The sequence below is a fragment of the Buteo buteo genome, chromosome 14 (genome assembly GCF_964188355.1).
Source record: "Buteo buteo chromosome 14, bButBut1.hap1.1, whole genome shotgun sequence".
Lineage (NCBI taxonomy): Eukaryota > Metazoa > Chordata > Aves > Accipitriformes > Accipitridae > Buteo > Buteo buteo.
The window spans coordinates 2,766,497-2,903,040 of NC_134184.1; the positions used below are offsets into that span (position 1 = coordinate 2,766,497).

At 42.3% G+C, this 136,544-nt stretch overlaps 5 protein-coding genes and 1 long non-coding RNA gene across 25 annotated transcripts; 1 reads left to right on the forward strand and 5 right to left on the reverse strand.

Annotated features, from left to right (window-relative positions):
* Nucleotides 1–11,105: 11,105 nt before the first annotated feature.
* Nucleotides 11,106–18,284, reverse strand: LOC142039449 (uncharacterized). Its single transcript, XR_012652901.1, has 3 exons — nt 17,299–18,284; nt 16,381–16,585; nt 11,106–11,319 (listed from the first exon to the last, which is right to left on the reverse strand). It is a non-coding gene; the product is annotated as an uncharacterized LOC142039449 (long non-coding RNA).
* Nucleotides 18,285–32,777: 14,493 nt separating this feature from the next.
* Nucleotides 32,778–53,162, reverse strand: LOC142039448 (protein-lysine methyltransferase METTL21E-like). 8 transcript variants are annotated; one of them, XM_075045884.1, is made up of 6 exons: nt 51,774–52,005; nt 50,984–51,092; nt 49,990–50,074; nt 39,386–39,546; nt 36,728–36,845; nt 32,778–35,833 (listed from the first exon to the last, which is right to left on the reverse strand). In XM_075045884.1, exons 3-6 carry the CDS (start codon nt 50,057–50,059, stop codon nt 35,409–35,411), a joined length of 774 nt encoding a protein of 257 aa, XP_074901985.1. In that variant the 5' UTR covers nt 50,060–50,074; nt 50,984–51,092; nt 51,774–52,005; the 3' UTR covers nt 32,778–35,408. The 8 variants fall into 8 exon arrangements, with proteins under 8 accessions (XP_074901985.1, XP_074901982.1, XP_074901987.1 ...); XM_075045881.1 differs by having other exon boundaries at nt 50,958–51,092; XM_075045886.1 differs by lacking the exons at nt 50,984–51,092; nt 51,774–52,005 and adding an exon at nt 53,090–53,162.
* A 510-nt stretch (nt 53,163–53,672) lies between these two features.
* Nucleotides 53,673–70,779, reverse strand: ERCC5 (ERCC excision repair 5, endonuclease). 3 transcript variants are annotated; one of them, XM_075045867.1, is made up of 16 exons: nt 70,462–70,779; nt 70,178–70,298; nt 69,379–69,554; nt 68,752–68,867; nt 68,564–68,656; nt 67,682–67,742; nt 66,600–66,743; nt 64,870–65,077; nt 63,643–64,593; nt 63,004–63,236; nt 61,452–61,571; nt 59,521–59,734; nt 57,699–57,843; nt 56,676–56,878; nt 55,679–55,761; nt 53,673–54,342 (listed from the first exon to the last, which is right to left on the reverse strand). In XM_075045867.1, exons 2-16 carry the CDS (start codon nt 70,263–70,265, stop codon nt 53,785–53,787), a joined length of 3,393 nt encoding a protein of 1,130 aa, XP_074901968.1. In that variant the 5' UTR covers nt 70,266–70,298; nt 70,462–70,779; the 3' UTR covers nt 53,673–53,784. The 3 variants fall into 3 exon arrangements, with proteins under 3 accessions (XP_074901968.1, XP_074901969.1, XP_074901970.1); XM_075045868.1 differs by having other exon boundaries at nt 54,102–54,342; nt 55,679–55,753; nt 56,640–56,878; XM_075045869.1 differs by lacking the exon at nt 53,673–54,342 and having other exon boundaries at nt 55,732–55,753; nt 56,609–56,878.
* Nucleotides 70,780–72,514: 1,735 nt separating this feature from the next.
* On the reverse strand, nt 72,515–91,942 carry BIVM (basic, immunoglobulin-like variable motif containing). Of its 7 annotated transcripts, XM_075045874.1 has the most exons (13): nt 89,454–89,535; nt 89,001–89,169; nt 87,696–88,299; nt 86,083–86,209; nt 85,093–85,188; nt 84,904–85,008; nt 82,956–83,050; nt 81,520–81,652; nt 79,324–79,395; nt 78,370–78,453; nt 74,925–75,021; nt 73,774–74,023; nt 72,515–73,123 (listed from the first exon to the last, which is right to left on the reverse strand). In XM_075045874.1, the coding sequence occupies exons 3-13, from the start codon at nt 88,183–88,185 to the stop codon at nt 73,107–73,109; spliced, it is 1,566 nt and encodes a 521-aa protein (XP_074901975.1). In that variant the 5' UTR covers nt 88,186–88,299; nt 89,001–89,169; nt 89,454–89,535; the 3' UTR covers nt 72,515–73,106. The 7 variants fall into 7 exon arrangements, with proteins under 7 accessions (XP_074901975.1, XP_074901973.1, XP_074901971.1 ...); XM_075045872.1 differs by lacking the exon at nt 89,454–89,535 and adding an exon at nt 91,831–91,942 and having other exon boundaries at nt 72,515–74,023; XM_075045870.1 differs by having other exon boundaries at nt 72,515–74,023.
* A 207-nt stretch (nt 91,943–92,149) lies between these two features.
* Nucleotides 92,150–103,790, forward strand: POGLUT2 (protein O-glucosyltransferase 2). 2 transcript variants are annotated; one of them, XM_075045878.1, is made up of 10 exons: nt 92,150–92,517; nt 94,528–94,733; nt 95,152–95,357; nt 96,110–96,187; nt 99,970–100,142; nt 101,144–101,381; nt 101,966–102,175; nt 102,548–102,637; nt 103,180–103,284; nt 103,502–103,790. In XM_075045878.1, the coding sequence occupies exons 1-10, from the start codon at nt 92,351–92,353 to the stop codon at nt 103,517–103,519; spliced, it is 1,491 nt and encodes a 496-aa protein (XP_074901979.1). In that variant the 5' UTR covers nt 92,150–92,350; the 3' UTR covers nt 103,520–103,790. The 2 variants fall into 2 exon arrangements, with proteins under 2 accessions (XP_074901979.1, XP_074901980.1); XM_075045879.1 differs by having other exon boundaries at nt 92,151–92,517; nt 94,562–94,733.
* A 527-nt stretch (nt 103,791–104,317) lies between these two features.
* Nucleotides 104,318–112,224, reverse strand: TEX30 (testis expressed 30). 4 transcript variants are annotated; one of them, XM_075045891.1, is made up of 5 exons: nt 112,150–112,224; nt 109,836–110,066; nt 108,325–108,376; nt 106,607–106,812; nt 104,318–105,415 (listed from the first exon to the last, which is right to left on the reverse strand). In XM_075045891.1, the coding sequence occupies exons 1-5, from the start codon at nt 112,180–112,182 to the stop codon at nt 105,242–105,244; spliced, it is 696 nt and encodes a 231-aa protein (XP_074901992.1). In that variant the 5' UTR covers nt 112,183–112,224; the 3' UTR covers nt 104,318–105,241. The 4 variants fall into 4 exon arrangements, with proteins under 4 accessions (XP_074901992.1, XP_074901990.1, XP_074901994.1 ...); XM_075045889.1 differs by having other exon boundaries at nt 106,607–106,848; XM_075045893.1 differs by having other exon boundaries at nt 112,165–112,211.
* Nucleotides 112,225–136,544: the final 24,320 nt, after the last annotated feature.

Consider the following 136,544-nt stretch of genomic DNA (forward strand, 5'->3'; position numbering starts at 1 on the left):
CCACTCAACTACTGGTTGAGCGGTACTGCTCATGATGGTACATTGTCACCAAGAAAACCACTAGTAATTTTAAAAAATATGCTGATCGTATATAAATAGGCATTTACACATGTAAATGCAAGTCGAACGTCCAAAGAGCAACAAATAGCGACATCAATTTATGCAATTTAGATAACAGATTTGAAATTTCTGGCTGCAAGTCTAAAAAATGTTACCAGAATAAGACAGGCAGAGGAAGGAGCTGAAGGATAAATAAACAACTAAAAGGGAGAACTCCACCACTTGCTCTTCTCAGAGTGAAAGCGTTTATCCGAAAGAAAGGCCATCACCACCTCTCTGCAAGGGTGGGATGAAGGCTGCGTGCCAGCTCTGGGCACCAAAAATTCGGGTCTGTGGCTGCCGCGGACCCCGCGCCCTCCTCCATCCCACCCGGAGGCGTTGGATCACGCCAGGCGTCCGTGTCGGACCTCTGCACCATCGCTTTGCCCAACGACGTGTGGAAGGACAGCGAGGAAAGCCCCGAGGGACTTTGGGGTGAGGAGCTCGCCCCAACCTCGCAGCAGGGTGGGCAGGGGGTGCCTCCAGGGACTGCTGCCACGCAGGAACCCACCGGGTGTTCCCGGGGGAACCGCTGAACGGTGAGTAGCACCTTTTATGGTTCTTAATTGTCAGGGAAGGAAAGAATTGCTTTTTCATGGTGCAGTGACATCATGAAAGAAACAAATGCACCGATTGCCACGTTCCTGCATCCCAGCCAAGAGCATGGGTGTGAATCCTGGCCCACTAAATAAGAGCATTTTAGCTTCTTTTGATTCCCAGTCTCGCATAAAACTTTCCATTCTCTCTAGCGTGTTCTGGCACTTACCCGCTTTTGTGTTTTCTCCCATGCCTTGATATTTGCTGCTGTCATATCAGGTGTGATCCGAAGATGTTTGCATATAACTCAGTGCAACAGGTTGGTTTTCCCATAAACCTTCTTCCTTCATGCTCTTTCCCAAAACTGAATACATAGGATGTACTTAAATAATAGTGAGACTGACAGACGTGTAAATAATGAATCCTAGTGCTCAGAAGAAAGTTATAGTACTAAACCATTTTTAACTTGATAATACTTTTGTGAAAGTATATTCACTTTCAAATAAAATACAAAAAAGTTGAAGACTAACCTTTAATGTACTATTAGTACATACATTTGTGCCAAAAAAAAAAAGGAAAATCAGATAGCGGTATTAATGCAGAAAAAACATGCCAGATTTAATCTTGATCTCCTACCGGTATGAAAAAGAAGCCTATGTAACTATGTTAAAACTGAAACCTTCAGCTGCTATACCTCTATCTCACAGTAATTGTAACAGTTTATGTCATCCCCCAAAATATTCCATGTCACAAAGATGACTAGATGCAGCCATCTGGTTTGTTACAAAAAAGAGGGCAAAGTGATCACAACAGGCTGCAGTTTCATTCGGTGGGTATTGCCTCTCCTTTTAAAACTTGTACAGGGATGCATGAAGCATCAGATACTGGCAAAACAGGCGCGGTACAAACACTTACCTCGTCATTCTGGGAAATCAATGACCGACAACGAACACGGCGGAGCCTTTCCCACTACCTGCTTTTAGGCCCTCACTTAGCATTTCCAACTAAGCCTGGTTTCCCTAAGCTCCCTATATGCTCCCTATATGGGGAGGTAAAGGTATTGCCACATTGACGCTCGCCCAGTTTCACCCCAGAGCCCTAGTGGGTGGGAGAAATACCTGCATTGCTGACGGCCACAGGCTTTGATTTGTACGTGCCAAGTGGCTCCCTTGCCGAGGAAACAAGCCATGGCGAGATACCACGAGACAGCTGTGTTCCTGTATGCAGCCACAGAGCACTCAAAATTATATTTCTGCTTTAAATCACCCCCTAAAGTAGCCTCGCTCTCTCTAAAAGGAGTTTGTATTTAGACTGAGAGGGAGACTACTTCCTAAGCTAGGCTGAGTACCTAAAGTTTTAGTACCCAAAGTTAGAAAGTGTGAACTATCACTGAGTTTCAAGAGATGTTTTCAGAGCCCACTCAGAAATTATAGAGAGAAAGTATAGAATTAATTTGAAGCTTCATTTCACGAACTTATTCTTCACTTATTATTACTTCTTCCTCTCATGGATGCATGAAAAAAGGGATAAATTTTGGAGTAAATTTCTGCTGTTCACTTTAAGGATATGTTGCCAAGCTAATCATTACGTGAGTTCCAGCAATACTCCTGCACTGTACTATTCTGATTTTATCAACTGTTAACTCTATAAAATCAAAAAGGGATAAAGTTCAAGATAATCACTGATAAATGAGTACTGCATCGTGAAATAAAACACTACTATAGCTACTGTCCATTGGAATTTAGAGAATTTAGAGGTCATAACTGCCCAAGGTTTACATTCCCAGATACATTACAAGCATTGCCTTTGATCCAAATAAAACGCTTAGGGACCGTGTCAGTTTGTACTATTCACAGCGGGGAGTAGTTAAAAAGCATGAGAATCTTAATTTAGCCTCACTGCATGTCAGGTAGTTATGAGCACAGCACCCCAGTGCCTTAACCTCATCCAAAAGTGCTTTATAAGAGCTACTTAAAAAGAACGGTCCTACCTCATTTGTTGGCTTTCACACCCATGAGATCTGGAACTTGATGCACCAGCCCCTGGGATGAAAACTAACATTTTGTTGGGGTGATGTGTTTAGACACAGCTGATGCCTGGGTCAGCTTGGAGCAGAACAAGGGAAGAGGAGACAGGATCTGGGTTCCTGGGTAACCATGGTGCAGGTACATTGGTATACATCGAGAGGAACTAACAAGGATTCTGTAATATTATGGTATTTCCAAATTAGTAAGAATAGGAAAAGGTCCTTGTTGCATATGGCTTACATGAGATGATCTGGAGTTTCTAGGGAAATCATCCTCCTGCCTATTGACCATGGACCTTAACTGAGAAGCTGCTAGGTCTAGAAGCAAGCTTCAAAGCTCCTTTGAATTAGAAACTCGGACTTTGGATTAGATCTGAGGTTTTACAGAAAGCCATACAGAGTGTCCAACGCATCTCTGATTTGCTGAGAAGTTGGGAGTCCAAGTTTTCATTTGGACTGTGGTAAGCAGCAACCTTAGCGTATGTCAGAAATGTTTCTCTTCCTATAGGGCCTTCACATTCCTTCTTGTGGCTTTCTTGACTTTTACTTTGAACCCAGATACTCAGACAGTAAGTTTTGGGTAATAAGACAGACAGGTCTATGCTTGAGCTCCGACTCTTCTTTCGTCCCTGTAGTTTTTTATTACCACAGTAAGAACACCTAACTGTAACTGATGCCTATCAGACACTCACTGGTAGCCAGTATAGAGGTCTGTGACCCATACAAATTGTAAATGTACTAATCTGGGTATAGTGAATATTAACTTGCCTTGATTATGAATATAAGCACTAAAATCATATAACTGCCAACAGTATTTAAGTGTTTTGTAACATGGTGATGGCACAGCCAGACACAATGTACAACCGTTTTACTTCAAGTACGCCAGCGAGATCACCCCAGGGACAAAGGCAGACGGGGTTGTTGTGTGTAGGATGAATAGGTGACAAAAAGCTGCTAGACAAGGGACAAGATAAGCACAAGGGACAGCAAGTAGGCAGGACATCCAAATACACAAGAAGGATGACTGGCAAAATCAAAACCAAGATAAATGGTATCAGGAGCAGAGAAGACCCCTTTGTGGGGGGAGAGAGGGGGCAACAATAGAAAAATACGAGGCATAAGCAAGGTAAATTGTAGAAGACAAGCCCGCTTCAGCCCTGACATCTGTCATGGGCAAGCTTTCAAGCCTGATCACTTCAACCTTGGTGATGAAGGACCATCAGCGACCGTAGCCATCCACGCTAATTACACAGCATCAGCTCCCCGATATTGCGTACTCACAGCTAATTCAGGATAAGGGTTAAAGACTAACAGGTTTGTATACAAAACGGTGATGATGAATACTGTGTAAGATTTAGCCATTATTGAGAAGTATGATATTAATTAATTTAGTAAAGTTAAGATTTAATGTTTAAAGCTGGCCTGATTTTCAGTCTTCTAACTAAACACTCCTGTCATAGTGCTCTTTAATTCCCTAATGGATATCTGTTCATTTGCAATGCTGTCTTTGCCTTTGGCTTTATCCTATTCCATGAAGTAGGCAGGAGCGTTACGATTAAACTAAATGGAAGCAGAGCCAGTGAGATTGCTCTCTAGTATGTTAGGTAACATTCATTTTTTCTTCACTTTAGCCACCTTCTCTCTCTCTCTCACATACTGATTCTCATGCCTCTTTTTTTCTCACTTTTGAAAAGGATGTTCTTTTTCTGTCACTCAAGTGAAAAAACTTCTCCATTTCTCTTTCTTTTTATTTTTTTGTGAACATTTCTTCTTCATGAAAGACTGCAAAGGAGCCACCCATACACACAAGTATATTGATGTCTTTTGTTTAGCCACAGAGCCCGTAGAAACGGGTAAGTGGAGTGCAAGCCCCAGCCAAGATGCCTAAACCAGCAGAGATGAATCACACGGTGAAAGCAGAGATTTCTCTTCATTAACCGGAGAGGGAGTCCAGGCATTTAACTTTGAGGTGATTCAAGTTAGCGAAACAAGTGCTGCCCAGAGCAAAGAACTGATGAACATTGCTTCATAATGCTGTCAGGAGTTCAAGGCCTCTGTTTAAGCGCAGGATAATGCAGGAACCGGAGTGAACTGCGGAGGCTTATGATGGATCTCTTCATTTTCTCCCCACGCTTCTTGCTTCCAGGAAATACTGGAGACTTGAGCTTTGGAGTCCTCACGTAATTGGTGCTGGAAAATATGAGACACTGAGAGTGATAGATTGCATAACACTGATGATAGCATGAAACAAAATTATTTCCTGTTGGGTGAAAATGCCCTGATATCTTGTATGCAACAAAAATTGATCGGGCCATATGATCTTTCTATCATTGCTACAGAAATGGCATCCGAATTGCTTTGAGACTACTCTGCTTTCATTACAAAGAGATTTGTCTATTGTAACAAAAACGCACATCTTCGTAGCAGAAGGATCTAAACTTCCTAGTAGAGTTGTATATTGCCTCCTCTAATTATATTTTTGTAGCTTGCCACAAAACCACATTTCACCTGACTTGAGAAACTAAGGATTTCAGCAAGATTCAAACCTTTTTTAGCTCTAAAGATGTAGAAACATATATCTAGCTCAGAAAAGCAGTAAACAGTACAGCATTTGTGTACCTGATAAACAGTAAGTAGGTGAACTAATTTCTTTTATTCTCCTTCAGCAGCATAATGACATAACAAATGTGGTATATGGTTTCCACTGAAATGCTAAACCATCTCATATTTCATGACCCTCAACTCTGCATAAAGTATGCTCTATAAAACAAGCTTTTGCTGATACACACATCTAGAAGTGTAATGAAATGAAATTCTACACTGTATGCTCAGTTCTCTCCTCAAGGAAAATGACAAATTTTGATGCAGTAAGGGACAACACTGGAATGGTGCAACATTTATCTACTTAAAGTAGGCTCAAAACAGAAAAGCTACATGTATGCCTATCTCAGCAGAAAAGACAGGGCCAGAAGCAAATAACTTCTGGGACTGAGCAAAAGCACCTAGAGCAATAAGTATTGCCGTAAAGTACCTACTCTGAAAAACGAGAACTCAGGCGTAGTGAGATTCATCCTCACCTGATTTTTCCAATGTCTACAATCTACATCTAAGCTAGTCATCCCAAGTGCCTAGTTAGCAGATGTATTTTCAGATATGGTTTGTCCAATCTATGCTTGACATCTTATTTAGGATGCGAGACGCTTGTTCCTCCGTTGTTTAGCCTGGAGATGCTTGCTGCTCCCTGTTGCCTATAGAGGAGGTTGACCTGAGGAACCCAGCCATAGACATCTCCACGGTACACGTGTGTTCCTGCTCCCCTCATGACGCTGAATTTAAGTCACTCTGCGTGTTTTGATTCATCATTCTTGCCTTCTCATGGGCAGTATTCTTGAAATTATGCAAAGCACAGTTTGGGAAGATATTTCATCTTGGGTCATTGGTGACAATTTGCCAGTGACACAGTCTGTCAGTGCAGAGTGGTTTACAGGACCACGGATCTCATCTTTACATGCACTGCTCTCCAAGGATAGTGGAGGACCTGGAGCTCAGTGATGCTTACCATATGTTCACCCAAAGTGAAGTTCAGAATAACCATAAAACTATCCTGTCCTCTTTGGTGTTACCCCAGTGCTAAAATTAGTGCTGAGTTTCATCTTAGTAAACGTGTAAATATTTATACACAATTCCTCAGCATTTTTATCCCATCTGAAATTTTCTCTAAATGGCTTTTAGGACACTTTTAAATACAAAGTTACATTTCAAGGGCTGTCTCATATTAGAAATACATTAGCAAACAATTTGAGTGCTGTCCCTGTTCCACTGGTACTAGGTGAGAATTGATCTATTAATACACAATACATGAAGCCCAATTTAACTTTTAATTTGCCTTGTTCCTTAACAGGTAGAAGACCACTCTGGAAGCGCCCACTAATTGATGCATTTTATGCTCACCAACAAAGACAAGAAGGCATATGAATAAGAGACTTTTCAGTTTCTAGAATTAGAGCTAACGCCTCAGAGCTTCCAACCTCTGAGAGTCGGTTTGTAGACCTGAAGCTCATGATTTACCTCCATCCTAGGTACTGCTAGGTACCTAGTAGTACTTACTAGGTACTGCTAGTTACTACTTGCTAGTGGTACTACCTGGGTACTACTTACTGCCGGTAAGAACTGCAGAAAACCAGGGGAGGCAACAACTGCATTACATTGGATCAGAGAGCTGGAAGATAAGTGGCATTTTGCAAGGGCAGAAGAAATTGCTCTGACAGGACTCTGGGAAGGGTCTGATGACCCTATAAAGTCATCAAGTCTGAAGAACTGCCGTGGAGGACATTTTGTTTGGGAATGGTGTCCTCTTTTTTGCAGAAGGTACTCTATCGGGTTATTGTCCGTAAAGCTTGTCTTCAGGGGGATTGGCGTCAGAGTAAAGCCTGGGACAAGAAAGTATGGCTTGCTAGGATGAAAATTCCAACACACAAGAGAGAAGTGAGACAGAGGAAAGAACACCTCAGCAGTCATTATCTCTTCCCTTTTATGCACTCTGCGTGGCCTTTTTCTGTGTTCAGCTTTTTCTTTTGTTGGGTTTTTTTCTTTAATGAAAAGACTATGAACTGAAGCTTCTGTCTGCATTTTGCTAGCATTACAGTGTCTAAAGTCCCAAGAGGGAATGGAGTACCAAAAGTTAATTTATCATTGGCCCAAGGTTTCTTCCCCTCTTGTATGCACTGGACTGACCTTTCGCAGAAGCTTGCTTGACTTGTGCCTGACCTGTTGTCACCACCTCCTTGATTTTCTAGTTTTTCATGCTGCTGTTATATTTTTCACCACATTTCTGGTTCCAGCAGCAGGCTCGCCCTCCGCATTAAATTCACAAGCAGTACCTTAGCACTCAGAAGGGTAAAGCATGAACATCGGGTTGTCAGATAAAGTCAATAAATGCTTGCCGTTCAGCAGCAAAGGCCAGCCATGTAGGCAGAACCTCAGTGGGTAATGTCTACTCTAACACCCTTCACCTTGGGATCATGTCAGGCCAGGGCAAGGCTCAGCCCCCAGAACACTGCGGTCGTGAGGATGCTGCTTGCTAGAGCTCAGGAGAGGGTTTCTTTTCCCAGGACACTGGTAAAGGAGCGTTAGTTTGCATGTACCTCTCAATCATCGTGCAATCCGAATATAACCGCGCCACACGTCCAAGTTGGCCAGTAACACCGAAGTCACAGATAATTGTGTCTTAAGGACAACAGCATGATCAAAGTGCTTAAACAGAAATATGTTCGTATCACGGGTCACCATGAAACAGCTCCCATGCAGAGCACGCTAACTCGGTCTAGCTCCAGCTAAAGGATGGCTTCAGGGCCCAATTTAGCAAGCTGGCACTAGCTCAGAGTTGCCTGAACGTTACCTTTTCAGTGCTAATTTATCCCAGCCACATCCTTGAAGGCAAGGGGGTTAAAGTGTCAAAAGCCAGGGAACGAACTTACAAATAATTTTGTAAATGTCATTGTAATGCAGACATTTAAATATCTGACTATTCTTTAGCTATGACAACCTTCAAATAGCTAGTTCAACTTTGCACCAAACTGAGTTTTAGTGTCCATAATTTTGTTTATAAATGTCTGTATGTCTATTTTACATTTCCGGTTATTTTTATGTATTAATAGTAAATCCATTATAAAAATAATTCAAAACACAGGGCAATTTCACAAGTGATGGTTAGGTGTCTCTTAATGATAAAATATCAACTGCATCAAAATTAATAAGGAAATTGTGAATATACAGTAATAAACAGATGTGTACATCAAAGTTAGAAGCTGATAGACTAGAAATTATTGAATATCTAAAATTAAAATGCCAAAGTTGGATCAGCTAAATAATGAGAAACTGATTGACTCAATTAACTCAGAGGAAATGAGTTCAGCAGTATAGAAATAAGCAACCAGGTCGATGGGTATCAAGTAGAATATTTTATAGATTTTTTGAGTAAGCGAGCAGTCTTTCAGATGAGGAGTATATCATGGAGTAATGCACGGCCAATGAGAGGAACATCTACATCTGTGATTTGTAAGATGAGTAAGCTAGAACCTCATTCAGAGTGACATTTGTCCTGTTTAATTCATTAATCGTGCATCAAAATCCTATCAGGTAGATTAAAACAGGTCACAGATACACTAATTCATAGAGATCAGGTTGGTTTCCTCCACGGCCAATTTATGGCTGATAATTTGTGTAAATTATCTAATTTAATACAGCGAGTAAATAAATTAAGCATCCCCTCTACAGCAAACCCTGTTGATACACAGAAAGCCTTTAAAAGGCAATTTACTTAAGTTCCCAAATTAATTGAATATCCAAGGTCTCTTACTAAGACTTTGTTACTATATTTTAATGTCACTGCATCTGCTTTTTCTAGCATTTGCCAATGCGTACAGCGAAGGCAGGAGGAGAGCATTTGGCCCTCCCTCCTTAGACATTCGTCTTGCAGCTAGATAGGATCAGCAGTGAGGGAAGCAGTCCTTCCCCCCCGGACTCGTTGTTTATTCCCTGTGCAGGTAATGGGGAGAATTAGGTGCTTTTTAGAGCTTCAGCAGTGCTGGCTGCTGAGGCTGAGCTGTCTCGGGTTACCCCTGCCTTTTGTGCATGGGGTTGGAAAGCTCTGCAGTGATTGCTGCTCGTTATTTCGCACACAGGCACGTTCCCAGGGATGGAGCCGTGCTCTGCACCAATCCTTGTCAAAACAAGCCAGCAAAACAATGCCCCTGAAAAATGTGCTGTCATCCTGACATTTGCTTTCCGGAGAGGAAAAAAAAAAGAGAAAGGGAATGAAAACAAACAGCTAGACCCGCAAACCTGCCGAAGGAGGCAGCACATCTTGTGGCCAGTAGCCCGGCGGCTACAGCAGCCACGCGAGGGATACTGGGTCCCACGTAACGGGTCGCCCTGCTCCGGGAGAGATTCCAAACGGCCCATTGATGCCTCTCTGCCTTGTGTAATATTCTGAAATACTCAAAGCAGAACGGGAATGGCTCAGTAAGAGGGAAACTTAAGCCCCGGTCCCCTCTCTAAACCAGGTATTTCTTGTCTTACATTTACAAAGGTGGTGTTGTCAGCAGAAAGGGCTGAGGCAACATTGGCAGAGGACCTTCGTGTTCACCCCGCATCCCTGGGGAGGACAAGAAGAAACAATCTTTAGGCAGGGGAAGAAGGTGAACCCTTGTCCACAGCAAAGAGCAGCAGGGTTAAGTGGTACGATGACAGCTTCGTTCCACCAGACGACCCACCATTATGAGGGACTAGTGGGCTTCTAATCAGGATTTGAGGAATAAAGAGAATAAGGCTTTGAATGACTATCAGCAGGCAAACTGCAGGGTTATGAGGAAGAAGAGGCAGCACGTTTCTCCTCCTCTGGCAATGTGGTGTCCATCCCCTTTTTGCTTGTGTCAGTATGAGAACCTCACCCAGCAGACAAATGTGGGAACAACTGTTTCAAAAAAGATCAAAGTAAACTCCTCTGACTTTTCCTTGCTGTCACTTTTGTGTAACCCAGTCTTTTGGCAAAACTGAGACAAATATCATGAATTATTTTCAGCCACCTTGAAACGGTGGGGGATTTTTTTGTAAATATGTTATTCAGAGAAAAACACTTTGCCTGGGTCTAATCAGAAACTAATTAGAATCAGCATATGCTTTTCTGCACAGTTACCGTGTCATCTGGAACAGCTAGATGTACAAACCCAGATCTAATCAAACTGAGATGCTTAGCGTTCGGAGCATTATCATCTGAAGAGTCTTCTGCAGTCGACAGAAAAAGAAATAGCAGCATGATTCAACTTACCTCGTATCTTGAACCATCCTCTGAAAGTGATTATTGCTCCCCCTTGATTATAGAGGGGGTCCGGGAGTGTGATTTCATTGCCTGAGCACTGGTAGCCAGCTCTATTTCGGATGCCCCCGAGTACCCACCTGGCCTGCACCTGCCCCTTTGGAAGAGCACAGACCTCTCGTAAGTCCCGTGGCATATCTGCCAGGCCCAGGCAGATATCTCAGGAACCCTGGAGAATCCCAAATGGCCCCTATGAGTTGCACCGCAGCCACTTCTGCTTGCTTCAGGTAGGACCTGAAGTCGTATCAGGAGAGCCCGGGCTGCAGGGATGATGCTGTAGCCACGAGTGATGCTGCTGTAGCCACGAGTGATGCTGCTGTAGCCACAAGTGAAGCAAAAGCTGAAGCCGCGACTCGGCAAAGGGAGAGCCAAGGAGAGAGGGAGCTGCCGCAGACCCAGCCCTGAGCGCGGAGCTCCGTTTGCTCTCGAGCAAATCACTGCTCTCTTATGGGGGGATCGCTCCGACGCCGTCGTTATAAAGCTTACGTGTCAAACTCTTTGCCTGAACCCGCTCCCAACGTATATGAAGCCATGAAGACATCATACGCATGTACGCACAAATCCCACTTTCCCGCAGCGTTTTTTATTCTACACCTATCGACATTATCATAGTTATACAAATTACACTTAGAGAGACAAGCAACCGAAGCAGAAGCCAGAATTTGCAGAACTGCAATCTTTGGTCACCACAGAAGTCTTCTCTCTCAAATTTTCTTGCCCATTTGATGAACTTCCCAGTTGTCCTTTTGGTGTTTTCTTTTGGATAGAGCTAAATATTTTCCTGTATCATAAAAAAAATTCTTCAGTTTTATCATTAATCATAGAACTGAGACATTCATACAAAACAATTCATTTTATGGCAACACACTAGGCTTTTAAAAGGAGATATAAGAGGTTTTCCATCTTGCGAGGATCAATGTGGTTGCACAACCACGAGAAATTTCAGTCCATTTTTCAAACCATCTGAAGTCCCATGTATGGAAGAAAAATCATTCAGCAAATATAGTTTCAATTCAAGCCGTAATTTATGATTCTGTATGACTGCAATGGTATTTGTAACACTGGCCACCAAAGTTTATCACCAAGACTTTGCCAAGCAAAATGCAACAGTATCCCATCCTAATTGCAGGTTTTCATTTAAACAAATGTGCAAGATAGGACAGATTATTTGCCCGACTGAAAACTGTTCACCTGATTTACGCTCAGTAGATAATGATGTACAGTTGAACATGTTAAACCACGGAACGATTTCAAAGCCTACAGTCAACAGCCCCATCCTGCTGCAACACAATCCGACTTCAAGAGTCTAAGGCAGGTTCCTGAGCTGGAAACCTGGGCTGTCTGCAGAGAGAAGCAGCATCTGAACTCTTTCCCTAGCCTGTCTATGCTGATTCCTAACTTCAGCACCTATAGTAGATACCTACAGTCAGATCCTGGAATAACCTCTACTTTGTGTAATTCTGAGGCCGAGCGAGAGGTGGATAGAGTGTTAGTACTGAAATACCTGTAGGAAATGGCTGGAGGGCTGCAAACAAGCAAGAATAACAATAATTTAAGAGCATATAGTATGTCACTTAAGGATGCCAGGTTATAAAAACCCAAGATGTAGAGTTCTGTGCCAATATCCTTCCAACCCTTTATCAAGACCAACCAAGATTGACAAGGAATTAAGAAGATGGACTGCAAAGTCTTTCATTCATTTATTTTATGCAAATATACTACTGGTTTGGTCTTCTACGTTCAGGAATACCAAAACACCACCCAAGCATCCTGTTTAAAACAACAACATTATTCAACAAATGCTCCAGCATGTTCTACTTGTTAGAACCGCTATGCAGCTGATGAAGGTGGGCGTGCTTTGACCACAAGGCGCACGGAAGATCGTTTGTGCGTGATACTGACCAGGCGCAACCTGTGGAATTGGCCAAAGACCAATGGGTTTGTAGAGGTCCAGTCGTTTCAGCCTTCAGCGTGTGATAAGAGAAAGAGCTGCAGTGCACAACTGGTCTTAAACAACAGAGCCACCACTGGTAGGACTAAGAAAGAGTGTCACCCTTGGTAAGGATGAGGGAGAGAGACACTCTTGAGAAGTCTCAGAAAGAGCAGCGCTGTTGGAGGCTAAAATAGAGGACATGATGTAAATCCTTGAAGGTGTCAGACTGTATAACCAGAAAAAAGAAGGGTTTTGCAGATATTCTTTGCACGTGCACCCACAAATCATCCAAGCACATTGGACAGAAGCCCAGCTCCACACCCCAGGGCCTTGGCGAGCCACCAAGAAGCACTGTGGGCAACTGGATGGGGTTAACTGCAGAGGCTGAGAGAAAGTATGAGTGAATGTATCAGTGTCTGCTTGCGATGAAGTTTGAGCCAACCAGAGCACTGATGCTCTTCCCCTTGCAACAGCCACACCTAAATAAGACGAGCCAAATATTAAATATTCACCTGCTGAAATGTACATATATAAAAATATATGTACTTAAAATATAACTGTATAAGATACCTTAATGTTCAGCTAGAGTATTTGTGCACCATGACATGAGATGGCCTGAGTAGATGTAGCTTTGTCTTTGTAAATGCTTGTAAAATTTTTCTAAAACTTGTCCCTCAGACAAACAAAAACTTAAAAAGAAGAAAGCAAGGTCAATCCAAAGCTAACAAGAGCACAGTAAAAAATCCTTTGAACAGACCTCAAAGCTGAATGATACGGTAGAGCTACTTACTAGTGAGATATGCAGTGCGTGCACTTGATGGCAATAATAATGCTGTTATCAACACGGAAACGCTGGGTTTAAACTTAATCTTTTCCCTGATAAACTCTCCCTTCATCCAGCCCAAGGATTTATAGCCTAGACTGCTAACAGTATTTCAGACTCAAACTCAGGACCAAACCGTGTATCCGTTTGTCCCATTTCTGAAAGGATTGGAAGACAGCGGATTTTTGAGTGCAAATACTTAAAAGTCTAGACTTTTAAGTAGTCTCTGCTACTCCAGAAGCCGAGTCGCAGAGCTGGCGGATCGGCGGAGGCCCATGGGGAGCCGTGCGGTGAGGATGAACCCAGGGGCTCAGCACCACTCCACGCCAACGGAGCCGTCCCCGAGGCAGCAAAAGTGGGGGCGGCAGTACCCACCGGCCTGCAGCAAAACAGGGGCATAAAAGTAATAAACAGATCCCTTGTGGTCGCACAGTGGCTATAGGATTGCAAGGAAAATAAAAGTCCTGTGGTAAAAAGGCCAAGAATGACACTTTTACTTTCAGCAGGATATGAAAAGCCTTTTTGCTCTTCCTTAAGATGTATGTTTATTTTTTAAATCATGGATAATAAATATGTTTCAAATTTTTAGTGTTGCAAAATTTTGGGCTAAAGGATCGGTAAATATTGTAAGCAGTCATAGAAAAGTCATTTTACTTTTGCTGATAGAGGACACATTCCAAACAGCTGAAATCAGAAGTGTGGGTTTTGTACACATCCTTTTCAGTAGCTTGTCCATCATTTCACAGCTTTCCTGGACTTACTGAAGTGATAGCCTCCTGTGACCAAAGCTGGTGATTGGCATGGGGTGACAAAAGTCTAAGTACGAGGTGAGCCAGAGCTATGGCAGGAGAAATGGAAGGAGAGAGACAACTCTGCTTCCCACAAACGGAGAGAGTCAGTCATCGAGGGATCAGTCATCTCATGCAATGGCCATTAATGCCTGAATATATGCTTTGCACAGAAATACATAGGTACATGGAGTTTTCTCTAATGTCCGGGAAGAGAAATGGCAGTGCCTTTCTGGTCTACTACTTTTGACTAGCCTGTGATGAGGAGGAAAATTAGTATTAAAGGGCAAAATTCATTTTCTGATGGTAAGAGCAGAACGTACAAATCACCACTTGGGTTTTGCTGTTGATTTGCCAGTAGTAACATTTGGGTGGCAACATACAGCTTTATAATACAATAAACTATATTTTGTACAGTATCTTTTATTAAAGAGGAAGCAAGGAAAAGAGTGTTTCAGTGCGGTTTGACCACCAGGGAAGGCTTTTATCCTTCAGATGTTATAAGCAGGATCTCCTTTTAGTACATTCCTGTCCACTAGCAAGCAATTAGGATGTGTCCATTGGAATAAAAAGAGTTTTCTAAAGAGAATTTTGCTCTCTGCGGCATTTAATTTGCTTTGCTTCAAAACAGCAGCTGTCACGTGTCACCATCCACATAACTTGGTGCAGGACAGTCCTAGGGCACCAAGGAGGAATTTGGACCCCGCAGCTGAGGACAGCAAACCCTAGACTTATGTCAGCTGCCCAGAGTCCATCAGTAACAGGGCGAAGGGGAGAAGGATCAGTGCCTTCGTTTTGTATCACTGCCTGGCAGCTTGAGCACTTGCCCAAGACGTGGGATATTTTTTCTCCAGGCCAAAGGGTTCAGAGGCGTATCCTCCCTGTTCTTCCAGTTAGATGTGGAAAAAACTGAGCATTATCCCACACTAATGCTTATGGAGAGAACTTCCCCTGAAGTAGAGATAACAGGAGTAATGTCACATCTCTTAAAAGACCCCCCTGAAGTATACAGTATAAATCTATGCAAATATAAATATAATAAAAATCTCATGGAGCCGTTATGGACAGGTCAACAAAAGTAACAATTCTTGTATAAACCGAAGAGACTTTCACTGTTACTCTCCAATTTGTCATTATACAATGCCTGCAGATATATGTGTAGAATTTTCAATATGCCTTTTCAAATTAAGGCAGAATCCCTGCTGCACCCAGTGCCAGTGAACCCAGTATTAATTACTGTTACACTAAGACAGAAAGCATCACGTCCCCCTCTGCTTACGCACACCTGCACAAGAAGAGAGTCATCGCCGCTATGAGCTCACCATCAAGGTAGCGAAAAAACAAACGAAGGCAGCAAACACGTGGGACCAAGAAGCACAACAAAAGAAAGAGGTCCTCTTTTGACATGTTCTGCAACCAGAGCTTTAGAGAGACAATTTTTGTTCCAGAATCCCACCTTTCCAGATGCTTTTTTTGCCCCTCTTCCACCCTGGGGAAGGGACACCTTCTTCCCCACCTGCCTACGCTTCCTTTTGACCACGTTTTGCCATGCTCCTAGCCATGTACATGCTTAAAGCGTGTTTTCAGAAGAGATTTGGCATCAAGGATTACCTTTTAAAAGGTAATCTTTGCAAGCAAAACAGGCAGCATGGGAGAAAAAATTTGATTAATGTCATGTCTTTCACAAAATAATATGTTTTCAGTTAGATTAGAAAAATACCAGCAACATCTCCATTCAAGCCTATTCTTTTTGGGGGGTTATAACCCTCTGTGGTTTCTTGTTTTGTTTTGTTTTGTTTTGTTTTGTTTTGTTTTGTTTTGTTTTGTTTTGTTTTTTCCAGGGGGCAGAACCAACACAAAATTTAATAGAGCATAGTTTAGTTTTGTTTCGAGTGTGTAGTCCTAACAAGAGCCCATCATAAGCACTTCTCATTCCAGTTCCCCTTATAGGAATACCCTTGACACTCCCCGTGGCAGCACATTAAAAACAAGCTAGGCAAGCACTCTGTGTGAACAACAGAGCACTGTTTCTACATTGTAAAGCACCGAGGGATTCTTTACGACAAGGCTTAACATTGGAAACTGTTTATAAGGGTTCCTCATTTTCCCCTTTTATTAAAAAATAATATACCTTAACGCATACATTGGGACTGCTAAGGAGAGTAAAATTAAGCATTTGCATAAGCAGTCACAAAAGCAAGACCTCAGACTGTGAAGTCCTTGGACACATGCTCCTGATGCCCCTGCTAAGGCTAGCCTGCATTTTCTGATGCCAACCACAGCAAAACAAGAACTTACAGTAGGAATAAATGACAAACACTGGAAGGATGGATTAATAGCTCTGTGGCACTTTGAAGTCTAGATCCAGGAGTGAAAATGAAGTGCAGTTAAACGCCGAGTATCATGAAAGTCACCAGACATAATTCTTTCCCAGTTCTCTTCAAAAGTGCGTTTAGAAGTTGAAGTGGGGAATTAACTTCAGACTGGAGGTCTGTATTTAGACCTAGCAAGAAATCATTGAAAAGAAAGAATGGCAACCCTGAGACACAAATGAAATGAGCTGCCAAGCAGATTTTTCACAGTCATAATTATTTTTGAAATCTCACAGCTTGCTTTTCTCCAAGTAGAAAGCAATTCTCCTCACTATTCTCTTTCATGACAACTTGGGCATCAGCTCTCTCAAAACTGATTTTCACTTGCAGTGGTATTGTTAATTATTATAATGAGATAGGCAAGAATCTAAGGCTTTAAAAAAAAAAACAAAACTAGATACGGTGCCTCATTGTCTATTTAATTAGAACACAATAAAGTGTAGAATTTATCCTTTTTAATGTTTTGCAGGCAATTTTCACACATGTGGTAAGTCTGTTAGAAATTTCATGCATAGTTAGGTTTAAAGCTTCCCTGATGTTTGTCAGATACAGCTGAAGCAGAGATTTTTGTGTTGTAGATATAATTAGGTGGCATATTGCCACAAGTTTCCCTTTCCCCCCCTTCTTTTTGCAACTCAGATGTCAGAGCAGATTATTGATCAGCTGTAAGATGTAAGGGGGCCAGTTATAGGGAAAAAAAAAAAAAAGGCTAAATTATCATTAGTTTTTCATTGAAATTTGCACGTCTCTGAAGCATATTCTCATCTTGATGGACTGCCCCCCCCCCAGCACCGCTCCTGTTGCTCTCTTATGCTAAGGCAGCTTGTCATTGAAATGTTCTCACCTGGGAAATACTTGCTTGATTCAGTCAGGGTCTTGGTGACTGCGTGTCCTCCTCACGAGAACTATCACCCCGGTTGGGCTTTTTTGATTCTCCTGACGACAGAAAAGCCAAGAATTGAAAGGAAGAGAAATACATCTGTACAGTGTTGGAGATCTGGTCCACTGCCACGCTAAACCGAGAGCCAACGTCTGCATGGGCAGGAGCTGCCGGCGCTGCCTGGGTACAGGCGAAGGGCACCCCACGGCGAGAGGAGACCATGAGGTCCTCACCACCCCGACGAGCTGCCCACCCCAAAGAATCACAGAATCATAGAATCATTTAGGTTGGAAAAGACCTTTAAGATCATCGAGTCCAACCGTCAACCCAACACCACCATGCCCACTAAACCATGTCCTGAAGTGCCTCCTCTACGTGTTTTTTGGACACCTCCAGGGATGGTGACTCCACCGCTTCCCTGGGCAGCCTGTTCCAGGCAAAAGAGCAGGCAAAGCTTTTGGGCACCGATGGGCACCTTCTGCTGGCCCATGCTCTCACAGCTACTTGTCGGAGATCACGTAGACCTTGTTGGAGAAATTGAATCTCCCTTTCTCCCCTTCTGCATAGCTTTTCCAACCCAAGGGCAGGAGGAAGGGGTAGGGTGCTTGGGAAACGTTCTGCTGCCGTTTCCAGCCGTGGCCGCTCTCTGAGGGCTTGGACGAGAGATGGGGTGGGCTTGTCTGAACTTGCCGTGTCAGTTCCCTTCACCTCCCACGGCGAGGAACACGACTCCTCTCATCCTTAGGTAGTCATTTAAAGCAGGACAGGTGAGCTGCATTTTCAAGTGTCTATTTTAAGGCGTTCAGGAAGTCTGTTATCTAGCAGAAAATGCAGAAGATGACAACATAAGTGTCTGAAACTATGCAAGATAAATCCCAGTCCAGAGTCCAGAGATAGTGATCTAACCTTTTCCTGCACACACTGTGCAAATGTTTTGGGAAATATTCATTCATCGGTACCTCCCATAATGGCAAACACAAAATGGAAGTGAAAAATAATATACCTTTGCTTTCATTTTAAACCCCTTTGCTGTGTTGTTTAAAGCTTTTGTTCTTTCATGCAGAAGCTGAATTTCCCCTGGTGGTATAACCAGCATAATTCTTTAAACTACCCACTCAGCAGGGGAATTTTGAATTTCTTTTAATATCTAAATATGAAAATTTAAATGCTTCTTAATTAAAAAATTATATTGTATATTATATAATTATTCCTTTATGAAGGTAATTACATCTATAATGTTAAATAATAATAATTCCCTTAGTAATATACACATTTCTGATTCCCAGCTCAGCATACAATTTCTTCAGCAATTCTGGTTGCATCTCAATCACGTGGAGAGTTACAGTATTGATAATTTGAAGATTTCAGCAGAGCTAAATCAAGCCCTCACAATTTCAAGACCTGTCTAAAAAGCAAAAGTGTTGGCTTTTCTTGTTTTCTGCTTTTGAGCATATTGACTCGGACTTGAACTCTTTCGAGTCGTACTGGGCCAAGTGAACACCTACCTACCTCCTTTCTTTGCAGTACCCATTCCGCTGGTGTGACTGTACTGACCAAATATCATACCCACTCTGCAAGGTGAAGGGCAGTGGCAAGTAAGTGCTGAGAAAAAAAATCTTACCGCAAAGTTATGTGAGGTTTAAGCAGTTACAGTATGACAACACCACCTCCCTGAGCCACAGCTGTTATTTCCTTCTCTGAACACGAACAGACTAATGATTTTCCTCCTTACCTATTTCTTCATACCTCTGCGGCTTGCCAGTGACTCCCGTAACATTTCTAACATTACAGCCTTCTTGCTTTCAGTCTCCTGCCGAACAGCATGTCAGTAGGTGGCAGCCCATGGCTCATTAAGGCAGTTCTGCGGTGCTAAATTCATAGCCGAGTCTGGATTTACAGCTTTTTCAGTGGACAATTTATTATTTTAATGCCTTTTTCCACCGTCTGTTATACTGGGAATGATGGAGACTAGCAGTAATGTGTCTAAATCCAAATTTTACTGCAAATTGCCCAACTTTATGTTCTCTAAACTGTGGCCCACAGTCAGACGTTATTATTCACCGTGTGCAATGTGTAGTGAAAGATGGGATGGCTATGTATGATCATGTGTTACTGTAGTATCTACCATAGGGAAGTGAGAATAGCAGTCCACGATACGGCCCTCAGCAATTTTTTAACAGAACATGGAAAGACGTCTTTTGCTTGGTTTGGAGAAGGAATAAAAATAAAAGATGAAATTGCTTTGTGATCTTTTAATTCCAAGAGAGGACTTTTCAGAAGCATGGCCAAAATTGTGCTCGTTGCAACCAAAATCCCAACAGCCAGAAACAAGCCCTGCTCATTGCCCACCCTCGGTGACTGAAGAACACACAAGCTCCATGAGCAACCAGAGGAAAAGCCTCCATTGCCCATGCAAGAAAAATAGAGCAGGGAAGAGCGCTTCGACCAAAGCAGTGCTACACATGACATAAGCACATGAATGATTGCATAGAGGTGTCCATCTGCACCCTCTTTCTAGGTCCTTGTCACACCCGCTGCCACACGGCCAAATTTTGCCAAGCTGAGCGAGGGGAATGATGTGTCTTCACTGGTGGATAGCTCAGACTGGACAAACTGTTCATTTGGGGGTGTTGGTTGTTTTGGTTGGGGTTTTTTTTTAATTTATAATGTGCAAGTTGCTGCAGAGGATGGCCACATCTCCGAGCTCCCAGCAGAAACAAGTTCCAGCAGAGCAAGGTCCAAATGCAATAGAGAATTTGCTGGCTGGGAAAAAGCCCAGACCCTCAGGCCAGCCCCAGCAGGCAGGGAGAAGGGGGAGGACAGCTTATGCCACGGCTGTCAGGTATCCCTGTCAAACGTATGGTTACAGGTCAAGCAGTGGTCCGGGAAAACAGAGGGAGGAATTGGAAAACAGACTGGAAATACTGGAGTGCCTGAGAGAAGGCAGATGTCATAGCACCCGGCAAGAAAAACCGTATCTGACTGATAGGAAAACAGAAGTAGGAGCACAGAGGCTTGCCCAAAATCACTTAGGCAGTTACAGATAATTAGCGAAGTTGAGCTCCAGGTACGTCGCCCTCTGTTTGGTCCTGCTTCCCCCAGAGATGCTGATGTGGTATTGAGGACAGACTGATGGATAATGTCTTTCAGATCCCAGGTCTCCTGTTTGAAGCATGGCTGGTTTTTATAGAGTTGTCAGCCACACTTTCTAATCAGGAGCTAGAGAGCTGATTTTCCAAATTACGCTGGAGGTCAGGATCAGATATTAACTTTTCTTAAAAATTTCCCTTTGAGAAGCTGTCCTACAGTGAAATCCTTCCTGAAAATCCCTTGGAAACTGCCTTCTCTTCCTGTGAAATCCTTCTCCCTGCCTGATATTCAAAATGAATGGTAGGAAAAGAATGTAAACACAAAACATTTTGAAAACAACCAAGTTGGCTGACAAGTTGATAAGTGCATGATTTCCATTTTCTTTCCAAAAAGGAATGAAGGCTGTTTCTCAATAGTGAGCAGGGACACCAGCACCCACCCCCCTCAGGACCCTCCCTTCTGCACATGTCCCCCGGACCCATGCACAGACATGGTCCCCCTCGACCACCGCTGCTCCTGTCTGGGCTTCCTTCTCCCTTTTTCTCCAGGGAAACCCAGTTAGAGCATCCAGACCCAGCCTGCCCTCCACATCCAGCCCGGAGCCCTTTCCCAGGCCCCTCCTGGCAAACCCGGGGCCATCGCTCTCTCCTTGTCTCTGACGGGACTCATGCTCGGTGGAAGGAAAAATGCAGCCCCAATTAAGGTCTCTTCCCACACTTGACTTTCAAAGAAACAAACCCAGAAGGCCAGTAAATCAGATCAAACTTCAAAGTCAGCATTTTAGACTTCTCCAGTTTCTGCCAGCTGGAAGCAGCAGAGCACACACCTTGACCCTCACATGGTGGCCTTTGTACCAGCCTCTCCCTCCTGTCTATAATCCTGTCAAGACAAGCCTTGCGACAGGCGAGGATTTAGTAACCCCTTTGTGCCGGAGGGTCCGTACGTCTCGTGACACCGTTGCCCAGCAATGACACCAGCCGTGAGCCTATTCCCCTATTTTCCTGTTTTCCCCAGATGTCTTCATAGGCATTTTTACACTGGGTCTCTTTTTTTGTGCCTGGGACACATGCAGTGAAACTGTCCTGCAACAGCATTTCTTAATCCTCCTTCAAACTCCAGCTCAGGACTCAGTTCTAATGACGTATTGATCGCATTTACGCACGTAGAGAAGTCAAATATGTCAATATTAATGTCCTAACGGCTCCTTAGACGAGCGAGAGGTGCTGTGTGAGTCCGTGAAGACACTGAACGACTCTAACAGACAAGATCAGCCTTAAAAATATGTGGCCTAAGTGGCAATATTCCTAAGGGAGGGGTTGATGGGACACTCGTGAAGACCCCATTCACAATCATTTCGAGCATCTCTAAGAGGAAACAAAGAGGCTCTTTTTGGACATTCTCTCACCAAGGAAAGCGAGGCAACATGAGTTGAAATGGAAACATCAAAATCTTGAGCCCCTTCCAAATTTGTTGCCTCTTTATGGAGACGTGCTGTGACCCAGACATAAAACCAGCAGCCGCGGTGCACCGACAGGCATATATCCCATACCTACCCCACGCACCTTGCAGGGCTGCTGTTCTCTGCAGGAGCTCATTACACGTGTGACACGCTGACTGCACACAGGCTAAGTAAAGATGCAGGCAGATGAATCCATAGGCTTCTGTTCCACGATTTGGTCACCTCATCTTAATCGATAACATTCTTGCCTTCCAAACCTACTAGCCACACTTTGCATTATCAGTATCCAGACAGGTGCAGGAGGGTTATCTGCATAAACTATCAGATGGCAATAGACATAATGAACAACCAACACTTAAGCAGGCAGGAATTCTCTATCAAACTGGCTTGTTACCACCTCCCTCAGAGAAAGCGATGCGGGCGACCCCGGCTTCTCTCTGCAACGCATCACATTTGCGACCTTTTCTGCCATTTGGTTTGCCAGCTTGCCTCATTTACGACAAGCCTCTCCCTGGTGAAAGAGGCGGATTGTTCCGTGCCAAGTCTCTTACGCTGCTGATAGCACATCTTACTCACCACCGGGCATGGCTGTCACCTAAAGGTGAGTCCTTCCGTACCGGGGAGGTGTCAGCCCTCGCCGACTCACGTGCTTTCTTCTGCACAGCTCAAAGGAGGCAGAGGGGGAATCCCCTCGGAGCTAAATTATAGAAGGAAACTGAGGCTCGTACCTTGGGTAGGATGAACCTTGACCTCAGTGCTTTGAGGAGATGTGGGTCTGCTGGACCAGAATCTCATTTTCCCCTCACATGTGCTTTTCATATGCTGGGTTTTTTTAGCTAAAGGCTTTTTTGAGGCAAGATCTATGTCTTCCTATGAGACATCTCCAAGGAGCAGCTGTTAGAGCACGAGAGACAGGAAGCTTCACAAGAACTTAACCGATTCTGTGTGTTTTTAAAAGTTTTTACATTCTCCAACCCCATTCTTATGCATCATTTGAAGTCAGGGGACATAGCTATGCCTGAGCATGAGCGTATGCTAAAGCACTTTGCTGCAGGAAAGCACTTTCTGTATTACTGCCAAAATTTCATCCTTCCCGAGCTGGCTTTAAACTGGCTGGCTCAACAGCTGATGGCAGGACTGCTGCGGCAGCAAGGAGCTCAGGATAAAGGCCAGAAAGTCTAAGCCCCTTTTCGGATAGGTTCTGCAGCCTTCCTTGCTGTCACTGCTATGCACGCAGCAGGTAACAAGTTTATGTCAAGGCAGTTCAGTGATAGAGCAGCTGTAGGTGGTTGTAGCCACGCTTGCTCGTGCATCGATAACCGGGAGTAACGAGAGCTGGTTTTGGGTCCTGCCCCAAAATCCTGGGTGCCGCAGGGCTTGCTGTGGCTGAAAACATCACGTGCTTGCTGGAAGGCAGATGTGGCACTTTGCTGTCTGGAGAGGACAGAGAAGGACAAAGGCGTGATTCCAAGAAATTACAAAAAAACAATGATCTGTATTTCCCACATACTCATGGTTTAGGTCTCCCAAAGAGGTGGCCAGACAAGGGAAGCAAAAGAATCAGAAAAGAGTCACATGAGGCTGGAAATACTTCTTGATAGGAAAATCCCTTCCCTCTGTAAAGATGCGAGGACGGGCACTAGCCTTGTGCCTCCTCTCTCAGACCGAGCACTTGAAAGCTTCACAGCCTGTAGAGAAGGAGCGTGTGGGAAGTGGACTCCTACGCTATTTGCTCAAAATAAATCCTAAACATGCACAATTTTAAAAAATATGTACAAAATATGTCACATTTTGCAATAGGATTTTATTGGGTTTATCCCACAGTTTTCACACCATAAATACAGAAATTCCCAGAATGCTCAGTCTTTAAACCTTTCTTTAGTCAGTTGTTCATCAATAGTTTTTTTTTTTTGTTTTTTTTTTTTTTTTGTAGAGCTACAGTGACCTCCAGTGGCCACCATGAGCCTTTCACGCTTCTAAACTTATTTTAGGAAAGGTAAAACTATCCCTGATTATTATCTATGTGTGACGGGTGGGTCTGGAAAGGGAGACAGAAATTGAATCCGTGTGCTTCTGAATCAAAGCTGAAGACTAACGAACTATGTTATCTCGAATTAAGTAACAAGAGAGAAGTTTAAAGAATTCATTGTCTGGCCATTTCTTTAGCTGGTATGCCTTTAATTAAACAAGGCTTGTTTATCTATCTATAAATCCTTCTGGTAGCGTCTCTGCATTTCGAGTTTAGCGGAAGAAATTTCACGTTTCTTTATCAAACATGAAAAACATCACAAGTTATAAAAAAAAGTCAAATATTGTAAAATATGGAAAAGTGAAATTCAAGTTAGAAGAATTAACAGCTAATGAGTGGCAGAAGAAGAATGCAGAAATGTGTACACTAAGCAGCTATACACTTTCTGATACTGCAGTTCAACAACTTCATGTATTTCAGCTTCTGATGAGTGCAACAGCTTCGTCCAGGTGATAAACCCTCCCCATGTTGGACTGCTGAACTTCTGTGGGAGAAGGGATGTAATGGTGTAGTCCCTTATATAGTCCACAGTACGGCAAATTCTATTCTGTTAACGGCCCCTGCCACGTACTACGTGCACACACTTTGCCAAGCCAGTAAGCTCAACCTCCTCAGACTTGGTTTGAGATGGGAGCTACCATCTTATCCAGCACTAATTTTTGTAGGTGGCACTCTTCATTATGGTTTCCAAGCTACTAAAATACTATCAGGCTAATGGTTTTCAAGGACCTATGCCAGTACAGCCAGCAGTCTGACTGCTAAAGGCAAAAATGAAAAAAGTGTGGTCTTAAGATGAGATCAAGTCATGGAAAAGCATAACTGATCCTTTTCAATGTGGTGCTACTGAGTTCACATGTGTAGTCACAAGCAGAGGTAGCACAATTTTTTTTTTCTCTTCTGCAGTACCTGTAGGGAGATCCACAGGCTCCCACTCCCCTCCACAGAAGTACCTGCAGCCATAAAAGCATTGTTTCATGTCCCTCCATCTCAACACCAGATTTCCAGGAAATCCTTCTGGGCCTTGATAGGACAAGTATCAGAGTACCTACTGAGATTACATCTTTACAAGGGGTAGATACTACTTCTTTCTCCTTCAAGAGCTTGCCTACAGGTTCATTCACCGTGCAGGTGAGTCCCAGGATCGCACACCCCTGAGAGATGAGGGGGGTCTCGGTTGAATAATGGACTGAAGGACAAAGGCAACAGAGGCAGCATCAAACTGACACGTTATGGTAATACCACAAAGCCCCTCGTGGCAGCCCATAAATGCCAAAATGGGAGGCAGTTAAGTTGCTTAAACAGTGCCAGAGTCCACTTCTAATTCTCACAACTGGTTTTCCAAGGATCTTGTCCCACCTTTGCATCAAAATGGCCAGTCCTCGAGATCTTTCAGCTGTAGACAGGAACAACCAGGGTCTTCCCGAACAGTCTTATTCTCCCAATAGGAAGAGCCCACCTTACACCCAATGCTTGCAAGATGTTATCCCAACCTTTCCATTCACCATTCAGCCCCATCACAGCCGTGCTCTTGGCTTTGGGAAAATATACTGGTGACAGATGTAGCCACTGTTCAATGTATTGGTGTCCTGTAAGGATGGATCCCCTCCCGCTGGGAGGGAAGGCTTAGACTGTGCTGGTGCTGTGCATCTCCATTGACACAAGGTGGCCCTGAACATGCAAAAAGATGGCACAATTCCCGTTTCTTACTTTCCGGAGCTTCAGCACATTTATATGGGGATCGCATTTCACAGGAGAGCACAAGCTGTTAGCCGGTTGGAAAGAACTTTCTGGCTGAAGGAAGAGACACCTGCCACTGTCAACCTGGATGGCAAGGAACAGCAGAAGGGTGACATGAACTCCAAATACTGCGACAAGATCAAGCGAGACTTCTTGCACACCAAGGGAGGTATTGCCCTCCTGTTGCAGAGAGCCCTCGTAAGAAGAATCCCTGTAAAAATAGATGGAGAACAGGGTTTTGGATACAGCAGAGACACAAAAGGCATTGTGCAACCTTGGGATGCTATGCTGAGTGTAGCATTTCTCTGTGATAATTAGTTCTCACGCATAGGAATACCTCGATGCTTGCACTCCAAAAAAATTGTATCACAGAAGATCATGATGGCAGAAAGAAGGACAGGGGAGAGGAGGGGAGAGGAGAGGAGAGGAGAGGAGAGGAGAGGAGAGGAGAGGAGAGGAGAGGAGAGGAGAGGAGAGGAGAGGAGAGGAGAGGAGAGGAGAGGAGTTCACAACTCAGTCTCTTAAAGAGCTTGCTTTGACCCAAATTACCTGTTGCTCAGGCAACACACCATTTTCAGTCTTTGTGGGAACTTCCTGGCTTTGGGAAGACAAAGATAAGGAAGCATAAAAGACCTGAGGTGGTCTAGGGATCAGGTCAGCTGAAGTAAAATAAGGATGTCTGGAGATACAAATGTTGAGTGGAAGTTTTCCGTGGAGCACAAGCCTTCCTCGTGTTAAAATTAAATGGGTTGCTTACTGAAAAATGAGTCGTTAGCTTCACACATTTTGGAAGACTGGAAGGATCCAGTCAAGAAAACTCAAGTATCACAGCAGGAGCAAATATGTAGACTGAAGGTGTTGGCTGCATCCAATGGGGCTTGCAGCACCACATGTAGTACTAGTTAATCAGCAGTTGCCATATATGCAAAGCCTATATGTAATGCAGTGAAAGCCTCACAAACATCACTAAGTAGTCAAAACACTTGTCTGTATGCTGGGAAAAAAGCAGAACTGTGTTGATGTCAGAAACATGAACTGCCAAATGTATGTCAGGTTTCAAAGATGCTTTAACAACAGAATTGTTGGTATGTGCATCTTTGGAATGGCCGCAACTTCAAGGGATGATCTATTTTATATGAATAAGGAATCTGCAGCTCCTGTGGTGATCTGGTACTTCGCTTATGGACCACAGCAGACTGAACTCCCTCTAATATCAGGGGCTTCTCTCTAAGTGCTGTGTCACCTGCAGAGAAGGTGCTCTGGGAAGAAAAGACTAATTATCAAAGGAACTGGTTGAGTAAATTCTTTTAAGGACTAAGAGAAATCTAACAAATAAAAACAAGGTGAAATTAAGTTCTCCTAACTTACATTCTTGACTTAGGCACTACTGAAAAATGGGCGCTAGACTGAAAACAAGTATCGAATAAAGCTGGGCCATTTTATAGAGCTCAGTGTTAATTTCCGTATGATTTCTTATCTCTGCAACCTTCTGCACAGCTTTTTCAACAGATATTTTCCCACTGCATTTTCCTAACTGGAATTTGCTGGGACTTTTCTGACAAAGTTAGCCTATGGTATAAAATGCTGGTTTTGCAGAACATAGCAGTTTCAACAAGCACACTTTAACTGAAATAATTTTTTTGCCTACCATGCTGCTAGGAAAACCAGATTTCAAAAGTCAAAGAGTCTCTATTCACCGTGTAGGCTGAGCCAAAGTCTTTCAGGCATCTGTGCTAGAGTTTTGGGTACCACCCATCTTGGGAGACAGGGCACTAACAGGGCTCCTTGGACATTCACTCTCACCACCCAGAGCCCAGATGACTCTCTGAAACTGTGAGGCTTTTCATCTCGATTCAGACCAAAACTCTCCCCCAAAACTTCCTTTCTTTGATGAAAGACTCCAGTCTGGAAAGAGGCAGACTGTGCTTATGGAGTGCACTTTAAAACATTTTTACAGTCATCCATATCAGGCAGAAATGGGCAAGAAAGCATTCTTTCTGCTTGTAGTCTCTGATCCTCTAAATCAGACTTAGCATCTATCTCCCTCTGCGTCTTCCCATTGTAAATCAAAGCAACACTGCCCAAGACTCAATAACCTGGAATGGAGCCATGTGTCTTTCTTACCTTTTACAGCAGGACAACAGCAGAGCCTTCCAGGGTTTCACTGTCAGGTCATCAGGACCATGTTTTTTGATTGTTCAGGCCACTTGGGGAACATTGCTAACAATTTTCTTTTGAGAGATCAGTAGAAGAAATCATGAGAAAACATGTGTTCCAAACAAAGATGGTCTCTGCCATCAAGAAATCTGTTCAGTTGCCCAGAGTGCCCATACACTTCTACCAATTAATACAGGAGTCCTAATGCTACTTACAAGCTGATTGACTCCTGGCAGGAACACAGCCAATATCTAATGACCCTTTTACTCTGCTGCCAAGGCTGAGCACCTCGGAGTGCAACAGTCGCTGCCGCACACATGGGTGTAATAATCACGGGCATCACGAGAGCAACAACATTTTCTGTTTTCATGAACTGCTTTCAAACCTGAAAGGAATATGAGTAGAGTCAATAACACAGAGGATAGATGGCCTATAGCTAATTTGTAATAATAATAATAATCATCATCATCATCATCTGATAATATATAATCTGGGTCATCCAATAATGCAATACTCTGATACTAGAGATTAATCATCTCTAACCATCATGAATAATGTTCTGTAGAAAACTCATCTAATTATGGACCTCCTAGAACATGAGCACTCAGGATTTCAGTGCATTTGGACTTTATGTCTGGGCAGCGACTAAGAGTCTGCAGCATCCCTTAAGTAATCCTGATTTACTTGTCTCTTGATTTCCAATTACCGTGCTTCCTCAGAGACAGTAATAGAGTCACATTGGTATATTTTAGAGCCTTTTCTTTCAGACAAATAGCACAACTGCAGTGCTGTCATCTCCACATCTTTCAGAAGGACAGGAAGAAAGGACAAAGACGAGGGGGGATTTGCACTCTATGTGAGGAAGAGGTTCAAATGCCTGGCACCCTGCTATCGATGAGGCAGTGGGCTAGCCAAGAGCTCATGCAGAAGATCAGAGGGGAGACCAACAGGGACATCTGCTACAGACAATCTGGTAGAGACAAGGTAGTGGACAAGTCTTCTTTAAACAGTCTGAGGAACCATCGGGAACATGGTCCCTGGTTCTCACGAAGGACTTTAACCAACCTTGATGTATGTTGGAAGGACAACTTGCAATGCTGCAAGCAATTCAGGAGGTTTCTGGAGTGCCTTGGGGTCATTTTTTTTTGATGCAGATGCTGGACTGGCCAGATAGGGAAGTGCTCTGCTGAATCTGCTACTCGTAAATAATGGTCAGGGATATGATGGCCTGTGGCTGCACTGACTACAGCAACCCTGAGATGGTGGTTGAAGATTCAGAGAAAAGTGAAGAAGGCAAGTAGCAAAATAAAGACATTAGATATCAAGAGAGGAAACTTCAGTCTGCTCAAGGAACCAGTAGATGGGATCTCATTGTGGACTGCCCTGAAGAGCAAAGGGGCCAAGAGGCTGACTGATCTTCAGGAACAACCTCCTCAAAGAAGATTGGTCTATCCCATCACACAGAAAGTTGAGCAAGCTCTGCAGAAAACTAGCACGTATGAAAAGGGATATATCCTGACTGAGCTAAAATGGAAAAAAAAGGAAGTACCCAGACAGTGGAAGCAGGGATGGGCTACCCAGGAGGAATACAGAGCCATTGCTCAAACATGCAGTGGTGGAGTTAGAAAAGCCAAGGCTCAGCTGGATTAGAAGATACAGCTGTGAAGGGTTTTATAGGTACATCAACAGCAAAAGGAAGACAATTGAAAATGTGACTCCACTGCTGAATGGGCCAGGAAATTGAATGACAAAGGACATGAAAAAGGCTGAGCTAATCCCTCCCTGCTTCACCTTGGTCTTTACTGGCAAGGTCAGCTCTCAGGATCTCCACCTCCCTCTGTTCAGTGACAGGGTTCGGTGAAATAGGTAGTAGTAGGGTAGGACAATCAAGGTGGGGCCCACATATGTAAACCGAGCATACAGAAGTCCATGGGATGGGGCAGAATGCTTCGGAGGATGCCAAGGGAGCTGGCTGATGCCACTGTAAGATTGCAGTAAGGACCTAAACAAACTGTTAGTTATGACTGTTCCTGGGGATAAGCAGAGCACAATGGATATAATTTGCTTTTTCTTTGATAAATTTTATCACATTTTTTCCTATAGAGGCTTTGTAGCTCCATTGTAGAGACGAGGACAGGAAGAATGGACTACAAAGTGGTTAAAAAAATGAGTGGACCATGAAATTCAAAAGGTAGTGAGCAGAAGTTCAAAGTAAAAGGGATCCTAATAAACTACAGAGAATGCAGAGAAGGAGGACTGAAATGGTGAAGGGGCTGGAGGAAGCAGAGGCTGAGAGTACTGGGTTGGTTTGGTCTGAAGGGAAGCTTAGGGGTGGATCTAAAGGCTGTCTTCTACCTAACGAGAGGGTTCTAGAGAAGATGAAGCCAGAGGTGCACTGCAAAATGACAAAAGACAGATGCCCAGTTGCAGCAAGAGAAATTCCAGCTGGATATGGGGGCGAGACTGAAATTAAAAGGCTGCTCAGATACGTTGTGGAATCTCCTTTCTTGGAGACTTTCATATATCAACTGGAGAATCTGAGCAATCTGTTCAGCCTTTGAATCTGGCCCAGATCTGAGCAGGAGGTAGGACTAGGTAACCTTCAGAGGTGCCTTCCAACCTGAACAATTCTGAAATTCCACAGTAGCCAACACAGTCTGTGTATTGTATGGTTGGTTGGCATAACTATGTGAAAGGGAAATTTGAGATTTTATTCTTGCTGTTGCTGAGTGCTTATACTCTTAGGCATTTTATAATTTATTTACAGAGTGGCATGGAAATTTCTTTTTTCCTAATGAAATAATAAAATTAATTTAGATTTTTCCTTAATGTGAGCAAACTCAAACAAGATAGAGCACAGGAACTGTTATTTTTACTGTGAAAGAACTTTAGTACTGGACTCTCCACTGCGACTGAGGTTAAATCACTTGACATTTAGCTCAGTTCCCTCTTTGCTTTACACCTGTGTAACAATATTTCCCTGACGTCACAGAGCTATTATAAGAACGAACATATCAATTTCTGAAGTACAGCAGAGGAGCAATGACATCTTGACAGCATCTACCGGTCTTTCTTTCTCACTGAAGTTATCTGAGATCACCTCATGGTTACCAGTGCAGTATCGGTGGCTACGAGTGGGCAAAAATCCTGCACCTTTCAGGTCAAAGGGTGTTAGCTGAACCTGGGTCTTCTAAACCCATTCGGGCTTCAGGATCCTCTGTTGTTTGGTAAATGTACTATTTCTTCAGATGATTGTGTCGCCTGTGCTGACGTACTCAACGGATCTTTAATGGTAATCACCATTAAGGAGGACCCGTGTGAGAGCTAGTCTTCTTTGCTCACCTAACACTGACCTGTGCTTGTTTAATAACTAATATAAGTTGTTCATCATTCAACTGCCATTTGTGACATGAGTAGTTATTGGAGTATTTTTTGGCAGTTGCATTTCTTAGGCTGGGCCTCCGTTACTGCTTCTAAATGAAAATGAAGTTTGCACAGTAGATCTGCACTGTCATTTGAATGCTTTTTCTAAATGTTCAGCAGCTACGGGGCTTTTTCTTACAGCTCTTAAAAGATGCAAAAGCCCAAATTGGTGGGTTTAATCATGCAAATGAAACCAAATCACTCAGAGCTGCAACATCACAATTCAACAAGACAGGGCCAAAATCTTGATATGGCCATTTGGAAACCATACAGTGTTGAAATGTTTGTTACTTTAATTCTGAGAAGGAAAAGCAATGATTTGTAAAAGACCTTGATGGAGATATTATATAATAAGCTGCAAACTAAATCACTGTAATGATTTTATATATACTTTATACAAGAAGAACTCTTCCTGAAAACAAACTGTTTGTGGAAAATCTAACAAGTTCTGTCAAGTTAGTTAAATATATTTTTGCTCAATAAATTATTTTTACGTTGGAATACGAAAAATCCAAGGAATTGATTGAATCCATACCATACAACCCAATTTATCTCTTCAATGAGTATGATTACCATAACACTCTACAAGACACTGTAAAACCTACCAGCTTAGGCAGCCTCTCTGGCATTCCTCATAGGTGGAGCTCTTTCACCCAAAAATTTAACTGACCTTTTTTTCGCTCCGCCTTTCACAAACTACGGATACAAATGCCATGTGCATTAGCAACATAATGCACTGAATGACAACTTGGTTCTTTATTTGAAATATTAGAACAAAGAATAAGTGATTATTAAAATTATGACTGACTTCAGGAGTCAGTAATACTTGACATTCGTGTGAGACGTGTTCTTAAAGAGCAGAAATAAAATCCATAGGCAAATGCCACATACAACCTCACCCTCCATTGGGCACGGCTAATAACCTGCCCATCATACCAGAGGACAAAAGGTGGCTGTACAATAGAGCAGCCAGTCACCAGAGCTTTCCCAGGCAGCTTCACACAGCAGTGCTAGACAAGACTTGTGAGAAAGAGGACTCACGTTACAGTAAATATTAACAGGCTGTTGGGCCTGACGGGCCCAATCCTGAATCCATTCTAGAAACATGTCTCCTGTTGACTTCAGCAGGAGCTCAGCAGGGGACAGCCTGCAGCTCAAACAAGAGGGCTAATCAGCAGAACTGCTATTTAAAAAGTGATCACACTTAACTACTTTGCTGTAGTGTTCCTTTTCCTCTTTAGCCTTCATCACTTTGGGGTTCACAAGATATTTTTGCTGTTACCTGTTAATTACAATGTCAATCCATTTATCCATGTGTCGTGGTTTAACCCCAGCCAGCAACTAAGCACCACGCAGCCGCTCACTCACTGCCCCCCCCACCCAGTGGGATGGGGGAGAAAAATCAGGAAAAGAAGTAAAACTCCTGGGTTGAGATAAGAACAGTTTAATAGAACAGAAAAGAAGAAGAAACTAATAATGATAATGATAACACTAATAAAATGACAGCAGTAGTAATAAAAGGATTGAAATGTACAAATGATGCGCAGGGCAATTGCTCACCACCCGCCGACCGACACCCAGCCCGTCCCTGAGCGGAAAACCCTGCCCCCCCCCTTCCCAGTTCCTAAACTAGATGGGACGTCACATGGTATGGAATACACCGTTGGCCAGTTTGGGTCAGGTGCCCTGGCTGGGCATGAGAAGCTGAAAAATCCCCGACCGTAGTCTAAACACTACTGAGCAACAACTGAAAACATCAGTGTTATCATAATTCTTCACATGCTGAACTCAAAACATAGCACTGTACCAGCTACTAGGAAGACAGTTAATTCTATCCCAGCTGAAACCAGGACACCATGAAACACTTGTAAACAGAGATGCTCTTTGGGATGCAAGGATTAGAGTTTCAGCTGCAGTGGATTTGACAGTTGCAAGTGAGTTAGGAGGAAGGAAGCAGGAAGAGGAAATCTAGAAATGGCAGAGATCCATGTTTGTTTCTTTATTCACTTAAACTGAACTATTTCTATTACAGTGTGGAAAAAAAATATTTCCATTCTGTAGGTATGTTTTTCTACAGCTGTAATGATCTAAGGACATAAGCATAATAACATCTGTAAGTAGAGGCAATACCCATACCAGCTGTCATAGAGGCTAATTTTCTCGCTATACTGGTCGATCCAATAAAAGAGGGTACCTCTACCTACAAACCTTGTCACAGCAAAATAACTGATGAGGATTAGAAGATTTTCGTTAACAATCTCCAAGCCAAAATCTCACGTGTGATCTCCCAGCAGGAGAGCCTGAAAGTAGAGTCAATGTACTGGGCTTCCTTTCTTCTCATTTTGCTGTCCTGGGCTAAAACATACGGATTGCTCTAGCATTATCACAAAGTCATCCTCCATGGCTCACCAAGGATGCCCCCCTTACAGTCAGTAGCAAGAAAGATGGTCTACACTTGTGCTATGGTTCCTAACCCTTTTTGAAGTCAGTCTCACTGTTGCTTCCTCTTCTCTTTCTCTTCCTCCATCTCACCTTCTCCCTACAGCTACCTTTTCTCTGCAATCCTCCCTCCAACTCCAGATCCCTCCTGCCACATCCTCATCCATTCTCCCCCAAAATCCTCTTCACCACCTCCTTTCACACATAGGATCCCCAGCTCCCACTGGGAAAGCTTGGCAGCTCAGGCTCTCCTCTCTGCAACACTTCATCTCTAACGCTGGGCACCTTTGTCCCAAGAAAACCAAATGTTCAGCTGGGAGTAAGAGTACATTCCAGTTACACCAGTCATTTATCATAGTTCTGCCCCATACTTGTGCCAGGCAGCAGAGTAAGTAACATGCATCTGTCCTAAGAAGAGGTACAAACACTACTGTGTTCTGGAAGTCATCACAAAAAAATGCTCAAAACTGACAATAAAACTGACAATTTCCTGACAAAAAACTCCTGGAGAGAATACAAACAGGAGCTAAAAAGTTAAAGACTGACAGCTCCCAGAGCCCTCATATGGCTAGAGCAACGGCCTGCTACAGCAGGGGTGGTAAAGCTCTGCCTGGATATCAGCCCATGAGCTGGGTTTTCTTCTCTAGCCTGCAAGGGACTTGAAGGTGTCTCATGCTCAGTTACAAACAGAATCATAAAAAATGAGGTGTGCAAAGAATCATTTTATTAATCTTCCCAAGAGAAAGTTCTCTGATAGGCTTTCACGGACATTAATCCGACCACTGAAAACAGGAACACGCAGTACTGAGCAGCTAGGAGAAAAGTATTTTGTTTGCCCATACTACAAAACCAAAAAACCATCTAAGCCTGCCCATGCCTCAGCCAGTCAGGCTGGTTTAGTTTTCTACCTCCAGCCACCACCAGCTGGCAGTGCAAAACTCCTCTCTTGATGGCCACTGTCGTTCTTCCATTGTTGTTCCCTGAGGTCCAGATAACCGTCTATTTTTGGAAGGGCAAACCTCCAAGAATTTAAGGTCTTTGCAAAGGGCAGTTGGTGATACGCTGTACTCTTCTTACCCAAGACCTTTGCTCAAGAAACAAAGCATTTAAGTCCCTCTTGCCTCAAGTGTGCGGCTGTCTGTTGACGAATCCCTGAATCTAAATAAGAAATGGAAGGCGAAGAAAGCATAATCATTAAATCAAAGGGTAACTAATATATTCTGTCACTTTATTGTGACAGTCTATTTCCTGGGGAGGGGGCAGGTCAGCTAATTTAATGTCCTATAAAGGGTATTCAAAGGAAGGATTTACACGACAGTGAGAATGGGGAAAGATCAGATTTAACACCACAACTTTTAAATACAAAGATTTATCATAGTCTTAGGTTTTAAATGATTGGTTGATCTTGTAAGATACCATTCAAAGCTGCAGTTGAAAGCTATTGGAAATATTCATTACACGACCCATAACAATAATGGTAAGACTTGTGAAAGTTATCAGTGTTGTCAGCTTAGTACATAAAAGTCAAGAAAACGTCAAAGATACATTTCTTCTGTGTATAAAACTATCAGCAAGTTGAATTTAGGAATTTATTAGGGATGCACGAGGAATCTGATGTTTTGTTTTAGCTATCTCTTAAAATGTCATTCATGCAGGTGTTAGCAGCTACTAACATGGAAATTATTAAAAAGAGAACAAGCTGCAGAACAGCTGAAACTGTCACCTCCTTGTATCTCTCTTTCAGACTGCCAGTTTGGAAGGTCTGGCTTTCATCTTGCCTTTCCTCATTGCCTTATACAAGGTTATGTTCAAACTGGGGAAATTAGAAATCACCTCTAAGTCAAACAGCGTCTGAAATCTGCCCACAAATTGGTTCTCCTTGTCCAACCTAAATTTCATAGCCCACAGAATAACAGTGTCATTCTCACACAAGTGATCAAAAGTTAGGAGGAGTTCATCCAAGAAGGGATGGTGGTAAACTACATCAGCAGCCATAATGTAGTCGAAGTGACAGGAAGACCTAGGAAAGTTCTTTTCCAGATCAATTCCCCAAGATAATTCCTTAACACGAGGCTGGTGCTTGCATTTCAGCTTTGTATTTTGGAGAACATTGTGCTGAAGGTTTCCCAGCAGTTCTGGCAAATCAGTGGCAGTCACAAGTGCACCTGTGACAGGGAAAAAACAAACGTAATCTTTGAATATACTTCAAGACTTGAGTAAAAGTCCATTCACAAAAGCCACTGCACAAGGAACTGATTTTACCAGGTAGCTCTCACTGAGGGGAACAGAACAATGTAAATGCTCCCAATAGCTCTTAGCCGTTGTGCTTAAAATAAATACTTGGTTCCCAGCAGTTCTACTCTACAGATTGCCATCTAAATGCAGCTGGGGATGGGTGTGGAGAAATCAGATATTTACCGCATCTTGATATCATATTGGTTAAAAGTACAAAGAGTAACTAGGGATTGAAGAATACCAGTTACTGACTTCAAGAGGTCAGCATGAGATTTAAGCATTGCCTCTGGTTCTTCCCTTTTCACATAGGAAGAAGCTCTCTCAGACTATAGAAAGCTAAAATTCTGTTAAAATGCAGAAGTCACTGATCTGGAGAAAACACAACAGTGTCTGTAGCAGAAAAATCAAGTTGCTGATCAGTTGCTGAAAGAAAATGCTGAACACAAATGGAAAGAAAGTGACCTGGCATCCAAGAGCTGTTTGGTCACTGGAAGGTGATGCACTGGTCATACCTACATTTGGCTTCAACTGGTTGCCACTGACATCCTGAGAGGCCACTAGTTCCTTATTTTGGTCCTCTGTTTAACACTGTTCATGACAACATCGTCTAGTGGGACCTCCTTTATTGCATCAATACACTCACAGCTTTATAGAAAAAAAAATAAAGGAGGAGGTTTCCAAACAAGCCTGTTGGAATTTACTTTTTCTTGCTCTTGGAAGCTTTCAAACAACAGTCTTTTAGAAGAACTGAACCACTTCCTTTATCCTCTAGTATTCATCTGAGAGATGTTTCCAAGAGCATAAGAGCAATGGCATGTACTCACCCAGTAAACTGGCTACTATGGAGACCAACCCAGTTCCAGCTCCAATTTCAATCACATTTTTGTCAACCAAATTGTATTGTTTAGAATTAGTTTCCAAAAAATAACACAGAACAAGAGCCTGTAGGGGAGGGAATCCATGAACATACTGAACAAATGAAATAAATCTCTTCACTAAATATGCATTGTCATTTAAAAGCATGCAAAAAAATTCTTGTCTGTTCAAAAATTCATGTCAGTTCAAATGAGCAATATTAATTCAAGTGCTGTCCCTAAAGGATCACAGTTCACCATGATCTTTGAGCTCTATAGGCTGGCAACATAAATGCCACAACATGCCTCAATATAGGCTTGCAAAGCATTACAGTGAGAAGGAACAACTGCAATTATCTAATCTGTCATGCTGCATAACATGAGCTATAAAATTCCAGTCAGCAATTCCTGCTTATAAGTGCACTTACTTCTGGTTGAGTTAAAATGTGTCCTTCTCAAAGACATCTTGATATAAGAACTGCTTGTGAGAGAAAATCCACAACACCCCTTGTTAAACTCTTCCAATAGTCAATTATTTCTAACAATGATTAATGACCACAATGATTCAAAAGGGACCAATATATTTACCCCTTTTCTTCCCGTTCAGTTTTTCAGTTACTATGTGCTCACCTTGTTAAGCTTAGCAAACTTTTATAGCAAACAAAGCCACAAAGAGCCCTCTACAACAGACTCTTTATATATGCATTTATAAACTCTGATTAAGAAGCTTCTTCAGCTTTTCTGCCCTGTCTCATACTGACCAGTGAGTTCTTGTTCACTGTTGAAATAGAAATTACTAATTTTATTTCTCTGGCAAAGATAGTTTCCAGCTTGTCTCCCACGTTTTTTCCCATATTTTGATAATTACATAGTCTCCACTAAGAAATATGTATGATGGTTGCCACATCTTTTTGCAATACAGATGACCATTTGGAAAGGCAATTATTAGTGGCTTAGTCTGGCATAGCACAATTATGCTCTTAGTTTTGCTTTTAACCAATTAAGAAGTAGAAGGAAAGGAACTGAAGGACTGTTGACCAATGTTAACATGCTAGAAATTCAAACAAAAGTTTTGCCTTCTACCTCTTAATTCAGAGCAAAAAGAGTAGGGTCTTTTATGCAAACTTCCATATACCTCAAAATTAACAAAGCTTTGATAAAGAAGTAAGTCTGTGAGCACCATGACTAATTAAAGCCAGGTTCCTAAAGATTGTGTCTAATGTTTGACTGACATTTAAAAACACATGATATTAAGATTTTCTGTTAGTTATATATATTTCTATAATTTCTTCCCTCAGAGTTTTGCCATATTCTGTTGTAGAAAGTGGCTGGCAGGATCAAAATTTCTGTGGGTTAAATTAGGAAAACTTTGAAATCTGCCTTCCTTTCCATGAAACATGCAGAAACTTTATTTTCCTTAAAGTTTCTGCCCTCTCAACAAATTTGGCTGACGTTTTTCAGAAGAGTTCAAATACTGCTGGATGGAACAGGAAGGGAGAACACGAAGAGACACAGACAGAAGGGTTGCCTGCCTTCCACTGCAAAACTGGCTAAACCCTTCCAGAAAAAAAAAAGTACAGCCCATGATTTTGTAAGAATAATTGGCCGTCAGCCAACCTTTCCTTGAAGACATGCACTGAGGCCACTAAGAGATATAGCATAAATGACTTGTCCAGGTCTGCTAAGACAAGGAAAATTGTTTGGAGTTCAAAACAGCAGAGTATGCTAACTCTCCTCAGCTGAACTATGGCCTACTTGGCTATGTTCTACAGCTGAACTTCTTAAAAATAGTATGACCCTAGGAGGCTGATACTGTTGGGACAGAAATGGAGCCTCCTGGGTTTTAGTCTTCTCCCTCCTATAGGAGCTCCTAGAGACGGTTCTGTTTCAGGGATGTTCTCTGACTGCCGCAAGTGTCAGTGGTGCATCGTGGCACCTCCCTGCGCACAGTGGTTTCTTTCACTCTTAATTATTTCAAAACAGTCAGTTAGCTGCATTGCACAGATTCCAAACCTTGAAGAAGGCTCTATGTATGGTGGGTATATTGATGGTTCTTATATCAAGAGCCAAGGACAACGGTTCTCTCCCACTAGATTTCTGGCTGTTTAAGAAACTGAAAGCTCCAGCTGAACCTTTTCCCATGTCTGCGTATTTACAAGGTAAATTTGTTTCTCACATGAGCAGGTTGAGTAGCTTCCATGAGTGCTAATACCTTGTGAGCTCATATCACAGCTGTTTCTGCAACCTGGGTCTGCCTGCTATACAGCCGTCTGTATTTTAAAATGTACAGAAATGTAATCATCACAAGACTGCCGTATATCCTTCAAGATATGCTTGTAATTGGCCAATAGGATCAAAAGTTACTGGTAAGTGAGGAGGGGACACAAGATCATAGATCTTGTGTGACAGGGGCACAAACGAGAAATACCATTTAAGCTTTGAGAACCAGGAATCCATACAAAATCAGGCTAAATTCAGCTTTGGGATTTGCAGAACAGAGACAGAGAAGCACAGAATGTTTTCCTTTGGTTTACAACATACAACAAAACATATTTATAATGCAAAACAAATTAAAAGTGCTAGCAGACTCCAAAACTAAAAAATAACAATGCCGCATAAATATTGTACCGATGGCCAGACGACCGCCCCGTAACAATCAGTGGCTTCTGTAATTCGTATTTCATGGCCAGCAAAGTGAAAGCCTTCCCAGGGTTTATGAGTTATAAGAGGAGGAAAAAAACGCCTTCTCATGATTTCTGCAACTATCTGTTCATCTTCTTCTTTCCCCCCTGGAAGCAAAAGTATAAAAGGTCAAACAGGCTGAGTGGACTGATAATGAATACCAATTTATATTGAAAAGCTGATTTGGAGGCAAGAATGTGAATTATGTCTGTGAATAAAAATAAATTTCACCATTAATGGTTAGCATGATACATGGGAAGTCTCCTGAATTCTAATTGAAGTTTTCAGTTTATGACTAAATAATTTCCTGTTTTGCTGAAGAAGCCAAGTTCATAAAAAGTAAAGAAGTGGAACGTTATCATATTTCGCTTTCCATTTCAGCAATCCAAAGGAAATTTTTTAACTTCTTTTTCCCTTCAAGAGCAGCTGCCCTAGTATAGACACTCATGGCCTTATGTGCCCAGATTTTTTATTATCTTCCATATCCTTTTACCGTTCGCTTTCCCCACATTATGGTTCTTTTTGACAGTAAACAAGAGGAGCCACAGTATCATTTATAAGTCTGTCACAAAACTTGTGAAACAGATCCTAGCAACACAAATTATGACAGACAGGAGCGAAAGCACTAGTGTTGTCAGGAAAGCTTATCCACCCACCCCAACAGAGCCCTGTCAGAGAGATTCTTTCCAGTTGGCTTGATATCCTGAATGCCATCCCTGTTGCTAAGCGAAGGATATTTATGATAGCTAACATAATCCCAGATAACTCTTCTAACAGGAGAAGACTCATTCTTTTTTAGCTGAATACCAAGCCAGTTTCAGTTTTGCCATCATCACACAAAGCAGCACCAAAATGTTACAAAAAAAAAACACGTAAGTGAAGCTGCCCAGAGCATTTTCTTAGCGAAGTCTAGAATCATTCCAAGTTTCACAGGAAATTTGCTTTCACAGCCAACTATGATCTCTTGGCAAATTAGCTAAAGCAAAACATGTTTATAAGTTAAACCTCCTAGAAAGCATGCTAGATATTTAGATAACTGGGTTACCATCTTGTCCAAAGCAGAGCTTCTGTATCAAGCCTGCAGTTACCATCAAAATCACAGATACCAAGATCAGGATCTGCATGGAAACTGCAAGCCCAATGGCTATTAAAAATGAAAACATTTGTGTTTTCATCAGCATAAAACACATTGCTCTACCGAAGATTCTTCACATTTTCTTCCCCCTCAAATCACTGCAGTCACAGGACATGACGGCCTCAAGTGTTGTCATTTGCTCTGCCATATACCTTGGTATTTTTATTGCCATAACCTATTGACAAAGTCTCTCTCCCTTCCTTGTGATAGAAGAACCAAGGAACAAAAGCAGGGATGAACAAAGAAAGAGATAATACCAAACAAAAACACATCAGGAAGATGCTCAGGCTCATTAGCCAGTGCTTTAAGGTTGCAACTCAAATTACTCTAAGCATCAGAGGAAGCCAGAGAATAGCAACAAACAAGGAAGAAAGTGCAAAAATGTTCATGTTCAATCTTAGTGTGTTGACACTAAGACATAATCTGAAAGTTAAAAAAACAAACAAAAAACCCCCAACAACAAAAAACAACTAACCGACCCACTGTACTCCAACAATTTATTGGGGGGGTGGGGGGGAAGGGGAGAAGGAACGAACCCTAATCATGGGCTACAGCAAAATTAGAAATAATGTAATGCATATACTACTGGAAAAAATATAAACAGTATAATTTTATAAAAGTAACTTAAATAGTCAACATTGAAACTATAGTATTTTATGATGTTAGGAAATAAGTGGTATGTGGCAGCCCAGTACACTTTCTGCAAGCCTCTAATGTTAAGTTGAGAGAAAACACATGCGTCACTGTGCCTGCAAGCAGGGAACTCTGCAAAACATGAGTTAAGTGCCAGAGAAATACTGCTCCAGGGGAAAATTAATCTTTTCTTATGAAAGAATTAATATGAAGCTGTCTTATTACACATATCATAAGTGTATTTAATATATCATCCTGTTTCCACACATACCAGATACAGCCTGCTTTTAATCTTCTTTGATTGCTTAGAGCAGTCTGAGCTTGTTCTGTGATCAGTACTAGCTGTGGAAGTAAAAAGCTATTCCTTCTATTACCCCCCAATTGCAACCATTTTTCTTGATTTTTCCTCCCTTGACATCTGTTTGGGATCCAATTTTATTGAGAAGCCGTAACTTACTAAGTCTTAACTTAAAAAGTTTCTGCCAGAAGATCTATAAAACTTTAGCAGTATTACAGCCACCCCTCTAGTACTCAATAAATATTTCCCACTTATTCCCTACATTATCAACAATCTTTCTACTTAAGGCTTGCATAGCAGCTACACTAACAGAGTTTGTAGGCCACTGCTGCCTACCTGAGCTAAACTGTCCACACCCCTGAAAGAAGAAACCCAAATCTGCTGATTAATAACACTACATAAATCTTTGGCCATCTTATCCCTTCAGTAATCCTCCAGGTAGGTTATCTGGAGAAGTTTACATATTTTTTATATTTTTGTCTTCCCCTTAAGAAGATCTTACTATTGTGGAGAATCAAAAAGAGCATATGTTTCATCAGAGACATCATATGGTAGACAGGCTTCAACACCCTAAAGAGAAACTTTATCAGGACCAGGATGCTAATGATTCTGACAAAGAACGCTGACAAAACAAGGAGTGCAGACTTTTAGTCAGATTTGCTTACTTACATACAAGTTTCCCCTCGTACTGCGAAAGGCGCTCTTCTATTTTCTGCTTTATATCTTTCAGAATAACTAAACTTCTTGTGGGACTGCACAAAAGGAAAGAAGTTAATTTTTCTGTAACTGCCTTCAGAGCACTCAGAACAGAAAAATAACGAACTAGCGGGAAATCTTTCAAGCAACAAGAGAATTGTTATCAGACTAAGCAAAAGCCAAGTGAGATGAAGTCTTTTAATACCTGCAAACATTGAGAAAGTTTTGTTGGTACTTTGATCAAACTAGTTTCTTGACAACAGATGTAAAAAGCCGATAGGAAGTTATTCTCCTGGAAGTGCTTATCTCTGTATTAGTCCATAGTCTCTTGCTCAGGAAGAAAAATAATCTTGGAATTATGACTCAATGAATGGATTTTAATGACATTTTAAAACAACAAGAGCTGACTCATCAGTAGAATAGCATCAGACAAGAGAAGAGGAGGCTTGACTGACCTGGCTTTCAATTCCTGGAAGAATTGTAGGTGCCTAATGGGCATTTCCAGCAGTAGTATTTGAGCACCCACGCTAAACTGTTAGAACTTAAAGGTCTGCTAGGACTGGTTCCTTCCTTCTTCATTTGCCTGGCTTTGACCAGGTGGGTTTGCCCTCACTCCTCTTCTGTGATTTGGAGAGGCATGGAAGTGGTATATACATAGAATGACTTTCCTCATCTATTCATCTCTTTGCATGAACACGTATTTACATAACCCAGTGGAGTTTCAGGTGCTAGAACCTTATTTACATTAAGATGGCACAGTCTGATCCTGTTCAGGCAACATATGAAAACTGAGACAATTTTTGTTGGTGAAACAGATAGCGCTCCTTTGGTCTTGAACTTGTGTTCACAAAGAAGTTCCCAGCCATAGATGCCCCAAAGTCTTCTTGAAATAAAGTTTGAATGTCTTTAAGTTTAAGAATTTCTGCTTAATATGTTAATTTCTTACAGCATTCTTTGAAATATTTCAGGTAAAGGATTGTTTATCATAAAAGTCTAACGTCTCTGGAGCATGTTATTTGAACCCCCTTGATTTTAACTTAATATCAGGGCTGAGGGAGAAAAGTCGTATACTGCTGACACATCTTACACTATATCAACCACATTATTAAGAAAACAGCGTAAACATCATTCTCAAAGGAAAAGCAATCATCGTTATTACAACTGAAATGTGAACATAGTTTTCCAAAGAGACATACTAAATCATGTGGAAGACTGGAGTTGTGAAGTCAGTGGCAGGTTAGTTACAGAAACGCATGTCAAGCTGCAAAATCTTGCGTAGGGAACCAGAGGATTTTGCTGACACATTCAAATGTCAAATGGAATGCTTTATATTAGAACAAACCTAAAGAAAGAAAAGGACGTGAGTTCTGCTGAGACAGAGTTGAAGTCCTTCAAGTGGGGAAGGGAAGGCAGAAGGAAAATAACAGGAGATAGACTAGGTCAGAATGGACCAAGTTGCAAACCGCAGCATTTTTTTCTGTATCAATGAAGCAAATCACATGAATGGGCCTTAGGCTATCTTCATCTGCACACTTTTTGCTTAGAATGAGTAGAAATAGTACCTGTTTTGAAACATGCTACATGATCAGCTGTTCCCTTTACACCAATTGTCACATAAAATCAAGCTTGGGAGCATACAGCTCCATCAGGAAACGGTAGCCTGAAAATTCAGTTGGGTATCTTCCATCAATTAATAGCATATGTTAAAACTCTCACTACATAACTAATGATACTACCTACATTAATGCATTCTCCACTGAATAAAAAGGGAACAGAGCCAGGCACTGTTAAACAGCACTTAAAATGCAGGAAAAGCAGCAAAGAGGGATGACTTAAAATTAAATTTTTAAAAAAAGATACCATTGTCTAGATACCTGAATTAAAATGTGGCTAAAAAAGGAAGTAAAATGACCCTTCTGCATGAAAGCTGTGAAATATATACTAACAGTCAATATCTCCATTTTCAGACTCATTCACAAATAGCACACAGAGTAACAAAACATCCTCCAAGTACTTTGCTAATGGATTAGGACAGCATTAATTCAGAAACAATAGTTTCACCCAATGATTCATCAAAACAACCTACAGGGGAAAAAATACAGATTAGTCTCTTTCAAGTGCTGGCCTGACCCTACTTAATCTCTTGAGGTCAAATGGTGTCACAGCCCAAGGTGATAAGGAAATAAGACCCAGCTGCCTTCTGCTTCTCTCCTGCTTTGATGGATACTCTCCAACTGGCAAAAGGAATGAAATCCAAGCCTTCAGCACGGACTCGACCTGACAAAGTTCAGGCCTACAGCAACATATTCTCCCTTCTTCAGAAGCAGCATACTCTCACCTGGAGAGTTTAGATTTAAAATTTACCATTTAGAGTTGTACTTACAAATATTTTAAGAACCATGTATCAACAGCTGTGAAAACATACGTGGTTCCTCTAAGACTTCTCAGCAATTGCCTCTGAGTCTGATGAACACAGGAGGACTACCTATACTGACATTACTGATTGAGTAATGCATGAGAGAAAGTTCCAAGAATTCACGATAGCCAGGACTCTTCAGATCTCCTCATTCTGGAGACACAGAACTGAAATCATCCAAAGTAAAGATTCAAGATGTGTTTTATATATATCAAAGTAAAGATTCAATATGTATTTTATATATAATATACATTACATATATTATACACACACACACACACGTATATATAAAATACCTATCTATATACCCCAACGTCAAGAAGATACCTACAGAAAGGTCAGTAAGGGAACAGATCTGCAAGCAGTTCTTTAACTGTCAGAGATGACTGGAGAAGCGTTACATTACTAAACTGACAGGAATCATCAGAACGTAGCCCTGTGAATCCATCGGGGTATTTCTAATGGTTCATAAGTTTACCCCAAAACTACAGTAGGTCCCAATTCTAAGGGACTCTGGAGTCTCACAATTTTTACTGAGCTACTAACATTTCAGGATCAGAGCCCTGGTCTTGCAAGCATTACAGATGGCTGCATGGAAACATACACAATCCTGAATCACAGAAGAGTCCACAAATTCCAGGTGGTATCACTTTAGTATCTTTATTTCATTCCACTAATTTCTATTTCATTCCATTCCACTCCAGCTTAAGGACCCTTAAAGGAAGAGGTTAGGATGGAAATCTAATCATGCCCTTGACTTTCCAGAAGTCAGATGTAACCTACACCTTTCTAAGAATATAAAGCAAAGTACTGTTCCAGTACTTATCTAAACTACACGGTTAATTTTTCCTTACTTCATCCCTACCTACAAAGAGGGAAATGATCATGTAACTGAGTGTAGACATTCTAGTACGTTCATTACAAGCTCAACCTGCTGAAGTGACGGCAATGACAAGGTATATTATATTGATTAATCTGAGATACTACGTCAGGGTAATGTAACGCTTGAAACTTTATATTTTGAAATGCAGAAATACAAAACTGCCACCCACGAGCAGCCTCTTCTCAGCCAAGAGACAAGATGCACTTAGCTCGGAGCATGAGGAGACAAGAACAGGAGAGGGGTATGCTCACAGTATCCAGTCTATGTATTTACTCAGGCTTGAGAGGTACATTTTCAATTTGAAATTCACACCACTGATATCCCAGCCCCATCCAAGTCACTGGCCATCAAAAACCATTAGAAGGCTGAAAATGGAAACACCTAGTCAGATTATCTCATGAACACCTAATGAATTCAAATGTGCGAAGTACTTCCCTTATTACTTCATCATGTTTGTCTGTCATTGAAAACATCTTCTGGTCTAGGCTCAGCAGCTATTTAATCTCTAAAGATAACGAAATTACTTCCCTTTGACTACAAAAGCAGACTGTGTTCTTAAATTAGATGGTCTAATGTACATTATAAAAGCCCGACAGTCAATTTCCTGATGGATAGGACGGCTCTGGATGAGTAATTTAGACACTGTAAACCATTGTCTAGTCTAATCTTTCACATGCGTTACCTTGCCCAGTCAAGAGGGCTTTGTGCCATTGAAAGCTCTTACTTCCTTGTAACGACATGCCAGAACACGCCAGGTACCACAGCCAGCAGAATAGAAGGGACTCAACAAAATGCCTCCCAATTTTCGCCTACCAATAATTCTGGATTTCTAAAATATTTCTTTGAGCAAAGGACCTGAAGGTAACTTAACACCACCAATCCATGCAAACCTACCACCTTTCTCATGTGGCAGTTGAGAAATATTTACTTTATTGTTGAAATGCAGCTACTGCAAAGGGGAAAGATGTGAAAACAGGAAAGACAGGCACGTGGCTGAGAGGGAAGTATATGTTACAGACTTCTCTACAGAGTTAATCCATGCCTTGATTATTTGGGTGTGGCCTCCAACTTCTGTTCTATCCATACACAAAAGTTTCTATTTTAGTTTAGTAATGTCTTCAGCAAAAGCAGGTCTACTTGTTGGGGGGAGAGAAAAGCAACAGAGAAGTGTTAATTCAAATTAGTACACCTGATGTTTACTACAGTATTTGAATGCTGCCACTTTCAACAAAAGAGCTCAGAGAAGTTACTATAAGACAGCCAAGACATAGATTCAGAGAAGAGGTATTTTTAGACTATTCTGATTTGCTGTGAAGGTGCTGTTTAGCTCTAGTCATTCCTTAATTGGGTTATACTCAAGTCTTATTCCACACTACCTCTATTAGCCTTTTAGTATTTGGGGACAACTTGTTGCCTAAGAGGAGCAGAATTTGAGTTCTGGTATTTCAGGTCAATCCTGCAGTGACGAAAAAAAAGATGGGTAACTAATGGTGTGAATTCCATAAGTTTGGGGGTTTAATGCTTTTAAGATAAGAATTAATGGAAGAGGTTGTTTGGTTGTCTCTCTTTTTAAAGATGGAAGCATAAGTCAAAGCCAAGAGACAAAAAAACAGTAAGATGAAAGAAGGGAAGGCAGGTGGCAGGAAGATACAGCAAAAGCATCATTTATACATAGTATAAATAGGCTCATTTTTTAACCAGCACTGTTAATTGCAAAGGCCACAATATAACGAATGATTCAGCAATTTAAGCACTCAGAAAATGGAGGAATTGGGTGCTGGACCTTCCTCAGAGGATTCAAATTCACAACTCACCTGAGGGGTGCTTCCCTTCCCCTCCATCTCCAGAGGTGGGCCATCAAGAAACCAGGATTGCAAGAATCACGTTAGAAGGACAACAAGCAAGGAAAAGCCCAGCTATTGGGCACTCAGTTGTAAAGAGGCAGACTCAGGCTCCATGCTCTGATCCCAGGATGTTTTTCACATTTTACAGCAATGGCTTTGAAGTCAGTGGAAAAGTGTCAGTGGGGAAGGGAGTGAGAAAGGTAAGAAGTGTCTTTAGAAGTAAACCAGGAAATCAGAATGAGACACTAAGTCACTCCCTCTTCCCAGCTGAATATCTTGACTTCTAAGTTACAGGGTTAGGCTGGTTCTCCCTTGCCTCCATTCCAACTACGTCCCATTTAAGGAACCTTTCTGGACTCCACACAGACTTGAAATGATGGCAGGAGTTGTCATCAGTTAGGACATCTGTCAAACAGGGTGAGTAGAAGGAGTGTGTCCCTTCTAAAATGCTAGGAGATATGTGAAGGTTACCAGGTCAGCATTTTCTCAGATATTTATGGATTAAAAACTGAGCCCTGGCCAAGTGAAGTGAGACGATGGAGTGTCAAGGACAAGTATGCCTTGCAAACTTGCTCTCCTCCTTTTGTCTCAGGGATAAAATTATTCTGGAGTGAATTTAAATAATATTGACTGTGGTAATTTAGTATCCCAAGAAATTAAGACAGGATTGGCATCTCAGAAGAGTTTAGCCAAGGAGAGTTAAAGATAATGATCAAGAAAAATCATGAAAGGAAAGAAAAGAGACATCTAACCATGCAGGTGTGATGGAGAACTGATTGGATAAAGACACCAGAGGAAAGATGAGACTGGGTGAGGATCTACCTGTGAGCTGAGAACCAGTAGTGATGGGAATCATGAACAAGAATAAGGAGTTTTAACCTGGAGAACCTGTGACAAGCTAATTAAGAAGGAAAGGGGAAAGCACCAAATTTTAAGAGCTCAGACTGGAACTTGCAGAGAAACTGAACTGGAATAAGAACCCTGAGAAACAGAGACTGAGACTGGGTAGGTGAAGTTAATGAAATGGGAATGGGGAAGGCAGTAGAGGAAAAGAATGAGAACAAGGAAGGCACAGGCCCAGGGTGATGGAGCAGGTTAAGTCTCCGTGCAGTAGGTTTGGCATCCTTTGCCTCCAGAACCTGGCATGGAATTTAATACGCCAAAGCCTATTGTCAGATGAAACTGTAAAGATATCCCATTTTCCACCCATGTCTCCTCATCCTCTTAAACTAGTGTTTCTAGACCTGGAAGAGAACCATCTGCTACTGCTATCAACACAGTTACTCTGTTAGCTAAGTGGAATATATTTCTGCATTTGAACTAAAGATTCTGCCCTACCAACTAATTTTGCATACATTGACATAATGTCCCAGAACTCAATTTATTTTCATAATTCAAAAGCTAAAAAAAATTACATGCAGACTCACTCCTCCCCGCCCTGAATTCTGCATGAAGAGAGGATCAATATTAGAGAGCCAAGCTTGCAGAAGCATAGAAATGCCTGTGCAACTTTATCCCAGCCCTCACATAGTACAGAATACATAATGACAGTCATCAATATTTCAGTCTATAGTAGTTCTATCTTTAATATTTATACTTCTAGATATTTTTTCCCCCAAGAATCATGCTTCATTGCATAGGATCAACTTGAGCTCTTTGTTCAAGTTAGAATTACACAATAGGAAAGGGAATTGCATTAAAGAAAATCTCCAGATTAAGGCACTTGAACAGTGCTTTATGGAACAGCAATCTATACCAATCCCTATCAGCCATCTTCTTGCGCAATGTCAGCTTTCCAGAGAAGGTCATCAATTCGGGGTACTTTAAAAAAAGTATTCAAAAGTAAAACAACAAACATTAGTTTCACTAAGCAGATAATTAGTTTTAAGTATTGCCATCATGCCCAAAGCTTTACCTTGCCTCACTGAACAGGTAGCAAAGCAAAGCCGGACACTAAGCTCTCTTGAAAAAGCAGAAGCCCGAAAGCCTGGCTCTACATGAACCAAGACTCAGCTGAGATTTTAAACAAAAATAGTATGAAAAACTAAATAGTTTTTTAAAAAGACCCTCCTTCTTTCACATTCAGCTGTACAACGCAACTAGATCCCATCCCAAAACAAAACACACACTTGCCCTAAAACCTTGTATACTCCTGGTGACCCCTAAAAAGGGGATTACTCATGATGCTTTAGGATCTTGAAAGATGTGCAGCCACGAGCTTGCTTAACAGAAAAAGCTGCCAACAGCCCCTGAAGGTATTTGAAGATTAAGTTTGAGGCTGTCTAGACAGAAACCAAGCTTGTAATAACCAATTCTCCCTAATTGACACCCCGCAAACAAACCTCTCCTGAATAGCTTGATCGTAGTCACAGCTTCATTCCCTGGAACCAGTTACAGGCAAGATGCCAGGCACTGGTAAGAAACTGCCAGGACCAGAGTATGCCGGCATAGCAAATACTTGCTGCATAGCTAGAATACTACAACAGCGCTATCTGTTGTATTTTCTGTACAAGTGCCATAAACACAATTCTTCAGAAAAAAATGAATGAGAAGATAGCTCATTGTCAGCAAGACACCTTGTTCCTTATACTTAACAATATTCCTAAGTGCAACAAGAAAACACACTGAAATAAGAAACATTTTACCTTCTTGTCTTTCCAATTCTCTTATCAGTTCATTTTGTAGATGACTATGTTGTGATGACGTCAAATCCATACTATGCCACAAAACCTGGGACAGAGAAACACAAGCTTGCCTGAATAAAATTACTTTATTTCTTTTTCCCCACATAACACTTCTCAAAAAAATTAAAATTATTTTTACATGTATTATGCTATAATTTATTTCTATTGATAATAAAGACATGTAGACACATAAATATCAGTATTCAAAGCATAAAAGAACCAGAAGCAGCAAACTAGTTCAACTGTTCTACTCTCAAAGAGGGGAAAAATGCAAGCTGATTAAAAAAAAAAAAGCTTTGATAAATGTTTAAAACTATTTTATGATATTTTAAAATTAGAATCAATTCAAATCAGGGTTGGTAGGCTTATAAACAATTGAAAGGAAAGGTAGCAACAAATGTCTGAAAGAAGAAAAATTGCACCAAAAGGATCTAACCTTGTTTGAATTAATTGGCTTGGAAGGAACAACCTATTAGTAAAAGTTGCACATGAGAGTAAGTAGGAAGCAGGAGCTATAGACAACATGCAGAATAGAATGTGTATGTGCCTATATAGACAGACACAGAACAAGCAGACTTGGGAGAAAAAAAAGTAATAGGAAAAGTATGACAGCGGCCAATACAATTTTCAGCTGTCTGCAGAAAAGCAGACAGACAACCAATAGTCTCCAATTCTTGATATTTTACAATCAGAAATACACTGAGTTCAAAGAATAAAAGAAAAACAAAAATCAGTGCTCTGATAATTTTTAAAGCACTTGCATTGTTATATGGAAATTTGATTGATTTTTGCAGGAATGGTTACAGGCAGCATACAGTTAATAATCTACAGATGTCTAAACACCCAATAGGGATGGAATTAAATAAGGCAATGGGTGAAGGGGTATCTCTATCTAGTAAAAAAAAAAAAAAACCAAAGTAAAAACATACACTGAATATCAAGAAAACTTCCTCACAGTGCAAAGCCTTAGGCAGGTTTTCCTCTCAAGGCTTCAGACGAAAGAGGACAGTACAGAACAACCCTGTCTTCTTAGAAAGGATGCACCATATTCTCTTGACTTCACCCTACAAAAGGCATACAGGTTCAATGTTTTAACCTTATCATCACATTGCCAGCAGCCATTAACCTATCTGAAGGTGGAAAATAACTTAGAGGGCTTCTACACATCACTGTAACTTGTAGAACAAAAATACTGCTATTATAGTTATGTCTACCTATGAACTCAGCAACAGTAACATCATTACATGGGGAACAGAAAAGAGATTCAATGCAAAGTCTTTGTGTACATCTTCAGAGTAACAGGGAGCATTAGAAACTACTGTGGCATTGAGCAGTTAATGTTACACGCATCCATCAGCTTTTCATCTACCTCAGAAGTATGAAAAAAGACAAATTTTCTTCCCATTAGAAGATAAAAATAACAAGTTAATAATCAATCCTTTTGCATTCTGAAGGACAAGCAATGTTGCACTATAAAATCATCCTTAAAGGGAAAACCTTTGTATTTTGTGGTCCTCTATGTTTTGGGGTTTTTTTTCCTTCTAAAAATATCCTTTGAGGTACACTGAACGACACAACAACCTGTCTGACTTCAACATACGAAGTCAGGAGTACTACAAGCCACTAAACAGTGCAGAACAGCCCAGCTGCTGAGTTACACTGTTTAAAGTAAATGCCACAAAGTAATTTAAAGACACAGACAAGCAAAATACCACTGGCATCGGCTGCATTTCAGTCAACATTACCTGAATTTCCTGCAGCTTCCCAAAGATGGTACTCAAACAGAAAAAATCCTTATCTGCCCGGTCATTTCCCTCCCAGGCAGAAGTGTGCTCTGAAGCGTGTTATCACACATTGCCAACATCCCCACACCAGAAGCAAGAATAAATCCCGACAGCTGCAGCCGGAACGCAACACGGGCACCACAGACCGCGTCCCTTACGTAAGGGAGAAGATTTTGTAACAGCAGCAGGCACCCCGTCAAGGGTAAGTAACCAACTTTGTGTGTTTTTTACAAAAATAAGATACTGCCACAGCGTTAGCAACCACTCACTGTCACCGAAAAGTAACCGCAGAGCTAAATATCAGTCTTGGGAGTCAAAGGGGTCTTCCAAGCACCAAGCGCCATTTACAAAGGGGCAGGGGGGCATTTGTGGCAGGGGTATATAAAGGCACGCTCACGTTGGAATGCAGAGCTGTAACAAGGTACACAGCCCCCAAAATCCTAGCACACTTTATCCCACGAGCCAGCCATCAACATCCATAACCATACACATACCACTCCTCTTTTGTAAATACAAGATGTACGTTGGCGCAACAGATCGCAACCACTTATTGCCATGGGAAAAAATACAGGTATCTTTAAGACTTCTCTTACTTAGCCTGTAACCAATTCAGGATAGGAAATGTCTCCTCCTTTATCTAGTTTTTAGCAAAATTAGGCTTCAACCTCAACTGGGGTTTCTGGGTGCCATTGAAAAATAATAAATTATTGTACAAAAATACTAAACAAGCCCCACAGAGAACTGAAGGTCTCTCTACTTTACCATACTTGGTAGAAGAAATTAATAGAAGCTCTTCTACATTCAGAAACTATCAAACAAATCACCAAGACCCGACCTACACTTTTAAAGCAAAATTGAGTAATACAGAGTGACTTACAAAACACTGCTGTAAAGTGGCTGTTCGGGCTGAGAATTTGCTTAAAAAATGATCATCTTTTACAAAAGTAGTATCAAAAGGGATCATTTTTGCCCAGTAAACACTGTACATGAAGTATTAGACTCCCAGCAACTAAGGGCCAAATCCTACCCAGTTCACCTCAGCCCTTCATCCTTTCAGGGGAGGCTAATGTTTCATACGGAACTTATCTGTATGGACTTGGACTTTCAAACAATGGAACAATGAGAAACGAAGTAGAAATAGTAAATGGGAAGACAAAAGAAGCAAGACAGAGGACTACAATGTAATGTAAGAACACAAGTAGGATTGGCAGCATTCAGTGCTTTTCCATCTTAATCCACAGGAGCTATAAATAAATTCTACACATTGTTCCTCTCACAAATTAATCCGACATGAGTGCTGCAACCAGCGGGTACCTCTGAACATCACTTCTGCAGCCAAATTCTGTCTTTGGACATGGTCACATAACTCCAAGTCTAGAAACACAACATTTAACATTCAGAACGTGAACAATTATAGCACCTCAGATTTATATAAGGACTTACTGTACTGTATGATTTTCCAAGGGCTTACACTGTCTCATGAATGGTTCAATAAGCAACATTACTTTGACCACAAAACTTTCAGGACAGGCATAGTGAAGGGAATAAAGAAAACAACACTAACTGAACTAATCTTCCTTCTCTCAGCACCTAGAAATAATCCAAGTTTCTTTCAAAATTTCATTTAAGTTTGAAGTTAAGGAAGCAACAGATTGTGTGTGATTTTTAACAGCTATCTCACCTCAGTTAGAATACAAGTAAATGGCCACCACATTTTGGCTCAATTTTAAAATCTCAAAACAGAAAACTTATATCAAGTCCAATCTAGGTCTTCATGAGTAAATGTGATAAAATTATTTATTTCCATCATTTAAAATCCCTCCAATTTAAGTTCTGGACACAAAATGCATGAAAAATAGGTAACAAATAGGGATAATTTATTATTTATCAAAAATTCATTAGAATATTTACAAAGCTTAAGTCATAAAAAAATCATGTGCACACAGTCTCTCTTTTTTAAGACTTTTTTTCTTTAAGGCTTTTTCTTTTTTCGTCCTTTCTTACTCTGTGATTTCTTTTTTCTGCCCTCAAACACAGGTTTGGCAGTCACCATGGCTACGTTTCCCAGATCTTCATCCTCACCACTTGAGCTGCTACACCCTTTCTTCTCTTTACAATCTGTTGCCTCCATTGCAGAGACATTTTTCCTCTTTCTGCTCTTGCCTAAATCTCTGCTTTCTGATTCCTCTACTGAGGAGTCACTAGAAGTTTCTGAAAGATGCAAATTTCCGATAAAACCACCTCCATATATATGTTCTTTTCTGAAATCTGAATGTTTTCTTCTCTTTCCACTTTGGACTTCCATTGACACAGCTTGATGATTGGCACAGCCTGCAGTGCCCTCCCCTTTCTTTTCCTCACACTGTTTAAGTTCAATCTCCATAACAGCAGTGGCCTCCCGGATTTCATCGGCTTCTTCTTCTTTTTCCTTTCTCTTCAGACACGTCACAGCTCTGCGCAGTCTCTGACTTTTAATAGCTTGTTTTTCATGCTGTGCTAGTCTGAAGAATGAATCAATCCGAAGCTGAGTCTATCACAAATAAAACAGAGAAACACCTTTGGATGTTTTTTGTGATGGGAATTCAGTTGTTATCTCAGTTATAACTATAAAGCATCCCAAATTAAAGCAGGACAAAGGACTAATGAAATTAATATGCATGCAAATAGATGTGAACAATAAAATGCATTATTATGCTAATACCTATACTTTATTATAAATTACACAAGAGCCTTCACAGAAACTAAATAATAAGCAGACTCCAGTGAAATTTTATAAACATTGTGCTGCTGCTGATTAGACATGTATTGCTATTTTCAACCCTAATACAGAGAATCTCTGTAGTGCTCTTAAGTATGACCTTACAAACACAACCTTAGCTTCAAGCTGCTAAAACAACAGAATGTTTACTAAGCAAATGTTGTAAGTTCACTTTACAGTTGCATATACTAGTGCAACAAAATGCGGTCAGTTGACTCAAGTTCATTTTAACACATGCTGCTAGAGCATCAAGATTTAAGAGTAGAACTAGTCACACACAAGGGGTCTGTGTTACTCAACCACAGCTAGGCTTGCTGTACAGGCAAAGCTAGTCCTCTGTATTCTCCCTAAAATTGTCTAAGAGAGGCAGACGCTTCGAAAGGATGTTCCTGTCAGCCTGAAAGTATATGAATTTAACTACAGGTTTTGGTACCTTTCACTCCTTTGAGTGATAGAGAGAACCTAGAACACTGGTTTAGACTCCATATCTAACTTGCTTACAGCAAAAGGAGAAAAGAATGTGACCTTAGGTGATCAGTTTTACAACTGACTTTCACAGTATCACAGCATGCACCACTATTCACTTTTAAGTTTTATTAAAGTTGACAGAACACTTATTTGGAAATTAGAGTAATGTTATTAATGGGCACTTGCTCACAGGTTCAATCTGCACTCCTCCTCAAAGGATATGTATGGTACCAAATGGTCAGCCTCACTTGACCAAAATCTCAGGGGCATTTTTATAAATCACTTTAGAGACAGCACGCTGCCTTTTAAAAGTACAGAAGGTGCTTGAGGTTCCTGTAGTTTCAGCTACAACCAGAACAAACAGCAACCTGGACTTGTGATAGGTGCTTGACAGATAACAAAATTTGAAACCAACAATTGAATTACATACAGTGCCTCACAGCACACCCAAATCATAAAGAAATGAAGTCTAGAGAAGTAAGTTTAATGAGTTTTAAAAATACATATATTGAAAAAAAAAAATGGCCAAATGCCAGTTTCTGAGAAATGTATTTTAGATTAAAGCCTTGCTGTTCATTTTAAAATGCTTCTCTTACAATTCTGCGGTTACCCTTAAACTATACATAGTTTTATTCTTTACCTGCTGCAAGTTCAGCTGTTTCACCACAGGCAGAAGGATTTCATCTATCTTTGTCCTCGTCCAGCCAAAGTGATCCTGACAGAATGTGCAGAAAGTTAAGGAACTGTACAAGGCTATTACTAGTATTTTGTAAACACATAAAATGAAAATTCATCAAATAAACAATATCTGGAGGAAAGTTACTCCAAAGCTTTTTCTACTACAAAACCAGAGAAAATACTCTAAGTTATTACAGCTGACTTACGTGAATGGTTCCAGTATTACGCTACATACCTTAATCATGCTGTTACATCTCTATTAGTTACAGAACTTTTTCTCCAATATCAACATTTCCAAAAGCATGCCTCTGAAGACAGAACTCATTTTGGCTATATGATACTGCCATAAGACAAAATACCTGTAAGTAAACCTTATTTTTACACTTGCACACACTGGAGGTTTCATTTACTGTTTGAAATGGTATTAGCTCTGCATGCTTTGCCATCTACTTTTCAACAATTCACTGCAGTTCAAGCTGCAATGGATGGAAGAAATAGCCATTACTGCAAGAAATGCAGTGAATAACTAGGGATAAAGTGCAGACTGAATCACTATTTCTAACTAGGTTTTGAAACTTATTTGTGAAAGATGCAAAACATAATCAGGACTGTGCAAACAATCCCGCTCTAAGTCTAGAAATAGGCACAGCACAGTTACAGAAACGTAACATCACAACAAACCAGTCGGTCCAGCTACGAGACACTCTTTGCATGCAAAGCAAAGCATCCCACTGTCTCAGGAGGGCAGAGCAGCCCTGAGTGCCACAGATGCATGGCTGCATTCCCTTCCATTCCAGAGCTGGTATCACTGGAGGAGAGTGCATGCAGATGGGACAGGGGGCCCCTCACACCAATGAGATGTTAAGAATTTGACACTCCATTACTGACTCACTAGTGGGCCTTATGAACTTTAATCGGCGTACTTTTAGCTATTAAGTCCTGCCATCCAGTAAAAGGATATTCTCTGATCTGCTCTACATCAGGCTTCCCCCAGGTGAATGAACCTCTTGTCTCATCCACCACAGGCTTCAAGTATGCTTCTGCCACTGCTGGATTTGGGAAACCTGAAGAAAGCTGTAGCTCCCGCAGTTTCTTCTTGACTTTGGTATCATGTGGATTAGGTCTCAGTTTCTTATTCTTCTGAGCCTCATTCCACCACTCACTGAAAAACAGAGGAAAGTATTAATTTGCCTACATAAAATACAATTTGGAATATCAAGAGCCACCATGCTAATTTCAGTAGCCTTAGTCTCCCTACTTCAGTTACTACGTGAGATGAGGTAGGAAATTTCCAAATTAAAAAATGGCCAAAGGGACATATAATCTGGAAGTAGAAAAGACAAAACATACACAGTAAATGCAGCCATTGTAAGCCACAGTAGCCAACATCGCCTGGATTCCCCATAAGCTGCTGAACAGAAGGCCCTAAATTCAGCCTCACTTGGGGAGGATGTTCCACACATAATGATAATTTTTGGAGGTTTTCTGGTATGCAAGAAAAAAAAAAAAAAAGAAAAAAAGACTTCTAACTATCCTCGCCATTGCCAATACATTGCCTCTTCAAATCTTGTTCTTCCCCACAGCCTACCTGTCTTTCTCTTTCCAGGTCATCCATTCCTCACTCAAGTCTCTTTTCTCTACGAGCAAGCTACAGCACCTTCTCACAAACTCAGAGAGGATAAACCTCCAGTCCACTACGGATCCAACTCTGCAATGAACTCAGAGGCAGTTGCACAGTTCTACAGCTGTTCTATTGTCTTCATTAGTCTCACTGTAACTGCTGTATAAACATGTCACCTTATTTACCTGCCATTCCAAATAGTGATATAATAATGGAGTCATATATTTTACAGTTAACTTAGTCTCCTTAATGATGGTCAGTGATGGTCATATGTTTTGTTGTATGCTTAAGCAGCAGAAAAGTATATTCACTAACATTCATATTACTGAGACACAAAAAAGCAAAAGACGACGAAGCATACGCAAATTTTAAGAGAGGTTCCAAGCCATGCCCAGGAAATTCATTTAAAATCTCCATCGCTGTTACAAAGCCAACATTTGGGATGCCCTCGGTGTAGTCACTTCCAAGCAAGTATGCCAAATTAATTAGCTTGCTTCGATCCAACCCTGTAAAAGAAAGTGAGTAAACCAAATAAAACCAGGGGATTCAGCATCTGTCCTCTTACAAATTAAAAAATAACGTATTATCAGAAAGGCAAAACCCAAAAGGAACACAAAGGCATTAACTCTGTAAAATTACATTTACTTCAACATCAGAACTTGCTAAATTGTATTCTGGAGCAGTGTCAATATGCTACTACTAGCTCAAGCACCAGTAGTTGTGCTAACTTGGCAAATACATCTTGCCAAAATTAAAATGTTACAATGTAAAGATCAGTGGGAAATTCTGGGTTCCTAAGAGCTAAGAGATACTATTTTACATATATTTCTCCAGTTTTCATCTAATGCTGACCTGAATTTAATACCCCCCCCCCCCCCCGAATCACAAATAAAAACATTCAGTTTGAATTCTAGTCCATAATATCAATGCCTCTGCTTCTTAAAAGTGTACCCAAACTGGAAGCCTTTTGCTCTGTGCTAGTGCAGTTACTAAGTAGACCAAAAGACCCTGCTAAACAGACAGAATGAAGGAAGAACTCAGCTGACCACTTCTACTTGGTATGCTGTAAGTTCTGAGGCGACCAGCCTGATTTTCACTTACTAGCTTCAGGAGTTTAGATGGAGAAAAAAAAAAAAAAAAAAAAAATCAGTGGAGAAAAGGAGGGATGTGTGTCTAAGCACACAAAGCAAGACCATCAGCATGCTACTCAGGATATCCAACAACTGTCAAGAAATAAGACTTGTGCAATGCATGGAAAAGGAGAAGTACAAGACTGCAGAGGAATGTGACATGAAGACCAATGGTGACTATTTTTCCGCAATAAATAAATAAATATAAACCCTGGTTTATTACATTAATAACAGCTAAAAATCACACACATGCTTTTACAGCAATCCTTTCCAAGTAAGCTACAGTAGCATACCTAGGTAGGGGGAAAAATATTTCACCCAGTTTTCTGGGAGAAGAATCCAAAGACGTATTTTTCACCACAGAAAAATGTTCTGAAATTTTACATGCTGAAGACATTAAAATATTATTTCAAAGTCTATAGCCTCTCTCAACTTTGAAAATGTCAAAACTGATTTTAACAGAGTTCTGCTTAAACAAAGCATAAGAAAAAGTTAAAATTGGCTCATATTTTCCTTAATACACTACGTGACACTGAAGTTTAGCAGTTCAACATAAGTAGCAACAATTTGATTAGACTGGTACAAGAGCAATCTGAAAGAAGAAAAAAAGCTGTCGGTATTAACTAAATGAAAAACCTTTTACAGACCATATACGTATGCCAGATCCTCTTCTAATACATTACATGTCAGTATGTCCCAAATTAACTTTCATTTCCAGAAGACTATAAATCTGATGCAATCAGAATATAATTTTCCCACCATGACAGAAAAGTCATGCTGACATTTACCCAGAAACTGGTACCACAGTTCATACCTCCAGCCTTCATGATCATCACACTAATTCAGTGTATTAAATGCAGGTGTCTGCAAATTCAGGGGGGTCATCTGGCAGTAAAAACAGCAACCCAAATGAATGTCTTTAGACACTCTCCAAAGAACAGGCATTGTAATAACAGACACAAAAAATTCTGTAGAAAATACAACTTCAAAGAGATACATGGCAGCGCTATCTTATTAAAGACTGTGTTTAACAAATCAATACCTGAGGCTTACCTAGCTGGTTTTGAAAATCAACATACTGATAATATTCCACATATTTGTTTTGACTGAAGAAATTTTTGTAAACATGCCGTGCGCCAAACAACCAAACATCACTATCATCAGTGATTGTCCCAGAGGTCTGATCAGTAAGGTCCAATATAGCACACTGTGCCTCTGCCTCCATCGGAGCTTCAATATATGGAATGCCAAACAGACGGAGAAGCTCCTGTAGGATGGAAAGAAAACAGTTAATACTTCATCTGAAGAATGAACTTCTATTATACTTCTGCTTGACTTGGAACTGCTAGATTCACACTTGGGAGGTATTTAATAATTCACAGCAAATCTTAATTTCCACTAAAAAGTGGCAAGCACAGTTAAGTCAAGGTGGAAATCCCACTTACCTCAGGCAGATAGTGCCATGTAAGTCAAGCACTACTTGATCACACTATTACCACACAGTTTGAGAATCTGCTATCTTAATTACACAATCAAACTTAAGTATTGTGCTTTCCATAACACAGAGAAAAGTCCGTGCATTAGAATTATGTGGGCTCCATGAAAAAAAGATGCAGGTTAAGTAAAAAATAAAAAAAAAATTTAAAAAAAAAAATCAGCCATCACCTTAGCTCACAAAATAGTATGAAAGCATATGAGAAACATTAATATCAAGCAGCAAACAGTGGGCAGACTAATCATCCTTTGGATGGGGTTTTGATATATGTGTATTTTGATGCATTTTACACAATTTGCTTTTATTGAATACATTATTTAACCTCAGATAAATATCCCACACACACTAGGTTTACAGGCTTGTGTTAGTTACACAATTCTGGATTACGTCATCTCCAGAAATTATGCTTTCCATTTACTCTCCTGCTCACAAGCTGGATGTAATAATCACTGCAAAAGCTAAGGTGTAAAAATTATTAAATATATATTTGATACATATACATATATCTGCACAAACACACACTATTTTTTTCTCAGTGCAACTGCCTTTTGGGCCCTGACAAAGTCAGGCTCAAGACTTCAAACTTTTACTGTAATAAAGAGAAAAAGCACAACGTCAAAAGATTTACAACTATAATGGTATACCGACCATTATACGGCACGTAATATTACAAAAGCACAATCTACTGGCCTTTAAAAAAATAAGCTAAAGAAACAAGTATGAGCAAATATTTAACAAAGGAAACAAAAATTTCTATCATTTTAAGACTATCGAAATTACCCCTTTTATATGCAAAGAAAATAAGAGCATTTATATATTTCTCAGAATTAATTTGTTATAATAAGTTTATTACATCATAGATACTATCAGCAGCCTAATATATTATGAATATGTTAACCCCAATACATTGTATTGCACATAGTCCTTGTATTAGACTGCATTAACCTCTAAATGCTAATACTGAAACAGAAGTTACAGGCTTATGCAGGTATTACTGGTGAGACTCTTTAAAAATCAGTTAACCAGGGCATAAACCTGGGTCACCATATGGATTTCTTGTAAACTTTTATCTTTTAATCCCTAGGGGAAATCACAATTTACCTAACACTCAGATTACACCAATTCCATACTGCTGAATGTAACTTCCTAATATTTTTTTTATTCAATTTGCACCTTTCACAGCAACAGGCAAAGATCAAACTGGCCCAACCTTAAGAAGTAGGTGCTTAAAAAAACCCAATGATTTATTCATGATTTTATTATTATTTTATAATGTTATAAAAGTTATTTAACATTGCTGGCATTCAAGATTATCTCAATACTTTCAATATTTTAAATCAAGCAGACTGAAGAAAACAAGCTCCTAAGAGGGAAAAAAGGCAACCTATAATTAAGCAAAATTACTTACACCTTTGAGAAAATGTTTGACTGGAGCAGAGGGGGGACCACATCATACTGTATCAAATTAAAATGATTCGACAAATGTTACCTGGCTTTCCAAGAACATCTGTCCTGTTACAGAAGAAGCAACACGTTCCTGCTGCTGTTTTTGAGCCTGAAGCACATTCTGCTCAGCAGAAAGGTCATTTTCTAATTCTTCTAGTTCCTCCTGAAAAATAAAACAAGACTTTCATTATTTCAACAATTCAGGTATACTTACTTAAGTAAGCTCTAAGTCTCCAACTATAATTATTCTAGTAGTATATGCTCCATTAGTTCACACTTGGAAGTTGTCATAGCTTCTCTAATACAGTAAACTATAAGATCAGAGATGGGTCTACTCTTCAGAGTGCTAAAACCTAAAGTTTCCCTCTAATTTCAGAGAGATTATGGTTAACCATCATCTTTAAAGAAAAATCAGTTCCCACAGAATTAGATACATATACGAGAAAGCAATGAAACACTAAGAAGCTGTGCAATAGTTTTCCTTAAAAACCACGTGGGGACAGAGCAATTCATAGAATCACAGAATCTTTTAGGTTGGAAAAGACCCTTAAGATCATCGAGTCCAACCACCAACCATGCCCACTAAACCATGTTCTGGAGTGCCTTGACTACGTGCTTTTTGAATACCTCCAGGGATGGTGACTCAACCACTTCCCTGGGCAGCCTGTTCCAATACCTGACAGCCCTTTCAGTAAAGAAATTTGTCCTATTATCCAATCTAAACCTCCCCTGGCGCAACTTGAGGCCATTTCCTCTTGTCCTATGACTTGTTACGTGGGAAAAGAGACCGACCCCCACCTCACCACAACCCCCCTTCAGGCAGTTGTAGAGAGCGATCAGGTCTCCCCTCAGCCTCCTCTTCTCCAGGCTGAACAGCCCCAGTTCCCTCAGCCGCTCCTCACAGGACTTGTGCTCTGGACTCTCCACCAGCTCGGTTGCCCTTCTCTGGACACGCTCCAGCACCTCCATGTCCGTCTTGTAGTGAGGGGCCCAAAACTGAACACAGGACTCGAGGTGCGGCCTCACCAGTGCCCAGTACAGGGGACGATCACCTCCCTGCTCCTGCTGGCCACACCATTTCTGGTACAGGCCAGGATGCCGTTGGCCTTCTTGGCCACCTGGGCACACTGCTGGCTCGTATCCAGCCGGCTGTCGACCAGCACCCCCGGGTCCTTTTCCACCGGGCAGCTTTCCAGCCCCTCTTCCCCAGGCCTGTAGCGCTGCGTGGGGTTGTTGTGACCCAAGCGCAGGACCCGGCACTTGGCCTTGTTGAACCTCATACAACTGGCCTCGGCCCATCGATCCAGCCTGTCCAGATCCCTCTGTAGAGCCTGCCTACCCTCCAGCAGATCAACACTCCCGCCCAACTTGGCTTCATCTGCAAACTTGCTGAGGGTGCACTCCCAGATCATGGATAAAGTTATTAAACAGAACTGGCCCCAATACTGAGCCCTGGGGAACACCACTTGTGACCAGCCACCAACTGGATCTAACTCCATTCACCTCAACTCACTGGGCTCATCCAGCCAGCCAGTTTTTTACCCAGCAAAGAGCACACTTTCATTATTAGCTCAAAACAAATAACAATAAATTACCAAACTGACGTCTTGCCACTCATCCGCTGCATCTTTACCATCATCTTCTCTTTCAACATTCTGATCATTTGCCAACTGCGCTTCATCAGACTCCTTCAGCAAGTCCTGTGTGACAACTGCATATCTGTCTGTCACCACTTCTGGAAGTGCTGTTTCATCACCCAGTTTTTCATCATATTTAGTAGGAAACTCAGCCTCATTACTGATTTCAGTATCCACTTCAATAAAGCTTCCTATTAAAGGAAAACAAAGATTTCAACTTCCTGCTACTTGTTTAAAAAGAAGCATTTGTATGCATTTTTAACTTCAGCAGTGATTTTTTTTTTCCTATATGCAGTAAATAGATATAAGTATTGTGAAATTACAGAAACCAAGTGGTTGACCATTAACACATCAGTTAAGTTCAATGTATGCAACAGCATGCTTTCCTGACTCTCCGTATTGTATACTCAGGTTTCAATGATAAAACATAACACCAAGGGGAAATACATAGCTCAGATTTTCTTCCTACCTCCTACATACACAGGAATAGATGTATTTTAAAGCATTCCTTACTAGGAGAAAAAGTTAACTTTGACTGACTAGAAATATAGTAAGGTTGTATTTTCTTATCTTTTTACACAACTAAAAAGCACATACCATCAGAATCACTGTCTTCAGACTGTGATATCCCTTCTCTTTCCTCCTCAGGACCTTTTGCTTCTGGAAAAGGTCTAATATCCTTTTGTACCTCAGATACATTCTCTTCTGTTTGTGAAATTACCACCTCTATATTTTCAGAAATTTTCAAGTTTTCCTCCTTTTTAGAAAGGTCTGTTGTTTCAGCATGAATCAAATCCCCTATACTAGTTTGTACAGGGGAACAGCTTGGCTTCTGTGTGCACAAGTTCATATCCTTATCTCCCAAAGAATTTAAGTCTGTTTTAGAACCATTTTCTTCTTTCTCTACATATTCCGTGCCTTTTCTCGTATTGTCAATACAAGGATAATTTTCAGTTTTCGATATACTGGTGTCCTTAAGCGTAACATGACTTTTTTCCAACTCCTGACTCTTTTGTTCAAATTCAGCATCTTGCATAATCACTTGGTTTGACAAATGAATTGTAGATGTAGGTATTTTTTTTCCCTCCTTAACTTCAAGAATCTGATCTTCCTCATCTGAGCTACTAAGCAAAAAATCCTTCACTTCTGATCTTTCTGGTAGCACTCCATCAGTTCTAACAGTAACAACTTCCTCCCTTCTATCATCCTCACTCAGAACTTGCTGAATTGCCTCTAGTGTTCTTGGAGACACGCCGCTGCCTTCTGTAACAGACTGGTCCACATTCCATTGACCTGTATCTTCATCCCCCAGTTCTTCTTCTGAGCTGCTTTCCACCATAGCTGCCTGGATAGCAAGCAAAGTCCGAGGAGAGGGCGGTGCTGTCACCACACTGTTATCCTTCTCTGTCTGCAACTTGTCAGAAGCAACTAGCTTTGCATTAGCAGGAGATTCATTGACTTTATTTGGTTTAATAAATTCAAGCATTTTTGATGAGGGTCCTGCAGTAGTTTCCATGTCTCTACTTGTAGCTTTTTTTGCTTGAATACCTGAAAGAAAGGTTTTTGTTGATTTATGTTTTTTAGTAAAAAACTGATTTATACTAACATTCCATTTTACATAATGAACATCATTATATAAAGATTAATAAAGCAGTTTTCTACACATTTACAGATCACAGTTAATTATGCGTAACAGTAATGCACATTTCATACAAACTATTGGCTACATGCACCTGTGAACAATATTCAGTTTTTTCTTAAAACTGACAGCTGCAGATTGCACACACCAAACAAGAGGTTTTACAAAATTAAAACCTGACATACCCTTTATTAGGATATAGTGAGAAGTATCTTCAGAGACTACCCTACTAGATTCCACTTCTTTCACAAAACCACCTTCATTTTCATATTGCGTTTGGATTTCACCCGAGTGCTGCTGATTCAATTCTTTTTGTACATTTTCTATGCACCGATTGAGGTTGCTTTTCTTAAGCAAACCCCTAAGCTGGTACTGGGAAAAGTCACTGGACTCCTTAAAAAAAAAAAAGAAAAACAAAACAAACAACCAAGTCCATTTAAATAAAATGCCACTAGCTGCACCTTTTAAGCAAGTTCATTTACCATGCTCTGGAGAGCCTTTTAAAAGTTTCCTTTAAGCAGGTAACATTTGTCTTTTACTGACTGCTGCACTCCCAAGCAACAGCAACACTAGCCTGGGAACATGCAACAATTCTAAAAGGTCGCTTTAAGCAGTTCTGACTGCTGGCTAAACACAATGAGATCTCAATGATGTGACCAACAAAACTTAGCTAGCTAACACAGCTGATCCCCATCTTAAAAACAATGCAATGATAACAGAATCCACGTGTGCATGGTTTTAAGATGACAGTTCTTAGCTTACACTTGGGCACAAGCTATCATTTGATCCGACACGTATTTGTCCTGGTTTTGGCTGGGATAGAGTTAATTTTCTTTCTAGTAGCTGGTACAAAGTTATGTCTTGGATTCGGTATGGAAGAACGTTGATAACACGCTGAGGTTTTCAGTTGTTGCTAGGTAGCGTCCATACTAAATCAAGGATTTTTCAGCTTCTGATGCCCAGCCAGCAAGAAGGCTGGAGTGGCACAAGAAGCTGGGAGGGGACACAGCCAGGGCAGCTGACCCAAACTGGCCAAAGGGGTATTCCATACCATGTGACATCATGCCCAGTATATAAACTGGGGGGAGTTGGCCTGGTGGGGGATTGCTGCTCAGGAACTAACTGGGCATCTGTCAGCGAGTGGCAAGCAATTGCATTGTGCATCAGCTGTTTTGTATATTCCAATCCTTTTACTATTATTATTATTGCCATTTTATTATTGTTATTCTTATCATTATTATTTTCTTCCCTTCTGTTCTATTAAACTGTTCTTATCTCAACCCACGAGTTTTACCTTTTTTTTTTCCCCTGATTCTCTCCCCCACCCCACTGGGTGTAGGGGAAGTGAGTGAGTGGCTGCGTGGTGCTTAGCTGCTGGCTGGGGTTAAACCACAACAATATTGTACTTTAAAAAACCTAACTGTGCTCTGAAAAGCTGTCATAGAAGTGGCACTACAGAATTCCCCCATTGTCTCTGAATGGCTTCAGTAACACATCTGCCAAAGCTACAAAAGCCTTTTCCCAGCTGCCAGCTCCCCTAGCAACCTGAGAGTTTGGAATCAAAGCTGCGTTCATTCTGCCCACTTTATCCACACCAGTAGTATGTTCTTGCAATTGAAATCTTGGGCATAATGCTGATGAGGCATGAGATGGCATGATTTTTTCCATTCTTGCCAAACTGAATTAGTTCTGCTAATTTTAGTGGAAATCAAGAGATATGACTCTGAATAGACACACGGGAAGGCTCTGTTAAGAGTCACTATCTCATTGGGGTTTTTTCCCCCTTCAGTGTAACATCTCTTATTAAATAGACCTGGGGGTAAAGACTTCCAGATGTGATACTTTCACATAGTCTTCATCTGCATTAATGGCAATAGCTCCATTCTGGTGGCTTGAAAACTATTTCAATTATTACCTCTGGCATTGCTTCAAATAATGTTCTGTTTCGCTTTGTAAATTCTTTCATATCAGTCAAGATCTCATGTTTTACTTCTGGAGGCAGCTTGTTGAAATCTTCTGATTCAATATCTACAGAATGAGGATTTTCACATAACTCTTCCTATAAAAATGGAAAACAACTTAAACACCTATTTTATATCACAGCACAGCAAGAACAATGAAGTATTGAGAGCATTATTCCAAACAACAACAAAAAAAGGCCACAAAATCTTTGTTGCTACTTCCTATACTGTGAAGAAAACAGGTAAGAAAAAAAAAAAATGTAACTACTACCTAATAAAATCAAGTACATAATTATTGAGGTACGCTATACAGAGAAATTTGAGTTTATTCTTTTTACAAAAAGATAGTTAGTATAAATCACAGAAGCAGGTCCTATAGCCTCAGCTAGTCTGATTTTATCCTTCTAAAGAGGGTGTCCTTCTGAATGTGAACTACTTCAAAGATAAACAGTATTTCCAAGAGTTTTTTCTTCCTTTTTTTTTTAAAAAAAAACTTTGATGAAAGCAGACATAATTTTATTATTCATTATCCCTTCTTCTTAGGTTATATATTTATCTTCTCCTCATCCCATAGGATCAGCACATCAGAAGGGAATACAGAATTTATCTGTGAAAACTCAAGGACCGAAGTACTTCAACATCAATTCATATTTAGAAGAGCATGGGAATTTTGTCAAATATGCTGTCATATGTGCATAAACATGTGCACAAATGCATACATTTCACTTATATCTTTACAAAAAACAATTTTTTCTCCACATGTCCAGAGAAAGTAGCCCAAAAAAAAAAAAAAAAGATACCATAAGAAGTTCCTATTCTGATGTATTCTAGTGGAGAAAATTACATTTGCATTTCCTCATTAGTAGGAATTTGTAGAGTACTGAAAATTAACTTGTTTGCTTGATAAGTAATGCTACAGTAAGACCTATACCTCCAAGCACTTTTTTTTTTTTTTTAACCTTTTTGGTTGTCTTTTAAGCATAGCACATGAATGAGAGGATTGTTCGCAGCCACAGGGCAATTAGGATGCACTTACCTGCAACATCTTTTTTTGGCTCATTCTTGCTTCCCATTCTTTTTCATCTTCCTCCTCCGAGCTAAAAATCACAAAGAGAAAAAAAGATGTATATATTTACCTAGGAAAATAAAAGTTCCTATTTTAAGCAAAAGGACATTAGTCATCCCTTCACTAGCAAGTACAAAAATTCACACACAATATCAAACTACACACAAACATATATGCATATACATACATACACATATAGATATAAATACATATACAAGTCAAAAAGATCTGAACAGAAAGCAAGAAGGCAGACTTAGGTCAGTTGAAACTAGATTGAGACAACTTGCTGCTTAAATCATTACCCAATTCTTATTTGGTCATCACAAAGCATATAAAAGTATATATAAGATGTGCAAAGAGTAATCTAACCAATAGCTCCACATTCCCACCTAGTATAATTTAAGAAGATGTCACAAGTTTGACAAGTACATACAAAACCTACTTCTGCTGAACACATCTATGCTACTGAATGAGGGGATGCAAACCAGAATCAAGCTGCCACACACCAGCTACCCAACCTTCAACAATCAGTTCCCTGTAGTCGTAGACATGGCCACAGAGATTGAAGCAACACTTTCACCCTTAAACATGAACCCAGTGTGGAAATTTAGTCCGTGGCCTGAAAGCTTCTTCTGTTACTTTCCCATAAATAACTAGAAAGCTTCTGTATCCGGAGCTATAAACCAAGAAACTCTCCAAAAAGATACTGAAATAAAATAGAAATTAAAGAAATATACTTTACATATTATGGAGTCTCATGGGTCAAAGGCCTTTCAGCAGTGTCAAAGAAAGTGTTTCATACTTTTATCTGAGTTTATTATAGCAATTTAAGCATTTCTTAATTCTACCTACCTGTTCTTCTCTTCATCCTCTAAAGAAGGCAATACATACATATCATCAATTTCTTCTCTTCGAACTTGTGTAATACTGGGCAAAGCTTCATTGCTTAAGGAAAGAAAAAAAAAAAAACCTAGTGATGAAGAGCTACATAAAAACTTACCTGCCCTTATAAACAAGGGGAAAATAATTTTTATTCTTGCCTTTTGCCTGTAAGGGCAGTTTTGATAACTTGTCTCTTCAAAAATGTTTTCAAGAGCTTCTCTGTAGTTTTCCTGGAATCACTGATGGCAACTTCCTTTCTTTGTCTTCGCTTAGCCTGTGAAAATAAGATTAACACCATCAGAATTCTGCTGGATGCTGAAGACACATATCCAGTGAATTAATGTTATAATTCTGTATGCTGAGTCTACAAGCAACTCCTAACTCATCCTACATCAACGGGGACACAGCTTTCAGATCCTCTAAATCTCTCTATGTCAGTTTCCTCTGTGGGACTCGGGAATAGTTTTCAGCTTCTGGCTACAAATACTTGCAAGAGTTCTGGTCAGGCCCATTCTGGAGCAAGACCCAGGATTATGCCATCGTCTACCTCTCTGCATCCTGGTTTCTATGCAAATCAAACGCAAATATATCAAAAGGGAACTATTGCATGCTCCAACAGCTAAGACTGGGATTGCAAAGAACACGTGCACAGCAGTGCATGTCAAGCCCTCCAACCTCATGGCTCAGAAGCATACGCAGAATAAGAGGGAAATTGAAAACGGCTACTTAATATCAGCAAACGTACATCCTATTTTGCATTGCAATGACTCAGCAAAGGTACTTACCAACGTTTGCCTCTTCAGAAGCGGTGCCTCTCCATCAAAAACAAAGACAGGCCGAATTCGAAAAAATAGTAACTTGCAGAGTCGATGAAACAGAGTGAGGAGGTGAGCATTCTGTATGGAATTACCTCCACGATCTCTGGCTCCCTTTATTGCTTGGTTCAACCAAATACTGATATCTTAAAGAATGGTTAAGAGGAAAAAATGTGCTATCTTACACATATACCATATTAATAGTTTCTATGAACTGCACATATCTGACTGAGTGGCTTTTGCCCACTGTTTCAGGCTTGGCTTATCAAAGCCAAGGTTATCCAAATGCTTGTGAACTTCAGAGAATAAATTCTTGCCCCTATCTTCCTTGACAAAAAGCAGAGTTAAAACAACTGTGCAGCACATAACACCTTCCCAGTCATTTTTACAAATAAATGAAGGGTAACTTCTTTCCACACCTTTCCAGCATTTAACCAAGTATATATGATAGGGAAGTTGATGCAAAAGTATTTAAACTTTTTGATCTTATAGTCCTACTGAGAGCAGCATATTTATTTACAAAGGACAAAATCCTACAGCCCAACACCTGTGTAAGGAACCTATTAAAAGTCTCTTTTTTAAAAGATAAAAAAAAAAATAAAAAGCTTAGTATTCCACATATTAGAAAGCATAAAATCTACTTATCAAAATGTTGTCGTGATTTAAAATACAAAAACAAAATAAAAAGCTGATCACGTAGAAGTAAGATAAACAGTTAAAACAACCTCCCTCACCAATCTGGTTCCTCAGCTTTACTTTTAAAGGATACCAACAGCAAGAATTTTTCCTTCCAGCGTTTCTGGGTTTATAGGTCTCCCAGCGCATTCAAGCAGTTTCCAAAGCCCTTGAACTCCCATCGTCCTTTCTCAGCTACTCCGAGCGAGAAGAATCTACGAGGAACGAAAGACGGAATAACCCAAAGATTACACGACCCGCGAAGGCGTTATTACCGCACACAGAAATCGGGGGGCTGGAGAAGGGAGGGAAGGGGGGCCCCGCCAGCCGCTCGGGCCTGATCCGGACGATTCCCTCAGCTTCGGGGACGTGACAAACCTTTAAAAAACCCGGTCGAGCGCAGCGTCACGGCTCTCGGGCAGCCTCCGCTCCCCTCTCCGCGGGGACCGCCACGGCTCCCACACAACCGCCCCTCACGCCGGGGCACCCGCCGAGGCGCTCCGCGGGGCGGCGACCGGCCCGAGGGAGGGGAGGGGAGGGCAGGGCAGGGCAGGGCAGGGGAGAGGAAAGCAGGGGAAGGGAAGGCAAGGGAAGGAAGGCCGCCAAGCCGCGGCGGAGCTCGCCCGCGGCGGCGCAGGGGGCCCGGCCGCCTCAGGCCGAGCTGCCGCTCCGCCGCCTACCCCCGCGCAGCGCCCGCCTGCGCCGCCCTCGCCCTGCCCCGCTGCCCGCCGGGAAGCGCAGTTCGCGGGGCGGAGCCCGGCGCCATCTTGGGCGCCGGTGGCGGCCCGGCCGGGAGGCGCTTCCCCGCGGGGCTGGGGTCCGCTCGCCCCTCGGGCGGCCCGGCATCGTCCCCTGGGGTGCCAGCTGCCATGGCGTTGGGGATCCCACCGCCCTTTCCGATGGACCCCCGCGGCCTGAGCCCCCCTCGCCCCGGGGGGGGAACCCCGGGCGGAGGCAGCGCAGCGTCGCGCTGTCGGCTGAGGCGGGCGGCGGCCACCCTCGGGGACCTCGGCTGCCCGCAGGAGAGCGAAATACCGAACATCCCGTCGCAAAAAGGAATTAGGAAAAAAAAAAAAAAAAGTCCTTTTTTTCCCCCCCTAAGCATGATTTTCCCTGCAGCCGGTGCTCTCCCTGATGGCATATTTCCATACATTCTGCATGGCACATCTAGATGGTTTTAATATTTTGTACCAGCCGTGGAAACTGGTTTGCTGCTAGGTGACTGTAAAAGTGAGATTTGGTAAATAATTATTAGTATAAAATTTCTAACACTATGATTGAAACAATAGACAAAAGTATAGCCAAGCAATTAACTAGCAGAGGTAGTTACTCCTAAGTTTTGCAGTTCTTTGTTCCTGTATGCTAGGTGAGAACAATGCTGAAACTGGCCACATGTGATTGAAACTGCGTTAAGCTTCAAGATCAAAGAACAAGGACAAGAATAAAGACTTCGAGGACAGCCAGCAAGAACTTCAAATGGGTCGGTGGTTGCAAAAGCAGCCCTTCGACTCAAATGGATCCTTCATTGCGCATGGTCGGATGCAGGCAGTACTATGATAATCAGTTGCCATCATTTTTATGTATACATAATCTGATTAATATGCAATTAGTTATTCTATAAAACGTGTTTGTGCTAAAGCTGTGGCATGCACGCTAGGTGGAACTATCCCCTGTGCATCCAGCGCTGCAATAAAGAATGCCTGCTTTCTAAAACTCCAAAAGAAGTCTTGGAGAGTTTCTTCAACCAGCTTTTCAGTATCATCCCCGCTCCGCTCCCACCCCATCCCCAGTGCCTCTCACCGCACCCACCTCCCACCCGGGAACGCCAAGGGAAAGCTCCCAGCAGCAGGTCCCCAAGGACGGGCAGCTTCTTTCTGCTAAGGCTGGAAGAATCAAATACACCACATACTTCACTGATGAAGCATGACAGTCTCCAACCCCAGAGCAAAATAAAGTACCCGTAAAAACAGACGTCCATCACAACACACCTACTTAAGAATAGCAGCAGGCTACTGTCAGAGAGGAGACTCCCTGTTCCTCAGTGCAACTATCATGATTAAGCAAAATTTGGAGCAGTCTGTATGACTCCTTTAAGCCTGAAGTACCCTAAAGCTCAAGTATTCTAAAGAAATTTGAGGAGTCAGCCCAAATTCAGCTTGCAAAAAAAAAGTCTGAAAATAGTTCATCTGGAAAATAAAATTTCAAAACCTATGGGTTTTGTTCAGTCATCAGCCTGTAGACTTTGGGAAATTAAATACTACAAGTTAAGTCACAGTGGCTGCACAGGCTTATGAGCAAAGTGATCCCACCTCCTGGATTACCTTGCTAAGCAGGGGCTGCAATTCTGATGCTTTGCTTACCTACTTTCCTGAAAGCCTTCACTAAACATAGGGTCAGCATTCCCAGGACAAATGAAAAGCAAACGACAAAGTAGAAAACAAATTTTATTGAATGAACAAAAGTCTAAAAGTCTCCCATTTTTGATTAACAAAAGCAGCAACCTACAAAACCCCTGCATTCCATGACAAATCTTTTTATGTCAAAAAATTAATCCTTGAGCAGGTATGAACATTGGTATGCAGAAAGTTACAACTGTTGAGATGTGTCTGGGCAAACAACTGCATGAATTTCAAACGAGGGGGGCGGGGAGGAAGAGACTGCACATGGTCACCTGAAAAAGCTTGAATTGTTTGCTGGCTGAGAGGTATATAATATCATCAGGGCTGCCAGCAGTTTTCGGCACTTGCGTCCCCTTCATACAAAATGAAAAGAGCAGCAGAAAAATGACAGAGGTTTTAAGACTGAACAAGGAAAAGAACTGCCAACAGAACGCAGTGTTCAGCTAGCTCATTTGGCTAGTGGTAAATGCAGCTTTTTAATGCTGAATTTCACAAGCTTGTGTTAAGCAAGTCCGTGCTCTCAAGAGGCTGCAGGGTAAGAATTCAGCCGCTGTACCCACAGAACAAAAGCAATGAAGAAAGTCCGTCCTTCAACTTACCCTGCCGCAGGCAATTCCTCTCAGTCTACAACAGGCATCCAGCTAAGGGAACAAACAGTAACTGAGAGCTGCTTGACAAAATCTGATTATCTGACTGACAGAAGTCTACTGGGAACTAAATGGAGAGTGTACATTCACTTTGTGAATCTGACAAGGTTTTCTAACCTATGTGGGTTTTTTCCTTTTCACTGGGCATGGGCAGCCTTAATAAAATGGAGTGTTAAAAAGGAAGGCAATGGTTACTTTTATCCTTATTCCATTTGCAGAATAACCCTTTTTATAAAGTCGTATCATAAATTTTCATGCTTTTGAATACTAAGTATTTTCAGCGAAGTCTGTTTATTACATTGACTAATTTCAATCTGCTCTCATTTTCACAAATCAGGACATGGTACAATTACTTCAAAAGAAATGATTGATTTTGCTGTCATATTTACTTTTGATTGCAAAAGTACAATAATCTGTGCTTATCTGTCAGTTTATACATCAGATCTCATCCATCGCAACCACATCATCAGACTTATTTAATAATTATGAAGCTGTATCTTATACCATAGTTTCTATTCATATGTATTCTAGGACTAATAGATCCCTAATATGTCTTGATTAAAACTAACTTTAATGTATCAACTCTATTATCTAAAGTTAATTTTAATCATTTCCATCATAATCATTATAACTCTGATACCCACTGTTCCTCCTCTCACGAAGATTAGCTTTCTTCCACGTAGATTCTTGATGAAAGCCAGCACTGAAAGATCGACCCAGTCGTCCATGTTGTTTCTTAGAGATATTGTCTTCACTCTCAGATTTGGAAATTCCTTGTCCTTGTGTTTGGCATTGTTTATCCTGTCTAACATTTCCAAATGGAAAATTCCAAGGACCAAATCTTTGCCAGTTAAGTCTCTGAAAGGCAATGATGCAATGAAGATTTCCTCCAACCTAATAAAAGTAAAAAGGTTCTTTGTTAAATGCACACAAGCACATTTCTAACATACACAGATACTTGAAATAAACATCTTGGAGGGGAACAAATTATTTAGGGAAAAAAAAAAGGCAAACAAAAAACCCCCTACAAAACCATATCCACAAACAAACAACTCGCCTCAATCAATTTTGATTGTTTCCCAGAATCAATTACTGCCGCCTTTCTCATCTTTTTAAGTTACCCTTTTTATCTTCCATGGGCTAGTATAACTTATCTTCCGCTAATCTTTCTTAGCCTCTAGCCACTTTCGCACAAATTATCTGTTCTGGTCCCTTCTCATCTTGCTGACACAGTCTTCCATAGAGGCTCCACATCTGAAATCATCTCTTCAGCCTATTATTTCTCATAGGCTTCCAATCTCCAAATCAAAAATGCATCCCCCACCCACGAGATATAGCCCTACCTATAGGAAAGAAAGCTGTATGTATTGACAGTAAGTCCGCACAAGAGACACATGCATTCCTTTGTGTCATCCTACTCAATTGTACTTTCTTTCCCACTTACCTGTAGCTAGAAGGTCATGCACCAAAAGGATCTGTAATTTGTCTGTAGACTATTTCTACACTTGCTGCAGCTACATTTTAAGCCAACAAGGTTAAATGCTGTGACCAAATATACTGTATATGCAGATATCCTGGTTCATCCTAGCACATGGCACGCTACTGCTGTATTGTATCTTGTCCTGCAAGTAAATATCAACGACTCTGGTATGTAAATACCCACATTTGACTTTTGTCTTCAGCAACCCTTCATAACAAATTTCTTTTAGTGAAGTTATCTTGCACTGTTGAAGTATAAGTAAGTTTGTGAAAAATCCACCAAGAATCTCCTCCCATCTTAGTAAGTTCATCTTACCTTCTTTGTTTTTCGATGCTGCAATCCTCTCTCTAGGTGTCGAATATCTAGATATTCTGGATTTTGGGTGTTTAGGTCAGTGACAATATCTGCCCACCTACAGAATAAGATTATTACTACTGAGATGACATTTATGAAACCTCACCACCACTAAGATTCATGTACACACGCATGCAAATACAGATCTGCAGCTTTAAGTAGTCTTACCAGTGATTTAAAGATAAACAAACGTGTAAAGATATAAAAGCCTCACTATTAAAGACATCAAGCTAGATATAAAAGCATCACTTTTAATCAAAGCATTCAGTGATTATTCCTGCTCTTGGGAAACACCTTCCAAAATGAGTTAGAGCGCCATGAGGCATTAGTAGCGTTGCTTACCCTTACCGATTCATCAGTTTGTGAAAGGAAGCAGCAAAGTGCGGTTTAGGCAAGGAGAAACATTAGCCTTTACTTTATTTAAACCTCTCTTACCCTTTTGTATTATTTTGTTCAAACACTTGGCTGTTTTTCTCACCTCCTAAGTCGGTTTTTACCAGACAGCTCTCACCATAACTCACTCCTGCATTCTATTTAATTCCCATCTGTAATAAACTACCAATTCAATCATTCCCCATTCACTCAGCTCTTCAGAGCTTCATAGCTCCTTCTAGCCCAAATGAAACAAATATCACAGAATCACAGAATCATTTACATTGGAAAAGACCCTTAAGATAATCAAGTTCAATTGTTAACCTGGCACTGCCAAGTCCACCACTAAACCATGTCCCTAAGTGCCACATCTACACGGCTTTCAAATACCTCCAGGGATGGTGACTCAACCACTTCCCTGGGCAGCCTCTTCCAGTGCTTGACAACCCTTTCAGTGAAGAAATTTTTTCCTAATATCAAATCTAAACCTCCCCTGCTGCAACTTGAGGCCATTTCGTCTTGTCTTATCAGTTGTTACTTGGGAGAAGAGACCAACCCCATGTCCCTACAACCTCCTTTCAGGCAGTTGTAGAGAGCGATCAGGTCTCCCCTCAGCCTCCTCTTCTCCAGGCTGAACAGCCCCAGTTCCCTCAGCCGCTCCTCACAGGACTTGTGCTCCAGGCCCCTCACCAGCTCGGTTGCCCGTCTCTGGACACGCTCCAGCACCTCAACATCTTTCCTGTAGTGAGGGGCCCAAAACCGAACACAGGACTCGAGGTGCGGCCTCACCAGTGCCCAGTACAGGGGACGATCACCTCCCTGCTCCTGCTGGCCACACCATTTCTGGTACAGGCCAGGATGCCGTTGGCCTTCTTGGCCACCTGGGCACACTGCTGGCTCGTATCCAGCCGGCTGTCGACCAGCACCCCCGGGTCCTTTTCCACCGGGCAGCTTTCCAGCCCCTCTTCCCCAGGCCTGTAGCGCTGCGTGGGGTTGTTGTGACCCAAGCGCAGGACCCGGCACTCGGCCTTGTTGAACCTCATACAACTGGCCTCGGCCCATCGATCCAGCCTGTCCAGATCCCTCTGCAGAGCCTGCCTACCCTCCAGCAGATCAACACTCCCGCCCAACTGGGTGTCATCTGCAAACTTGCTGAGGGTGCACTCCATCCCCTCATCCAGATCATGGATAAAGTTATTAAACAGAACTGGCCCCAGTACTGAGCCCTGGGGAACACCACTTGTGACCGGCCACCAACTGGATTTAACTCCATTCACCTCAACTCTTTGGGCTCAGCCATCCAGCCTGTTTTTTACCCAGCAAAGAGTACGCCTGTCCAAGCCATGAGCAGCCAGTTTCTCCAGGAGAATGCTGTGGGAAACGGTGTCAAAGGCTTTACTACAGTCTAGGTAGACTACATCCACAGCCTTTCCCTCATCCAGTAAGTGGGTCACCTTCTCCTAGGAGATCAGGTTAGTCAAGCAGGACCTGCCTTTCATAAACCCATGCTGGCTGGGCCTGATCACCTGGTTGTCCTGTACATGACGAGTGATGGCACTCAGGATGATCTGCTCCATAACCTTCCCAGCATGGAGGTCACGCTGACAGGCCTGTAGTTCCCCAGGTACCCCCTCTGACCCTTCCTGTACACAGGCGTCACATTTGCTAACCTCATGTGCCAGACCTCTTTAAGCCTACACATCACCTTTTCATTTCTGTCAACACCTGCTTCTCTCTAACACCACCCTGCAAGTTCAGAAGATCCATTTTTATCCTAACCTCCTACCTTACGCACAGAAATTTCTGCTAGCTCTCATTGGGACTGTAGCAGGAGGAAACATATCTTCACAACCAAAAATAATATTACAAAGGTTTGTATTCTATATTCAGAAACCCTCTCCTGTGCCATTTGTAGCTTATATACCACAGGACAATATTCTGTCAGTGGGATGTATAGTATGCCATTTCTCAGCACAGCAACCACATGCATAACGTGATTTTTATTTTGTTGCACTTAAATTAGTCCAAAATACCCAGCTATTTACAGTTATTGACATAGTCACATCATTGACAAAACAAAAAAAAGGTATCTGGGTTTTAGGTATTGGGTTAGATCTGACTGGCTATGAAATCATCAGATAAGCGCTTTCAAACAATTTTTCAAAATAATTAGACAATAAAGAAGAGGAAACAAAAGTTGTGTGATTGCTCTTTTTTTTTTTTTCCCCCCACAGCTCTTTTCCTAATGTATCACAAAAAATCTTTCCATAATTAACTTGGGCCAGGCAGAGAAGCTATTCACTAGAACTTATGTTTTGGCCACGGAATTGGTTTCTTGAGAAATACTATTCTATTGCACTGTTCCCCCATTTCAAAAATTAATATTAACCATTACGAACTATTATGTCAAGTAAAGATGAGAAAGCTGTTCTACTAATTTATCATGACAAATATAACTAATTGATGAAATTTCTACATAGCACCCTCTAGCTCTCCTAATCTGTACGTCTAATTTAGAAACCAACTTCGTATGAGCCAGACCTCATCATAAATGTATGGTTTTACCGCATAGATAAGCTAATAGTGCAGCAGAGCACAGGCTGTACCTGCACCTGAGCTAGGAGAACCTAAGTAGCAGCAAAATACCCTGTGCACACACCAGACACAGCCTGTGTACATCCTCAATTGCAGCATAAACTCCCCCAAGGTTTGTACAGCCTGTAAGTCACAATTAGCAATATCGCAGACAGCTGAGGTGTCTTTTCTTCATGACTAATGTGAGCTGTGTCACACTCAAACAAGAGAAACAGGCTTTGGCTTTCAGCAGCCCACATGTGTCCCACCACATGATATAAAACTGCAGAGCCAGCCTTGAGGTCAGAACATGAAGTTTCTCACTAAAGTGCCTGTTTCTGTTAGAACTGTAGTATATTCATTCAAGAGAACTAAAAAGTCACTTGGTGACCCTTAGTAGAGAAATACAAATTGTTTTGAAAAAAACCATATTGTTTTATATCCTTACCAAGTAACATACCTTTTACAGTGTATTGTTGGATGTTTTCTGCTCGGCTCTCCAATTAAGATCCAATATTCTACTTCTTGCTGCAAGACACGACCTCTGTTCAATAGAAGATACAATCCTAGTAAGATTTATTGTGCATACTAAAAAGAAAAAGAGAGATTAACATTCTATTGTTCCTTTTACAATTTTCTAACATTTCCTCAGCCAAACTAAAAACCAGCTCCTGTGCCATAAACAGTGTTTGCCATTGCGTACAGGGAAACTTTTTGTTTCACACAGCCTGGAAGCAAGATAGAAGCTACTGCTTATTATTTGGCAGAAAGACAGATCTTCATTAAAAATAGTGTTACTTGGATGAAAGGCAGTCTACTATAAGATCCAAATATAAATATACAATAAATATATACATAACAATGGAAATCAGAGTTGTGGAAAGCCACATGAAGGTGGGACAAACATCTTACTCCCTATCTGTGATGTCTAACGGAGTCACTAAAGAGCCCCTTCCACTATTTTTAAACTGTACCCCAGCTGACAGTTGTTACTGACAGCTGTAGGGTAACCTGTATGAAAACAACTGGTAACTTCAACTGCTTCCTCCTAAGCATCCAGTACCACATATTAAAAAACAAAACCCTCAACTGATACTAGTTCAAGTTTGCAAGCAACTTCCAAAAAACTCAAAGCCTGCAGTAACCTTGTCAGGGAAAATTTGTGACAAACATCAGAGCAGACTGATGAGATACAGATGATTGTTCTGTGACTTCCTGTGTATAATAATCCTGTGAAAAACTACTTCAGTTTCAACTGTGACAAAACCTGAGATTTTTCTGCCTTGGGTATTAGACAGCATATGGCCTTACTGCTTGCAATAATTTGTTTACTTATAAATAATTCCCTGTAAAATAACAACGTATGCCATCATTCTACAGATGGGAAACCAAGACACAGGATAGATTGACTTACCTAAAGTCACACTGGAAGTCTGTGGTTGAACTGGGAACTGAACCCAGGTCTCCCGAGTCCAAATCCAGCAACCTAAGATCATACAGGAAGTCTGTGGGTGACCTAAGAACTGTCTCCTAAACTCAGCCTAGCAACCTATCTACCCTTTTCTTTTGGAACTTAAATGTTTCTTAGCTCGATTTTTAAAGAAAAGTTTTCCTTTGTAACTAGAATGCAAAAACAGGTAAACAAGAACTGCTGCAGAATCTATTGATAGTGCTTCTGGAACCTAAACATTTTTTTTCCCAGTAAGATATTAGAAGATATCAAGAAAAGAGGATGCTCTTCTGGTCTGACCTCCAGCCTAAAATAAGGCTATAAAAGCTCCTTGAACTCATTACTTCATGCTACATTGTTAGAAGATGTCTGTCATTAGGAAGAAAATCTAATACTGACTTAAGAATAATATCACTAGTGACTGAGAATCCATTTCAACAATGGGTAAAGTATTGAAACCGTTGTTCTCGTTCATTACTAAACTATATAAATTTAAACTAGATATAAGGCATATTAAGTTTCTACACAGTGGACCATATTGTTTCTCAAACTGCATTTTTGACCTAGTAAACAATTTTATTTATTTTTTTTTTACTTTGCTCTTCCAGTGCAAATTCTTAGTAACTGGTCAAGTAAGTACGCCATTAACCTTTTGGTAAACTTAAGCAGACTGATGTGTTGGACTTCTATTTGGGGCATATTTTCCACACTCTTCTCACTCACATGGCATGTCAGTGAATGCAGTGTTAATTAAAAACTTCTGTATTCTTTTGTTCACATACTAAAAGCTTTCATTAACCCTATGGTCAGACTCACACCGGGAACAAATTAGATTGAGACGATTATGCTTTATTACCTCCAAACAGTTACCATTTTGAACTCTAAAAGTAGAGCTAGTATTCTCCATTCCTTGATGCGACTCTACATCTTCAACACAGCCAAAGGTAGACTGCTTGGTAAGCAAAATGCAAGACTGAGGCTCCCCTTACACCAGGGACCTAGTCTTTTCATTGTTTGGCACTCCCCACTATCGGTATCTGCTAATTTTGTCAGGAATTGTCTTCTTAGGCTCAATGATAATACTAATAAATACTGACCAACAGTTGAACCTTGAGAAAGTCCAACAGAAACATCCAATACATACTTTGTTTGCAACTACTTTGAGAGAGGAAAACCAGTTTAATATGGTTCTGTGAATGAAGTAAAACAAACTACTCTCAGCATATCATACTGCAGCAAGTTAAATGCCTTACAAAAGCTAAGATAAATTGCCTCAAGATAATGAAATTTTTTGAACTTAGAATTTGTGTTTTTAATGCAAGACTTTCCCTAAACTCAGTATGAATATCAATGCTATTATCCTCTTTCAAAACCTATATTTAATTGAAACCTGTATCAACTATTCCATTACTTCATCCTCAGTAATATCACCCTGACAAACCTGAAATTATTCAGGTAATTGTATTTTTATTCTAAAACAACTGGCATATTAAGTTTCTCCTGGTCTTTGAGAAGTGCTCCAGCATTCCAAGTGTTGTTTAAAAAAGCCAAACATAGCAAAAGCAAAACTGTGACAGTCCAGAGATCTCTTCTACCTTCTCTCCCCACACCCCTGCCATGGATACACACACACACAGACACACACACACAGACACAGACACACACACACACAGACACACACACACACAGACACACACACACACAGACACACACACACACAGACACACACACACACAGACACACACACACAGACACACACACACACAGACACACACACACAGACACACACACACAGACACACACACACAGACACACACACACAGACACACACGCCCATATGGTTTTATTTTTCAGACTAATTACCTTCACTTCTCCTTCAAGAAAATAACTACCCTCTCCATATCTGACTAAAATGTCTTTAACCAATTTCTTAGTACCATTCATAGTTTTCTGTTTAAGTTCTCTCAGCCTAGTCTGCTTAGTTGTGTTTAATTTTAAGTCAATCCTTGCAAACCACACAGTAGCGTTCAGCTAGTTCAGGCATAAATGTATTTACAACACATGCTGAAAAGTTATTTAGGGAGCAAAATGGTATCAACTTGCAGTAATTTTTTTCTGTACGTTTCCTCCACTAAAATAAGCATAAACACAGTATCTTACCTATAGGCTTTACTAGCTTTTACTGGGGTTGCTTCAAATCCAATTGGGCAGAAATAATGGTTTTGGCAATGGTAGATGTAGGCCATTGAGTCATCTTTCAGCCCACGTGTCAGCTTTGCAAGGGCCCCTGCAGCTACAAAGAAAGATCACATTAACAGTCCAGAGTGGTTTGAGTCCTGCCTTAACATATTCAGCAAAAAATACCTATTTGATAACATAAAAATAGTTACACTGCTTTTTAAGTTAGAGGACATGACTTGACAGGCATGCACAAAATACAGTTTTGATTTCAAACGTCTTAGTATTTAATTTCCTGCCTGATACAAAAAAAAACCAACATCTGCCACACGGTCTGTACTAGGGAAATGCGATATAAAGTAGACATTGTATTTCGATTGAAGTCATATTAAAAATTACTTATTCTGCCAAAAAAAAACCCAAAAAAACACAGAAGTATCTCTTAACCTAGAAAATACACACTGCAACACAACGCAGTCCCACTGCCCCAAGTCAGATGTAGCACACATCAATGATACCACTGAAACCCCTGAAAGCTTTCAATCATTTTGGTATCATGAGCTTCTTGGAGCTTCCTAGTCTCAGGAACACATTCCACATTTGGGCATACAATGTTTTGTAACTTGTGGCTACAGTGCTCAGTTTCAGGAAAAGACTAGAAAAGGCACTGAAACATGACAGAATTCTCAAATGGGATGCCAAGAACAGAAAATGATTTCCACGTTAATAATCTCCCCCAAAACTTTTCAGCATGGCTTTTACCCTTTTAAGGAACCTTACAGTTAGAAGATAATTACCCAGACTATACCAAAGGCTAATAAAGACAAATTATACTTTCATACACAGTTTAAGTAACACACTTAAAAGCAGACATAAAAATGCACCTTCACAAGCTAATTGAGAATAATCACCTAACTTTCAGAGACAGATGTTTGGGTAAAGTCAGGCAGAACGGATCAGTTCACTAACTTTAAAATTGCATTTTTTAAAAGTATAAAACATCTATTAAAGGAATTAATACTTTTGTGCCGTACATTCTAAATTTTTATACAACACAGATTTCTAAAATGCTGAAATACAACCGTGTTGCCCCCCCAGTGTATTACAGCACACACATCTTCCAGGACACCAACACGGAACTGGAATTGCAGTGTCCTCCCGGATACCTTAAAATTCCAGTTCTGTGATAGCAGAATATATAGCACAGAATATATTTTATCAAAATAGAAGTAAAAATGAAAGTTTTGGCAAGATAAGATAAAAAGTACAACCAGAAAAATCAGGCAACTGGGAGCTATTTGACAGTTTATCTCAAACTGCAAGTACTACTTACAGAATTTGTCCTGTCAAATGCTACACATTGCAGGATTTTTCAGTTTATATACTGTGAGAAGAATGCTTTAGGATTAGCTACATACCAGTTTCTCCAGCTGTCTTGTTCTTCCCATGAGGTTTATACAGAACATATGAGCATCCCTTGATATGGAAGTGATCATTTATTTGCCTAAACCATCTGAAACAATAAGCTTAAAGATTGTAGTAACTCAAGAGTTATTAAACGCAATTGTCTTTCCTCCCACTTTCCCTCTGCTTGACAGTTTAGAAAAAAGTCTCGGTGTGCTACTAGAGAACCTAGCATGCTAGGATATAGATGATAGATGACCTAATACCCTAATACAAACAAAACTTAACGTGTCCTAGAGAGAGAAAGAAATACTCAAAGCCTTTTCCAACATAAATCCATAATAACCAAAGGACTGCATATGAAATGTTGGTCCTATTGTGTTCAGTCCAGTCACGCCTAACTTTCAGTAACTCAGCCTTTAGAAAGGCACTCAAATTCTGAAGTGCCAAGCTTCAACCATGATTTGTAAGCTACACGAAGGAAACTTTCTAAGACACCAGAAGGTAGGACCCTTCAAGTGAGACTTTCTGCATATCATTTTGGGCTTCTGTCACATAAGCTTCACAATGCCCAAGCGTTACAGGAGTCCCATAGTGCAACTCCTCACAGCAGCAGTAAGTGAGGACAGGTCTGCAAATAATATTTTGTCTCAGATACTCACTTTTCCACATTAGAAGATTCAAATTCACATCTCTGAAGATATTCAATCATAAAGCTATGTTGGGTGATGGAGTTGGCTCTCAGCCCTCCTGTTTTCCAGTCTGCCAAGTACTTAAAAATTATTTGACCCGGCAGAAAAAAAAAAAACTAATAAGGGTAACTTTTCTGCAGCGCAAAGGGCACTCACAGGGGAAAAGGAAGAAGAATACAAGTTTAATTTTTGTCTGCATAGACTGTTGACGTGAAGAGACAGAACAATTTATCAGCTTGGTATACAAGAGTTGCTATACCCTAACATACTCCTAAAGAGATACAAAATCTGGATCCAAGTCTCCTAAGGCAGAGAAGGAAGTTTTCACAACACTCTCCAATGATCTAGCCAGCATGCTACCATTAAAGAACAGACTGCTGCCACATTTTCAAATCCAGCACCCACATTCTGTGCCAAACCTTATACACTGCCTTCAAAAAATACTAACTAGATCAAATGCCACTCATGAAACAGGCAAGAACACTGCAAAACTTTTAAATCTCAGAGCAGGGTAATACCCCAAAGCCCTGTCGAGATGTTCAACACTCATGTACAAAACGCTCCTGGCCCTGTTTAATCCTAAAATTCCTTATGAGCTTAATAAAACAAACAAACAAAAGGACAAAGACTTTAGACCCAACTCATCAAGATCAGGAAACAGAAGAGCAGTAGTGAAACAGAATTTGAAAGTTCAAGTGTTCTGTGACTCCAGCCCCATGTTTTCTGGTTGAGTTTTTTCTTCCCCTCCTCCTCCTGAACAGCTCCATTGTAGCAAAGGTGCAGCACTCACTATCTCATTTTCAATTCTTAAATTATATTTTACATAAAGCTACTAGTATATCAATTGCCTTTCCAGGCTGTTTCAGTGACATTAAAAAGCATTTAACATGCATTTTCAAAAACAGCAAAATGAGAGTAAAGAAAAAATTTCCTAACCAGGAGACTCGATCCATTAGAGTATTATACAACCATTAAACAAACTGGACAAAAATCAAACAGAATTTCATGTTCACCCGATCTGTGTAGCAACATCACACTATACAAAATGGCTAGTGTGAAAAACTCTTTGAGAAGTTTCTTTGGGCACTGTCAGAGTACCCAGGTATGCTTCATTATTCTGAAACTTAAGACAACTAACTTGTGTATGCCACTTTTTTTTTTTTTTTTAAACAAATGAACTACTACTGTATTTTTAAAGGTCCTGTCTCTTAGTTTTATGTTATTTTTGCATACATTAACAATTTAGCTGCATCAAAAGAACCAAACGTACCTCATTAAAGTTGTATTTCCAGTGAAGGGACCAAACCTAATCTCCTCAAACGGGGGCTGAAAGCCCAGTATATGCAAAGCTTCTTCTTGAGTAATAGGTGGTAAACTGGAGGGAAGGAAATATTGTTTAATAACGCAATTGGCAACATATTTTAGACTTTCTAGAGGCAAAGCTGTCTGTGTGACCTACCTTCCAGCTCCCAGTGTACTATATAAGAAATTCCAGCAAGACACTAAGGATGAAATTCCACAGGAAGTCTTGTATTGAGGTCGGCTAACACAATACCTAAACCAAACAAAAACCCAAACAGATTGGTAAGCATTCTTCATTTAGCTAGAGGAGCAACCTGAACTACTTTCCTGTGTGACATGCCACTGAAGTGCCATGTTATAGTAAATGTTTTTATGTTGCCTGTATTAAAAAAAAAAAAAGTGCATTCTTTTAAAAAAATACATAATGGACCAAATATGTTAACCAATTTAAGCTTGTCACATAGTATTACCCTATTTCATACAAACCAGTTAAATTTCTAACAGCCCCATGGCAGTTCTGTACAAATGCTCCCGTAGGAAGAAATGGTTCTGTACTAATATAATGTACAGTGTGATCCAGTCTCTTCTAACACGTGAACTTGTAGGAAACTGCATCTCTACCAATTTACTAACGAATGTTATTCCCAGTAGCAGATTCCCTAGACTAGCTCTAACCTTCTGATGTCATAGACATACAGTAAGAACCAGACAGAGTCATTAAACTAAGTGAATTTAGAGAACTATATTCATATGATATAGGTTGTACAGAACCGATAGATTCTGATCAAGTATTTCCCAGCAAAACGAAAAATCAGGAGTAAGACGTACCAGTACTGTGTTCAAGGTTACTTTTTGCCCGAGCATGCTAATGAATTTGCATTTTTTTAAGCAATGAATCCCCAAATTTTCCTTATTGAAAGGAAAAAACATCTAGAAAGTGTTTTTAGAATTTCAACAGATCAGAGGGAAGCTCTTTCTTCTTGTAGAAAGTATGAGATTAAGTGTATGTACGCTTAACATATCCCCATTTCTACTAAAAAAAAAAAGGCACGACGACCTATTAAGAAGTTTGAAATCAGATAACCACCAACAGTGTTTACCGACAAACTATATGGGGATAATCTTAAATACAATTCATAAATACTACCATCTCCGGAGGTCCAACACTTTCCTCTCCTTCACATCTTCAAGAGCAGAACGCTGAGGACACTCCCTGTATTGTTTGCTTTTTTTGTCTACAGATTTCTTCTTTGTCACTTGTTTCTTCATGTTGCCTGCAAAACAGATTTCAGAAACAAATGAATGACTAGTTTACCTTTCATAACTCCCTCCTTAAATATTTTTAGTAACAGCATGCACCTCAAACAGAAGCACTGGTTGTGTTAGTAAGTGCAAATCAGGACTAAACATTAATTGAAGGAAAAAGCTCAAATACATAATCAAGATTGTCAACAGGTTTGTAAAGCTGCCATTAGCTCCGTAAACAACATCGTATTTAGATTGTGAACAGAATTAATGATGACCTGCTCAACTGTTTAGAGAGAGCAGCCAATCTGATTATTCTAATGCGTTAAATCAGCCATCCCAGAAATAGACTCTCAGACCAACATGGAATTCCATCTCCTAACATTAAATGCACAGGGAAATATAATGAAACACTCGCTCTTCACAGCCAAGTGCTGTAACCAGCTACACTTTCTGATGAAAATTTACATGCAAATTCAGTGAGAATAATACACCACCAAGGTCTTTTCTTTTTTATAACCTACTGAGGCAGTAGAAAATGAAGAGTTGGGCCACATGCTAGAGCAGGAGTATTTCTGTCCCATTTTGAAGCCATCATATCCAAATGAAATATATCACATATATTTTAGCAAAAATGACATTCTGTAAGATATTTTCATTTGTTTCTTATTTTTATTTAAGGACACTACCTATGCACATTAAAGGTCAATGGCAACTTGCCAAACACGTTTTTAAGTTTTGCTAAACTGGTTTCATACTAAGGTAGAGAAAACAGCAATTTGACTAGCTAGCCAAGCCATTAAGAAAAAAATCAACAGCCCACTCTAGGTCAGCAGAGGGATTACAGGACAAAGAAAACCAAGTGCGTATGCAAGTGCTTGATTCACAGTTGCAATCTGTGACTAGGCAGAGAAAGAACACAGGAGGCAGCAAAGAAGCCAGTTTTAAAGAAACGGGCTCCCTGACACTGTATACATATAGCAAATCAAAATAAATAGAATTCTGTTACAGAAATCAACTGCTTTCCTAGAAAGCCGTAAAGATTTCATTTACTTCTTCACATAAATAAACCACGTCTTTAATTTCAAAATACACCTCTGAAGTACCTTGAAACATTTCTGCGAGTGAAAAACCTGTACTTAACAGGTAAAAGTAATCACTGCACAATGCACTAGGTCCTACTAAAAGAAAAGAAAGAAAAAAAAACCCCCAAAGCCCCAGGAAAAAAAAAGCAACAAACAAAACCAACAAAACAGAAGCCACCCCAAACAATACCTAAAAACCCCACACACTCAAGCAGAAGCCAGCCTTGTTTCAGAGCCACTTCCCCAGTCAGCTCCACCTGACTTTCACGCTAACTCACTCCCTCCTTTCCCAACGAGCCGGTTGTTTGAAATTACGTACAGGCTCTTCTATAGCACTTCCTCGAGAGGTACATGTGCTGACCAGTCCCCTCCACAAGCAAGCTGTAAACAAGAAGCCTTTTCCTACCACATCCAATCTTCACCACCTCACCTGCCTTGTTCTTCAGATTTGTGGTCACGCCATTGAACTCCGATTTGTCGATTTCCCATGCCAGTGGAAGCTTTCCAAGATCGCCAGGCAAGCTTTCCAAGTTAGCATCTTCACTGTAGATGATCTCTGAAGCACCAGTTCGAATGCCGAGCAAGCTAGGTGTGTTATTGCCAACGTTTAAGGCAGCACCGCCTGACAGGCAGGCACTAACTGAAGCACTTGGGCTTTTACAAATAGATGTTACTCTGTTTAAAAAAGCATAGTCTGAGCAGATGGTGTAAAATTTCTCTCGTGTATGAGTCACAGGACATCCCCATGGATAATGCCCATCTCCCCTAGACACCAAGGACGCAGTGGAGGCATCTGACATGCAGTATGGCTTCACGGGATCACAAAGAGAAGCTTCCGGGGATTCTTTCCCAGGTTTGTTTTCAGCATTTCCATTATTTCCAGCACCATTCTCCTTTTCATCTTCTGAAATGTTAGGCATTGAATGATACTGAAAGAATATTGTACGGCTAAGAATATTTTTTTCTTTATGTTTTAATTACAACAGAGTTTGCATCATTGCCTCCATTGCCTCTGCAAGGTATTGATGAGGTACCTGAAAGAAAATGAGAAGTTAGTACAGGTGTCTCAATCAACATAAAATATATATAACACTTATCTTTGAACTCACATCCAACAGAAGCTGAAACACCCTTCAAGATACATCACAACACACACCGTGTCTTTCCTAAGCATCTCTAGAATTCTACAAACAGCACTTTTTATTGTTAGTGAGGTGCCAACAGCATACACCACAGTGATGCCATGACGAAGACATCAAGAGTAATTAAGCTTGTAAACCAGCACGTGACTAAAAAAAAATAAAGAAAATGAAAAGCTTCCCACATTTACATAGTTGTGGTTGGTCACTTCTATTTGTTCCAGTCACAATACATTGCCTATGCGGAGTACAAAATAATCTATACAAATCCATAAATCACAGCAACAGCAACTCAAGGTCACTTAATTCTGACAAATCCTGCATACTTGCACAAGTGAGGCTCAAGCTTACAGAAAATTACAGTAGCTGTTACCTCTGTTGACTGTAAATTGACAACACTACCCTTAATCTGTTTCACTGCTTTCCTCATACGGCTATTCAGGGTTCCCTTTTATTTTTATGCGCCTCCTATTCTTCAAGACGCGAGAAAGAAACGCAGGTTTTGTTTAGAGTAGCTAAGAACTACCAAAAACAAATTTAGAAGCTTGGCTTGCTTCCAACCATCTTTTTTTTAAAAAAAAGCAAATTGACAGTACGTGTCATCCGTCATCTCAGCAGCGCGCCCATCCGTGGCGCGAAGAGGCGGGAAACCCGGCGGGCGGGAGGCCGGCGTTCCACTCAAGAGCAGACCCCCGCCACGCCGACTTCGGGTCGCCGAACCGAACCCACGGCGCGCGCCGTCCTCCTCTGCCAGAAGCGGGGTCTCTGCTCGAAAATAAAAAAAAAAAAACACGACAAGGAAACATCAAAACGCGCGCACGTACGCGGCAAGCTGCCCGCGACGAGCGCGGCCCCGCCAATCGGGCGCTGCCGCCAGTCGGTTCCAGAGTGAACAGCCCCGCGCTGGCGGAAGGGGCCGCGGCTCGGCGGCAGCGGGGCCCGCCGGGAGGGCGGGGCGGGACGGGACGGCCCAGCTCGCTCAGCGAGGCAGCGGTGGAGAGGGGAGAGAGGGCGGCTGCTGGGCGGCCCGGCCCGGCCCGGCCCGTTACCTGCGCGGCGGCCGCCTGCGTCGCCTCCCCCGGCCGCGGCGGAGCGGGGACGCGAGCGCGCCGGAAGCAGACGCGGCGGGTGCCGCGCCGCCGCCTCACCTGCGCCCCCGCCGCCCCCGCCGCCGCCGGCCGGCACCAACTCCGGCAGCCGGCCGGGGGGGGAGCCGCGCTGTGCCTCCGGGCTTTGGCGGCGCTGGGAGAGGCACCTCCGTGGCCCTGTGTCGTTGTCTTCCCCCCCCCCCCCCCCGTATGCGCCCTCATGGTCTCGTCCGCTGCGGGCGGGAGGGCGAGGGAGGAGAGGAGCGGCTCGGGGAATGGCGGCTGCGCTCCCCCTCGGCGGAGCCCTCGGCTGGACGTGGCCGGGAGAGCAGAGCGGGGGCAGAAGGGGAGCAGCGGGACCGGGGGCTTCACCGGCGGGCGAGGCCGGCGCTCCGAGGGCAGCTCCCGCGGCGTTCGGGGCGGCTCGGCTGACGCGGTAAGGCTGGGCTCTGCTGTGGTACCGCGCTTCCCAGCGCGGCTAAGCCTTACCGCCCGCGGCGGGGAAGGGGTCGGGCCGTACCCGGGAGCGTTGTGTTCCGCCTGGGGAACGAGGGACAGGCGTCCGGACCCCTCTGCCGCTGCACCGGGTCTCTCTCGGTTTCCCTCTGCCCGCGGTGGGACATGCGTGTGACAAAAAAGCCGCCGGGGGACTCGGCAAAGGAACGAAAGATTTCGTCAGGTAAACGGTGTCTGGAACTGCTGACGGTATTTCTCATCTCGTCCCCACCACGGTCGGCGGATTTTCAACGTGAACAAACAGAGCGACGCCGAAGATGCGAGTGGAGCGCTTTCGGTACTGCCACGCTTATTTAAAACTGACTTATTGTTAAATATTCAGGTTTGTAATATTGAGTGATTGCTTTTATAAGATCAAAAAGCTAGGTGGTGTCTTGTCGAGAGAAGATTCAATGCTAGCGATGATGGCACGGTGCCCTCGGCCCACGGAGCCCCTAGTCCCGGCAGCAGTTTCCGTGAGAGGTGCTGCAAGTAATGGAAAAAAGAATCCCATTTCTTCTTACTTGACAGCTTTCGGTGGTTAGGCAGAGCAGAGGTGCAAAAGTCCTCTAATGCTTGTTGGCACAGCCGCGTTTGCCATCCCCTGGACATGAGTAAGACAAGACCTCAATGGGGTTCAGAATGTGCTGTGGCTTCATCCCAAGGCAACCTGCCTCTCGTCATGGAGAGCGTCCCTCCTGCCTTTGCCAGCTGGAAGCCTGTTGAGCCTTCGTCGGCCAACAGCCTTTGAAATAATTAAACAACTCTGCCTCCAAAGCGTTTTTCTCTGAGCCAAATTATAGGCATTAGGATAGCAGCAACGTTGGCTTTGCCAGCCAGGACTAAAATTAGGTTGCATGATTTATTTTGCAACTTGTTTGGGTGCTGACAAATAGCGCCAGATCTGTACGCAGATTCCCCGAGCTGCGCTTCTGTGGGGGAGAAAAGCTGGAGGAGAGAATGGCAGGAGGGTAGAAGCGTGCCACCTTTACTTCATCGCTGCTGTGCTGTTTTTACCGTGCCGATGCTGCCCTGCTAGGAGGAGGAAGGACATTCCGTGAATTCTGTAGCTATGAAATTTCTTTTTAAATAAAAACTTCTTTAAAGGTCTCTTCCACTAAAGGAAACTGGCTCGTCTCGTGCGGCAAAACATAAGCTGAGAAGGAGCGTGATTTCAGCTTGTGAAATGCATCAGGAGAGTAGGGATGGGGAAGGGAGAGGAGCTGAAGGGTCACGGATATAAAATAGGGCTTGCATGAATTTTTCAGCTGGAAACTGCAATTCTAGCTGCTGAATGTCCTGTAAAATCATGTCAATGGGAACAGCAGGAGACAAAAGCTGTGCCTTTGAAAGTTGGAGCTTGGTAATTTTTTTTAAGGCATTTTGTAATGAGGTTGCTGGTTGGAAAAGACCGTATTCATTGACCCAAGCGGTCCTTTCTCAGCTTGCACTTCTCTCAAAGCAAGTCATTTTTTGTGTGCTTTTCTCTAAAAATACTTGCAGTGTTTCAAAATGTGAAATACAAGGTCTCTTTGAAATCCATGACTCCTTGGTGGTGAGGTTCGATTTTCCGTATTGTTTCCCTTAACAAGAGAAAAGCAATGAGCCCCAAAAGTGAAAGTTATTGTTTGGGATTGAAGCTCTCCCACGAGTAAGCCTTAATTTGGGTGAGGTTTCCGTGGCTAAATGACGAAAGAGAAGCGTTTGGGGGTGTGTGTGTACATGTGTGGTTGAGAACAGCACCGGTGTCCCACGCTCTCTTGGAATGCGCGCACCCCTTCTTGCCGCTCTGGGGAGAGTTTTGAAAACCCGTTTTCCCGACCGTAAACTCTTTATTTCTCACCTTAATGTTACCGAAATGGAGCAAACCGGGGGTGGAGGGGTGGAACTCATGCTCATGACACGGAGAAAACGTCCGAATGTCAGCGCGGGGGGCAGAACCGCCTCTATCCCCAGTGCCCTTCTTCTGAGGTAATCCAGCGGCAGGTCGCAGCCAAGAAGCCCCTGGAGCCGGCGGGCCGCTTCGGCGCTGAGGCAGCCTTGGGCTAACCCGGTGCGGGCCGCCAGCCGCCTTTCGGCGATCGCCAGCCGCCTTTCGGCGATCGCCAGCCGGACTACAGCTCCCAGCAGCGCCGCTCTGGGCGGGAAGCGCGGCGCCGCCCGCCCCGCCCCGCTCCCCTCAGGCGCCGGGACTCACCCACGGTTCCCTGAGGAGACGAGGCGGCGGCCCCGCGGTCCGCCCCGCTCCCTTCCCGCCCGATGCAGCCGCGCCGAGGGGGCGAGGCCCGCCCGGTGCCGCGGTGAGGGAAGGAGGAAAGGCCCCGGCCGCGTTTCTCCGTCGGGGGAGGCGGGAGGCGCCGTAAATGCGTGTCCTGTGGCCGCTCTGCGTCGCCCTGGGAGCCGTGGCGGCGGGCGCCGGCGGCCGGCCGAGCCCCGAGCGCAGCGCGGTATGGGGGCCCGGGCTGCGGGCGGAGGCTGCCCTGCCCGCTCGCTATTTTTACGTGCGGGCCGTGGACGCCGAAGGGCAGAGGTAAGCGGGGCTGGGGCGGGGAGCGGCGGAGCTTTCTGCGGGCCCTTCCCCGGGGGTGCGTGGCTTTACCCACGCTGGGCAGCCCCTTACCCAAACCGCAACGGCTGGATTTCTTGTGAGGGAGCGAAGCGACCACCCCCCCACACGCACACCCCCACAGCACCGCCGCCTTGAACCGCAGCCGTGCCCCCTCGTCGGGCCGGCCGGCCTTCCCTGCCCCTGTCACCTCTGAGGCAGAAATTTACCTGGGGTTTTCCTGTAGGAACGGAGGGCTGACGGCTCACCGCGCGACTTTTTCCGTGTATCACTTAGGAAAAGCTTTTTAGGAGCATCAAATAACTGCACGAGGGGATGAGACAAGAGGATTAAAATGTTAAACGGCAAAACATGCGTATTAGTCCAACCGACAATTTATGGTTTATTCTGCTTTGTCAAAACCTTAACAATACCTAATACGTATAATTTATGATACGTGTGCTCAGGTGTCCTGCTTGTTTCCACAGTTAGGAACATCCATATTTCCCCTAAACACATAGGCACAAGATCGGTAGAGTCATTTAGGAATTACTGTATAGGCCATTCAGTAAACCTCATAGGAATGAAAGAGGTAAACTTAGTTTTCAGAGGATACTCGTGGCTTTCCACTTCTACAGGAAAGAAACCCTGACCATACAAGCTAGTTGGGAGCTCAGAGTGCTCCGTCCAGGTTGTCCAGCTTAGATGCACTGTGACACGTGCAAGTCTGGAAGCTGCCAGTTCAGCTTGTCTTGAAGAGTAAATATTTCCTGCGTTTAGTTGAACTGGCAGCTCTCTAGTATGTCTGGACAAGTTTCAGGAAAGGTGACCGGGCTGCTGGGCTGTAATCCGTTAGTCCACCTGCTCCCACCACCTCCCTCTTTATCCCAAGCTCTCCCTACGTATTTGGGACTGTGTTTAAAGAGGTGGAAGAAAGTTGGCAAATGTAGCATTTTGACTGTGCCAACTTTGTTAATACCTCTATGATATGTGATAACTTAATGATTTTTCAAATTATTTTATTGGGTTTTATGAAGATTTTTCTATGATTGGTGTATGGTGAATTTTACCAAAATGTCGTAAGTACATAGTGAATTACATGATCCCACTGTAATGCTTTCCCTCCACCAGGACTTTGGCATTTGTAATATCCTTTTTTTCCCCTGTATGAGCTACCATAATGATTAAGAAGTTTAACTTCGTTCTTTGCTTCCTTAAATAATACCTGGAAAATAAAGTAATCTGGAAACGTTTTGCTCCTGTATGTAAAATAACAGACTTATTAAGCTGCTAAAGTGAAGTTTGTTCTAGTATTTTTTTATAGAATGGTAGAATGATGGTAGAATGGTTTGGGTCGGAAGGGTCCTTAAAGATCATCTAGTTCCAACCCCCCTGCCACGGACAGGGACACCTTCCACCACACCAGGTTGCTCAAACCCCCATCCAACCTGGCCTTGAACACTTCGAGAGATGGGGCAGCCACAACCTCTCTGGGCAACTTGTTCCAGTGCCTCACCACCCTCAGAGTAAAGAATTTCTTCCTTACATCCAATCCAAATCTACCCTCTTTCAGTTTAAAACCCTTGCCCCTACTTATCTGCATGCTCCCTACCTTCCCATCATTTTACACTTGAGCTACTACTAATCAAGATCTGTGCTGGACTTTTAAAGGTTCTCTATTCCCATATAATCAAAGACCATATTTCCAACACAGTTCAACATGTAGAGCACCAAGTGATGTTGGAGGTGTGTTCATGAGCATCGGAGTGGAACCTTCTTGATACCTAATGCTTCTAACAGCATGAGGCATTTTAGGTAGCCTAACAAAATTCTCTTTGGAAAAATCGTGCCTTGCTTGTGAACATTAGGATGTGTTTGTAAAGACCTGGTGTGGCTCGGTGGAGTCACTGGAAATCTGTCAACTTGAATGGATCGGACTAAGCAAGCTGTTGTGTGTTTCCTTTTTTGTTAAGCTCCCACTTATTCTCTGGGTAGGTTCACTTCATCACCGGGTGAAAATGCATTCCAGGTGAAGATCACTGCTCCTGATGAACAGTTCACTCGGGTTGGTGTGCAAGTATTAGACAGGAAAGATGGTTCCTTCCTTGTAAGGTATAGGATGTATGCAAGCTACAAAAACCTGAAGATAGAAGTCAAAACTGGAGATAAACATGTCGCAAAGTCTCCATATATTTTAAAAGGTAAGAAGCAGCACTACACACAGTTTTCCTATCCTGGCTTCTTATCACAAAGTGCGTCCCACAATGTCTTCTAGGATTAGCATAGAACTCTGCGGGACCTCAGTACTTCTCTGGACTATCAAATCCCATTGGAATTACGGATTCATTAAAAGTGTCCTGTGTGTACTATTCTAAATAATGAAAAAAGAAACAAATGCTGTGAAGTTGTTGCCTAGCAAATACATGTAGAGGGCTCATGCAGAAGCTGATGTAGCTTGGCATGACTTCATTGGAGTCAAAAAAAGTTCAAATGTGTCCAGTTAGAGTTGCTGAAGGTTCGGCCCTAGGCAATGAATGCTCAGTGCCTGACCCTCTTTTGTCATCTCAACAGCTTAGTAGTGTGACTTTAAAAATAAAATAATAATTGTGTTCCTGATAGGACCTGTTTACCATGAAAACTGTGACTGCCCTCAGGAGGAGAGCAGTGCATGGCTGGAAGAGATGAACTGCCCTCAAATCATTCCACAGATTCAAAGAGACCTAGCAAATTTTCCCATAGTTGATCCAGATAAGATTGCAGAAGAAATTCCACAGAGGTTTGGACAAAGACAGAGTTTGTGTCACTACACCATCAAAGATAATGAGGTACGGAATGGGTTGATCTGAAGTCTGTACGGGGATTTGGTGGCAAGTCCTACAGCTAGGCTGTTGGGCTGTTCCCAGTTGAAAGGCTTCTTGTAGTCTGTTCTTTAAGAAACTTCCTTTGCTTGCTTCTCTGTCCTGCAGTTTGTATATGAGCTCAGCAATATCTGTTCTACTTTGTAAAGTGCTTTTTGTCCCTGCTACAGCTGAAGCACAGTGAAAGCAAATTACTTTCCAAGCAATCAATACGAGTACTGGGCACAGACCCAAGTCTCCTAAACGCTAATTCAGTTTCCTGTTCTCTGAGTAATATTGCTGTGGAGTGTTACGATTATCTAATTTGACATGCATCAATAAATTACGTTGTGCATAGTTCTGAGGTAAAGAAATGCCACTTTTAGCTCCACTGAGGATCAGAGCTGTAGTTCTTTTTAACAAAATGGTACTGACTTCAGTAGAGTTTCATATGGAAATGAGAACAATGGAACACAACAGCAACAGGCAACCAGTTTCTGTTTCCATGAGACAGACCTAAAACATCTGCAAAAGCAAGCAAAGCTTGTCCTTTTTTTTTGGTCACTTTTCTGCGATGAGTTAGAGGGATGAGATTCTGAAGCTTCTTGGCTGATTCATAAATCTATACAGCCATACAATCTGTCTGACTAGTTACTAAGTGATTAAAAGAGCTCTAAATTGTGCCAGCCATTTTCTGAAATGAAAACACCAGACCAGTAAAAATCTGTGTTTATTTTCAGGTTTATATAAAGACGTATGGGGAACATGTTGGCTTCAGAATTTTCATGGATGCCATACTGCTTTCTTTGACAAGAAAAGTGAGTACATGTATGTCCTAGTTTACAGAAGCCTGGGCTTAACAAATATACTTCAGCGTATTTGTTGCTATTTCCGTTGAAAAGTTCTTCTTGTTCTTTGATTAATAATGGAAAGGTCAGATGGATTTTCCTTGTTTGAAGTTGGCATGTTCTAGAATGCTATCTGATCAGCATATTTTTCCATAGACTAAATAAATCATCCTGTAGCATCTAATAGAAAGTTCTGTCTCCACTAGTACATTTTACAGGATGACTCAAAAAACAAAAAAATACGGAATATATATTGTTCCCCATTAAATTCCGTATGTTGAAAACAAGACAGGAAGGGTTCAGAAAGAGTACCAAAAGCTCAACAGGTGGCGTGTGGGGAAACTCCCTTCATGTACAAGCAAAAAGCACCATGCGGACTAGGGAAACTGTGGAAAAAAACTGACATTATGTACATAGTGACAGTATATAGCAGGGCTGAAGTTTCAGCACACACAAATAAGTGATTATTACATAAAGAGAGTAGTAAGAGAAATACGAAGATACCCAAGTTAATATCTATTTTTTGACTGTAGAAAGACAAAGCACTTTGTCTTTTAAAAAGGAAAGAAGGAAGAGAGAGGAGCTACTGAAGTGTGGAGTTGTTCACCTAAAAAAATTCCTTAAAAATCTAATACAAACTATACACACTATGTGTAAGCAGCTGAAAGATAACTGGTATGAAACAACATGGATTTATCCTAAAAAAAGTCATAACTGTATAATTTCTTTCTATAACAAGATAATAGACTTCCCGTATGGATGTCAGGTATCTTAATTTTAGTTAGGCTTTTGAGCATAAGTCTCACAAGTTTCTCATAAACAAGATAGGAAGACTTTGCCTAGAAGAAACTACTGTAACCTGCTTGGAAAGCCTTACTTGGAGAATAGTTGCCAATGTTTCCAGAGGGGCAAAAGGTGTCCCAAATGTATTCTTCAGAGATTTGTCCTAGGTTCAGTCCCTGTTTAATAACTTAGTTATATTTTGACTGAGTGATGGACTGGAGAATATGCTTATTGAACTTTTCAGATAACAAAAATGGAAGAACCTGCAAGCACTTCATGGTGCAGTGTGATAAGTAAAGATTTTCTTAACAAGTAAGAGAAACTGTATGGAAAAATGGATAAAATGAAGTGACACGGGCTGGATAAGTCATTTAGTTCTGACACCTATTTAAAATAGGGAGTGAGTGGTTATTTTCTGCAGAAAAATGTGAAGGTTACAGTATCACAAATTTAATGTGAGTCAGCAGTGGCATGCTGTTGCAAAAAGCTGAACACACACATTAACAGAAGAAACGCATGAAAGAAATGTAAAGTAACCTTTCCACTATACTCAGGATTAGTAATGGATCAGTTATGCTACTGTGTCTGCCTTTGGGTGTCATGGTTCAAGAAAGATTGTTCAATTACTGACATTGCACAGGAAAGTCGTAAGAACGACTAGACATACAAATGAAGATCCATTTAAGTGGGGATTGTTTCATCTAACAGTGTCTAAGGGAAGACATCAATGTAGCCTTTAATTATCTAAAAGATTACTGTGTGGAAGATGGAAGTAAGCTGTTCTTGGTGCCAGTCATGTTGGACAAGGAATAATGGAATTAAATTGCATCAAAGTTATTTAGACTAAATGTTGGAAAAGATTTGCTAACTCCTAAGACAGAAACTGTTTACAGATCTAGAAAACACAGTTTGTCTCATCCCCATTAAATACTTTAGGAATTTCTATTAAGACACTGTCACTGAAAGACAATAGATCTACTGGGTTGGAGAAGAAGATTTAATCTGCTGAATGATTTTGCCATTGAGGATGTAGATAAAATACAATGTGTAGCTTTTCTATGCCCATTATAACCATTAGATGGCACTGTACTAATAAAGTTTAGTGCTGAAGCTCGTGTAGCCAAACCCCCTTTGAAATGAAGGTACACAATAAAACCTTTCCTGTCTGTATACTGAAGACAAAAAGTACTGCTTTGGGTCTCTGCCTTTAGAATTTCTGGATGTCTCTGCCAAAGGTTTTCCTGTGTCGACAAGGTAGAGAAGAATATCTTCAGCCGTTTAGGAGAGTGTTTGATGTTTGGCAAATTATAAATTTCTATCTCTGTCCATAAAGATAATTTAATCTAGAAACTTAATGAAACCTATCTGGGCCACAGAAGAATCCTGAAATGTTAGCCTCTGACCAGCCGTTCTGATCTGAAGAATAAAGGGGTTTGAGAGGAGAAATGCTTTGATGCATATATATGATGAGTCATCAACAATATGTTTAAACTCTATTTTTATGTGTATATATATTTTTTTAATTTGATAATTATTAACATTTATAAATGTTCTTTCTTCAGAGAAGATATTTTCTTATGTAGGTATTAAGATAATTGATGATAACACTTGAGCAAAATGTCCTAATCACACACATACAACCATGATCTCTAAATTATCTGTTAGTAGTTGGGACAGAGATCTTGGAGTTATTCCAACAGTTTTCCACAAATGCCAGTATAATAATCACATGTTTGTAATAGTCAAATACCCAGTTAAGACTTATTAAGGAGGGAAGCAAAAACAAAAGAAAAAAAAAAGATTATGGCACAGTATAAAACCTGTGACATGCCTATCTTGTGAAAACGGTGCAGTTCTCATTTCACTTTCTCAAAAAGAACTATGCAGCAAGAAGGCTGTTGGGGCATGCAAAGACAAGCTAATTTGACTAGGATTCTTTTGCTTGGAAAGAGGCAGCTGAGGGTGATGTAGTGGAGATTTATATTTAAAAAAAATAATAATGTCACAAAGAGGGTGAACTAAGAACAGATACGACATCAGTTCTGCACTGACATTATACATGCCTTCAGGGTTCTGTAAAACTCAACCATATGTTGCCTTCAGCTGTCCAAATTGAAATGTCCCACCATTTTCAGTTTCTTCTCACAAGGCAGCTGGTCCATCCCTATCATAGTAGCTGCCTTTCTTTGTACTTTCTCTTACTTCGTTTGCAAATACCAGAACCACACACAGTGCTCAAGATGGAGGCACATCAAAGTTTCATATAGCAGCAAAATTATGCCCTCTGTCATGTTGTTACAACATTTCCTGGCTGTCAACAGTATTTTGCTTGCATTTTGGCTGCGACGATGGTTTCAGATATGGTTCCATACTACGAACTATTTTAAGTAAGTGAGGATGTTATGCTTAATAATTAACTCCAGCATTGACTAAACGTGGCCTTCCCATCACAGCTCTTCATTTCTGTTACTTCTCTTCTGTTGGATTTAAGTCATCATGCAGACATGGGGTAAATCAGTTCACTGATGTGACACAAAACTAATTTACCACCCAAAAGCAATTTTCCATACAGTCAACAAGGTGGTTCAGCTTACCTTGGAACTATACAATTGCTTACTAGATCCCAGTGCTAGCCTGGTACAAAGATTGTGCGGCCAATTATGTAAAGTATAACATAACAAGAAACCATCCTCTAAACTGGGGTGTTCCTATCCTTTAAAAAAAAAGAGAGAGCATTTATATGACTTTGTGCAAATCTCTAAAAAAAAAATTACCTTGTAGGCTTTACTCTGTGGTCTCAGTACTTCTAACATGTTTTTAAACTTTAATGATTTATTATAGGTACATTAAGTATATTAGAGACCTGGCTATTTTTTCTCTTAGTGAGGTTGTTTTCAAAATACAAGATGCCAGCAGAAGAGTACTGCTTTGAATTAAAATGCATTCGTGCCTACTTTGCTTCTGTTTAGGTGAAAATGCCAGATGTAGAATTTTTTGTTAATCTGGGAGACTGGCCTCTGGAGAAAAGGAAGTCCCCACAGAACCTGCACCCCATCTTCTCATGGTGTGGGTCCAGCGAGTCAAAAGACATTGTCATGCCAACATATGACTTAACAGACTCAGTTTTGGAGACTATGGGACGGTAAGAAATTGCTTAACATTTTCACAAAATTCACAGTGAATGGTCTTCCAAAAAGATATTTGTATTAACAGTGTATTAACTGGTTTTATTTATTCATTGAGACATTGGCACCCTGCGGGTAGGCAATAACTGTGTAATCAATATGTTAACATTAACCAAGTTATGTATTATATAACATAAATGACATACATTAAAATACTTAACCGTTTTATTTAAAAAATCAAAATTAATCTAATCATGGTCAAGTCACTGAAAACAGCACTTAGAGGGAATGTTTCAAGGGTAGATATTTTGTTTGTTTGCTTTGTTCCCCCCCCCCCCCGAACATGCTGGCAACTGGCCAGGTCTTTTTTTCCTGATTTTCCGAGAATATTTTTTCTGTACCTTTTAAAGCCCAGCGTAGCCAGAATTCTCAACCTAGGACCTACCATCTCCCACTTTGATTACTGATCATAACTTGCCTTGGTAACTGCTCTGTTGCTGTATCAAAACACTACAACACCAGCTTCTAAAATGATCTTTGTAATCCATTTTGAACCTGTTTATCATTTCATTGCATTTAGATCAGGGTCCTTTGTCTTTATTAACAAGACTTTTCCTAAATTTGCTTCCCTCTGCCCCCCCCCCCAGTTTATGTGTTTTAATTTAGCAAAGTTTTTAAGGAAGTGAAATATGTTGTATTAAGCTAGTTAAGTTACCCTGCATCACCTTCATCTGTCTGGCAACCACGTCCACTTCTGACTACTTTTTTCCATGACAACTGACAGGTACTCTTCCCACATGCCATGTTGTCGACGAACTGATGCTGTTGTGCCACAGGCCTGTGAACTTGATGTTCCTTATCTATTTTTATTGCTGCAAAATACCTATACGGGTGTGCTCATGACTGACTTACCTTCATCCTTGGTATTTGCCTGTTGGTACTGTAAGCTCTTATAAGTAATTGCATTCAAAAAGATTTCCAGTAGGCTTCACTATTAAATCACTTCTTTCTCCTCCAGAGTCAGTCTGGATATGATGTCAGTTCAAGCAAATACTGGCCCATCATGGGAAGACAAGAATACCACAGCATTCTGGAGAGGGCGTGACAGCCGCAAAGAGAGGCTTGAACTTGTAAAACTCAGCAGAAAATATCCAGAGATCATAGATGCTGCTTTCACAAACTTCTTTTTTTTTAAACATGATGAAAGCCTCTATGGCCCCATTGTTAAGCACATTTCATTTTTTGATTTTTTTAAGGTAAGCTACTAACCATTTTTCACAGAACTATGTTCTCAGTGTTTCCCATTATCAAATAACTTTGTATGTATTATTGATAATAAAGTGATTATTAGTTTTTCAGCACAACACCAGTAACAAGCATGAACAGGCATCCCTCCAGTGGGATTAACTGCTATGTAGCTCTTACACTGAGGATAATAATGTTTGATTTACATCTAAAGGTTCTGTAGAACCTTGTGTAATCTATATAACTCCAAGTTCCTTTTTATTTCTTTTTCCTGATTCAGCGATCAGGACTACTAACATAACTAACATAGTGGGAAAATCAGTGGATGAAGTGGCACATCTACCCTCACATCCAAGGATGAGCGTCTAAGAATTTCCGGAGAACTTAATTGATGAAGAGGGCATCTCTGTGTTCCCTGCACTGTGATGAATTCCAAACTAAATAATAAAAGCTACTTAAACATTGATGCTTGCCTAGCCAATCCTACATTTCTCAATATCGGCAAGTCAGTAACCAGTGCCCTTAGAATAATATAACCTAACCAAGCTACCTGGATCTTCTGTTTGTTAATAACTTATGGTCATTTTCTTTCCAGTATAAATATCAAATTAATATTGATGGCACAGTGGCAGCATACAGATTGCCTTATCTACTAGCAGGAAACAGTGTCGTGCTCAAGCAAGACTCCATCTACTACGAGCATTTTTATAACGAGCTGCAGCCATGGAAACATTATATTCCATTTAAAGGTGACCTGAGTGATCTACTAGAAAAACTTCAGTGGGCAAAAGAGCATGATGAAGAGGTAAATATACATTTAGAATTACTCAGCAATGTTTCTAGGCAAAATAGAGCAAGCAAAAAAAGTGCATTTCTTTAAAACAAAAAAAATCTATTAGGAGGACTTAAAAATTATTGTCATCAACTCTACAAATAAGAAAAATACTTTTGAAAAAATACATAACACTGCCCTTAATTTGAAATTAAATTGAACCTTGGAAAAATTAAGTGTATTTTGATAAGAATGCCTTACTTTTAAAATTAAGAATGCTTAAATAAAAATAAGTAAGTTATCCTAAACTGTCAACTCTATACGTAACTCCAGAATCAATACTGGCATCCTGAAATAACTACTGGTTTTTGAGAATGAAAAAAAAACTTTTATTTTCTTTGACAGGCAAAAAATATTGCAAAATCTGGACAAGAATTTGCAAGAAACAATCTCATGGGAGACCACATTTTTTGTTACTATTTCAAACTTTTCCAGGTTAGTATATATTTTTAACAGCTACTACCACAAAAATAGAAATCCCACAGAAAGAATTCAGGGCAACAGAGCTGCTGGAAATTGGCCAGTCCAGTACTTGAAGCCACAAAGCGAGCAGCAGCCATTAGGAACTTCAGCTGGTTTACAAACTCTGCATGTAGTTATATCCTCTGAAACCCCTTAAGATTATGCTGGCGCTTCCGAGAGCAGCAGTCAGATCCCATAAATCTTGATCTAATCTGCAAGAATATGTTGCCCACAACGATCAAAGAATTCCATATCAGACACATGCCCCGTGAACCACAGCTGCAAATATCTGTGCATTAGCACTGAGATACCGAAAGTCCAGCGAGGCACCCGCAGGGGCTCCTGTCGGCAGTTAAGAATCTGCTCGCCCTGTCCATGACGCAGTGTGGAGTAACAGATTGTGTAGCCCCAGAGTTTTTACGGAATTACTCAGCTGAGTTGGTGCAGTATTTACAACTGGGTGTACACGCTTAACAAGTTTATGAATTAACACTGTCTTCCTCTTTTAAAACCAGGAATATGCCAGCTTGCAAGTGAGTGAGCCAAAAATCAGAGATGGGATGGAGAAAGTGCAGCAGCCTGATGATGACCTTTTTCCATGCACTTGCCACAGAAAAAAGGTACAGTACGTAGAGCGATAAACGTAAAGTGCTGGATGTCTTCCCTTCTTATTCAACCAAACTGGAACAGGCATTGCTCAATAGCCCATGGTATTGGTTACCAGACCGTTAACACCTATTGAACTTAGAAACATTTTTTTAATGTATTTGCAGGACTAGACAGTTAAAAATTGAGTTTCCAATTAACTGAAAACTGTTTCTTCTTTCGTGACTGCAGGCCAAAGATGAACTCTGACAGAAGGAAATGAAATAATTTTTTTAATATTTACCTACATTCAGACTGTCATCTTAAGGAAAGAAGAAAAATTTGGGTTAAAATGCCAATGCATAATGTCAATGGATATTATGAAGATTACTGTATCATGATCTACATCTGGAAGAAAACCAAGCACCCCCTATTTCCTTTTTTATCATGCAGTGGTTGTAGAGCCTTGCTCAAAAACATTTTTATAATTTTTTTTTTAAATAAAAAACATGTTTGTATCAGTCATGTGTTACTGTCCTGAGATACATTGGAAATGCAGATACTTTTTACTCATGCTTGTTACACTGAGTCTATTCACAAGTGTGTTCTGCAAAAAAGGGCAGGTAAGAATTTTAAATCTACCCCCCCACCCCATGTATCCAACCAAAGTAATGTTTTTCAGGCCATGACTTTGTTCCTCCTGAGAGAATTGGTATTCTCAAAGACAATGATGTGGGGTTTATAATACATCTTTTTAACCTGAAGGGAAAACACAGTGCTATTGGACAGTTCAGGAATATTAGATAAAACTTTTAAGTTCCATACAATTTTTTTCACAGCTGCTTTGTCTGTGAAACTCAGTCTCTTTGGCAATATGAAAAGAATTAAGTAGCACTGAACAGTGACTACTGAAACTAAACCAAACATTGTTTCAACAGTCTAGTCTTTTTAAAATAACCTGCTTTCCAGTGATACTAAGCAATTCAACTATTACTTTTGAGTGTATCAACATCATCCGAAAATGATCTATAGGTGAATTTAAAGTCACGTCTAAATCCATCAAATCCTAAAGTTAACGCGTATGTTTCCAGTCCACAGTGAGGATTTATTTTTCTCTGTAACACAGCCAGACATTTTAAAATCCATACAGCTTTCTTCTTTGCAAACATTTAGATGTGTGCTATGCTTATGAACATTACTGCTGGGCCATCAGCATTCTTGAGGCATCTTGTGAGAAACAACAGAAGAATGTTGTATCATCTGATTAACATTTTTAACTTTCACCTGTCTATTATTTTTACTAGAGCAAAAGCAAGCCTAAGGAACAGTTTGTTTCATCGTGTGGTAAACAATATATGGTACAACTTAACCATACTAGCCTACAGTCTTGAACAGATATTTTTATACAAAATAAAGCTCTCCGATCTAAGCACCTTACCAAAACATGACAGAAACCCTCTCGGCTCACCAGGGCTGACCCGGCGTATGTTTACACAACAGCTCCTTGCAAGACCATGGGAGTGCCGGGGACGGCACCACGGCAGAGTAGCACAACCGATCCGGGCCAGCCTCGGGGACTGTGCTTGTGGAATTCTGCACAGCGGTAGGTTTTCATTTCGAACAAACAGCATCAGTAGTACACTCAGAAATGAGAGGCACCTAAAGATATGCTGTTAAATAGATTTTTTTCCAGTATATTACTTAAAGTATTAGTCAAAAGCATTTACTTCATGCTCTCCATTACTAAGTGTTGTATACAGTTATTTGCAGAGAAACACAGGAAACAGTGCTGCCATATTAAGTATTTTGTAAATTTTTTCTTTCCTTTAAAAAGTTCTTTATTGTTTTGCATACTTTTTTTCATTCATACAAAACAAGTTTTATGTGCATTTACACTCAGACCTCTGAAAACACCCATTTTAAAAAAACGACACCTCTCAGAAATAAACTAATCTGCCACATTTAGGAACAGCTAAATGAAGATACTGCAAATCATTCGTGCTCCAGTTCAATATTCTCTCTAAGCCAAGAAAAAACTTGGGCATTTATTTCTTCCATGACATCCTCTGTTGTCCGTCCTTTGACTGCCATCCCATGGTTTGCTTTACCAACCCAATGGATTTTCTTAGGGGCTTTCATTTTGCTTGCCACACCTTCTAGCAATTGCTATGGAGAAAATAAGAATGAAAAAGTTAGATAATCTAACAACTGCTACAACTGCGCAACTTCTAGATGTCTCTTGCTTTGCCTGTGCAACGCGTAATAGGCAGTTCTTAAAAACAAGACGGATCTGCGTGCACATTAAAAACACCTTGATAGAAAAGATGTGATGATAACTGTATTCAGTCATGGAATTTGCTCAAAGGTTTGTCCTCACTCAAACACAGAAGAGCAGAAAATTAGAACTTCAGAAACTGCAAAGATCACAACTCCCTGCAGGCTCCTTCCCCACACTGATAAAGGAATCCACTTTGACTGCCAGGGGGTAGTACTAGCAATAAAATTACAGAACTTCTTAAGTCAGATTTGTCTACAGTGGCAGAGTAGCAATCCGATTCCCTAGAGACCGGCTTTGACTCCATTCAACTTTCTCAGCAAACAGATCTCAGAACCAGCTCAGAAAGCCTTAACGGTTTCCCCTTTAAGAGGGCACTCCAAGGATCTGCCGGTTGCTAGCCTGACTTATTTTCGTGACGACTACTCACGAAAGCATTATGAACTCCTCAGAAACTGTCCAAGCATGGAAAATGCCAATTGCACGCACCCCCAAATTCAAGCTGAACTGTTCAAGAACAACAGATACCTATTTGCAAGAAAACAAGGCAGAAAACCACTGTATTCTCATCTCTGCACACCTGTTCTTCATCTCTACAAAAATACCGCTTTCTACCACAGAAGTCTGACTTGTGGATAAAACTGCTTTGCTAGAAGAATTTGTCATGAAAATGTGACAAATGTGAAATTGGTAGTACAGCAGTGTTTGCGTTTTGTATCCTGAAATGGTTAAAATAGTATAGCAAATAACTCGCTCCTTCCATAGGCCGCTTTTAATTTGTACAATCCTATCAAAAAAGACATTACATTTAAATCAGCAGTATTTTAGTGGCCCAAAGATGAATTTGCTAAAGTGGATAATTAAGCACGATGCAGAAGTTGTAAGCAGTGAAAGAAAGCACCACGAGGCTTCTTCATGTCTGATGAAGTTTCCTACCCAAGGCTTCCTTCTGAAGATACATATATATTTAGATAAGGCTGTCAATCAAAGTCACAGCTGTGTATACCAGTGCAGACATCACTCAGACTCATACCTATTCCTCCATACTGCCCCTTCATAGCAGGATTTACAAGGGTACTCACTTTTTCACACATTTCATCTGCTGATCCCGAGACAAACAGCACTGGACACCTGATGAATAATAGATCTTCATCCCGTAGCTTGGACTGAAGTTTTGGTCGATGCAACGGGTAAGATAAACATATTAGACCTTGAATGAAGTCATCATCATCATCCTGGCTAAGCTGACGTATCACAGAGGCAGCAGCTCGTGAGCCCATGGAACGGCCTTTCTCGCATGTTAAAATAAAGGAAAAAAGGGTATCTGCTTCTGTCACCTCGCCTACATTCTGTTCGAGTAAACAACTCCTAAAAATCCAACTGAGTGTATTTCAGCGTACCACTAGTACAAAATGCCAGGCATGCTTTTAATCATCTACTCCACAAAAAATATTAATCCTAATTTCAACATTTTCTGCTAAAATATTTGCCTGGTTATATTATGATTTCACATCCCCATTTAAAAAAGAAGGGGGAGAAAAAAACAAAAAAACCCACATAAACAGAGAGGGATCCTTTGCAATACTGGAAGAACAACAGCCCATCCTGGGGGCAGGGGGAAGAGAGGGACAGGTCCTATGCTCTAGAGCCCTGAAATTCGAGATAGCAATGCTGTTATTATCTAGGATTTGTTTTTTCATGCAACCTTAATCTGCTCAAATTAATAACAAAGTTTTATGCGCCTTACTCCCAAAACAAACCCAGCAGCTGTCTATGCACACCTCAAACTTCAGCCTGGGAGTAAAAGTAGAAGGGCAGAAAAAAACCCAACAAAGTGTGAACATGTAGCATGAGGTCAGCCAGTAGCAGCAAGGGGATATCAAAATATCTCCTCAAAGAGGAGGCACATGAGTTGACAATGCTCTGTAATTGAGTGTTGGAAGTGGCCAATTCCAGTGGGATTAACTTGCATCATCACAGATTTGGTTTCACTTAGTCAGAGAACATTCAGAGTTTCCCGTATCAAGTTACCCCTAATCACACCCATCTACTTCCCTTTTCACATAACAGATCTGATTTTTTTATCTGCCACTAGGTTTTATCTACCAAAACCTGTTGGGGAAAATGGTTTTCCATTTACCAGTAACCAGAACTCCTCAAGACCTGCAGTTAAAAAGCACACATGGATTATCACAGATCTCATGCCCTGTCACGTACAAGTGACAAGGAAGTTTTCTCCCAAAGTACCTGGAAAACAAGGTCTATTGCTCTTTCCTTCCTCCTTCTGGAGCGAGATCTGTGGCATCACGAGGAGGGCGAACGGGTCTAGACAGCTGTGCTCCCAAGAGAATCCGATGAAAGCGGCAGGCTGGGTGTTCCCATGTGCGACCCGAGCAGCAGTGCCACCGGAGAGCCGAGCTGCACACCCGTCCTGCACAGCCACCGGCTACAGGGCTGGTCACATTCAGACACCCAAATGCAGATCTCTAAGTGGGCTTGGCACCTACGTTCCTACAGCAGTCATGGACTGCTAATCAATTAATGAAGGTCACAGAGCATTCAACTGTCAGCAGATAGCTGAATTGCTCTCTCTAGGCAACACTGACTAGCGGGAGTTTATTCCGCTTGCTCCCACGTCAGACTGCAAGCTTTCAGTGCCCACCTCAAACTGAAACCTGTCATCCCCATCTGTTCGTTCACTTCTTACCGAAGTGGGATAGACTTCAAAAATGGAGTAATTACAGACTGCTATCATTAGAGGCAGTATAAGAGAGAAAATTATAGATAATAAAAACAATACCTGCAAGGAAGACACCCGAAAGTTTATAATCATCAGAAAGCTTTAAGTATTCCTAAAGAAATAAGATAAAGAGAAGCATTACAAGTCAGAATTAAGACAGCTGGGAGGGTGGGGATTTTTTTGTTTATAGCTACCAAACACAAGATGGGAAGCTCTTTCAGTACTGCAGGTTAAACAAAAGAACAGATACATACAAGTTGCTCTCTTGTTTTTTCACACAAACGTTTTCATAACATTTTGCAGCAACAACATAATGAACACAAGCAATTTCACATTAGCTCTCAGCAAAATACCAGATGCCCTATCAAGTTACCAAAACATTAAAGATTACTGTGTATCCACTTAGTTATAGTGACAGACAGCTGCACTCTTAGCCCATCAAAAGGCAAAACAAGTTAGCAAAAATGCCCTTCACTGAGGTCACATATTCCCAACAAAAAGTTTAAGACAGTTATGTCTGACAGAAGAGATAAAATTCAGCAACGAATTTTTCAGTCTTGAGGAGATAACTAATCAGATGCTATCTTAGCAGAGGCCTTTACATTACCTTTACACAGCAGCATATTAACATAAACTCACAACATTATGCTTCTTCAAAAAAGAATGGAGAACAGATCCACATTAAAGCTAGCAAAGTCTAACTTCAAATTAATGTACATATAATCACAATAACATCATACAAATTAATTCCTTAAGAACTGGGCTTAGTACCCCTATAAAAATGTCTGATGCTCAATGCAAAGTGCTCAAGCTACCTTCACATGCTCCAGTAAAAGTAGCTAGATAATCAGAAGAAAATTTTCACTCCTTCCTACACACTCCAGAACAGGAAGATACTCTAAGTTGATACTATTATAACAAAAGGTTACTCATTTTAACAAAACCTAGGTACATGAGAACATCTTAAATAATGTAGCAGCAGCAGAAAGAGATAAGCACAGGCATATAACAGTTTAAACTGATTCTGAAATCAAAGACTGTTTTGGTTCCAGGGCTCTCATATGCTACTCCCAATCTCTTTTCTTCAACTCCTCCTACGACCCAGAGTCCCCTACTCTTTCCCCAAAGTCTTGTTCTCCCAGCTGCCAGAGACCCAGCACAATTCTCAGGTCAGCTGCTTTCCTCTCAAAACCACTCCCAAAGCTGTATCCCTTAATCCCCCTCCCCTCACCAAGCCCTCCCAGAACACCTACCTCTTGTTTCCATCCTAAATACTTTCATTTTTTCAAGCTGTAAGTTTTCCCACAAAACACCCTTGCTTTCTTCACATCCTTCTCTCAAGCTTTTCTTTCTCTCCCTGAACTCACACCCACATACTTGCTGCAGCTGTTCCAGCTACTGCCCATATAAAAATTGCTCCTGCTGTTTCTGTTCACAGACAGTGCTCCATTTCACTAACCGTCACTTCTAATTTTCCCATTGTTGCTTGACTAATCTGTGGTCACAATTTAAGAAACCCAGAAGAAGACATCCATGGATCTAAGCTTTGGCAGAATTTGGTCACTTCTTACCACAACTGTTTTGAAGGCCTTAGTCCTGTAGGCAATGTTAAGGCCTTTACAAGTAAACCGCAGGCACAGAACTCCATGGGATGCAAGATAAGCTGCCAAAGACACTAAATGAGGGAAATTCATATCTCCTCCAGCTCCATGGGTAAGAATCACTCCATATGTTGATTTCTTCTTTGGGACAGAAAAGATAGCATCAAGGTATTTGTTTCCAAAAGGTATTTTCACTTTAACCTAGAAATGAAACAAAAAAACAATATAATAAAAAAAAAAAGTAAAGAAAGCAAGCATTTTCCCAGTCCACACCTTATGATGAAGAAAAATCAGACAATTAAGAAAGAAACCAAAATTGCACGTCCACTTTTATTCCTTCTGTTTAAGAGTACTAAATGAGTAACTCTACCTCTGGCTCAAAGATTTTCCATGCAATAATGGGCAAGTCACCTTATCACTCCACACCTTATTTTCTTCATTAGAAAATGAAGCGTCCCTAGCTTCAAAGGATGCTTCAAGACAGAAATTGATATGCTTCTTACCTTCTCTATATATCTAGATATTTAAGAGCTAACTGCCATAATTGACTTGAATATTAAGTCTTCCACAGTAAGAAAAATTAACTCTTCTCTAAGACTTGTTCCCCAGGGCTCAGTATTGGGGCCGGTTCCGTTTAATATCTTTATCAATGATCTGGACAAGGGGATGGAGTGCACCCTCAGTAAGTTTGCAGATGACACAAAGTTGGGCAGGAGTGTTGATCTGCTGGAGGGCAGGCAGGCTCTGCAGAGGGATCTGGACAGGCTGGATCGATGGGCCGAGGCCAGTTGTATGAGGTTCAACAAGGCCGAGTGCCGGGTCCTGCGCTTGGGTCACAACAACCCCACGCAGCGCTACAGGCCTGGGGAAGAGGGGCTGGAAAGCTGCCCGGTGGAAAAGGACCCGGGGGTGCTGGTCGACAGCCGGCTGGATACGAGCCAGCAGTGTGCCCAGGTGGCCAAGAAGGCCAACGGCATCCTGGCCTGTACCAGAAATGGTGTGGCCAGCAGGAGCAGGGAGGTGATCGTCCCCTGTACTGGGCACTGGTGAGGCCGCACCTCGAGTCCTGTGTTCGGTTTTGGGCCCCTCACTACAAGACGGACATGGAGGGGCTGGAGCGTGTCCAGAGAAGGGCAACCGAGCTGGTGGAGAGTCCAGAGCACAAGTCCTGTGAGGAGCGGCTGAGGGAACTGGGGCCGTTTAGTCTGGAGAAGAGGAGGCTGAGGGGAGACCTGATCGCTCTCTATAACTGCCTGAAGGGGGGTTGTGGTGAGGTGGGTGCTGGTCTCTTCTGTCAGGTGGCTGGAGATAGGATGAGAGGAAATGGCCTCGAGTTGCGGCAGGGGAGGTTTAGGTTGGATATCAGGAAAAAATTCTTTACTGAGGAGGTTGTCAGACATTGGAACAGGCTGCCCAGGGAAGTGGTTGAGTCACCATCCCTGGAGGTATTCAAAAAGTGCATAGACAAGGCACTCCAGAACATGGTTTAGTGGGCATGGTTGATAGTTGGACTCGATGATCTTAAGGGTCTTTTCCAACCTAAATGATTCTATGACTTAAAAATAAGTAAGAAATATGAACTCTTCTATAATTACCGTCTCCTATAGTGGACAAAGTATTTTTATCTCCCATCTGTCGCAGACATTATTAAAATAAAAGAATTAAGGAAGCCCCTAAACATTTATTACAACTAAATTACTTTGGGTCTGTAGAGCCATATGGAGTATATAGTATTAAGAGAAGCCCATGCTGGCAGCAACTGTTTAATCTTGTAGCTGTAGGATCCACGTACAAGCGTGATTACATAGAAAGACCAAAACGGAGTATTAGGAAAAATGGATTTGAATACACTAGTTTTAGGTATTATGCACAACTATAAGAAGAAAAACCCCACAAGAAGGACTTTTTTTCATGAGGTGATGGCAGATGTCACGAGACACATATTTCACGCATGTCTATAATCGATATAGCCGGCGTTGCGCCGGAGCCGCTGCCCCTACAGCCCCTGCCGAGCTGAAGCGAGCGGGGGATGCCAGGCAGGGGACGGCAGCCCCACAACGGCCGGAGCCGCCTCAGCGCAGACAGCCGGCCACAGGGAGGGAGGCTCAGCCGGACCAACGGCCGCCTTCGCCCCCCCTCCCGGCCGGCCCCCTCCCCACCTCCGGCGGCTCCTCACAGGGGAACGGCTGCCGCCGCGGCACCTCACGCAGCCAGGAGCAAAAAGCGCGGGCTGAGGGGGGGAACGGGGCGAGGAGGAGGAGGAGGAGGAGGAGGGCGGCCATACCTCTGCCGGCCATACCTCTGCCGGCCCGCTCATCCCGCCGCCGAGCCCGTGACGTCACGCGGGCGACAGCCCTCCACTGGAGGAAACCTCCCCGGAGGCGGGACGGGGGCGGGGTTTGCTGGCTGCCGCGGTGTTTGATTGGCCCACAGGGCCGCGGGGCCCCGCCCCGCAGTGCGGGGTGAAGCCGACGGCCTGAGCGGGGGCTTGAGGGGGAGAAAATGGCGGCGGCGGCGGTGGGCGGGAGAGGTGGCGGGGGATGGCGGTTGGCAGCCGGCTCGGTCTGAGCTACCGGTACCGGCAGGTGTTGGCTGAAGGCGGGAGTTTTGAGCGGGGATTGGGTTGAACCGTGTGGGGAGGCACCTCTGGAGTAGGCCTCAGAGGCCGCGTCCGGGCGGCGGGGGGAAGCATCGGCAGCGCCCGAACCTCCCCGGCTTCTCCCCTCTGAGGCGGTTAAGTGCTGCGGTCAGTTGGGTGTCCGGAGAGACAGCAGGCGGGTTCTCTGGCACACCGGGCCTGCGTGGTGTTCACAGACAGCAGAGCGAGCCTGCGTGGCCCGGCATCCCCCGGGCCGTGCTTTACTGCACAATAATAAAACCTAGTGTGTTCAAAACACAGCCTTAAACTGACGGACAGCGGCACCAATACTCTACAACAGCGCTTGCAGTATTTACGTACCAGCTGTTCCACAGATAGGTCAAAAGAATTTTTTCTAAAAGCCCCTGTGGCAAGGTATTTAGTCAGAGATCACGTTTTCTTCCACTGTCAGCGTATAAGACTCATATAAATTAGGATACTCTATTACTTAGCTGATTGAGGATGCCATCACCGAGCGGAACTTTGTTTTTCTGGTGTTCACCTGCTGGAAAATAAGCACAAGTGCTGGCTTGCCCTCCAAGCGCCCCGCTGTCGCTCTGCCGGCTGGATATTGTCAAACGCTGGCATCCAAATACCGCAGCCTTCCCAAAGGCGAACCTGGCAGGCCAGCTCGGATGTACCCACCCAAATTCCCAGCCCGGGCATTGTTATCGTAAAATGTAAGTGTTAAGGCCAGAAGCGGAGAAGTTCAGCTGTAGTCAAGCTGAAAAAGACAGCGTTATTTGTCTAAACTACTACCTTGCCTAAAAAATGTCGAGCTAAAGTGAGATGCGGAAGCCTAAAGCTGGGTGAAAGGCGCCAGCGCAGACTGCATGAGTTATACGCCGTTCGCTGGGAGCTCACATTTGGGGAGTCCAGCAGGCAAGGGGAAAGCCAGTGCTTCAGAGTAATGCCAGATTGACTTATCTTGGGTGGAGATCACACTATTCCAATTAATATTCAACGCCAATTAAGCCTTTATAAATGAGATGCTTCGCAAAAGAGAAGGTTTGTTACCCTGTAGCATTTACAACCCCAGCCCCAATTCAGAGCACAGGAATGCAAGGAAGAAGAAAGAGAGTTAAGAAAAACTTCATGTTAATTTTCTAGTTTTTTCTTCTTCATTGCTTTCTTTCCTATACTTAATGAATGCTTACCTACTCTGGTACAGTTTATATTTTTGGTGGTGTTCTGCTTCTTTCTGGGTCTGATTTTTGAATTCTCTCTTTTTTAAATTATAGGGGCCCAAGTATTGCTAATATGTCAAAGGCTAGGAACTTTAGATATAAATATACATATTAGATTCCAACTCATGCGTATATTTTTTATGATGGATAAATTCTGGCGTTATGAATTTCTGCATATGTAATGAAATCTGTTGATTTAAGTGTGAAGGAATTGGGCTTTTTTATTTTGCAACATGAGGCAACTCTGATATCTAGCAACTCAAAATTAGGTTTCTGTGGTTTTAGGGGGACATTTAAGTAGATCTGGTTGATTTTCAAGTGTGCTGAGTAACTCTTCTGAAATCCAGAAGTATCCACTGCCAGGAGTCATTAAAAATCATAATCCTTTTCTTTACATGCTCAAATACAAATTAAGACTCTAAGTTTAAGCTCCTGCCTCTGAAAATCCTGATTATAAATATTTTCTGAACTTCTGAATTAATTTTTTTAATTAAACATCTAAGAAAACATGATTTTTTAAGATGCATGGCATAATTTTATACCTTCAACCTTACATCACTCTTGGAAGTAGAATTTTATTCTGGAAACAACATATGGTGCATAATAATCAAAATTTGTCATCAATTATTAAAATTATGAAAGGTATGTGATCTGACATGTCTCAACAAGAATATATGTTTATGTGTGTTTTAATAACCTATACACTGCTGTAAGCACCTCTGACAGATTTGATACGCCAAAGACAGCTGGGTTTGAAGAAACAGTGGCTGTTTATCAAAGAATGACATTATCCCCAATCTAAACTTGGGACCTGTTAACTTTCAGTAGCACATCAGACAATCCCTGTTCTTTTCCTTGGATTATAAATACAGCTTTTCATACCAGAGACTTAGATTTATATGCAATAGGAACAACAGAGATGACCTTTCCCACTAATCTTGTGTCAGAACAGATTTGTTTAGGAAAATGTATAAAAATAATTATAAAAGCATAAAGTAATACAGGTTTTTTCCTGTATTTCAGTGCAAAATAACTAAAGGCTGAAGGGCATGGAGATCAGAAACAGGCAATTTTTTTCTTTTCTTAAACTTTTTAATAAATGACCATCAAAATTTGTTTCGTTTTAGGCTGGAGACATACATATTTGTTTTAAAAGTTCAGCTCTTACTCTAAATTAGAAACTTGTCTTTTGACCAAGACCCTTCATTTTTAATTTTCCTGAGGATGTCGATACACAGCAACACGTGCACATGTTGTGTGCACAGGTATCAAAAGCACCTTTACTAATTTTCTGAAAGTGATCAGCAAGCTATTATTTGATAGCCAGTATAGTTTCCTGAGTTAAAAAGTAGTGATATCTATAACGCTGGCTAATTTTTTAACTATTGTATCATACTTCTTGAGGGTCTGAAAAGATTCTGAGGTCCTCTGTGAAAGAAGCGATGGGCAGGCAATAAGCAGCACCACTATAGCATGGAGAAAAACACAGGATTTTAGCATGGTGTGTGTAAATCCCTATGTCTTCATGATGAGCTGGAGAACTTGGCTGTTTGCATTGGATGACTTTCTCCAGGAAGGGTGAAGAAGCAAGCCAGATGCTCACATTCTGCAGATACGGACGTCGACCGCCAGCGAGGTCAGAAACTTGACTGTAGCTTCCCTTGGGACCTTAGGCTAGTCAGAAGGCGAATTACTCAAACCAAACTGAAACCATTTCTATTAGTGGTAATTCTGTCATTCAGTCTGATAAAATGTATTTATTAGGGGATCTGTTCATTTGACATTGATAACCGTGGTGTTGTTTTATTATTCTAGCTTTTCCTGTGGTCTCGGCTTTCTCGCTGTGTCTGTCCATCATTAATTAGCCTATTCAGACTGCAGTATATCAGTAACACGCTTACCGTAATGTGTATTTGTTAGATACTGATTTTTATGAAACTATGACATGTACAAAGAACTGGTCTCTTTTGTAGCATTATATGGGTTACAAACTCTGGGAGCACAGATAACATCAGGTAACAAATGTGCAATGCACAAAAACTTTCCTTTTCAAACTGCACGAGGGTCTTTGGGAACATTTCTGACTTTCTAATTGTGGTGCTAAATGGAAGGTCCTTGCTTTAATTAAGGAAGGTGTCATCATAACGTGTGCTTCTGGATGGCAACTTTTGGATGCTATACATTTCTCAGGGTCTTTGTTAGGGATTTTGTATTCCCTCATTGTTCTGGATAAATGCAACCGCTCTTGTTTTCCAGTGGCAGCTGTTACAATTCATTCGTGTGCTGGGACTGCACGGGGGACTGCTGGCAGGAGGTCGCTCTGGCTATTCTCTCCCTTTGGCTAATGGTGAACTGACCCGGCCAGGAGCCAGTGGAACAAACCTTTCTGCTCCCGCTGCTGCAAGGAAAGAATTAATAGTTTTGGCATGTTCGTACAATCTTTGAGTGCTGAACTCAATTCCGTGTATGGTTTCACTCTGAAGGTTCACTCTGTTTCTATCTTTTGCTTCTTCAAAAGATTAGCATGGTTAGGGATGATAAAGAACTTTATTGCCGCTGCTAGGATTACCATTATTGTGAACATTGTGTTAAGATCTGAGACTCTTTAACATTTAATTCTCAGTCTAAAACTGATACCCTCTGCACTCATGTTATCAGTCATCCAAGTCAGTTACTTACCTGGAGATTATTGCTATTTATAAACACAGTGTTACAGCCCCTAAATACAAGAACTCAGTACATTTTGCATCTTGTTGCAAGCTCCTAGGCCATTTTCACTTCCATTAATAAATTGATTCATTCTAAGATGCAGAAAATGGCATTGCACCTCTCTTTACCTTTAACTTAGACAGATTCACACAAATTAGAACATGAAGGCCTTTGTTTATCCATAAGTTGTCAGAGCATGGGCAACTGCAGAGTAACCCTGAGGCTCTGCAGATGTCTGTCATACCTTCCTCAGTTATCATTCCTCCAGGTCATTTCTTTCATTTATGCAGATGTTTGCCTTCTAACCGTGTTCTCCAAAGCATTCCAGCAATCCCGCTCAGCCTCACATTACCTGTACGTTTAAGAAGTACATTATGTACTCTGTAATCCAAGATATTTCTAGACATAGTGAGTTTCAGAAAGGAGCACATGGAATTCTCTTTGATTTATTCTTCTGTTCCAATAGAATACCACTGGCATCACTGAGAAGTGTTTTCTGGCCTTGCACGCATGCTGTTGGAAGTTTAATTTACGTTACAATTCTCCAGTCCGACAGAAGCAGTGGCAAAGTTCACTAAAGCCAGCATCTGCTGCTGCTCACAAAATCTGCTACACTGGGATAGGAGGAAAAATAATTTGGTTTGACATAATGTAGCAAATCCATTCTGGATACTGTTCATCTTTAAGTAGATTTCAGTGTACACAAAGAGTGTGTATCTGCTTTAATAGTGCCTAGGAACTGGAGTTAAACTGAAAGGTCTGATTACTGGCTTATTTTCCTCTTTTAACTTACACATTGTCCTGAATTTATATATGTAACAGAACCTAGTTTGCTACCAGCTGTACATTTTTGAATATAAACATCCATACCCATCCATACACACATGCAGACTAAAAGTGTTAGCAAGCAAGGAAACAAGTCTGTAAATGTCTGAGGTCTGATGGATGTGGCCATGGGTGGCCCCAGGCAGAATTTTTAAAAGTACTGGTACTGCTCAGAGCCATCTTCTAGCTCACAGTGTGCCCAAAGGACAGTTCAGCCATCACCTAACTGTGCTCGATGAGTCTTAGGTGGGGGAATGCTTACATGGCTATTGCCAGCTATTTTAAATCCTCCTGGTGCCATGCAAAGCTACGGTCACTGCTCTGCAAACTAGTGAATTCATCTGGGTGCGTGTGCTCCATATATCAGTGCTTTCAGGAGTTAGCATCTTGCTGCACTTGGTAATCCAAGTAGGTGGGCATTCTTGAAGTCTTGCATTTGGTGCCATAGCTAAAACAAATCTGAGTATATCTGGAGAGATGACATTTGTCTTGGACTCAAGTACCATTGGCACAAATCTCTTTATTTACAAGACCTGCTCCTCTGAGCGCAGGAGGAATCAACTGTAGAGAGATGATGTCCTGCCTTACGGCCCGCCTGTGTTCCCCCAGCCGTGTCGCTAGCTGGAGAGCCTTTCCTTTACCCTTTTCTTGGGTCCTTGTATCCATACTCTCTCAACTGAGCAGAAGCTCCCCACTTTCTGTTTCTGTATACTGTATTTTTTTCCATCATCTCAGCTGTCCTATATTCACCCTCCTTTCTTTTCCTCAATCTCCCTCCCAAGGAAAGGCCAGCCAGAAACAATGTTGTTCAGGAGCTTCCAATCCCAATCAGGTGTACTGTCACCTCAGTTCTTGCAAGCGTGCTCTGCAGTTTGGGCTGTAAAATTTACAAAAGGGACGCATTGAAACTTGAATATATGGTGACCAAACTAAGAACACGCTTTGAATAGGGCTGAAAGACCTGCTCTGACTATGCTGGGTTTTTTTCTTGTGCTGCAGTCAGTCAGCTGGAACTCAGCTGAAATTAATGGATCAGAGCTGTTATGAAATTGTATAGGAATGGCTCTTGCAGCCATTGCAAAGACTTTGATAGGCTGGAAGAGAAGATTTGGGAATGGTGCAGGTAGTAACACATTATACATGTGACTCATTTAAAATCCAGATTTTAAATAAAGCTGAGCCTCATAAGAGCTTCTCTGATAAACCATGAAATGTGTCCTGACCTATTTCTTCTCTGAGCTTCTTGCTATGTGGTTAACCATGTCAGGTATCCTGACCTCCACTTGAAGTTATGGGTTGCATGTTACAAAATCTGCCTTTCTTTTACAAGGACTGGTTTATTGCCAAGTGGAAAATCTTCCACAAGATGCTGCAAGGGCTACAAATTACCAGAGTCCATGTGATAGCCTTTAGCCCCGGACGCATTTGGCACTTCTTTTTCTCAGCACTTGTAAATCAATAGATTATATGGCGCGAATAAGTTTAGAAGAAAGATGAAGCACAGGACTTCATCCACGGTGAGTATTTCCAAGCTCCTGTAAGATTACATGGTTTTTATTTATGTGGGACTGGTCATCCCAGTTTTAACCTTTGAACTTCTGGACATGCAGCCTTGCCTTGATCACCTCCACAAGCAAAGCCCAATTGTTTACTTTGGAGATTGGATCTAAGATCACAGGTCTTTCATGTGTCCGTTCCTCGTTAGATGAAAAACAACCACAAAAAGAAAAAAAAAAGAAAAAGCTCATTGCACTTTAGCCTTCTGGGAATACGCTAAGGATAGTAACATTATACTCAGAAGTTGGAGGACTCATTTCTGTAGGGAATTCGTAGGTCTTTGCCAACGGCAGCAAATCAGACTGAGGATGTCTGAGCAATGACATCAGGCACACCGTCCCTGGAGTCGTCAAAGGCAAGTTGGTGATAACGTCAGAAGGAGACAGGCTTGGCAAAGTGCATCGCGCCTATGCCAGCTCGCGCCGGTGCACGCGGCGAGGTTTTGGCCTTGAGCTTTATAGCGTGATGGACAGGGGCAGGGCTAATGAAAGGGGTGGTGAAAAGGGGACCTAGGGAAAGATCATCTGCAGGATGGAATTTATGGTGCTATTTGTTTTGTGGTTTAACTGCTGCTTTCAGTCCTTCCGATTTTGTACACTCCAAAGGGAATATTTGCTCCCTGTGGTTTTTCTTTTGATTTTGGTTTTGTGGGTTGTTGGGCTTTGTTGGGGTTTGTTTGTTCGGGTTTGGTTTTTTTTTCCCCCAAAGGGAATAACTGCAGGGTTTCTGAGCAGTGAGTTTAGAATTTTGACCCTTATAATGAATCACTTCCAGATTAAGGGAGATCTATCAACCCTCAGTTTGGATCAAGATTAGATTTAGCCCAGTGTTGTACTCTGGCCAAATCAGTCTCAGGACTCAGTGGTGGCAAACTGTGTTTATAAACTTGTCATTCTCTTGGATGTTCCGTTCACTTTGAGCTCTTGGCCTTCTCCAAATGCTGGACTGAGATTATATGCCCTCATGTGGTCTGTATGCTGTCTAAACCAAAAGTCGGGTATGAATTTGCATCAGCAAAGAAGGAGGTCAGATCAGTTGATGGTGAGATCAGTCAGCTGATTTGTCAAAGAAGAGTTGAAAGAAACTCGTGGTTTTGCATCAATTTTGTATCAATCCTTCGATCTATTAAAATTCTTAAAATCTTTCTTTCAATATAGATTAGTGGGATGCCACAGATGGAGATGCATCAGAAATGTATCTCAGTAGATGCTTTGACATCACTGCAGTTCAGTATCTTTTAAGTGGTAGGGCATTTTCCTAGGACCATAAAAATGAGAGAATTGGAAACCAGCAATGTAATCTAGTCCTATCCCTGCCAGCACAACATTGTATGACATTCGCGGTGGTGGCTGTCAGGAACTTTGAAGACCACATTACGGCAGCAGTCCTTGTGTTTGCAGTGACACAGCCCCAAAGAGTGGAAGGAAGAGGCAGTGCCAGTACAAACACACCAGGTGATCTGTTCAGTCCCTTCAGCCCTCTCACTCCCTGTAAATTTATACCTATATTAAAGAATATCATTAACATCAGATGTTTGTCCTCTCCCCCTCTGCCTAGGGGAAGTGTGCGACCAACCGTGTATCTTCTTCTGAAATGGATTGCTTGTTTTCTCTTCGCACACACAGTGCAGATTAGTGCATGTTTATTTTAATGTTCATATGACAAAGTGTTTATGTGCAAAGTTCCAGTCCCAGGGCTTGCCTGTATAATCCTGAACACTGTCTCATAATGTTTCATACCGAACTGCCCTTACAGTTTCATACTGTGTTTATTCAGCTCCCAAGACCGTTTCTCCTGCCTTTTGGCAGGGCAGGCCCATTTTCTGCAGACTGGCTACAGTTTGTGGGCAGCCCAAATGGCCTGGCCTGAGCAGATTGTGCTGACTTGTGACCAGGCAGGGCTCTCGCGTCTTCTCGATGGAGGTGAATCCATCAAGAAGAAGTTGGAGGATGTCACATGCCATTTGGGGGCCTTCTCTTTCCTGGACTGACCTCTCTCTGTTCTCTCTGTCCTCTTTCTGATTGGGTTCAGTGGAGGATTGCAGAGAAGAGTTCATTTTCTGCAACTCTACTGTTCTTTGACTCTTGCAGACTCGCCTCCACATTTCAGGGTAGCAGAGAGAGCGGTCAGAAATGCAGAAATGCACATTGTCATCTCTCAGATGTGTCCCAACATTGTTTGTTACCAAAGAGGTGAGACTGGATAGCTGGTAGTCGAACAATCAGCAGCCGAGCGTCTCTTCTCCCAGCCGGCTCTGCTGGATACACTCGTAACTGCGTGAAGCCGAGTGGTGACTTGCAGACCTTGCTGAGAGATCCCATCACCAGCCCGCTGGCCAAACACCCGGAGACTCCGGGGAACCTGCAGACAGAGACTTCACAGTTTCGTGAAGACGTACTCCTTCAAGTTCCTGTGTTCATGGGTTCTTGTTCTGGCCACCTTTCACAAGTTTTCTAGTTTATTGCTTGAGGCTGATAATACCTCAAATACATCAAGTGTTGCTTATTCTCCTCCCTTTCTTTACCTTTCCAAGGACACTCTCCTCAACTTCTTTCCTTTTCTTTTTTCCTTTCTTTCTTTCTGTTCTTCCTAAGGAGCCTTAAATCCTCCAGTGGCAGCTGGGGTTTTTTTATTATCAGCTTGAGGAAGGTTTAGTCGTGTGTTACTTGTGCTAACAGTTTCTCATACTAAATGCAGGCAGCTTGGCCTATGCGGTACCTGCACTTACCACGGCGTATTGGTTCAGCAGCAGGAGCACTGGGGCCACCGAAGCGGTAGCTGTGATGGTAAAGCTAATACACGCTGCAAGGTGGGCATTGATCCATATGGATGACCTGTTGCTGGCTCCGTGCGCTGAAGTACATGGTCCTCCTGGAGCCTAGTGAGGTCCTGTCTTAGCCAGAACTGCCGGAGCGTAGGAAGTGTAGGCTTCCTCCTTCTGCTTCTTAGAGATGGTGAGAAACTGCTGAGAAAAGCAAGGGAAGAAAATGACAGAAATATTAATAAAAACGGTCTTCTATTTCACAGTTTACTTTTCCCAGTCCCAAAGCAGCTGTGAAAGTAAGCCCACATCTTTGGAAGATAGATGTACGTTTACTACACCATTTATATGACAGCAGGTCTTTTAACTAACCTGCAGGCAATTGATAAAAGGATTTTCCAAGCCACAAGGACTGGTTAGAGCATCTTGAGCCTCAAGGGACCACAGGGATCATCAGTAACGCTTTCTGTTCTGTGCAGCGTGGGTACAGATGGAGACTTGCAATACGTACAACATCAGTGGGCTACATTCACAGTCTTGGAGCTTCTCATTCTTCATTTGCAGTGCTAATGTCATGCTTATTGCAGACAATAAAATATAGTGCCCCCCCCCCCCCCCCCCAGCTTTTCTCATGTTTATACTATTTGATCTTTGGCCAGAAACTTCATGGGGTGCACTTTCAAATGCCAGCACATGGGAATACCCACAAAAATATGCAGATATGCCTATGCACATGTAAAACAGCACTCTTTTTTTTTTTAACTTATACCAGAGTTGCTTTCAAGTTCATGAATATTAGGCCTGCAGGATGATATAAACTTCCCTCTGGAAGGTCTAGCACAAACTCATCATTTCAGCCCCATTAACACCCTATTTTGAGAGCTTAAATAGTATTAAATGTTGCAGGAGCCTCATGCCACGTCTCTGCAAGGGGAGTGGGTAGAGTTTGTTCGCTGTGAAGTAATGCTTGTGTTAATAGATACAGGTAGGGTGACTGGGAATCCATGCCCGGAAAACCTGTGATCTTGCTGATTTCGCTGCCCTCTCTGGCATCCTGTGAAAAATCTCACATGACGGCTTTGAGGGCAGCTGGATCCCTTGCCGGTCAGCTGCTCCCTTCAGAAAATTCTTCTCCAGATATTCTCCAGATGGCAGAAATCCCCATCAAAACACCCATCAGAAGGGAAGGAGCGGCGGTGCTGTGAAAAAAGCCTGTAGCGCCCTTATTTCCGACAAACCCGTCAAAACCACTTCCAGGTCAGTAGCGTCGAACCAGTAAAACGTTGCTTCACGGAGCTTAGCTCGAGCTGTTTTCTTCATTTGTGGGGTAGTGTTTGAAGCCTAGACTGAACCCCATGCTGCTGCGGGAAGCTCGTCACCAGCGCTTAGGGTAACGAGCTTGAAGGTGCACCCCCGGGGCAGAAACACCTATCGCATGTCTCCCTGACATCCCGGTCCTTTGGGATCGATCGGTCGGCAAGGATATAAATAAATAAGTCTTTGTACAAGGGATGCCACGTTTACGAAAGGCATCTGGTGTGCGGCTTGGGAAAAACGTCCGGTGACGGCAGCACGTCCCCGCCGGTGCCGTGGGGCTTGCGGGTGACTTTGGAAGATGCCCGTACCGGGGCAGGGACGCGTGCGCCGGCGGCAGCATCCTCCTCGCTTTCAGCATTCAGACGCCGCAAGATCAATGTTTCGAGGGAAGACGACTATTTTTTTAGCTGTGCTCCTCAGGCCACGTTTGATATAGAGAGCATGAGTAGGCAGAGTCTGTCTGAGGCCGTATTTGGGACAGGAATGGCCTGGGTGTAGCACAGAGCTCTTCTTGGGGCCCTCTTCCCTAACTGCTTCCAACGTCCAGCTCTGGAGGAGCCCCCGACCCTACTGTCACCTCGTCCCAAAGAGTCATTTCAGGCTGCCTGGTCTAACAGAGTGGCAGGCTTCGAAATGATGCCAGGGTATGATCAATAAATTGCCGGGCGCCTGCGGCGAGGGCGAGGAAAGCAGTGCTGGGAACGGTCGTGGGAGAGATTGCCAAAAGCGTGAGGTGACCTCCATCGTGGCTGTGCCCGGGTGTCCCCCCCAGGCAGCAGAGAGGTACCCACAGAAGCCCGACTGGATCGTACCCCACGGTTCTGTCCCCTGGAGGACTCTCCTTTTCTGGGCGGGTGAGCACCACCGTCTTGTCCTCGTCGGCCCAAAGTGCCATCAGCGGTTGGTCTCGGCGGCAGGAGGCAGCCCCGGCCAGCCTAGAGGCCTCGGGGATGGGCTGTGGGGGCACGAGGTGGTGGCGGCTGGTTTTGTCTCTGTTTCCATCGCGGGAGAGGAAGGATGCTCTGCCTGCATCCTCCTGGGGAACCGGGCAGCGAGTTCACAGCGGGGCTGTGAGCAAGTCTTTGAAGGTTCGTCTCCTTTCCTTTTATCCTCTGACTGCCAGAAGTCACGAGGACGCGGCTCAGCCCCTGCTATGAGGCAAGACATCCACATCCCTTCGGAAGGCGGACACACGAGATGGTTCTCCCTTCAACTTCGCCCCGTCCCCGTCACTGTCCGCCCAGCCCTCCTCCCGCGCTCTCCCGTATTCGTTCGGCGAGTTGCTTTACGATGCTCCCCTAGAAAGTCTTGCTGCCTGGAGGGGACCGAACGGGCACCGAGCTAGAGAAAATTATTCCCCATTTTGCCCCTGTAAGGTTATAGTTTCCCAGCCGCTCTGTTTTCTGCATCCCCCATGGGGTGAGAGGCGCGGGAGGGAGCAGCAAGGCAGGGCAGCTCCCCGTCCCTCCCGGGGTGAGGGAAGGGACCCCAGCTCCCCGAGACGGGGACACCCCAAACCCGCCCGAGGGGAGTGCAGGGAGCAGCTATGGCCGCGGGTACGCGTGGCAGATTTTCTTTCGTCGCTGCTTGTTAGGGGAAGTCGGGAAGCGGACTGTCCGCGGGGTATTTGTGACCGTGAAGGTCTTCTCGCTCAGCGGTAACCTAATCCCGGCAGAGGGATCCTAAATACTGATGTGCAGAGAGAGGGTAATGTCTGGTGCCGTGCTTTGCATCAGCCTTGTCAACTCACGTTAACAGCTTGCCACAGACTGAAAACTACAAGCATAAAAATCCATGCCAATGGACAAGTAAAATGAACAGAAGAAAAAAGGAGGAAAGTAAATTCTGTTTCCGAAACCTAGGGAGGCCTCAGGTGTTGATCAAGACAACTTTAGTCTTCGGTAGCGCTGGAGAGTTTAACTTCCCCACTCTCATACATGGGCAAAATCTTTCCGTGTATAACATCCCTCGTACTTTGGAAGAACAGCTACACATTACAAGAAGCCCTCATTTTCAGTTTAATGCAAACGCATCTCACGGTGATTTTATTTATTTCATAGCTGACAAAAATACCCTCTCTCCCAGGAACAAAAATCTCCCGGCTTACCCAAAGGCAGAATCGTTTTTCCCTTGGTTGCAGAGCTCATTTTTTCCTGTAATTGGATGTTAACACCTCTGACACTATGACAGATATCAGAGGCGAAGCTCTGGCACCATCCTGGCGGATGGGTAGTTGAGGCAACGGCAGGGCTGTAACACTTGCTTCTGACTTGAGGTTTCAGTTTCCCGGGGAAGGACCATGCCAGGATATTCCCTTTTTCCTCAGAGGTGAGGGGAGCAGAATCGGGAGAGCGCTGGCCCGATGGTGCCTGGCCGTGTCAGGCGTCCAGCTTCAGCGTATTTCCCAGTGCAGGGAGCCAGCTGCAGAGTTAAAGATCCAGATGAGTTCGGGGGTGCTTGAAGCGAGATGCGTTCAAAAAACTCACCGCACGTTTTTAAATAGGTGTATGTCAAAGGCTTCGTCGGGTCTTTTTTTTAAGGAAATGCCTGTATGCCTGTATGTGTGCAGAGTCCATGTACACACATATGGATACACGTATTTCAACCTCAATTTCTCTTAGGTGTATGTATAGTCAGGCGCATTGAATGGCATAGCGGGGCTGTTCCAGGAGGGTTATACATCTTAAGTGCACCGAGATAAGCGAACAGATTATTCCCAACACTTTCAGGAACCTTCTATACAGTAAAGTCAAAGGATTTTAGGAAAAGTTGCTGAGGGAGGCTGGGAAGGTACAGGACACAAAAATAATTGCTTGTGAAGAGTTGCACCCTCCGATAGAAATAACCACTCCCACGCTCTTTTAAAACAAGAAGTAATCTTACATATGAAGACCCCTAAATGCATCTGCAGCTTATTAAACAGCTGCTTTCCAGGCCGTATTTAACTGAAGAAGGAATTCCTTGCAACTGCATCACATCCACATCAGATCCAAAGGAGTTTGCTGCTGGGGACCAAGGTCAAACATGAGCTCTAAAGCACGTCCATAACTTGAGCACGCCATGCGCTACTTGATGCTTAGAGCTACACATGCCCGAGCGATAGGCCACATCTGTGCCACCGTGAGCTTTGTTGAATTAGAATTTGGGGTGCTGGCTTCGTGAAATAAAATCATTGAACTAGGAGGCCTGGTTTGTATAGTGAACTTTATTCTAACAGGACTCGGTTTCCATTCCAGCACAAGTGTGTTGCATTGCGCTAGGCGGCTTTGAATCAGAGACGTTACAGCACGTGTACGTTAAAGTCTGTGATTCACAGGATTCATTGCCTCCCTATTCTCCTTCCCTGTGTCTGAAAGAGGAGGTGAAATCCCTATCCAGTTGGGACATCTGCAACTGCCTGGGATAAAAGGACACCTGGCCATGGAAAGCTCGCTGTGCTGAGTGCTTTACAGGCAAACAGACACGGTCCCCACTCTGGAAAACTCAACACTACTTGAGTCGGTAAGAGAAGGTAACTGGCAGTAGAAAAGTGAAAATAAATAATGTGATTGCTTCGGTACCGCTTCAGCAGGCTTGGAAGGGCCAGAGTCTGGTCTGCTGAGGCCACGTTACACTGTAGATGGAATAAGCAGTGCACTTGGGCACTTCTTAGGTGTGTTTAAATTACGTTGTGACTAGTTCTCGGTCACGGCTTTCCATCGGGGAACCACAGTTCCCTTTGCGTAGGGAACCAATAATCCCGGTGCCTGGATTCTCGAGCCACCGGAGAGACGTGCCTGGGTGAGGTGGGGTGACCGCTTCTCTCCGTGGCCCAGCAGCCCAGCAGAAAAGGCAGCCTGAGCTACCACGTGTCCTCTTGAACTAGAAATGCCGTAATAGCCACGACAACTAATTAGGCACCTGGTCAGAGGTCTAAGTGCGGGTCTTTAAAGCAGGGGGAGGACAAGAGCAGAAAAGCTCCTGTTTCTGTGGAAGGAGTCTTTGCTCGTGTAAAACTGTGCCAGTTGACTTTTCTAGGCAAGAAATGAGGAGAGTGTCCTGGAAACACAGCAGGGTAAGAGGGAGGATGGGGAAAAAATGGGCGAGGGAGGTGACTTCCCAACATCTCTGTTGCTGTTCATGTGCAATGCACATGTGCTGGATCCGGGTACCCTCGGTCTGGCTGGAGAAGGGGCTGCAGCACTTCTGCAGAGGACAAGCCCTCAAAACACAGGCTTCATTCCTGGTGTGCGAGTACCCCGTTGAACCAATTTAAACGAGTCACCTGCGGGACTCTTGGCAGGGTGGGAGCCTCCGTCCCAGCACAGAGCGGTGAGTGGAAGCGAGAATGTGGCTCCTCTTCCTTCTCCTTGACTTCTGTTTCTCTTTCCATTGCTTCCCACCACACAGTGCCACTGTCTCCTCGCCCTCCCTCAGGTGCCGCTTGGCCACCGTGGCTCATAGAATCATAGAATCATTTAGGTTGGAAAAGACCTTCAAGATCATCGAGTCCAACCATCATCCATGCCCACTAAACCATGTTCTGGAGTACCTTGTCTACGCGCTTTTTGAATACCTCCAGGGATGGAGACTCAACCACTTCCATGCAAACCTCCTCCAGCAGAAGACGACCCCCCGTCCCGTGGGGCGAGGGTTACAAAGCTCAGTTGCCCGTGCAGGCTGTCCCCTCCCACCCCACGGAGGGCTGAGTAGGTCAGACCTAGGATCGAGTGACTGGCGTTGTGACGGTTGACTCAGGAGGGTGTCACAGCTCGTTTGAAACTAAGCCTGAGCTAATTAGGCCTTGAACACAGCAGGCCAGAAGTCTCCTGTCTGGCTGTGGGTGGGATGGCGGGTGACCAGGACCAGGAGAGCCCACCTCTCCCCCTTCTGTGCTCGGGCAGCTCCTCACCCGGTGCACGCCGCGAGGTTTGCGTTGACTGGCTTGAACTCCAAGGGTTTCCTGAATGCTTTTTCCTGATTTATTTTGGCTCTGCCAAAGGGCCCGTTGCTTTGTGTTCGGCTCCCGTCATTGTTCGCCTGGACTAACCACCGGAGCAGGTTCTCCCTGCACGTGCTGGGCACCGTTTGGGTTAACCCAACATGCTCAGCCAAGCCAGCTCTGGCAGTGGGGTCATAGCCTCGTCCTTCATATCACCAACAGGGACGCAAAGCCAGACAGCCCCTGGCCTTCGCTTCTCTTCTGTCCCGCCTTTCAGCAATGCTGCAGAGCCCGAATGATACCAAAGGGACCTTTCTGGAGACAGGGGTCGTTTAAATGTTTCTGATAAAGTGGTAAGAATTGGTACTCACAATGGAAAAAATTAACACCACATTTATATTCAGAGATCAGTGCAATGGAACAAGCACAGAAGCTCTCTTACTAAACAATCATCAGCCCAATGTTATAATTAGTATTATATATATTATAGAAAACATTATACATACATATCATTATTTCCCTCTTAACAGTTATTTTCCGATTTTTCCTCCTCTGGATGAGGCAGGCTGTTGCTATCATGCTATCTTTATGATTTCTAACTTGGCTTCTGCAATGAAATAAAAAACCTGTCCTCACTTTGCAAACATGTGGTCATGCTTCTTAAATGAAATGGTTTGATGCTCAGAGTACCAAGACTGTAATTCAAGTTGCTGCTCACAGACTGCCAAAGTCATTTTTCTTTCAGGATATTGCCTTGCACTGAGCCTGAAGATTGACTTACAATTTGCTGGACCATGCAGGATATCTGTTACTGTTAGGAAGAGTGATTAGCAAACACTGGCAAGGCATTCTCCTAAATAATATGTCACTATTACTCACTGGTGAATTTAAACAAAAAGATAAATATTACACAGAACAAGCTTAGCTGTATGCATGTTTTTCCTCTGTTATTACATATTTCTTAGATAAGAATTTTGATGTTTTGTGAACTGTAATTTAAAACCAACAAATCGAAGATCCTTAGTAAGGGAGCTTCTGAGCATAGAAGCAGGTCTTCTCCTATTCACAGCAGCATAGCCAGATGTTAAAATTAGAAGTGCAGAAGTAAACATTTAAAACACTCTGAGTTAAGTAGCATGTTTGCAGAAATTGTCCCCTTCAACTGAGGCTATATTTGTTTTGTCAATCATATAAAAAATTGAAAGTGCTGGGTTTTTCAAGGGATTTTATGCTACTTTGGCTACTTCCAGTTGACTCTGGTGGCTTTGGCTATTGCTGTCCTGGTCCCGGATAGCCGCTGACTGAAAAGAGCTCTGCTACGATGCTCGAAATAATCGTGCCAGCATTGCTCTTTGAAGGTGCATTATATCACCAAGAACTACGGCAACAACTAACCGGCCCCAAATTCTCCCATCAGTCGAGCAGCAGAGAAATGTTTGAGAAATGTTTTTCTAGTCAGACATCACACTAACTGGTGATACAGCTTTCTACGGAAGAAGAGTGGCAGATGGCACAGAGAATGCTTTTAGGCAAGTTTCCTTGCTTTTCCAGGTGTGCACAAGAGACCCATTCGATGGTAATCTTTAGAAAAGAGCCCTTAGCAGCTCGGCGTTGAAGGGGAGGGCTTGAAATGGTGGAATAGCTTGAATGTGCATGGCGGAGTTGACAAGAGGGAGTGGAGGCAACCTTACCCTCATTAAAAACATCTTAAACCACAGAGGAAGAATGTCCTTTCTCATATTTCCTGCACAGATGCTGGAAATAATTCTGAGTCTATAAAACTTTGCTGGATATAGCTCTGTTTGCAGGATCTCATTCCAGCTTTGAGGAGTAAGTACCTCCTTGTCCGGTCTTCAGACTGATGCAGTTTGGAAAAAAAAAAAAAAAAAAAAAAAGCCAAATTGAAGTTTCCTTCCATGTGGTCCTCTGTCAGCACAGATGTCTGTACCAGTGGGTAATATACACACTTTTCAGTTTAGAAATCATGCTGAAATTTAGCAGGGGCGGGAGTAGTGTATCTGTCTACCTATGATATTTATTCTCTTTAAATGAGCATTTGCCCTGTAATCTCGCTAAGAAGCACAGTTTAACTCAGAGGACGCTCAACACTTACTGTTCCCCGTGAAACCTGTTGGCTCGTAAGGGGTTGGAGCAACTTCTTGCCGCACAAATCTCAGTCTAGTGAGGCACCAAGTGATGCAGTAAGGTGGCAAGTAACCCCAACTCACGCTCAAACACATATGCAGTTGTCATTCAGCAAAGTGCTTACGTACATTTTTCAATTTAATCTTATTGGCTTTAATGGGATTTGGGATGTCCTCAACAACTGCGCTACAGCTGAGCGATCTTCTGATTTGGAGCTTCAACCAGAGGCTCTATGAAAACAAATTGGGCAAACCTGCTCTCACCCTTGCACCCAGGTCCTGCACCTGCAATCTGCGGCTCGTCACAGACCTCAGTAAAACGAAGACTGCACCTCTCTGGTCGTCTTGAAAAGCAGGTTAGGCAAACATCTGCCAGGAATGGTTTAGGTGTAGTTGCTCCTGCCTTGGGCTGGTTGAATGGTCTTCTACAAGCAATTGCGACTCAATTTTCTGAGACTTCTAGGACATTATGCTACATGAAGTTTAGACTATTACATGGATGACAACTGCAGCTACTAGTTAGTAGTCAAAATCAAACCCAGTCATGTTAATTATGCAGATTTTTGTGCAGCTGTTAAACCTTTCCAAGTTTACCTAAATAACTTCCCCAGGGAGAACATTGGAAGAGAACATTAGAGGAAAGAGAATGTTTACCCGTTGGGAAGAGAATCCTGTTCAACTTACTGATTGAGAGAACATACTTTCCATCCCATTTTACCTGGTTATTTCTCCCCAGGGTTGACACAGACAGAAAAAAAGTCTACATCACAAATGGCAATCGTAAGCCCCGCTTGGGCAGCTAAGTCCAAAACGTACATCCTGCGAATCCCCCCCTAAGCTGCCGCGTGGCTCTGGAAAAAATCTACCCTCTAGCTCTGTTTCCATGGTAAAATCTCTGTCTTGTCATAGTTAGAATCTTGGCATAGAACTATGGCCATAGTTAGCTGGCCATAGTTAGAATTAGTCAAATCCAAATGCTTTCGTCCGAGCGCAAGACCTGGTGGATTTCCCAGAGTCGCTTTCCCATCTAATTCACTTTTCAAGGGGAAGACCTAAGTTCAAGTCTACCCCTTGCCTCATGTCATACCTTGCTGCTGACTGCCTAGTTGAACGTGTCTATGGCACCCTTCTCTAGGTAGTAGAGAAGTTCAAGCTTTTTCATACCGGGGGTACAGTTACAACAGCAGGGACTGTGAAAAACTGACTTAGAAACAACCAGCTTGTAAGCTGGACTGCCATTTTGGGAGGTAAGAGAGAGGTGGTACAGAGACAGCTGCACCCATAAATCATCTAACTGTGGATTAAAAGGGGCTTTCAGTGTCCCAAATCTTGTGATTTTGCCAGTGAGTTAGCTTTATTTGGGGGAGTCAGGCTTATATCTTCTCTTAAAATTTAGTATCTTGGCTGCTACTATAATCAGCAGAGATGTGGTTGATGGAGTCAAGGGAGCCTGGAGGACGATTCAGATGTCCTACCAGCACGGGTTGTCTTCAGTTCCCTTGACGTTGCCTCCTCCTGCCATCTGATACTCCAGGGCAGATGAGACGTCTGCACGGGACCGGCAGACATGATGCAAGACGGAGGAAACCCACGTTCTTTTTGGTGCAGCAACAGGATGCCAACCGGGATACACCATAGCACTTAAAATAGCATTGGACACCTGCTTTCGGGCAACTGAATCCTGGTTTTAGAGAGATTAATTATTTCTAGATTCATCGATTATACAGACTATCTCTCCATGGAGTGAACCGAACTCCCACATTTATGATTGAATTGAGGTGTTCTCACCCAGAATCGAATCTCCTCCCCCAGCAGGATTAAGTGGCCTAAATATGGGTGTCTAGTACAATCTCGGGTACCCCACCGGGACTCACACTGCTGCAGGGGGGTGAGGGTCTCCCAGCAGTGCCTCGTCTTCTCCGTCAGCCCCATGCAATTACTCCAGACATGCCAAGGTGTCTTAGAGGGCTTTGGGCATCTGGATTTAGGCCACCGCATCCTGCCCGTAGTGTCTGGAAGATGGCTGGGAGAACGCTGCTGGTACGGTCAGCACCGGGGACACTCTGATATCTCTGGGAAAGTCTGCACTGATGTTCTCCACGCAACTTCTGTCACATCTGGCTGCGGTGGCAGCACCGATTTGCTGATTTTGCACCGCGTGCTGCTTTCTGGCTTAAAAAGCGTGTTGGAGGCTGATGCTGAAATTTCCATTTTTTATCCTACGGTTCTCTGACCTGGTGAGCCCAGCAAAGCGAGACAAGCTGTGCCCTCTCACACTAAATTCACGGATCCCTCAGCGCCTTCTCACTAGTTAGAGCTGTGCTGCTAGGTTTTTGTATTTTTACTGCCAACCCAGTCTCTCCAAAAGAGTTTTATGAATTTTATTTCAATATTCAGCGGTTTGAAATTATTTTTCGGTATCAGCATAGACTTCACAGAGTGGCACTGTGCACCAAGAATCTGAATAATTCAGATAAAATTTATCACTGGAGTACACCGGCTTTGTCTGCCAGCCTTCTGGGACGAGAGCAAACTTCATCCTCTGTGCACAGTAATAAAGGGGTAGGGACAGCGAGAGAAATCTTGACCTGCACTGAAGCCTGTCACGGAGGGACTAAACTAAGAAATTAATGGAGATCATCCCCAGGCTAAGGAGGAGAGAGTGAACGCCTGGACATATTTAGTTGTTTATGGTGTCTTCTCCAACTTTGCAAAGAGATTTACTTGGTGAACATACAGAATTGTCTTTGCGTGTAAGTACTCTTAGATACTCTCTTGCTTGTTAGCATGTCTTTCCATTACAAGACAGCAATTCACATAGATCCAATCTCTTATTTTATCTCAGTGAGCAGGTGCAAGGATAACAAACTCCCGTCCAACAAACCCGTAATGCCACGTTGCCATTTCATGTCAGGCAAGGAGTAGTGGGGATAAAAGGAAACCTTGGTGCCGAGATGATGAAGGGTTTCCATTCTCAGCTCGACACAACCACGCGAGTGATACAGGAGAGCAAAGATGACAGTAATAATATTTAACTTAAGGGGATAAATTCTGGTCCCCCCCTCAGCCAGCTTTCAAACTCAACTCACCATGTATAAGCCAAGGGATTCCCTGGCATCAAAATTCAGAAGCATCATTTAAAAAAAAACCAACAAAACAAAACAAAATGGTTTTAGTGCAAGTCAGGAGGCTAAAAACACAGAAACACCCTGCATACGTGCAGGCTTTCCGGTACAGCAAATTGTCTTTCCCTGGTACTCTATTCAGTTGAGACCATTCACAAGTTATCACTGGTTAGGGAAGAAGGAAGTAGCAACTCCTTTAGATTAGAAAAATAAATACCCTTCATGTGGTGTTTCAGAAACTATAGCTACAGTGAGATTTTTGTAAAGGGCTCCCTTTTCCCTTTGAGTTGTAAAAAGGGGATGGGGACAGAAGAGTTTGTACACGGAGGGCATAAGGGTATGGATGGTCCAGACCATCCTCATTCCCCGGCTCTCAGCTTCTCGCCAACACTGAACTGTCCATGTTCAGCACATACTTGACTTCCAGTGGGATGAGTCTGCTCACAGCATTAATATATTGAATTTCTTTGTTGGTGGTGCTTAAATATAGGTTTAAGAAATGAGAGCACCATGTATTGCCCTGACGCCAATTGGGGTGGTCCCTGAAGAGCATCCAGTTCCTCCTGTCTCTGTTGAGTTACCAACAAATGCCTAAAAAAAAAAAAGCCCTGCAGGAGGGGAAGCAGCCACCCCTGTCGCCAACCTGCGAACCTGGCACAGAGTCAGCAAAGTGTGAACATCACTATGCTCTGGCGTCCTCCCCAGCACCTGCGTGACATTGCAGGATCTGGTCAGCAAGGACTGAAAAAAAATAATCAATAAATAAAAATAATAATAAAAAAAGTCACCAAGTGCCTTTGCGATAGATACCTCTGCGAGCGCACGGCAGGAGGACCAAGAGCTGGGCAAGAATTGCGTCCATCAGCAATGGGCAGGCACACTGGGCTTGTCACCGACTCCCAAAACCCACAGATACAGGAGGAAGCCTCAGCTTCCAGCAGAGGAGGAGCTTCACCGATGGGGACGTGCAGGGTCCAGCACCGACCACGTTCAAATCCCAGTGGTAAATCAGCGATGCCCCAAGCAGCCGCCTGCAAACATCGCTCTCAGCACGGGAACAAGAGGAGAGCGCAGTGAAAGAGGGCACGGCTGCCCTAACTCGCGCAGACACCAGGTATACCCACAGTCATTACTGAAATAACGTATTGAAAAGCCAGTGTTACCACACAGAGTTGTGCAAGTTACAAGTACACATTCTGCAAAATGTTGAGCCATATTAATTACAACAACAAAGTCTTGTTCGTAGTAGATGATGTCTCCTGTCTCTGCTCCTACTTGTCACTGCTCCTGTCTTTTCCTTTTGGCTAGATCACGTTTTAGACAGACTTTGCTGAAGATTGAGCTGCTACCAACTGAACCAAGATGACTGTCTGGAGTGGCTGAAATGTTAGATGAAGGACCTGGGCCAAAGATGACATGTTATCATCAACGAGTCTAATACAGCAAAGCTCAGGTCTTGTTTATTTATTTCTTAAAGTCTTTGTAGTTGGCAGTTGTTGCAGGGAAAAACGGCTTAGCTCACATGGTACTACAACTAACCACATTCTTTAGAAGAGCTGCATTGCAGAAGAGGTGATAATTAAAACCAAAATAAGACTATTATTCTTCTAATTGAATTTCATAATTCATGCATGGATAACTGCATAGGAAAGCATTACTATATAGCAGCCACAATAACTGTTTCCATGGGAAACAGCTGGAGAGGGCTCCTTGCAATCTTAGAAATACATTTCAGTACTTGACCAGAAAGAGAAATAAAGTAAAAGCATCCATCCATAACAGCATCGCTCAGAGCAGCGACACTAAAGCAGATCACCTCCATTCACGCAGGGGCGAGCATCCCCCGAGCACGCGGGAGCAGAAGGGCAGCGTGCCTGCCAGCGACGACCAGCTCGCAGGCGGGCAGGTTAGACCTCCGGGACAGAGGACGGGATGAGTAAGGGATGCAAAAACAGGGTTGCAACACCAGATGTAATTGCCCGGGATTGCTACCGCCGTAACTAGACGAGCTCGCGCTCCGTGGCGGGATACTGTTACTCATGGCATACATTTCATTTGATGATAATTTCCTACGCAGCGCAGCCACCCCTCCTCTGAGCTTCTGTCTGCGCTGAAATGCTGCGATCATGGTCCTTAAGCAGCTTTTCAAATAATTGTCTTTTTTTCCCCAAGTAGGCTCGCATACCAAGACCCTGGCGCTCTGCCTGGGACCGCATCCTCGGAGGGGAGCGGGCCCACAGAGTATTCGCGGGGCCCATCGCTGGCTAAAAATGCATGAAGTGACCCCTCTTCTTTTTGGTGGTGCCGGCGGGGAATAGTTCTAACCCTGCCGTAATAGTCATCCCAAAATATCTTTTCTGAATAGCCTGACAAAAGCTGCCAGGCAAATCTTTCACAGCTTTAAGTATTACTGGTACTTTCCAGATAACGTAATTCTGCCTTCTCTGGGCCATTCCTAACACATTACACGCACGCTGCCTGACTGCAGAGGCAGCAGGACAACAAAAGGTTTGCCAAAACCGACTACCTTCCTGGAGATCAGCTCCTGGGACTTCTCGCCTCTCACCTCCACGAAACACAATGATACAGTAGGCAAAGCTGAGGAAACGTGCCAAGATTCAAGCATCCCTCCGATAAAAAAAAAATGCCAAAACTGTCCTGGTTTCAGCTGGGATAGAATTAACTGTCTTCCTAGTAGCTGGTACAGTGCTGTGTTTTGAGTTCAGTATGTGAAGAATGCTGATAACACTGATGTTTGCAGTTGTTGCTCAGTAGTGTTTAGACTATAGTCAAGGATTTTCAGCTTCTCATGCCCAGCCAGGGCACCTGACCCAAACTGGCCTTCAAACAGTCAAACTTTGCTTTACATCCTCAAAACGCAGCAAACCCCAACCTGGGCTTCTGCAGACCAAAACCAGGAACAATTTTTGATGTCCTGAAGAAATCACGAGGGGTACGTTGCCAGTAACTCCGTCTTTAGTGAGCTAGGACGGGCTTAACGATGACTCCCGACTGGAAGCAAGCTGTTTGTTAGACATCCAGATCGTAATCCTTTTAGACTTTCATAGAGCAAAGCAAGCATCCTGTTCCTACTTAAGAGACAGCCAGCACAGGTTTGCCTGTGAAGCAGGGGCACAGCAAGATACAGCAGGTAACTCAGTACTGAATTTACAGCCCATTTATACCTCTGGACAGCAGTTACAAAGATGTGATGATAGATGCAGGAGCTTAACAGATTTTTTGTAAAAATAAGTATTACTAGTGACTCAGGATTAAATTCTGCAGTTCTCGCTTTGACAAACTTGCTGAGCTTTCCTACGTATTGAATACTGCAGCATGCAGATGTTGAAGTGAAACTGGAGGCTTCAAACTATCCCTTTTGCCCCCAAACTCATTCTGTACATGAAAAAAAAAAAAAACAAAAACAAAAAAAGAAAAGAAAAGAAAAGAAAAGAAAAAAAAAGAAAAAGCACAATACCGAATGCACAAGAGCCC

Bases quoted from the DNA above. Each gene is read 5' to 3' on its own strand.
- TEX30 (XM_075045889.1), bottom strand. From the start codon at position 112,182: ATGAGCGGGCCGGCAGAGGTATGGCCGGCAGAG. The intron at 106,849-108,324 runs GTATTGTTTTTA...TGACAGAAGCAG, and splicing joins TTCGGGTGTCTTCCTTGCAG to ATACCCTTTTTTCCTTTATT. The intron at 105,416-106,606 runs GTGAGTACCCTT...TTTTCTCCATAG, and splicing joins CAGATGAAATGTGTGAAAAA to CAATTGCTAGAAGGTGTGGC.
- ERCC5 (XM_075045867.1), bottom strand. From the start codon at position 70,265: ATGGGAGTTCAAGGGCTTTGGAAACTGCTTGAATGCGCTGGGAGACCT. The intron at 61,572-63,003 runs GTAATTTATTGT...TTTATTTTTCAG, and splicing joins AGTGGCAAGACGTCAGTTTG to GAGGAACTAGAAGAATTAGA. The intron at 56,879-57,698 runs GTATGCTTCGTC...TCTGTTTTTCAG, and splicing joins GAACCTCTCTTAAAATTTGC to TGAGTGGTGGAATGAGGCTC.
- LOC142039448 (XM_075045880.1), bottom strand. From the start codon at position 42,700: ATGCCCATTAGGCACCTACAATTCTTCCAGGAATTGAAAGCCAG. The intron at 39,547-42,174 runs GTAAGTAAGCAA...TTTTGCTTCCAG, and splicing joins GTACGAGGGGAAACTTGTAT to GGGGGAAAGAAGAAGATGAA. The intron at 36,846-39,385 runs GTACAATATTTA...CCTCCCCTACAG, and splicing joins GGGCGGTCGTCTGGCCATCG to GCTCTTGTTCTGTGTTATTT.
- POGLUT2 (XM_075045878.1), top strand. From the start codon at position 92,351: ATGCGTGTCCTGTGGCCGCTCTGCGTCGCCCTGGGAGCCGTGGCGGCG. The intron at 96,188-99,969 runs GTGAGTACATGT...GCTTCTGTTTAG, and splicing joins TGCTTTCTTTGACAAGAAAA to GTGAAAATGCCAGATGTAGA. The intron at 102,638-103,179 runs GTTAGTATATAT...TTTTAAAACCAG, and splicing joins ACTATTTCAAACTTTTCCAG to GAATATGCCAGCTTGCAAGT.
- BIVM (XM_075045872.1), bottom strand. From the start codon at position 88,185: ATGCCTAACATTTCAGAAGATGAAAAGGAGAATGGTGCTGGAAATAAT. The intron at 85,009-85,092 runs GTAGGTCACACA...CCTTCCCTCCAG, and splicing joins AGTACACTGGGAGCTGGAAG to TTTACCACCTATTACTCAAG. The intron at 75,022-78,369 runs GTATGTTACTTG...CTTATTCTGTAG, and splicing joins CCAACAATACACTGTAAAAG to GTGGGCAGATATTGTCACTG.